This window comes from Theobroma cacao, chromosome 7, assembly GCF_053813885.1.
Source record: "Theobroma cacao isolate CCN51 chromosome 7, ASM5381388v1, whole genome shotgun sequence".
NCBI lineage: Eukaryota > Viridiplantae > Streptophyta > Magnoliopsida > Malvales > Malvaceae > Theobroma > Theobroma cacao.
In genome coordinates, this window is record NC_142645.1 from 8,267,671 (window position 1) to 8,400,697 (window position 133,027).

General features: G+C 33.7%; 11 protein-coding genes and 8 pseudogenes across 13 annotated transcripts; 5 read left to right on the forward strand and 14 right to left on the reverse strand.

Annotated features, from left to right (window-relative positions):
* The first annotated feature begins 206 nt into the window (after positions 1–206).
* On the forward strand, positions 207–1,934 carry LOC108662754 (GDSL esterase/lipase At5g03980-like; annotated as a pseudogene).
* Positions 1,935–13,670: 11,736 nt separating this feature from the next.
* LOC18594267 (uncharacterized) lies at positions 13,671–14,885 on the reverse strand (annotated as a pseudogene).
* A 1,396-nt stretch (positions 14,886–16,281) lies between these two features.
* On the forward strand, positions 16,282–18,139 carry LOC18594268 (GDSL esterase/lipase At5g03980-like; annotated as a pseudogene).
* Positions 18,140–31,536: 13,397 nt separating this feature from the next.
* Positions 31,537–34,029, reverse strand: LOC18594271 (receptor like protein 22-like). Its single transcript, XM_007021778.3, has one exon. It carries the CDS (start codon positions 34,011–34,013, stop codon positions 31,731–31,733), a length of 2,283 nt encoding a protein of 760 aa, XP_007021840.3. The 5' UTR covers positions 34,014–34,029; the 3' UTR covers positions 31,537–31,730.
* Positions 34,030–35,403: 1,374 nt separating this feature from the next.
* On the reverse strand, positions 35,404–38,614 carry LOC18594272 (receptor-like protein 6). The gene has a single exon (XM_018124296.2). The coding sequence runs from the start codon at positions 38,511–38,513 to the stop codon at positions 35,649–35,651; it is 2,865 nt and encodes a 954-aa protein (XP_017979785.2). The 5' UTR covers positions 38,514–38,614; the 3' UTR covers positions 35,404–35,648.
* A 3,597-nt stretch (positions 38,615–42,211) lies between these two features.
* On the reverse strand, positions 42,212–45,346 carry LOC108662756 (receptor-like protein 7). Its single transcript, XM_018124297.2, has one exon. It carries the CDS (start codon positions 45,344–45,346, stop codon positions 42,359–42,361), a length of 2,988 nt encoding a protein of 995 aa, XP_017979786.2. The 3' UTR covers positions 42,212–42,358.
* A 2,063-nt stretch (positions 45,347–47,409) lies between these two features.
* On the reverse strand, positions 47,410–55,031 carry LOC108662757 (receptor-like protein 54; annotated as a pseudogene).
* A 707-nt stretch (positions 55,032–55,738) lies between these two features.
* LOC18594277 (receptor-like protein 9DC3) lies at positions 55,739–57,784 on the reverse strand. Its single transcript, XM_088808053.1, has 3 exons — positions 57,509–57,784; positions 57,128–57,430; positions 55,739–56,962 (listed from the first exon to the last, which is right to left on the reverse strand). Exons 1-3 carry the CDS (start codon positions 57,747–57,749, stop codon positions 55,965–55,967), a joined length of 1,542 nt encoding a protein of 513 aa, XP_088664179.1. The 5' UTR covers positions 57,750–57,784; the 3' UTR covers positions 55,739–55,964.
* A 2,344-nt stretch (positions 57,785–60,128) lies between these two features.
* Positions 60,129–63,016, reverse strand: LOC108662759 (receptor-like protein 7). The gene is made up of 3 exons (XM_088808663.1): positions 63,011–63,016; positions 61,936–62,931; positions 60,129–61,814 (listed from the first exon to the last, which is right to left on the reverse strand). The coding sequence occupies exons 1-3, from the start codon at positions 63,014–63,016 to the stop codon at positions 60,129–60,131; spliced, it is 2,688 nt and encodes an 895-aa protein (XP_088664789.1).
* A 2,122-nt stretch (positions 63,017–65,138) lies between these two features.
* Positions 65,139–67,224, reverse strand: LOC108662682 (receptor-like protein 7; annotated as a pseudogene).
* Positions 67,225–69,265: 2,041 nt separating this feature from the next.
* Positions 69,266–71,186, reverse strand: LOC18594278 (receptor-like protein 53). 2 transcript variants are annotated; one of them, XM_088808054.1, is made up of 2 exons: positions 70,411–71,186; positions 69,266–70,248 (listed from the first exon to the last, which is right to left on the reverse strand). In XM_088808054.1, exons 1-2 carry the CDS (start codon positions 71,117–71,119, stop codon positions 69,803–69,805), a joined length of 1,155 nt encoding a protein of 384 aa, XP_088664180.1. In that variant the 5' UTR covers positions 71,120–71,186; the 3' UTR covers positions 69,266–69,802. The 2 variants fall into 2 exon arrangements, with proteins under 2 accessions (XP_088664180.1, XP_017979566.2); XM_018124077.2 differs by having other exon boundaries at positions 69,266–70,800; positions 70,879–71,184.
* Positions 71,187–74,577: 3,391 nt separating this feature from the next.
* On the reverse strand, positions 74,578–76,712 carry LOC18594279 (receptor-like protein 9DC3). The gene is made up of 2 exons (XM_018124113.2): positions 76,431–76,712; positions 74,578–76,352 (listed from the first exon to the last, which is right to left on the reverse strand). The coding sequence occupies exons 1-2, from the start codon at positions 76,669–76,671 to the stop codon at positions 75,355–75,357; spliced, it is 1,239 nt and encodes a 412-aa protein (XP_017979602.2). The 5' UTR covers positions 76,672–76,712; the 3' UTR covers positions 74,578–75,354.
* Positions 76,713–79,259: 2,547 nt separating this feature from the next.
* LOC18594280 (uncharacterized) lies at positions 79,260–83,002 on the forward strand. The gene is made up of 5 exons (XM_007021787.3): positions 79,260–79,419; positions 80,311–81,219; positions 81,401–81,601; positions 81,864–82,059; positions 82,526–83,002. The coding sequence occupies exons 1-5, from the start codon at positions 79,354–79,356 to the stop codon at positions 82,708–82,710; spliced, it is 1,557 nt and encodes a 518-aa protein (XP_007021849.3). The 5' UTR covers positions 79,260–79,353; the 3' UTR covers positions 82,711–83,002.
* Positions 83,003–85,242: 2,240 nt separating this feature from the next.
* On the reverse strand, positions 85,243–86,433 carry LOC18594282 (uncharacterized; annotated as a pseudogene).
* Positions 86,434–88,538: 2,105 nt separating this feature from the next.
* LOC108662760 (uncharacterized) lies at positions 88,539–92,889 on the reverse strand (annotated as a pseudogene).
* A 3,670-nt stretch (positions 92,890–96,559) lies between these two features.
* Positions 96,560–97,117, reverse strand: LOC148761618 (uncharacterized). Its single transcript, XM_088808665.1, has one exon. It carries the CDS (start codon positions 97,115–97,117, stop codon positions 96,560–96,562), a length of 558 nt encoding a protein of 185 aa, XP_088664791.1.
* Positions 97,118–106,973: 9,856 nt separating this feature from the next.
* LOC18594285 (uncharacterized) lies at positions 106,974–108,462 on the reverse strand. The gene is given in 2 exon segments (XM_007021794.3): positions 106,974–107,217; positions 107,219–108,462. Coding segments are annotated over 2 exon segments (1,113 nt in total). The 5' UTR covers positions 108,275–108,462; the 3' UTR covers positions 106,974–107,160.
* Positions 108,463–109,413: 951 nt separating this feature from the next.
* LOC148761619 (receptor-like protein kinase BRI1-like 3 pseudogene) lies at positions 109,414–112,208 on the forward strand (annotated as a pseudogene).
* Positions 112,209–122,012: 9,804 nt separating this feature from the next.
* On the forward strand, positions 122,013–127,727 carry LOC18594289 (uncharacterized). 2 transcript variants are annotated; one of them, XM_018124089.2, is made up of 5 exons: positions 122,013–123,177; positions 124,346–124,636; positions 125,017–125,037; positions 125,161–127,023; positions 127,225–127,727. In XM_018124089.2, the coding sequence occupies exons 1-5, from the start codon at positions 122,403–122,405 to the stop codon at positions 127,593–127,595; spliced, it is 3,321 nt and encodes a 1,106-aa protein (XP_017979578.2). In that variant the 5' UTR covers positions 122,013–122,402; the 3' UTR covers positions 127,596–127,727. The 2 variants fall into 2 exon arrangements, with proteins under 2 accessions (XP_017979578.2, XP_017979577.2); XM_018124088.2 differs by having other exon boundaries at positions 125,017–127,023.
* The last annotated feature ends 5,300 nt before the right edge of the window (positions 127,728–133,027 follow it).

Below are 133,027 nucleotides of genomic sequence, written 5' to 3' on the forward strand. Positions count from 1 at the left end.
CATACCAATCATGTTACATCGGCAAACTACGTCATCATCTATTGTAATATATCAATATATCACATTAGCGTCATGTAGTGTAAAATAATAAGTGACATTTTGACTTAATTGACTATTAGTTATAAACGCTTATTTGACTTAAAATAAAAATATAAAAATTTGATTAAACACAACAGAAATAAATACTTATTTAACAACTTGACTAGATGTCTAACCATTTCAATGAGACATTTCAAGACCACAAAGGTGATTAACTACCTCTTCTAAGAATATCGCAAGAATTAAATATATTTTCGATTCATAAACAATTTTATGGACAGTAGTTCATTGATTAGTTACAAGGAATAATACGAACGCATTTACATAGACACAAAATAAAATAAGAGAAGAAAGTGGGTAAGTTAGATGATTTTATTTTACCATGTATTTCATGTGCGTAATTTTTTTTTTTTATAATTGGGGGAGGTGGGGATTCGAACCCTACTCTTTAGGCAAGAAGATTATGCACCAACCAATGAAACAAGTGCTCGGGTGCGTAAAATTAATAATATATGAAGTAAGATAATTCTCATCTTATATATCTTGTTTGGTATAATTAGAGAACGATTTTCTTCTTTTCATTGATTAAAGTTAACCGTATCTATGCATTGAATACTAAATATAAAATTTTAAAGATATTATATAACCTTGTAGAGGTAAAAAAAAAAAAAAAAGACATAAAACTAATTAGGATGTTATTGTCATCTCTTTCTCCCTTGCACTTCTTCCTTCATGTAATGCACATATTCACGAAAATTGCCCGTTCAATGCCATATATCAGCTTGGAGATTCAATATCGGACACCGGCAATTTGTTTGGTGTTGGATAGTTTGCTTTAAGAAACATAAAACAGCTCTTTTCATGATTGGAGAGATTGGAACGAATGACTGTACTTATGCCTTATTCGAAGGCAAGACCCATGAAGAGGTTAATGCTTTAGTACCCCATGTTGTCCAAGCCATAAAAAAGGCCGTCAGAGTAAGTTTTGTAATTAATAAATGTGATAACTACACTACGAGCCTTATAATAAATTATCAAAAATTTGATATTAATTCTAATTTGTTTGAAAGTGACCAATTAAATGTATAATTTTAAAAATACATGATTCAATTGAAATTGAAATACTTTTAACTCTTATAAGGTCATTTTCAAATGAGTTTCAAAATCTCAATGGCACATAACTTAACAAACATGACAAATATAGTCATATTTCTTCTTGTCAACTTGCTAGCTAATTATCAGTATCTGGGTCATTTTATTGATTTGCACAGAGCCATCGACTATGATGCCATACAATTAATTGTTCCTGGAAACTTACCAATGGGCAGTTTGCCTATCTTTCTTGCAGTATTTCAAACCAATGATTCTACTGCTTATGATAAATTTCATTGCCTCACTTGAATAGCTTGTCAATGTATCACACTCATCATCTCCAACAAGCCATTGAAGAGCTACAAAAAAAAAAAAAAAAAAAATCCCAATGTGATTATAGTCTATGGTAACTACTATCAAGCTTATCAGTGGCTTTTAAGCAATGCTAAACTACTTGGTAATTTTAATCACTTTGGCCATTACACATAGAGATATATTTAGAATGTGTTAATTCTATAAAATACCATTTAGCTCATGATTATTTCTGACTTCTTTAATTATATCATTTGAGTCTAAATAGGTTTCCGTATCAAATCGATACAAAATCTTGTTGTGGAACTAGAGGAGATTATAACTTCAGCTTGATGAAAATATGTGGAGTTTTTAGAGTGCCGATGTGTTCCAATCCTGATAAGAGTCTTAATTGAGATGGTTCTCATTTGACACAAGAGGCTTACAAATTCATGGCAAGATGGCTCATTTATGACATTTATCCAAAGCTTCAATGCAATTTCTCAACTTAGTTCAGTTAAACTTTTTGTAGTCATTAGCTTAATTAGATTTGTAGGGAGGGGGTGACCTTTTCTTTTTCTTTCTTTTTTTTCGAGAAGCAAAGATAATGATTATATAACTATATTAAAAGAAGGGGATAAGTATATCCTTGTACCAAGTAACAGATTCCCAACCATCCAAAAAAAGAAAAAATGCCGCAGTGAATCAACGTATACAAGACATGACTATGCATTGAATCATAACATGAAGCCTTTACCTTGTACTTAGCAGATCTATCTACAAAGGCAACCAATGAGAGAACAAGTAAGCTATGAACCACAAAACCTCCAGACTAAATGCAAAAGGACCAGATTGAGCAAACATAAGCACAAAACAAGCAAGAAACACAAAAGGATGGTTCAGTCTGCATGATTGACCCAAAAAAGCTCTTTGGTTCTAAGAACACCTTTTTTAGCAGTGAGTCTACCTTTTCATTGGCAGAACGGGGAATGTGTGTAATTTCCCACGTACTAATTTTGCCAAGAACAACGCAAGTTTGGATAACCAATTTCCTTAATTTCCAAGGAACATCATGAGGATTGAAGATCCATTTAACAACATTACAATTATCACATTCATGGAGGAGAGTGTGAGAGGAGCACCACTTGGACATAGCAAAGATTATCGTTGCTTCTTTAACCGCTAGCAGCTCAGCCTTTGTAACGACCCCTCCTCAGTCGCTACTGGAGTTCGAGACCTCCGGGAGATCCAGCCAAGTCCCGAACAAGCCTGAAAAAAATTTCTCCATAACTCATTGTACACATTTACTAATCCGTATTATTATTTGAACCATATATATTTTTATAATTTAAAATTTCACAAGAAGCATAACCATTAAATTTTGACTTTAAGTCATGATATCATAGTTAAATACATTAAGTTCAAGAATCTAAAATTTATGTTTTTATCAAAACTAATATTTGTTTACATAGTAAAACTAAAGTACTACAACTCAATCTCTAACAGCGGAGCGACTCGGAATAAAAGGCCATGAGATGCCTTTACCTATTTGCGGTGGGCTGAACGCGCTGCTGATTACTCGTTAGGTCGATCCTTGTCTGCAAAAGAGGGAAAAGAGGGGTGTGAGTCTCACAGACTCAGTGATCATCGGCTCTATGAGTAGGGCGTAGATGGGAAACAAGCAAATAGCAGATCAGTTGATTATAAAAATGCAAGATTTAAAAAAATAATTTATTTCAAACGAGAGTGTGTGCCTTATATGAAAAACCGAAGATTTCTTACGCATTGTAAACACTTCAATTGATAAATCAACCAAGGTAGATAAAAACTTTGCTATAAAACTGATCAATAACCTTATTCAAGTCAATCATTTGAAATATTGAATTAAAATAATTTTACATAAAGAAAATTTCGCCGTCAAAATCAATTGACATTTTACTTAAATCAAATCAGTATATTCGGCAAGCTCCCATGAAATCAAATGTTAATCAAACTCATACGTAAATCAAAAATCACCTCGCACCCGAGGAGTTAAAATTCATTTCACCGTAAAAATAAATGGAGCTGCAGAAAAACCGTTAATTTTCGTTTTCACCATGCAAAGAAATATGAGTTTGAAAACCCAGAGATGCCACTCTCAAGTAGGGAATGAAAATAAACCCGTGGTCCCTCTACCACGTAATAACATCCGGGAGCATCGCTTCACCGGATTCCCATGTGCCATGGCAATCTTACTATGTTGGCCGACATCGGAGAATCAAACGGTCGTAACCATGAAATCATCTGGTGGCCTAGCCACACATACATATATCATAAGCAGTGGCCCCAACCACGCCTAACCGCCCGTCGGTGACCCAATGGTTCTCTAGCTAGAGCTCACTCGTGCACGAGGGTCACACTTAACCGATGTGACATCCGGCCTACTCTCGAATTTCTCGGTTTTAAAAAAAAATCATTTTAGAATCACTTTATGTCCTTGAAATCTCGTCTTAAAATTATTTTCAAACTATTCAACATAAGAATTGATAAAATCTATCATTTTCTCAAAATATATTTATCCATGAATTTCAAAATAATAATTCACATGGTGAATAAATAATATAACCATGAATGCACACTGCATAAATATAAGGCACAGATTTTGATGTAAAACAGTATAAAGGGCTTGTTTTTCGTTTTTTTAAACACTTTACATATAATTTATACATATATATATATATTCAAACTGATTTCTAAACGTAATTTGTAACCATAATTTCCTAAGATTGCTACCAGCACATGCTATCCACAATTTTCACGTTTAAAATAAATTATACGTATAGGTATATATATTTACAAAAATTTTAAAATTGACACCCCCTACTCACTTCACAATAGCGGGATATTACATTGCTATTAATTTAAAGACATATCAAGCTACTCCTTCTTACCAGTAGTTCGTTATTTCCTTCAGCCTTTCACCACAGTGCACCATTTATTTATTTCTCCTAAATATTAAAACCCACTTAATTAATATATCTATTTTTTTATTCTAACATCATTATTATATATATATATATATTTATTATTTTCTTACCTTTCTTTCCCGTTTCTTCCTCTCTCTTCTACTTGTTTTTCTCTTCCTTTCTTCTCCCTCCTTTCATGCACCAATCGACTGCACTTTCTTCCTCTCTTTCTCTCACCGTCGGTAGCACCCCAATACTCAGCTTTCTCTCTTTTCTTTCCTCAAAATCTAGCAGCAACTTAGCTTTCTTTTCCCTTAAAATTTGCAGCAAAAATCTCCTCTTTTGACTCCTCTAAGTGGTAGCACAAAATCTCTCTTTCCAGCTCACTCTTTGTCTCTTTTTCTTTTCTCCTTTCTTTCTCTGTTTCTCTCGTTTTTGGCCGGCCTTCTCCCCCTTTTTATGTCTCTCCATATGCTGCTGTTAAGAAGGAAGAAGAAAGAATGATTTTCACGTGGAAGGGAGAAAAGACCGAACATGACAACTTTTGTCCTTATCTCCCTCCTTTCATTCAATCTTTCTTTCTCTTTTTACTCCTTGTCGGCCCCTACCATCATTCACCATAAAAAGAGATAGTTTCTTATTATTTTACTATTACTTTGACTCTTAATAAGTCACATGCAGCCACATCCATTCTTATCTTCTCTCTTTTCATCTTTGTTTCTTCTTTTCATTATTCTATTCTTTCTTTCCTCTTTTAAAATGGCCGGCCCCCCACTCTTTTATGTCTTCCATTGCTTGTTCAATCACTTCACACAAATAAATTTGCTTGACTTTCGTTTTTGCTTAGTTGACCGGCCTTTTCAACATTTGTCTTCATCATCACTTTAATTTCAATTCCAATTCCTTTTGTTCCTCAAATGGCCGGCCCCTATTACCTAATTCATTACTTAAAAAAAAAATTCTTACTATTATTATATATATATTTTTATCTCATAATTTAATTATTTTATTTTCTCAAAATAATAAAGTTTACATATAAACTCTCCCCCACTTAAATTAAACCTATGTCCATTTTTCAAACTAATTCTCGTAATTGATAATATTTTATTTTTAAAATATTCTTTTCGTCAGTAATCGCTCTCCAACACTTAAATTTACATCAATTGTCCCTTTGTCTTATTGATAGGTCTTATTGACGATTAAACGAGGATACGGGGTGTTACAGCCTTGTTGGAGTCTAACACTCCACTGGACTTGGAGAAAAGAATAAGCACCTCACCACATTCATTTCTTAAGATTTTCCCAATGCCTGAATCTCCTGAGCAGCCTTTAAATCCCCATCTGTGTTGAATTTGAGGCATATTTAAATAGGGATGGTCTAAGTATTTTACTTTTTAAGTGTATGAATTTTTTAAGGAACAGCTCCTTCATTAGGCTGCTTAGCAGGATTGCATATTGGGACATTAATCTCTGACCATTTAGCCTTCATCCACCATGTGACTCTAATTTTAGTAAGTTCCAAGAGGTGCTCGCCATCCCATAATTTGCCTTTAAAAATAGTATAATTCCTACCCATCTAGATAGTCCATAATATGGCATAGCAAGACATTTTCCATACTGACCCATTCTTGAAAGGGCTAATAATGTCCAACCAGGACAAGAAATGGACTAAGGGATCATTATTACCTAGTGAGTATTTCACATAGGACTCCATCGTAGCCACGAATTTCACGTTTTGACATAGGTAAAAAATAAATGTCATACCATTTTAACTTATTGTTTGCAGAGAAGGCATGTTGTTACCTCATCGCTTATAATCCCCATGTTCACAAGAGTGCTTTTAACAGCCAATCTATCATGTAGAATTCGATAGCGTGGAACTTCGATTATAAAAAGGGCAAGACTAGTCCAAATGAATTTTCAGTGGTCATCAGTGGAAGGCTTAGAGAGGGTTACTCGGTGATAGAAGGATTTGAGTGTGTATTCACCTTCGGAAGTCCCTTTCCAAACAAGCTTGTTATTGAAGTCCCTGTGGAGATGTTGATCATTGAGCAGGTTGTTGAAGCACTCCCATTGATCAAGCTCCCAGCTAAACACATTTCTCCTTAGATTAATCTTCCAACTCTAGTCTCTATCAACCCATTTTCCAAAATCAGCAATGCATCCCACCTTTTTAATGGCCAAAGTATAAATTCTAAGAAGGCTTTTTTAAGAATAACGCCATCCACCCATTCATCTTCTCAGAAACTAGTACAGGAACCATTCCCTAGCGACATTCCCATTCCTTCCATCACATTCGGACAATAGTCACATGTCCTAAAGAGTGGCCTAGTAATAATTTTCCAAATTCCAGAGGTCTTGATAGGGTTACCAAGCCTAAGAATGAAGCTGTTTTAATCAAGATCAGATTTTGCATCCACAATACGTTGCCAATGATTGCCCGGCTCATTACCATAATGCCAGAGTCACTTATTAAGGAAGGCTTGGTTTTTCAAGCCAAGTTTCACAACTCTAAGACCACCAAGATCATGGGGGTTACATATAATGGACCAACTAACATGATGCTTTTTGCAAACGAGATTGGGGCTTCCTCATAAAAATCTTCGTTGAATCTTCTCAATCGTCTGTCTAACGTTGGTTGGTATTTGGAATAAGGACATAAAAAATAGTGACATACTACTCAAGATAATCTTTGGGAGTGTGATCCTGCTGCCCATGGATATTGTTTTAGTTTTCCATGAGCATAATCTACTCTCCAATTTTTTTATGATTGGCTACCAAACATTGACTGAATCTGAAGTAATGCCCTAGGGAAGACCAAGGTAAATGGAAGGTAACTTACCTATTTTGTAGTGGATCATGCTAGCCCATGAGTTCACCAAATTGTAGTCAATTCCATTACCAAAGAGGGAGCTTTTCTGAAAATAGATTTTCAAACCCAGACTACTTGAAAACATCACAACAAATTTTTATTTAAGAGGAACAGAGGGTTAGGTTCACATAAAATTACTATGTCATCCATGTATTGAAGATGAGAAACAAATAAGCTAGAAGAATCAACTCTAATCCCCTTCATAAGCTGTTTATCTACTACCTTGTACATGAAACGCATTGGAGACATCTTCTCCACCATTATCTATTTTGAGAACCTTAACTTTGGAGCTTGTTTCAACTTCCACCTTAGCTTTGAATCTATGAAATAACTTAAAGACTTCAAATTTAGCTCTCATAAAATATATCCAACACCAATGAGTTTTGTCATCAATAAAAATCTGGTAAAATCTACTGCCATTCAAAGACTTTACCTTCATTGGTCCTGCTACATCAAAATGAATCAAGTCAAGTCTATTCTTGGCTTTATAACTGATTGCATAGGGAAAGGCCTTCTTGGAGAGCTTCCCATATTGACATGCATTACACACAAATTCTTAACTAGTTAACTTTGGTAAGCTTCTTAGTGGACCAGAATTACTAACCTATTTAAAAGGTTTGTAATTAAGGTGACCAAGCTATTTATGCAATAGATTTGTTATATTTGAATCAGTTTCTTTTGCTTGCAAACAAAACTGATCAACAGGCATTGTAAAACACATTTTGTGCATTGGAATTGTTATTAAATAAGAACTAGAAGGATCAAAAATAACATAGGCATTATCTTTAAATAGTAATGTATAATGGTTTTTAACTAACTATCCAGCACTCAATAGATTTGAAGTGATTGAAGGTACTAACAAAACTTCAGATATGTACCTGGGACCTGTAGATGTATGAACTTCAACACTACCTTTGCCAATAGCATGAAGGTAGACTCCATTTCCTAGTTTAACCATCGACTGGTAATTCTTGTCTAAGTTAACAAAGACAGCTTTAGTTGAAGTGACATGGTTTGAAAGCCTATTGTCCATCAATCGCTCATGATTATCAACATCATATACTGAGTTTTCCAAAGCCATGAATAGAGTCTCTTCAGGTTTAATAGTAGCCTCAACTGTTTGAAGAGCTTTATCTGTAGTAATAGTAGTCTTATTCTTGCAAACTTTCTTTATATGCCCCAATTCATTACAAGCTTTACACTTAGCATTAGCTCTAAACCAACACTATTCTTCAAGGTGATTTTTTTTTTGCAGTAAGTACAAATGTTGTTCAATTTTCTACCTACGCAAGTATACGTATTGTAAAGATAATATAGTGATGAGTAGAGTGTCGATCCCACAAAGAATTGAATTAATTCTTACTGTTAACTACTAAAATTAAAACACTATAATTTTATCTAAATAATTAAAATTAAAATGGCAGACTAATAAAATAATAGCTAATCTAAAATATGTTAGCAAAATTATTTTATTAACTTCTAGTGATTACTAGACCTAAGATTATGATATCCCTCAATACTTCATCTGAATATTATCTCTCTCTCTTAACTCAGTTTAATGGATTAAGTTGCTAACCTAGAGTTTTAAATTATTTACAAGTCTCTGTCGTGTTTTTCATAAAAATATTTCTCTCAATTAATTTACTATATGTCTATATAAATTAAATTGAAGAAAGATTCATTAAGTTCGTACTCTAATCTTGACTACGTATGGCTTATAGGTATATGTCCACCCTATATGCAAATCAAATCACCTAATCAACTAAGTGCATTCAATCATATGCTATTCTATTCAAGGTTTACCTAAATCTTCTTCGTCAAAGTTTAACCTAGGTTTCCAATTAAATCTAATTGGTGGCTAGTCAATCAGAAGCATTAAGAATAGAATCAAATAAACAACTTAATTCTATCAAACATAAGTAAACGAGAGATAAATAAATCAGACTATGTATTAAGTTCAATAATAATCTTAGATTAATAATTTAGTTCCCCATCAAGTCACACATCATCATCAAATAAAATTTAAACATTAAAAACAAAACCAAGAAAATAAGAGAATAACATAAAGATAGAAAAAATCCAAGAATTGTATTCTTGATCTCCAAATCTCCTTGAATCCCTCAAATTCTTCTTAGCTTTAATAACTTTGTGGCTTGACTCTCAATTGTCAATTTGGTGTTTCGTTCTCTCCTAAAATTCCTCCGAAATATTATTTTTATAGGGTTTTGAAGTTAGGCCAAGTTGGGTGAAGAAAGAAGTCAATTTCAATTAGGATTTTCTCATCAGACTATGTGGGCCGCAGCCTACTACCTCCAAAGCTGTGGCCTGGACCATTTAGATAGTGGAAATCGTAATTGTTCTACGACTGCTGTAGTGCTCTAAATTCGACAAGATTTTTGACCACTTTTCAAGCCGAATTGACTGAAGTAGTAAACATAAAAGTTGTAAATTTTTCTCTTATCTTTCCAATGGTCTAAGACTCATCTTATATGGAGCTTTGTAAAGAGAGTTATGGTCGAAATAACGAACCATGTGCGGTAGAAATTTACACCTTGAAATTGCTCTTCTTCTTCCACTAAAATTCTTCTTTCATCAAACACTCACAAAAGCACAAATAAATCAATAATAACCTATTTTAATAACATTAACACCAAATTGAACATAAAATTAACTAAGATTGGATTGACTCACCTAAATTAACTAATTTAAAATAATTAAATAAAATCTACTAATTTCTATGCATTACTATAATAACTAAGCTAAATTAATATCAAAATTAAGTTCCAATAACTCTATATTAAAGAGGTATCAATGAACTTTGTACTTACTTTTCCTAGTTGAAGATTAACTTGCATGTAAAGGCTTTTTCTGTTTGTCTCTAGTAATCTTTTTGTTATGAGTATTTGCATTTGTTTTCCTTTTCCTTGTAGCAAATAAGGCATTCTCTACATTAGCCTGCAATCGAGTTATTCTCCTTTGCTTTGTGGCTTTGAGTGCATTTTCTAGCTCAAATACTGTGAGTTATGACAGATCCTTAATTTGTTCTAAGGAAGTGATCTTTGCTTCAAATTTCTCAGGTAAATTGATGAGTATTTTCTAAACAAATCGAGTTTCTAACAAGTCATCCCCAAGCAGTTGCATTTGATTTACCAGATGACTGACTTGATCAATATAATCTTCAACAGATTGTGTCTTCTTCATCTTGATAAGTTCAAACTTTCTTTGAAGGTTTTGAGCTTGCATTTTCTTGGTTTTAGTTGTGCGTATATAATCTTCCTCAAGCTTAGTCCATGCTTTCTTTGCAGTTTTGCAACTCATGATTCTACTAAATATTTTCTCAGACACGACTGCTTGAATGAAGGATAAAGCCCTGTAATGCTTTGTTACTTCTTTAGAGTACTATTAGATCTGATTAATTATTGCATTATCCCTCAATGCAGTAGGTTGTTCTTCAGTTTCAATGGTTGTCTAGAGGTCATAACCTCTGAGAAAAGCCTCCATATTGACAATTCATACTTGATAATTTTTGCCATCAAACATTGATGGAGACATATGAGAAGCTGAAGGTGAAGACATGCTGAAGAGGTTGGAGGATGAAACAACAAAGAAAGAAGAAAGATTCTTGGTTCTTCAAGTCCAACTAAGATCCTAAAAATGCTCTGATACCATGTTAATGCAAAAGAGACTTGAGAACAGAGTATATGAAAAAAGAAGAGAGTAGAGAATGAAGATAGGATTTGATATTCTTTCATTAAGAAGATAAAACAAGGCTTATGAACCTTGTTTACATGAAGAACACAAGTAAATATGTTTAACAAATGTAAAACAAGATTACAGGACACTCACATGTAAAGGGACAGCTCAAAACAAACATTAAAGCTTTAATTATAGTACAACAAAGCAAAATGATACAAACTAAGAAAGCAAACTTAGTTAAGGGTCAAACATGTGTTGCATGCATGCAAGTGTTACTTCTCTACATTCTTTGCCCGGGAAGGATCATTATTTGTTTAAGAAGAACTTCACCAGATAGGTGCTCTAATGGTGAGAAAGAGAGCCAAGATGTTGGTCATATAGAGCTTGCTTCCAGATTACCTATTTCAATGGAATTATCATGTCTTATACATTGGACTGAGTTTAGTTCAACAATAGAGGTTTTGCTTGTGGACATTTATTTTGTTATTCATGTATCTAGGATTGGGTTGACCACAGGGTACACATTCTTTTCATCTCCTTTATTTGCTCTTCCCTTTCAATTTCATATATATTATAGCTAGCATTCCTTCAATTATTCTTAATATCCTACACGAGCAGCTGGGTTTGATATGATTCTGCAGTCATGGATCCCTTTTGTTGTTGGCCATCCATTATCTTGCAAAGGGGATGATACCAAAATATGTAAAGTGTTTTCAAACAAATCCAATGTTCATGATGATGTTAGATATGAAACAATTGATGTTGGCGATGGAGGTTCTGGATTATCTGGTTGGTCTAAATCTGCACTGTTGGATGAGGTAATTGCATAAAATTCTCTTCCTCATTCCCTCACTATTTTCTTGCTTTATTTCTCTTTAGTACACACCCCATACAAATTCTTTGTCCAGATACATAATGCATCTTTCAGTTATACAACTAAAAAGATCTTTGATTGATGGTGTACCATTTTCGGATGATTGTTTCATTTTCAGGAATGCATAATGAGCTGTTTATTATAGATCTATTGATATAGTGACTTGTAAACTAATACGAGACCAATTTGTAGCGAAGGTAGAATCATTGTACGAAAGGACCAAATGATTTTACTTATTGTCGTAAACCAGTATGTCAATCAATGAATTTTAAGCAACAATAGTGGTAATGCGGTGAGGTACCCTTTACATTTCATAGTAAAGTATGTCAGTTGATTTGATGCCACTACACAGTTGAATCAGTAACTCTGTTCTGTCCCAAAGACAGTAACTCTATAAATGTTTTTTTTTTTTTTGCTTTCAATTGTGGATTTGTTGTGCATGCCCTTGAAAGCTTTGCTTTGATGGTTTTTGTACATGAATTTATAAGTGTGTGCTTTAGGTCTAAAAAATAATTTAGCGCCCTGACAGCTTTGCTTAAAAGAGGCTTTATAGTGTTAGTTTGTTTTGTTTTAAAGCTTTGCTTTAAAGCATTGGTAAAAGCATTTTTCTGCAGCTTTTTAGTTCTGATTCTTGATCTGTATATGTTTTTCTGATACTTATATTTTTGCAGAATCTATTTTCCGGCTTGTGATGTTAAGAAATGAAATTGTAATAGTCTCCATATATTTACTTTCTTAAGTTAGTGTAAATCATATTCCACTAAAAGTGGATTTCGGATTCTAAGGCTTAGAATTACGTAGAACTGATTGAGATATATGTGTATAGTTTTGTATTCTATAAATGACAAACGCATTCAGCCAGCTCCCTATTATTCCTTCTCCAAGTCTGCTTTTTATTTTCTTAAGAAGTCTGTTGTTTATTTTCTTAAGATGGCCTGTTTACTTGATTTCTTAAAAAATGGCAGGTAAAGATCAAACCTCATCAGAAAAATCCCATTTTAAAAATTCAAACACCACCAACAACAGTTTCAAAATAGATCCATCAAACCCATATTTTATTCATCATTCAGATCATCCCAGTCATCTGCTCGTTCAAATCAAATTGAATGAAGCCAATTATCCGTCCTGGAGTAAATCTATGATTCATGCTTTCACAGCCAAGAACAAAATTGGCTTCATCAAAGGATCTATTGAGCCACCCTTTTAGACAAATCAACCTGTAGAATATGCTCTATGGAATCAATGCAACAGCATGATTTTCCTGAACTGATTGTGCTCTTTGTTTGGGGCTTTTAATAGTCTTCATCAGCATCAGTTCGCATCAAGTGCCATTCTCAAGAACCTGAGGATCTTCTTGTCAGATACGAAACATGCAAACATACTGTGTTGATCCCCCTTTATTACCATGGACCTACATTCACTGCAAAGATCTTGAGAGGCTCCCCGATTATAGCTCCTAGTGTACATATCTTGATACTGATAATTCATCTAGAAGACAACCATCTACCATAGCAGCATTTTTTTGACCTTGAATTGTCAACATGATGCTATATTTTCTGTATTTAAGTATCCTTTGTATCGCTGGTTATGGTCGCCGTTTTCGGAACCAAAGGTTCTTGATGCATGTCTGCCAGATTTGTCCTGTTTATTCTAAAAAGACGGCACATTCTGTTAGTACGACACCAGTATATGATGTGCAATTATAAGTTTTATAAGTCATATTTTTCATAGTAAGCTGCAGCCTTATTTTTTGAGATAATTGAGTTTTGAGTTTTTATTTCAACATCCAAAGGAAGAATTCTGTGAAAATGTTTACAAGCTGGGGAAACACCCAGAAAACAGCAGCTAACTAACTAACTGACTAAGCTGGAATTATGACCCAGCTCTTACATAGATCATTGGAAAGTACAATAGACGAACTAATACAGGAAGCTGCAGTCTTATCACCAAGGCTTGATTTCGTGCTTCGATCATCATCTTTGCACTCGTGAATATCACCATCATCATCATCGTCATGCACCAGAGATGCTTGCGCTTTCAAATCCTCAATATCAAAATTCCAGGCGCTAACTCCTCTTTGATACTGACTCCGTGATGTAGCTTCTTGGTCTGCTGAAGGCATATTCTTCAGAGCGAGTTGTGCAGCATCTTTAAGCTGAAGGGGTTTCGCAGGATTCGACAGTGGTTCCAAAGGAGCAAATAATTTCTTCACAGAAAGCTCAGGAGGCTTTGCATGCTTGAAAAACGAGTGCTTCAATAATTTCTCTGCAGTGGGCCTCTTTGTTTGATCTTTCACCAGGCACATCGCAACCATATCTTTGAAAGACTTGGAGAACTTCTTATCACAATCTTGATCAAGTCGTGGAGGAGCATTTTGTATGGTCATCAACAGAACTTTCATGGGTGGGTATTTGGAAAAAGGTGCATGACCATGGGCCAACTCCAATGCTGTTATGCCGAATGACCATATATCTGCCTTGGAGTTATATCCAGTTCCTGACTGCATGACCTCCGGTGCCATCCAGCAAGGAGTCCGCACAAAGGTATTTCTCGAACGTTGTCTGTCTCCTGAATCGAACATGCAAGCTGAAACACCGAAGTCTGCGAGCTTAACTGTTCCCTTGTTATCAAGCAGTATGTTCCCAGCCTTGACATCCCGATGAATATGTCCTTGTCGGTGAAGATAATCCAAAGCCTTAAGAGTTTCCTTAAGAATGGAAGCGATAGCAGCCTCTTCGAATCCATCGGGATAAGCCGTTTTCATGCGATGCAAGCAGGAACCCTCCGACATGAAGGGCATGACTACCCAAAGGTTGCGGTCAACTACGAAGGAAGAATATGCCCGAAGAACGTTAGGGTGATCGATCAATCTCAGTGTTTGAGCTTCCCGACGTACGTCATCCAGATTAGTACCGCTGCAGCGATCAAGATCCAAACACTTGACGGCCAGGACGTCCTTTGAAGGAAGATAGATTGCTTTGTAAACAGTAGCAGTGGCGCCATGGCCGATTTCTTCAAGAAGCTGGTAATCGCTAGGGTTCGCTGAGTAACTCCGAGTCCCTCCCATTCTCCCCATCGGAAAACCAGCCAATCGCGAGTGATAGAATAGTCCTTCAAGGATGGCTTTTTCTGTTTTTATAGTTTGAGTTGGTGAAGTTGTCTTGATCGTGTATCCTTGCTGTTATAAATAATTAAAAATTTGACATTAATTAATAAAAATTTTATATATTTAAATAATTTTTTAAACAAATAAATAAAAAAAAGACTTCAACCAGTGCAATGACTTTTATCAAACCATACTTGTGCTATTTGATTAAGATGTAAACACTTGAGAGCCAAACATCCTTTGAAGGAAGATAGATTGCTTTGTGGCCAATTTCTTGAAGATAGATTACAATTGCTTTGTAATCGCTAGAGTTCGGTGAGTCCAATCCATTCTTGCCATTGGAAAACCAAGCAACAGAAACAAAACAGCAAGAAAGAGTAACAGAATGGTCCTTGTGAATATTAAAAGGGCTGGTCTTTTCTGTTTTTATAGTTGACTTGGTGAAGTTGTTTCAATCCTCCTTCACCGCCTTGCTGGCAAAGTCATGGATTCGTGTGAGCTAACTTGCGTTTATTACATCAGTTTAAGTAGGGCTCTACTTTCGTTTATATTAATTTAAAATTTAATTTTTTTTAATTCAAGGTTAATAAGAAAAAAAATAGATAAAAATAATCAATATTTAATTTAATAACCAAATTATCAATTTACTTTAATAAGGATGTCAATATTAATAAGAAAATAAATAAAAATGAGTCACTATGCAAAATGAGTTAATAAGTTGAATGTAGTTTTTTAGTTTTGGTATATTAATATACTAATTTTCTAACCGATAAATAGAAGATATTTATTTATAAATATTTTCTAAAACAACTATAAGAAGCCATTACCAAATAGAAAGAAAGATCATTTCAATTTGTATTAGATATTTGAGTACATTTAATTGTACATAATAGAATATTACTTTATTTAGGGATAAATCATGATATTATAAGTGGTAGTTTAATTTTGGTATAATACTTTAAAATTAAACTCAAGAAATAATTTAAAAAATTCAAATAATATTTTATTCTTCTATCACATTCAATCAAATTTTTTTATTTTTATTTTAGATCGAATAATTCTTTATTAATAATTGACTAATTGTCATTAGTTTAAATTGTTACTTGTCATTTTATATGCACATGATGTTGATGTAGAAAGTAAAAATTATCACATGGCCATGTCAATCATATCACATCAGCAAACCATGCCATCATCTATTGTTACATATCAGTATGTCATATCAGCATTATGTAGTATAAAATGACAAATGACATTTTAATTAAGTTGACGATTAGTTCTAAATCTTATTTAACTTAAAATAAAAATATAAACATTTGATTAAACAAAGTAAAATGAATAAATACTTATTTAACAACTTTACTCTATGTCTAACCATTACAATGAGACATTTCGAGGCCACAATGATGGTTAACTACCTATTCTAAGAATATCCCAGGAATTAAATATATTTTTGATTCATAAACAATTATATGGACATTAGTTCATTGATTAGTTACAAGGAATAATACGAATGCATTTATATAGAAACAAAATAAAAAAAGAGAAGAAAGTGGGTAAGTTAGATGATTTTATTTTACCATGTATTTCATGTGCGTAAAATTAATAATATATAAAATAAGATAATTCTCATCTTATATATCTTGTTTGGTATAGTTAGAGAACAGTTTTCTTCTTTTCATTGATTAAACTTAATCATATCTATGCATTGAATACTAAATATAAAATTTTAAAAGAATTATGTAACCTTGTAGAGGTAAAAAAATAGGCATAAAATTAGTAAGGATGTCTAACCCATAATCCTATATAAACCATAGGATTAAAATAATCCTTCCATTTTCAACAAGATTGAAGTATTTTATATTTTAGAAACATGAGTCATCCTTTGTTTGTCATCTTATATATTCTCCGCTTAAAGTGAATGATTAATTAAATTCTAATATTATCTCTCTCTATACAAATGAAAATACTAAATACAATTTTTAAAAGATATCCCTTTAGTAGTGTAAAAGAAATCATAGAGATTGGATCATATCCTATACTAAGACACATTTAAATAATTTATTTGTCATCCTATTATCCACTTAAAGTTAATAATTAACATCATCATAAAGAATAATTTTTAACATCCAATGCACACATATAACAATATTAATGGCTTTATTATGTTTGGTGTTGGATAGATTGCTTCAAGAAACATAAAACAGCTCTTTTCATGATTGGAGAGATTGGAACGAATGACTATACTTATGCCTTATTTGAAGGCAAGACCCATGAAGAGGTTAAAGCCCTAGTACCCCATGTTATCCTAGCCATAAAAGAAGCCCTCAAAGTAAGTTTCCTAATTAATCAATAAATGGGATAATATAAAAATTTTACTATTAATTCTAATTTGTTTGAAAATGACCAATTAAATGTATAACTTTAAAACTACTTGATTCAATTGAAATTTTAAATACTTTTAACTCTTATAAGGTCATTTTCAAATGAGTTGTAAAATCTCAATGACACATAACTTAACAAACATGACAAATATAGTCATTTTTCTGCTTGTCAACTTGCTAGCTAATTATCAGTATCTGGGTCATTTTATTGATTTGCAGAGAACCATTGACTATGGTGCCATACAATTAATTGTTCCTGGAAACTTACCAATAGGCTGTTTGCCTATCTTTCTTACAGTATTCCAAACCAATGATACTATTGCTTAAGATAAATTTCATTGCCTAAAGGACTTGAATATCTTGTCAATGTATCACAATCATCATCTCCAACAAGCCATTGAAGAGCTACAAAAAGAAAATCCCAATGTGATTATAGTCTATGGCAACTATTATCAAGCTTACCAGTAGCTTTTAAGCAACGCTAAACTACTTGGTAATTTTAATTTCTTCGGCCATTACGCATAGATATATATTCAAAATGTTTTAATCCTATAAATCACCATTAAGCTCATAATTATTTCTGACTTCTTTAATTATATCATTTGAGTCTAAACAGGTTTCAATATCAAATCGATACAAAAATCTTGTTGTGGAACTGGAGGAGATTATAACTTCAGCTTTATGCATATATGTGGAGTTTCTAGAGTATTGGTGTGTTTCAATCTTGATAATAGTCTTAATTGCGATGGTTCTCATTTGACACAACAGGCTTACAAATTCATGGCAAGATGGCTCATTCAAGACATTTATCCAAAGCTTCAATGCAATTTCTCAACTTAATTAAGTTAAATTTTGCGTCTTGAAAGCTTTGTTTTGATGGTTTTTGTACATGTGTGCATGCATGTGAGAATGGACGGAATCAGAAGGGGGAATATTTTGTTAGTTGAGTTCTGAACTTTTGAGTTGTAAGGATCTGTATATATTACGTATTAAATTTAGGTATAAATAATATTTAGTGGCTTGATAGCTTTGCTTAAAAGAGGCATTATAGTGTTAGCACTTATCATAGATTTGTGTTTGTTTTATTTTAAAGCTCTGCTTTAAAGCATTGATAAAAGCATTTTTCTGTAGCTTTTTAGTATTGATTCTTGATCTTTATATGTTTTTCTGATACTTATATTTTTGCAGAATCTATTTTCAGGGCTTGTGATGTTAAGAAATGAAATTGTAATAGTCTCCATATATTTACTTTCCTAAGTTGGTGTAAATTAAATTCCACTTAAAGTGGATTACGGATTCTAAGGCTTAGAATTAGGTAGAACTGATTGAGATATATGTGCCTATATTTTTGGATTCTGCAAATGACAGACACATTCAGCCAACTCCCTATTATTCCTTCTCCAAGTCTGCTGTTTATTTTCTTAAGATGGCATCAGAGCATATGTTTTAGTGCTTGTTTACATGATTTCTTAAAAAATGGCAGGTAAAGATCAAACTTCATCAGAAAAATCCCATTCCAAAAATTCAAACAGCACCAACAACTGTTTCGATATAGATCCATCAAACCCATATTTTATTCATCATTCATATCATCCCAATCATCCCAATCATTTGATCGTTCCAATCAAGTTGAATGGTGCCAGTTATCTGTCCTGGAGTAAATTTATGATTCATGCTCTCATAGCCAAGAACAAAATTGGCTTCGTTAATGGATCTATTGAGCCTCATTCAGAGACAAATCAACCAATAGAATATGCTCTATGGAATCAATGAGACAACATGATTTTATCATGTCTTACTCACTCGATGGAACCTGATCTAGCCAAAGGGGTTGTTCATGCAAGTACCGCCCAACAAGTGTGGGAAGATTTCAAAGATGTTCTCACAAAAGAATGCACCAGCAATCTATCAGATCCAAAAATCATTGGCTTCTTTCTCACAACGTACCATGACAATCTTGACTTATTTCACAAAACTCAAAGTGCTTTAGGACGAATTAGATACATATCGAACTCTTCCCATTTGCAACCAGATGAAAGCACATAATGAACAAAGGGGAGAAGATCGTTTGATGCAATTTCTCATGGGCCTCAACGACACCTTCAATGTTTTACGTTCGAACATCCTCATGAAGTTGCCACTACCCAATGTACATCAAGCCTATTCTCTTGTTATTCAAGATGAAACGCAACAGCAAATGACATTTGAACCAATTGAAAGTTTTTCCATCACTGCTGCAATTCAGAGTCATCCAAATAACCTTTTGAATAAATCCAAAGATAAGCACTGTGAGCATTGCAATAGAAAAGGTCATACAATTGAAAATTGTTGGACTTTAAAATTCCATTGCAAATATTGTGACAGAAAAAGTCATACTTAAGATAGGTGCAAATTTAAAAATGGCACATGGGCTTCCAACAACACAGAAGTCCAAGGTAATCGACACAACCATTCGTGACAGCAGCAACGGGGGTCCCAAAGAAGTGCATTGAATTCATTTCCTATTGCTAATGCAATAGAATCTTCTCAATCTACACAAGGGGTCCATTCACAAGACATTGATAACTTTCCACATGGGTTTTCCATAGACCAACTTCAACAAATTGTTCGTGCCTTGTCTAAGATAACCCAAAATATGCTCTTAGTAATAATGATGCTTATGCAAACGCTGCAGGTCTGTCTCGTTTTCCAAATACTTTAATTAATTCTATATTTACTAAGCCTTGGATTTTGGATAGCGTACTACTGACCACATCACTTTTGATTCCACATTTTTCACTCACACAAAATCCTCATCAATACCCATTGTAAATTTACCCACTGGATCTTCTGCTTCAATCACTTCTACTGGCACCATATCTTTCAACTCAGATATGACCTTCAATAACGTTTTATGCATTCCTTCTTTTTGTTTAAATTTGATGTCTGTAAGCAAACTTACTACTGCTTTAAACTGTTCTGCCATTTTGTTTTTGACTTTTTATGTTTTGCAAAACTTGGCTACGAGGAAGATGATTGGCTTGAGTAAACAGCATGGTGGCCTGTAGTACATGTCTTCACTACAACAAACAATTGTCTCTTATCATGTTTCTTAACCCTTAAATTTGTGGCACATGCGTCTTGAACATCCATCACCCTTTCATCTTAAATTAGTCTCCCCATTATTGTCTTCTCCTAATATCTCTTTTGATAATAATTACACTATTTGTCCTATGGCTAAACAAACTAGATTTCCGTTTCCTTCTAGTTCTATGTCAATTCATGCCCCATTTGATTTATTACATTGTGATATTTGGTGTCCACACAAAGTGGCCACACATTCAGGGGCTCGTTTTTTTCTTACCATTGTAGATGATTTTTCGAGATGCACTTGGGTATTTCTTGTGCAGTATAAGTCTGAAACTCAAAATCTTTTATAGTCTTTTATTGTTTTTGCTCATTCTTAATTTCGTCCCTCAATTAAAGCCATTTCGGTAGACAATGGCAAAGAATTCTTGTCCATGAGAAATTTCTTTCAATCTCTCGACATCAAATATTAACACACTTGTATTTCCACTTCACAACAAAATGGAGTAGTTGAATGCAAGCATCACTATATTCTAACTGTAGCATGAGCATTATGTTTTCAATCTCACTTACCCCTCATCTTTTGGGGAGAATGTGTATTGATCGCTGTCTACCTTATAATCGATTACCATCACCACTATTATCTTCTAAATCACCTTTTGAATTGTTATACAATCATCCACCATCACTTGATCACTTGAAAGTTTTGGTTGTTTGTGTTATGCAACCGTTGTTCATCTTACCCATAAATTTGATTCCCGTGCCTAAAGTTGCATCTTTGTAGGATACCCAATTGGTCAAAAAGGTTACAAACTTTTTTGATTTGGAGACTAAACATTTTTTGGTAAGTTGTGATGTCAAATTTTTTGAAACCACATTTCCTTTTATTTCGACTACACCAAATCCCAATTTAGTGGTGCCATTTTCTTTTCCTAACGTCATGGAGGACTGGCACTCTCCACCATCCTTTTCCATGAACATTCCATCTTTTCAATCTCAGCCCACTGAGCCGCTTAACATACATGAGCCCATGACCCCCATCTACTCACCTCCAACAGAACCCATTGAACCTGTTTCCACCTCTTCAGACCTTTTAACTACTTCCAACCCTTCAGCTACTTCTGACCCTCTTTTGCGACAATCACTTCATCTTAAACAACTTTTGGCATGGCATAGAGATTACATACTGTCCGCACAAGTCAATCACTCTACCATGACACCAAGTTCTGCATCAGGTACTCGATATCTTCTTTCCCATTTTCGTTCTTACTCCTGTGTCTCTTCTGCCTATTGTACCTTTTTAGCTAACATTTCAGGTCACACTAAGGCTCACTTTTATGTTTAGGCTATCCTTGATCCACATTGGTAAGAGGCCATGAATACAGAATTAGAAGCACTACAGCAAAACAACACCTAGAGCTTGGTCCCCTTTCCTGATGGTTATAAACCTGCAAATGGGTTTACAAAATCAAATATAGGTCTGATGGCACCATTGAGCATTATAAGGCTCGTCTTGTCACCAAGGGATATACTCAAGTTGACTGCATCGATTATCAAGAAACTTTTTCTCCTATAGCCAAACTCACCACACTCTATTGTTTTTTCATTTTTATCGTTGCTCGACATTGGTTCGCCCACCAATTAGATGTTAAGAATGCATTTTTCCATGGTGACCTACAGGAAGAAGTATACAAAAAGCCTCCTCCTAGTTTTCGTCGATAGGGGGAGAACATTGTATGTTGGCTTAACAAATCCATTTATGGTCTCAAACATGCATCAAAAAATTGTTTCCTCACTTTCTCAGATACCATTTAGAAAGCTAGTTATCAACAATCAAAGGCTGATTATTCTCTTTTCACCAAGGCTAAGGTATTTCATTTACTGCAAGCCTTATCTATGTGGATGACATATTTCTCACAAGAAATGATCTTCAAGAAATTGAACATCTTAAAAAATTTCTTCCCAAACGCTTCTGTATCAAAGATCTTGGAACCTTGAAATATTTTTTGGCTATTGAATTCTCCAGTTCAAAGAAAGGCATTTTCATGTCTAAAAGGAAATACACACTAGATATTTTACAAGATTTAGACTTCTTGGTGTGCACCCACACAAGTTCCTAATGGAACAAAATTTGAAGCTCACTTCTACAGACAAAACATTACTGAATGATCCAACTAAATACAGAAGATTGGTTGGTAGATTGATTTGCCTTATCATTACCAGACCTAACAAAGTTTATTCCTTTCGAACACTATGTCAATTCATGCATGGGCCTCGAAAACCTCATTGGGATGTAGCTATATGGATTCTCAAATATATCAAACGTACTCTAGGTCAAGGTTTATTATTTCCTTCAACAAACAATCTTGCTTTGAAAGCTTTTTGTGATTCAGATTGGGGAGGTTGTCATGCCACAAGAAGGTCAATTATGGGATATTGTGTTTACCTTGGAAATTCCCTTATCTCATGGAAGTCTAAGAAACAAACTAATGTTTCTAGATCATCAGCAGGAGCTGAATATCGAGCTATGGCTAACACATGTTTGGAGCTGACTTCGCTACGCTTTATATTATAAGATTTAAAGGTCCCGTAAGTAGCTCATAGACCATTATTTTGTGACAATCAAGCAATTTTGCACATTGCAACGAATCCCCTTTTTCATGAACGTACAAAGCACATTGAAACAGATTGTCACATAGTTCGAGAAAAACTACAAGCCATAATGATTAATCCTTCATATGTACCTATGCACTTCCAATTAGCAGATGTATTTACAAAAGAATTAGGAAAAGATCAATTTGTGACACTACGTAACAAGTTGGGACTTCATGATATTCACTCTCCAACTTGAGGGGAGTGTTAAGAAATGAAATTGTAATATTCTCCATATATTTACTTTTCTAAGTTAGTGTAAATCAAATTCTACTAAAAGTGGATCACAGATTCTAAGACTTAGAATTAGGTAGAATTGATTGAGATATATGTGTATATGTTTTTGTATTCTATAAATGACAGACACATTCAACGAACTCCTTATTATTCCTTCTCCAAGTCAACTGTTTATTTTCTTAAGAAATCTGCTGTTTATTTTCTTAAAAAAAAAATCAAAGGTTGTTCTTCTAAATTGAAATCTACACCATTTAGAAAATCTTCGAAAGAGGAAAATTGTTATAGTGGTAGATGCTACTTTCAGGAGACTAGTTCATCTGGATTAGATAGGAAAAAGGTAATGAGTGATTCCATCCATTCTAAAGAATTTGAATAATTGAATAAGCCTCATCTTCTTCTTTTTGAATAATTGAATTTTTATTTCTTCTTTTAAAGGAAGCAGGAATTCTGCTACAATGTTCACAAGCTGGGAAACACCTAGTAAAAAAAAAGCACCTAACAACTAACAAGGCTGAAATTATTCCTCAGCTCATATATAGATCAATTTGGAAACTACAATACAAGAAGAACTAATACAGTAAGCAACAGCCTCATCACCCAGGCTTGATTTCATGCTTCGATCGTCATTTTTACGCTTGAGAATATTATCATCATGCAACAGAGATGCTTGCGCTTTCAAATCCTCAATATCAAAATTCCAGGTGCTAACTCCTCTTCGATACTGACTCTGCGATGCAGCTTCTTGTTCTGCTGAAGGCATTTTCTTTAGAGCTAGTTGTGCAGCATTTTAAGTTGAAGGGTTTCACAGCATCTTTAAGATAGTTTGGTCTTTTGATAAAATGACAATATTATAGTCTATACTATCATCTAATAAAGTGGGTTAGACTCCGATATTATATGTGGACTTAAAAAAAAAAAGGGTTATGTATTATAGCAACTTGAACAGATTGTTCTGCATTAGACAAATTATGCAAGAGATTTACTAAAGAAATTCAATATGGATTCTTGCAAGTCTGTGGACATACCTTTAACAATTGGATGTAAGCTGAGCAAATAAGATGAATCAGAAAAGGCTGATGGAAAACTTTACAGAAGTATGGTAAGATCTTTGCTATATTTGTCAGCCACTAGGCTTGATATCATGTTTGCTACAGCTTTTCTTTCAAGGTTCATGCAATCTTCATCAAATTTACATTTTACTACTATTAAAAGAATACTTAGATATGTGAGAGGTGCTGTGGATTTTGGTTTGAAATATACAAGAGCTAAGAGCAGTAAATTGGTGGGATATAGTGACAGTGACTGGGCAAGGTCCTTTGAAGATTCAAAAAGAACTAGAAGATATTGCTTTTCTTTTAGTAGTGGTGTTTTATGGTAAAACTCTAAAAAGTAGGATATAGTAGCTCAATTTTCAACTGAAGCTGAGTATATAGCTATAATTGCTGTAACTAATCAAGCTGTGTGGCTGAGGAAATTTCTATCTGATCTTAGTTTTAAACAGGAAAAGGGAACAGTAATCTATGTGGACAACCAATCATTGATTGCTATTGGTAAAAATCCTATGCAGCATGGGAAGACCAAGCATATTAGAGTGAAGTGCCATGCTCTTAGAGAAGCTGTTAAGGAAGAAGAAGTTCAACTCACTAGTTTGCTGATATCTTTACTAAGGGATTCAATGGAGAAAAGTTTGAGTTTTTGAGGTCAAGCTTGGGAGTTTTCCAAGTATTCAATCATTGGGATATGTTGGAAGAGTGATTGAAATCTGAATGAAAAGGTGCTGCGGAAGAAAGGTTGTTTGGAGGGAGTTAACCATCATTTGAAGATAGAAGACTCAGAGGTGGAAGCAGTATGTGTCGTTTCATCATTGTCAGTTTGGAAAGTCTTAAACGCAAGACAATGAGTCGTTTAAATAAAGTCGTGTTATTGATTTCTTGTTATACGGCATATGGTTGTCGTTTTAATTTTAGTTTTCAATACGCTTTAGCTTAGTGTCGTTTTGAGCTTCGTTTTCTCCTAACTTAACAACTACTTCATTTTTCTGTTATTGGTACCATCGTAAATGCACAAGAATCTATGCTTGGTATCTGTGCTATTTGTTGGATCCTATTTTCAGTTTACTCATACCAAGGCTAGATCTAAGCTCATTTGTTTTCAGTTTTTTTTTCAAAATTCTTGTATAAAAACTGAAATGGAAATTGAATTGGTGTTGAAAGGCAAACCCATATCCTGAAAATTTCTCGAGTCCCTATTCTTTCATCAAAGATGTTTTTCTCTATTCTTCGCTGAGTTTCTCTGCAGTTTCATATAACTGAGCATGGTATCAAAGCAAGTGTCTTGAGGGATCTATGACTCAATCTTCTTCTCTAAAATTTTTTCAGACTTCATTTTTTTCAGTCAAATGGCAACTGTTGGTTTCTTTACTTCAACACCATCTATTTTTACTAGCTCAAACTATTAGATTTGGGCAATGAAGATGAGATCTTATCTTAAGGCATTTGATATGTAGGAGGTCATCGAATCTAGACAAGTTCTTGTATAGAGGCACGCTAATCCTACTTTGGCTCAGATTAAGCAACATGGTGAATAGGTAGCTAAGAGATATAAAGCCTTGTCGTGCCTTCAATCTATAGTTTCAGATACTATCTTTGCTAGGATTATTAATTTTGATGATCCAAAACTGTATGGGAAATGATAAGACTATAATGATTCAGATTTTGAATTTGTCTAGAGAATTCGAGTTGCTGAAAATTAAGGAGAGTGAAGGTATTCTTGAATATTCTAACAGAGTTTTGAGGGTTGTTAATCAACTTAGATTGCTGGGGGAAAAAGTGATTGAGAGAAAGGTAGTGAATAAGTTCTTAATTAGTCGACCAGAGAGGTTTGAGGCTAAGATATCCTCTTTGGAAGGTTTAAAAGATCTTACTAAGATATCTAGGAGAGCTTTGAGAAACGAAATTGTTGTAAAGAATGCATTGGTAGCTAAGACTAAGAATTTGAATGTAGTCAAATAAAGAAAAGTTACATGGTAGTCAACATAAACGTATAGTAGTCAACATAAACATATCAATAAGACGAAGGAGTTAAATGGTAAATAAAGAAAAGTTTGAAGATTCATTTGCAATTTTGATATTGAAGTTAAAAAGGGGAATTCCCTAATCAAAGAAGACTAGGTTATGAGTAATATAAGATGTACATGTGAGTTAGATGGGATAATAAATGAATAAATAAGTTATAAAGTAAAAATAATATAAAGAATAAAAAAAAGGGGGCTGACTTGATCAGCTGCCCATGTGTAATAAAAGGAGAAATAAAAGTCATGTTAAGAATTGTTTTGAGAAGGGGGGTTCCGGCCAAGAAAGGAAGGCATAGAAAAGAAGAGTAACAAGTGTCAAAATTGTCATGTTGGCCCCACATTAAGAGACATTCAAGTGATATTTTTCTTGTCTTTATGCAATAGAAACCGTGCCTTTTGGTAATAAATAAATGAGGAAAGTTAACTTGAAAGAAGGAGATAGGAAAATGAGGAAAGTTAACTTGAAAGAAGGAGATAGGAAAAAAAAATTAATTAAAAAGTAAAAGAACCATGGGAAATAGGTTTTAGTAAGAGCCAAGGGCATGTCACTCGAGGAAGGAAAATGAAGAGAGAAGTCTTGGAGAGTTAGAAACCCGAGGAGAAGAAGGAAAAGGTAAAGAAATTGATGAAGAAAGAAGTTAAAAAAAAAAAAAGAAATGGACAAGACAAATCAAGTACGTTTGGTGATAATTATCGACACCAAGACATATTAAATAATATTTTAAATTTTATCTCTTTTCTTTTTGTGATGGAACGGCACTTTAAGAGGAAGATGGAGAGGCCGGCTGAGGGAAGAAACAAAAGAGAAAAGGGGCTGGTGCTACCAGTTGCGAAAAGAATAGGAAGGAAAGAAAGAAAGAAAAAGAGAAAGAGCTGGGTTGTGGTGGTTGACGAAAAACAAAAAAAGAGAGAGAGCTTGGTTTTTGGTGACAAAATGGCTAAATAAAAAGAGAGAAAATTTGAGTTCTTTGGACTGATCTAGAGCTGACCAACGGTGGAAGAGGAGAGGAGGCTTCAAGCCGCCAGTAGTGAAGGTTGAGAGCTGTCGGCGGTGAAAGAAAGAGAGGAAGAAAGTGCAGCTGATTGGTGCATGAAAGGAGGGAGAAGAAAAGAAGAGAAAAACGAGTAGAAGAGAGAGGAAGAAACGGGAAAGAAAGGTAAGAAAATAATAAAAATATATATAATAATGATGTTAGAATAAAAATAGATATATTAATTAAGTGAGTTTTAATATTTAGGAGAAATAAATAAATGGTGTACTGTGGTGAAAGGTTGAAGGAAAGAATGAATTACTGGTAAGAAGGAGTAGCTCGATACGTTTTTGAATTAATAGCGACGTAACATTTCGCTATTGTGAAATGAGTAGGGGGTGTCAATTTGAAAATTTCGTAAATATATATATATATATATATACACGTATGACTTATTTTAAATGCGAAAATTGTAGATAACATGTGCTGATAGCAATTTTAGGAAATTGTGGTTGCAAATTACGTTTAGAAATCGATTTGAATATATATATATGTATAAATTATATGTAAAGTGTTTAGAAAAACGGAAACAAGCTTTTTATACTGTTTTACATCAAAATATGTGTATTATATTTATGCAGTGTGCATTCTATTTTGAAATTCATGCATAAATATGTTTTAAGAAAATGATAGATTTTATCAATTCTTATGTTGAATACTTTGAAAATAATTTTAAGACGAGATTTCAAGGACATAAAAGCGATTCTAAAATGATTTTTTTTAAACCGAGAAATTCGAGAGTAGGCTGGATGTCACATTGGTTAAGTGTGACCCTCGTGCATGAGTGAGCTCTAGTTAGAGAACCATTGGGTCGTCGACGGGCGGTTAGGCGTGGTTGGGGCCACGGCCTGTGATATATGTATGCGTGGCCAAGCCACCAGATGATTACACATTTACAACCGTTTGATTCTCCGATGTCGACCAACATTGTGAGACTGCCATGGCACATGGGAATCCGGTGGAAGCGATGCTCCCGACTGTTATTACGTGGTAGCGGGACCACAGTTTTATTTTCATTCCCTACTCGAGAGTGGCATCTTTGGGTTTTCAAATTCATATTTCTTTGCATGGTGAAAACGAAATTTAACGGTTTTTCTGCAGCTCTCCTTATTTTTACAGTGAAATGAATTTTAACTCCTCGAGTGCGAGGTGATTTATGATTTACGTATGAGTTTGATTAATATTCGATTTCATGGGAGCTTGTCGAATATACTGATGTGATTTGAGTAAAATGTCAATTGAATTTAACGGCAGAATTTTCTTTATGTAAAATTATTTTAATTCAATTTTTCAAATGATTGACTTGAATAACGCTATTGAAGTGTTTACAATGCGTAAGAAATCCTCGGTTTTTCATATAAGGCACAAACTCCTGTTCAAAATAAATTATTTTTGTAATCTTACATTTTTATATTCAACTGATCTGCTATTTGTTTGTTTCCCATCTACGCCCTACTCACGGAGCCGATGATCACTGAGTCTGTGAGACTCACACCCCTCTTTTCCCTCTTTTGCAGACAAGGATCAACCTAACGAGTAATCATCAGCACGTTCGGCCCACCGCAAATAGGTAAAGGCATCTCATGACCTTTTATTCCGAGTCGCTCCGCTGTGAGAGATTGAGTTGTAGCACTTTGGTTTACTATGTAAACAAATATTAGTTTTGATAAAAACATAAATTTTAGATTATTGAACTCAATGTATTTAATTGTGATATCATGACTTAAAGTCAAAATTTAATAGCTATGCTTCTTGTGAAATTTTAAGTTATAAAATATATATGGTTCAAATATTAATACAGATAAGTAAAAGTGTACAATGAGTTATGGAGAAATTTCTTTCAAGCTTGTTTGGGACTTGACGGGATCTCCTGGAGGTCTCGGACGTCGGTAGCGACTAAGTAGGGGTCGTTACATTGAAGGTCAAAGCTAGTAGTTCAAAGAAGAATGAAGGTCAAGGGAGTACAGCTAGAGATGAAAAACAAATGGAGCAGGGAGATAGGTTTAATCCTTGTCCTTATTGCAAGAAAAGAAATCATACCAGCAAGTATTATTGGTACTGCCTTAATGTGAAGTGCAGGGCTTGTCATTAGCTAGCACATGTAGAAAAAGCGTATAAGGCTAAGAAGACAAATGTTGAATGTCAAGTTGCAGTAGCAGAAAAGATTAAGGTGTTAAAAGAGTGATTGAAATCTGGATGAAAGGCTATTTGGAAGAAAGGTTGTTTGGCAGGAGTTACCCATCATTGGAAGATAAAAGACTCAGAGGTGGAAGCAATACTATGTCATTTCATCATTGTCAGTTTAGAGAGTCTTAAATGTAAGACAATGAATCTTTTAAATAAAGTCTTGTTATACGGCATATGGTTGTGTCGTTTTATTTTTAGTTTTCAGTACGTTTTAGCCCAATGTTGTTTTGAGCTTCATTTTCTTCTAGCTTAACAGCTACTTCAATTTTTTGTTATTGTTACCCTTGTAAATGCACAAGAAACTATGTTTGGTATCTTTGCTATTCATTAGATCCTATTTTTCAATGTACTTATACTGAGGTTAGATCTAAGCTCAGTTGTTTTTAGTTTTTTCAAATTCTTGTATAAAAATTGAAATGGAAATTGAATTGGTGTTGAGAGGGAAACCCATATCTTGAAAATTTCTTGAGTCCCTATTCTTTCATCAAAGATTTTTCTCTCTATTCTTCTGTGAGTTTCTCTGCAACTTCATGTAACTCAACATGGCACTTCATGTGTCCCTCAATTGGGGTTTCCATCAGAAGTATTGTGCTTGTATACTTATTCATAAAAATAAGTCAAATTAGTATTTGACAAACTTAATGTAGACATACATTTTAAAAAAACTATTTGATAATATTTTAATTTATTTTTAACGGATAAAAACTAAACAGCTCAACTTTATTAATCCAAATCATAAGTTATAAAATGAATATAATAAACAAAAAAAATAACTTTTATTGAGTGAGGGTAAATAACTGAAAAGAAAATAATATTCTATGTGACGTGAGCAAAATGATTGCAAAGAAATGGCTCTTAGGAATACGTAGGAATGTGGTTTTGTAATTATAATAGTTTGATCAGGTTAACATGGGTATTATTCTAAATTGATCAATGCTCAAGTTTTTGTTTTAGGGGCAGCAAGCTGCAAATTATTTTTTGAGACAGCTAGATAGGATTTTGAGCAAAACTGCCAACAGCTTTTTGAGCGATAATTGTCTTTTGTAATTGTATAGGTTTTCTTTGTCCATACTTTGTCCTTATGCCATGGAAAGTCTCTTGCCGATTAAGCAATAAACTTAGAATGATATACTGATTTTCGAGACTAATAAATAGGGTAAAATATTAAGAACTTCTTAAGTCTTAATCATAATTTCACGCGGTTCTATTAATTTTTGAAATAAACAGTTAGTCCAAAAAAAATCTTTTGCTGGACACATAGGTCTAGTCATTAATCAATCGTTAATGTTTTCGTTAATTTGATGATGTGACAATATCGAAAGGATAGTTTTACTATATATTAATTTTAAAAATTACTATTACATAAATTATATTTTTTAAATTTTAATTCTTTTTGCAAAAAAAAAAGATCGGTGCTCCCCAAGGGAGGGAACATCAGATTGGTGCTCCCAAGGGTGCTCCCCTCCCATGGAGAGCACCAGATTGATGATCCCTTCCCTTGGGGAGCACCTACCGTAAGGTGGTTGGCTGGCGAATGGGAGTGCACTGACTGACCACATTGTTTGAGAGAAAAAATAGAGATAGAAAAAAAGGGTATTTTAATTGTTTTATATTTTCTGTTAATGGTATTTGCACTTTTTGGGTTTTATTATCTTTTTCGAAAACTAATGGACCTGCGTGAAATTTTTGTTAAAATTAAATGGGATGTAGGTATTTTACCCTAATAATATGCTAAATATTTGACACACTAAATCAAGCCTTTCTCCTAGTCTAAGATTAAGAAAGGATGAAGGTAAAGATCTTCCCCCAAGCTGATACTTGAATTAATTTGAATTGGAAACTAGTTAAGCTAGTAATTGCTGTCAACTACATGATTTGGAAAGAATGCTATCTGATTTGGGATGCCTAATTAAGCCCACATACTTGATTTCAGCAGGCCATTGGCAAAGATTACTAGAAACATGCAATCAAAGAGTCCCTAGAAAAGAAGAAGAAACAAATGGTATTGTTACATTCAAGGATAAGTTCTTTCCTTACAACTTACAAGCTCAAATGCTCAATAAACTCATACATAAAACGATATCCCTCCGATACTGTCTTATTTCTGGCTAATTCTTTCTTACACCACTTTTTCTAAGCAGTCCTTCTTGCCTTTCTAAAATATTCACCTTCAACTCGAAATTGATCATGCCGGCACAATCAATTGTGGTTTACGGAAAACAATGTATCCCACAGGCACTCCAAATAGAAATCCACATGCATAACCAACGAAGACAGCTTTGTCCAACCAGCCAAATCCAATTTTGTAACCATTGATTTTGTTGGAGTTCATCAGTGTCGGTGATGGTGGTGGAGGTGGTGGTGGTGATCGTGGCTCAGGATTCATGCAAGGTCTAGAGAGTGGAGAACCACATAGTCCTTCATTTCCTTCATAGGAACTCCTGTCAAAAGTGGCGAATTGTTTTTCTAATGGGACAGGTCCAACAAGTTGATTATTGGAAACGTTTAAAACTTCAAGAAATGACAAACCTACCAATTCCTCTGGAATCATCCCAGTTAACTTGTTTGAGGAAAGATCTAACCATTCAAGATTGATCAAATTTCCCAATGATAACGGGATATGACCACTCAGTCTGTTATGAGAAAGGTTAAGCCCTCTGAGCGAACTAAGCTCTCCAATAATTTTTGGAATCTCTCCTTCAAACTTGTTACTTGATAGATCAATGCCTGTGTACATGGTCACAAATTTGGCAGATCCAATCATATCAAACCCTTTAACCCTTATAGGACCAGTAGAATAATTATAAATGACGCTGCAGTTATTAATTTGTTCCTCCATATACGGCACAAAGTTTTCATCTAGATGCATCATTTGCTTCAAACTATTGATATAACTAGCCGGTAAAGGGCCACAAAAATTATTGTTGGAAAGATCAAGAATCTGCAAGTTTTGAAAAGAATGATTGGTCCTTGAACCATAAATGGAACCATGGAAGCTATTTGAATGTAATATAAGAACTCGTAATCCCGGTAGTGCTCCCAGCCAATGAGGAAATGTATCATTTATGTTGTTGTTGCCAAGATCAAACAGTTCCAGGCTTCTACAATCTTTGATAGACTCCGTCAATGGCCCTTCCAACAGATTTCCATTCAAATTGAGATACCTTAGTGCACAATCTTTGGCAAATGTTGAAGGAATGGTTCCATTAAGCTTATTCATCCCCAGGTTCAACACTAAAAGATTGCTTAACTTCACAAGGCATTTTGGAATGGTTCCAACCAAAGAGTTGTGAGACAAATCGAGAATTGATAGAAATTTTACATTGCATATGAAAGAATTGATCTCTCCGGTCAATTTATTATTTGAGATTGAAAAGTATCTTGTGTCAAGAGGAAGAATTGGAAGTGATCCTTGGATCAAGTTGGAATGAAGGTCAAGAATTTTCATATTCTTCCATGGAAGTTGCTCTAAATATGTAAGGGAGTTAAGAGAAAGGTTTAACAAGGCCAAAGAGTCTTTCCCTACATCCCACATCCATTTGGGAATCTGACCAGAAATTCTATTGTTGGAAAGATCTAAATGCTGCAAACCTTCAGATCTACTTAAAAAGTGGGGAAAGTCACTAATGTTGCAAGAAGACAAACGAAAATATTGAAGATTAGGCAAGGCGTAATTAAGATCAATATCAGAGTTCAGTGATAGATTGTTATATGAAAGATCTAAATGCTGCAAACCTTCAAATCTACTTAAGAAGTGGGGAAATTCACTAATGTTGCAAGAAACCAGCTGCAAATACTGAAGATTAGGAAAGGTATAATCAACATCAATATCAGAGTTCAGTGATAGAGTGTTGTATGAAAGATCAAGACCTTCAAGATTTTGAAGTTTCGATAGCATATTCAACTCCAGAGTACCACTTAGGTTATTGGAAGATAAATCAAGATAAGTAAGGTTCATAGGGTTGAATATTGAATTCGGAATCAGACCTGAAAAGCCTGAGCTAGAGAGGTTGAGATGCAGTAGATTCGCCAATTGACCAAACTGATCAGGTGAGATCATGGAATTGTGAAAGTCATTATAGGCAAGGTTGAGCTTCTGCAGGTGTCGAAGGAGGAATAGGCTACTATTGGAAGGAATGGTACCATAGAGCCAACTGCAACTGAGGTCAAGGGCGATCACTTGACCCGTTGCATTGTCACAACTGATACCATCCCATGAGCAGCAGTCTGTACCTTCCTTCCATGAATCCGTTTTAGGATAAGATAGAATGCCATTATGGCCACATTCCTTAGAAGCATCTTTGTCCAAGGAAAATGACCTCTTGAATTGAATCAAGGCAGCACTCTCTTCGTGAGAACACACTTGTGTTGCTAAAGAAGAATATGTAGAGGATGAAAGAGTAGCTTGAAAATTCAAGCAAAGCAAAAGAAGGCAGAGAAATTGATTGACATTACGTAAACACTCCATTTTTCTGATTCAGAAGAAGATCAGTGACGGTATATAATATATATGGAGACATGAATATTTATAAGCTGCCAAGTCAACTAAAGTCTTGCAAGGAAATTGTCGCGCAAATTGCTGGAACACTATATTCAATCAACAATAACGTAGTTAATATTTTCTACATCACATAACTTTCAATTAATATTAATCTAACGGTCCCTAGCGAAAGATGATAAGGATCATTGATTAATAAGAAGGCAACTATAATCATTCACATTGATTTTAAGACTGTAACCTTTAATTGCACTGGTCAAGTCTTACCGTGAAGAACAAAAGATAAAGAGACAAGTATTCAATGAGGTGATGCCCCGTTGAATGCAGCACGCCAGCGTAGGCGAAGGGTTACGGAGACTTCTTTGTCACGCAGAAAATTTTGTCACGCAGGTCCCATATCCCATTGTTGACTAGTTGACTAGATTAAAGCTACGCCTAGACAAGTCGTACATCAGCTCCCAGCCACAAAAGCAGGAGTAAATTACTAGGAAAAAATGCACATGGGAATGGATTAGGCCTAGTCGAGAGTATTAAACACGGGTGAAGAGCACAAGAACACCTTTTTCCAAGGAGTTGGGGTCACCTTCAAATGATATCATCTCTGTGCAGAAAAGAAGTTTGATTTTTCAATTCTATATCTAGCCAATGAGTTCGCGAACGAGTTGCCTTCTTTGAAAATATGATGAAAAGATACCGTAAGGGATAATCGCAGTCGAATGAGGATTTTTTATTTTAGTTAGAATTACTGATTGAATTTTAATTTTTAATTTGTAAATAAATTCTTAACCTTAACAGAAAATTAATTATTAATTGTTTTAAAATTTAATAACATCTTGTATTTTTTATCCATCTAATGTATGATGTGTCTTGATGATGTGATAACATGATAACAGAGTGACTGAACCTAAAACCCAAAATTCGACAAACCTCAACCCTTGGCTTCTTTGCCAGTAATTGGTAATGCCATCTATCGACACCAAAATCAGCAAAAGAAATTTTTGGATTCCTCTCCTCTTTTCTTCAACAGGAATAGTTTTCTCTTGAAGTCCTTTCTTTTTTTTTCTTTCCAAATCTCAAAAGGATCAAAAATCTAAAAATTCTAAATCTGGGTTTGGTTTTGTTTTTTAAGAATTGGTGAAAATCAATCTGTTGGATAATTTTTTATTATTTTAGAACTTTAATTAGAAACACATATTTATTATTTTCATGGGAAAAGTCACAAATCTAAAGTACTACTGTTGGATAATTTTTTGATGAAATTACATGAATAAATATAATTTACAAACATAATCGAACAATCTTGAATATATGTATAACAATCTACTACATCCAATATAAAAAATGAATGAACAGGTGTAATGGAATTTCCATTCATTGTACACGAAGGCCATAGACAACCAACCAACCAACCATTCTCTATATTCTAGTCAATCCACTATATAACAAGACTAACAATGTAATTCTATTATTTGGGAAGGACTAAAGTACAGAGGATTAACAATGTTACAACAAAGGAAAACAACATGCTTTATGTAACCTTATCATCAAGCAAATCATTTCCCCAAACATTGAACTTATCACAAACATGGAACTTATTTGAACCGTCTAAAATCTTCTTGCATTTCTTGTACGAGCTCTTTTCTTTGACCGTGTTGCCTTTTGGTGTAGTCTACCCTCGACCAACATCACAAACCATTTAGGTTTTCCAGTTTTGAAGACAACATGTCCCATGGCCAAACCAAATGTCATTCCACATCCATATCCTATTAACACAACTTTCCAGCCGAAGGCATTTGTGAGCTTTGAATCACCGTGAAAGGTCATTGGCGAAGGAGGTTGTGTCTCTTCATTGCTGCAAGGTTTTGACATCGGGAACCCACATAACCCCAAGTTTCCTTCATATGACTCGTTTTCAAATGTGTTGAACTGTTTGCCTAAGGGAATTGGTCCTTCAAGTTGGTTGTGAGAAAGGTTTAGGATGGATAGGAACGTCAAGTTTTCTAGTTCTTGGGGAATCTGTCCGGTTAACTTGTTTGAAGAGAGGTCTAACCACTCAAGATTTATCAAACTTCCCATTGATGGCGGAATGTGACCACCAAGATTATTATGGGAAAGATTGAGTCCTCTAAGTGAGATTAGCTCTCCAATAACTTCCGGAATCTCTCCATCGAACTTGTTGAGAGAGAGATCAATGCTTGTGAATATCGTTGATATCTTGATCTCAATTTCCTCTGCTTTCATGGTCAAGCTAACAAAACATTCATAACGTTTTGCTTCCTGCATATATTGTACAGAACCAGGACTTCCATTGAGATATTTCAAAGCCTCAAAATGTTTTATAAACTTGGCTGGCAAGGTACTCCCGAACTCATTGTTGGAGAGGTCTAAAATTCGCAACTTGGGGAAAGGGTGACTTGTATTGGGATTGCTTATGAAGCCATGTAAGTTATTTGATCGTAAAATGAGAACTTGTAACACTGGCAATGTTTCCAACCAATTGGGGAATGTACCATCTATTTTATTGTCACCAAAATCAAGAACTTCTATATCCCTACAGTTTGTCAAAGATTGTGGTAAAGGCCCATCAAATTGATTGCCATTCAAGTTGATGTTCTTCAATCCACAGCTCTTTGCAAACGTTGTAGGAATTTTTCCATGGAAATTATTCCTCTCTAGATTCAACACCAATAGCGATTTGCTGAAGTTTCCAATACATTGTGGAATTTTCCCACTCAATTCATTATGAGACAAGTCAAGAACCATGAGGGAACTCAAATTGCAAATATGAGAAGAGACCTCTCCCGTTAAGGAATTATTTGAGATTGACAAGAAAAGAAAGTTGATAGGCAAAGTTGGGATATTACCATGAATCAAGTTGAAGTTGAGGTCAAGAGTCTGAATGTTCTTCCACGGAATTTGTTCTAAATCTGCCAGAAAGTTGTAGGAAAGATTCAAGTAGAGCAAAGAGTCCCTCCCTATATCCCACATCCATTTGGGAATTTGACCATAAATTCTATTGTTGGAAAGGTCTAAAGCTGCTAAGTTTGTCGAGCCACTTAAAATTGGGAATTCACCGATATTGAAAGAAGGCAGATACAAAATCTGGAGATTGGGCAAGGTATAAGTGGCACTGATATTAGAATTTATGGACGACAGGCTGTTGTATGAAAGATCAAGCCATTCAAGATTTTGGAGTTTCAGTAAAGCGTCCAACTCCACAATGCCACTCAAGTTATTTGATGACAAATCAAGATCAGTCAGGTTCACAAGTTCAAATATCGACTTTGGAATTTGACCTTGAAGTTTATTATTCCCCAAAGATATCCATGTGAGTGATTTGTATTGGAACTCATTGATATGACCAGTCAATTGGTTATTGTGGATAGTTATGAATTTTAATGATGGAATGGTATATAACCAAGCTGGTAGTGGTCCGTTAAGTAAGTTGTTAGACAGGTCTAGGTCAATTAGATTAGGGAAAGCACTTGCTTGAACTGGAATGGAACCATCTAGTTGATTATCAAAAATGTACAAGAATTGGAGTTGTTTTAGGTTTGTGAGTGAAGGAGGTATCTGACCACTAAAATGATTTCTAGAAAGTTCCAAATAAGTAAGTTGCGACAGATTTCCCAATGATCTTGGAATTGGACCGGAGAAGTTACATAGACCAAGCTGCAAATGCTTCAAGGACCCCAAATTACCGATTGAATTAGGTAATTTTCCAGCGGAAGATGTTCCTAAAAGATTCAAATACTGGAGGGGGCTACTCCAATTGGCCTCTGGGAGATGGACAATGAGATTTTTGTTTTCGTTCAGATCAAGCAACTTAAGGTTTGGTAGACGAAAAATGGTCATTGGGAAGTTTCCTCGCAAATCAGAACCTCTAAGACTGAGGGATGTTAACGAAGAAGACACATTCATTAGGGAAACGGGACGGATGGAAGACATATCTACACCAACAAGAAAAAGTTCCCTTACCTCTGTTAGGTTTTGTAGAAGTCCACTGAAAGTATTTTCATTGAGTGCTGGACTGTCATTCAAGGAGAGATCAAGTGAAACCAATATTGACAATCTGGAGATTTCAGGCGGGACTTGCCCTGAGAAATTTGACATAGAAAGGTTGAGATATGACAAGCTTGTAAACAAACCAAATTTAGATGAAATAATGGATTTCTTAAAATGATTATGGGCTAGGTTGAGCTTCTGCAAGTGTGGAAGAAAGAACAGACTACTATTGGAATCAAGGGTACCATACAGCCAGCTGCAACTTAGATCAAGACCAATCACTTGGCCTGTTAAATGGTCACAAGTGACTCCATCCCACAAGCAGCAGTCTGTTCCCTCCTTCCATAAATTTGTTTTAGGGTAAGATTTGGTGCCAAGTGATTTGCATTTTTCAGAAACAGTTTTGTTGATGGAAAAGGTGTTCTTGAAGTGGATCAAGGCAACACCATCTTGGTGAGAGCACATTGGTGTTGTTGTTGAGGAAGAGGATAAAGAAGAGAAAAGAGTAGATTGAAAATTTAGAAAAGATAAAACAAGGCAAAGAAACTGACAGACTCTTGGTAAATACCCCATGTTTTTGGTTCAAAGAGAATTTTAGAATGGTTTTGCAATGTCGGCAAAGATTATTATTTATAAGCTATTAAGTCAAACCATAGTCTTTTGCATGCACTAGCATTTTTTTTTCTAATTAAAAATATTTAAAAAAATTAAAATTGAAAATCAACAAAAGAAATAGATTGATAATACTCTATTGATGAGCATATTACTAAAAGTTATTTGTCAATATTTTTATTTTATTTTGTTATTTTTTAAAAAAAGTAATTTTATTAACCTCTCAATGGAAATTCTATTGTAAGTTTCAAGTTGGTCTGTCAAAGACTCCCTATGACATAAAAATTCTGATCATGACATAGATAATCTTTACACTTAAAAGGTGATCATTGCACAAAAAGCTATTGGGTACTGGTCACACCAATTTACACAAAAAAGCAAAAGAAAGCTACCTAAGACAATTTACACAAAAGAGCAAAAGAAATCTGCCTAACCCCCTCAACAAAAATTTGGGCATTCCTTCAATGAAATTGCAATAAAACTAACAGATCCAACTAATTGTTACTCATCAAAAGGAGAGCCATAAATTTCAGCTCAAACCTATACAAAGAAACGTCTCTTGTCCTAATTCCAAGGCCAAGCTGCACACCTAATTCCATTGCAACTCTTCAAAAATTCACGTCCAAACCATTCTTGCATCCAGACACGAAATGAGACAGAACCACACATGTCATTGACATGACATCATTCTTCCTTAAGTGACGCCATTGGAAAAAATCAAGGATAAAGATTACATCCTTTGGAACGAAAGCAATCATCACCTTTCCAAGGCCTAACGCTCCTTCCTGATAATAAAAGTAACAACCACAAAGAAATCTGAATGCACAAACAAAAAGAAAACAATCTGAGGCAGGTCAAGTCTACAAATCTACAATTTCCTGATAAAGGAAAACGAATCACAACCTTGTCTTTTCAGGTTTAAAAAATACATTTATAAATGGGACCTGTCATTCCGTATTGATTAGTTAACATGTGAGTGTCACATGTCTTTAGCAAATAATACTTAAAGACTTTAGATGATATCATGACTTAGTGCTAATAAAATTATTTTAAAGAAAATATATATGTCAGTGTGGCATGCCGGTCAAAAGCTATACAAATGTGTTTATTAATTAATGTATAGCTATTTCTGATTGATTGCTGAGAAGATGGTGATGAAGGTATAGTGCTTTCTTTTTGTAAAGAAAAAGAGAACTTGAATCCTTATCTTGGAGGATCAGACACCTCCTTAGTAGGTGAAACCAAATCTTCTTCCCCATTGTCTGTCCTAATTTCCACAACTTATGATACGATTCATTTTTTTATTATTGTGTCAATACTTATTTGGCTTTAGCTTTTAACTTTTGACTGATATTTTGTAAAGAGTTCTTATAGTGCTTGCGAAGGTAATTTGTTCTCATTGCCTTTGGATTAATTTTGAAGGGTTTTGTCCCCAACATCACATCCATCCCAAAGTGCGAGTCCTTTTAGGTGACAAACATGAAAACAAAGAAAGAGAACATCTGGAAGAATGGAAACAATCACTACCTTTCTTATGATCACTAAGGGTCTGCCTTGGTTACAAAATAATATATTAAAGGAAATTATTAATTCTGTTTGGTTTAATCTATCATTTTTTATTTTTGTTTCAATAAATAAAAACACAAAAAGACGTTTAGATTTGAAAAAATAAATAATAATTTTGAATAGTTAAAAATTAATTATAATCTTTCAGAAAATAAAATGGATGATTCTTTTATACGAAGTTGAATTTCATTAGAAAGGAAAACGAGTTACTCTAAAGTTAATAATTAGATGTTGCGAAGTAGTTTTGTAATGAAATTTAGAGATGTTTATGTGCTGGTTGTGCCCGCTTGACATATTGAAAAAAATTAAAATTTCAGCCCAATTTGACTATTTATGTTTAAAATATTAAAAAAATTATATTAATATTTTATATTTTTAAATACACTTTAAAATTAAAAATAAAAATTTTATATTAATTATTAATTTAATAACAGTCTAAGGTCGAGTCGAGTTTAAAATTAAAAAATCATGTCCACACTTAAGTTAGTCAGACTCAAATCTAAAAAATTTTGTTTTTTTATCCATCAGATTATGAGTTTATTAATGAAAGAGTCTTCGACAGACTCGTATCCATGGCCTTAGTGTGATAATCACACCCAGCCAAGACATTTCATTACAAGCACCCCACAAGGGCTATAAACGTCTTCATCACCTTAACCAGATCTATGAGTACCTCTATCATGGATGTTGCATTTTAATTTCTTATTTATTTTTAATCAATTATGATTTTGTTTTTTACCATTTGTTTTTTTGCCTTTTTAACAAATAATTATGAAACAAATTAAAATAGCTCATACGGAACTAAATGGATAACCATTTTTCATAATATATTTTGCTTTCTTTTATTTTTGGGCAATATTTTGCTTTCTTTTTGACCTGTTTTATTGTAGCCCTAGAATTCAAGCCATCAAAGAATCAGCAAAGAGCGCAATAAACTTTTTGTCAGATATGGAGTTTTTTAAAAACTTTTATTGCGATTAATCAGATAGTAATTTAAGAATAAAATGATGCTGATAAGCTCAACTAGAAAGTCCATAGTGCTTTCCAAATCAGAAGCCATCATCTACCTCCTCAAGCATACTCACGCAAGCCAACCCCACAAGTCGTGAAGCATGCTCTCCTTCGGACATATTTTAAGGTTTAAAATAGATTCAAATTTTGGGACCCTCATTGCACTTTGATTCAAACTGGTAGGTTTGTTTAGTATGTCAGTTACAAACTTATATGTATATTTTCAAAGCTCCATGAATTTGATTACTAAAGAAACAAAGATGATCATGATCCAATATCTCAATTGTATGAAATATAATTTTGAATAAAGAAAAATTCAAATCCAGTTCTTAATTTATTTGTTATCTTGGTCGAATACCTGCTCAAGTGCAAAGGCTTATGGTAAGTATATACATCTTCCTAGTCAAATACTTCAATTCAAGTCCTCCTCTCTTTTCTCACGTCAAAAAGAAAATCAAAGAAAATTTCCGTGATTTTAACGGAAATGAAAAGAACAGGAAAGAACAAAGTCAAGTCTTCTCCGGTGCATTCCTTCCATGTTAAATTATAGTTTAATTTACAATTGAGACCTCCATTGCCACAAAATTTATAGTATAATTTAACATGTAAGTGTTCAACTAGTCAAAAAGCAAATGAATAATATATCCATAAAAGTCATGCTTTTATCGGGAAAAATTATAGTCATGATTCTTGTGAAGGCACCGTGTTGACTTGGAAAGAAGTTGGAATTTGTAGCATTCTGGACAATACACAGCAAGAATTCCATTTCTCTCATTTCGGTTGCTTCAGATTTCACTTCTCTAAAAAATCTCATCATTTTTTTATAATTCCCGATGTCACATGCAAGTCAATCTAAATTAGCAGAGGTTGCAAATATTGTTGCATTATATATGGCTGGAATTCAATACAAAATGTGTTAAAAATTGAAAAATAAAGTTGAGTATAGCTTATTGAAACAAAACAAGATGGTGAACTTTATTACAAGGTACAAATATATATTATTACTACAACGTAGGGTAGCATGGAATGGAACACCATTTAGCCAAGACTTTCATTCCAAAAAGCACTGGCAAAATATGGAAGGCCGCCCCTGTTGTAACTAGTTACTTCTTTCGAAACGACTACAAGCATTTTTTCTTCCTTGATCTTTTCCCCTTTTGAAGCTGTTTTCCCTCGACCAAATTTATAATCCATTTTGGTTTTCCTGTTTGGAAGACAAGATATCCACCAGTCAGTCCAAATATCAAACCACATCCATACCCCATCAACACAACTTTCCACCCAAATCCAATTCCTGATTCTTTCATCGCTTTGGTGGGCTTTTGCATCCCGATTTCATTGCAAGCTTTCGACAGTGGAAAGCCACATAACCCAACGTTTCCTTCATATGAACTGTTTTCAAAAGTGTTGAATTGTTTGCCTTGAGGTATAGATCCAACAAGTTGATTCTTGGAAAGATTTAAAATGACAAGAAATGTCAAATTTACCAATTCCCAAGGTATCTTGCCAATAAGCTTGTTCGATGAGAGATCTAACCATTCAAGATTGGTCAAGTTTCCAATGGATGGTGGAATATGACCAAAGAAGTTGTTATGAGAAAGATTCAGCCCTATGAGTGAATTAAGCTTTCCTATAACTTCTGGAATCACGCCCTGGAAGTAGTTATTGGAGAGATCAATGCTTGTGAATATGGTTAAAACTTTCACCAATTCAACCTCTTGTCCTTTTATTGTCAGAACTACTGAATAGTCATATGAGCGGCTTCCTTCCACGTATTTTGAAGAACTTCTGCTGTCAGTGTGATTCGCCATAGCTTTTAGATTTTCAATGTAACAAGCAGGAAAAGGACCAACAAAATCATTGTTAGCGAGGTCTAAGACTCGTAGCTTGGGGAAAAGTAGTCTTGCTCTGGAATTATTTACAACACCATGGAATTTATTTGAACTCAAAACAAGCACTTGCAGCATTGGAAGAGTTTCCAACCAATTGGGAAATGTACCCGTGAACTTGTTCTTGCCAAGGTCTAGAACCTTCAGGTTCCTACAATTGGCCAAAGATCTTGGTAACAACCCTTCCATTTGGTTTCCATGGAAGTTGAGATTCTCTAAGCTACAGGGTTCCACAATTGATTTGGGGATGGTTCCATGAAAATTATTTGCCCTCAGATCCAACACTAAAAGATTTTTACTAAAGTTAAGAAGACAACTAGGAATCTTGCCACTCAAGTTGTTATGTGATACATCAATAATTTTCAGGGAACTGACCGTGCAAATCAAAGAAGGAATCTCCCCCGTCATGTCATTGTTTGCAATGGAAAAGAAAGAAGTCCGAACGGGTGGAATTGGAAGCACTCCTTGAAACAGGTTAGATTGGAGGTAGAGAATTACAACATTCCTCCATGGGAATTGCAAATGACCTGTTAGAAAATTATGATCAAGGTATAAATGTAACAAAGATTCCTTCCCCACATTCCACATCCATTTGGGAATCTGGCCTTGAATTCTATTTTTGGAAAGGTCTAAAAACTTCAACCCTTTTGAACCTCTCAAGAAATTGGGGAATTCACTCAAGTTACAAGACGACAATGACAAGGACTGGAGATTGGTTAATGTGTAGTTGACATGATTCTCTGAGCTCAATGACAGACTATTAAGAGAAAGATCGAGTGATTCAAGATTTTGGAGCTGCGAAAACATGTCTAACTCAACAATGCCACTAAAGTTATTTAAAGATAGATCAAGCACGGTGAGGTTTACAAGTTGAAAGATTGAGCTTGGAATATGACCCTGCAACATGTTTTTTTTTAAATAGATTATGGACAAAGATTTTGACTGGAATTCGCTAATATGACCGTTGAGTCTATTATTTGCAAGAGACAATGACTGTAATGAAGGTAACTTAAACACCCAAGGTGGTATAGTTCCATTAAGTAAGTTAGAAGGCAAGAATAAAGTTACTAATTTTGAAAGCCCATTTGCATAATGAGGATTAGTGCCCTCTAGTTCATTATATGACAAGTCTAAATGTTGAAGCTGTGTGAGGTTTGCAAGAGATGCTGGGATCCATCCACTAAACTTATTATCCGAGAGCTCTAGGACAACAATTTGTGAAAGGTTTACAAGTGATGCCGGGATTGACCCATTCAAGTCACAACTAGCAACATTTAAAGATTTCAATGACTTCAAACTCCTGATTGAATCAGACAATTCTCCAACAAGAATAGTCTGTTTAAGATCTAAGACTTCAAGGGTACTAGTCCCATTGGACTTTGGAAGATAAACCAGAAGATCAGGGTTGTTACCTAATTTGAGCAACTTCAGATTTGGAAATTGAAAAATTATGTCCGAAATTGTCCCATTTAATCCACAATCATCCAGACTAAGAGATGTCAAAGAGGAAGAAAGGTTCACTAAGTGAACAGGGTCAACTGAACACATGTCTATTCCAGCAAGGAAAAGTTCTTCTACCTCGCTAAAGTTCTGAGCTAACCTTTTCAGAGTTGTTGTTTCAAGCTTCAGTGCATGAAACGGTTCTTGTTCACCGACACCAGGCAGACTGAACCTAGACAGATCAAGTGAAACTAGCTTGGAAAGATGTGAGATTTCGGATGGAACTTGGCCTGAAAAAAATGAACTAGAGAGGTTAAGATGTGTTAAATTTGGGAACTGACCAAACTTAGCTGAAATCTTGGATTGCCCGAAATTGTTAAATGCGAGATTGAGCCTCTTCAAGTGTTGAAGGAGGAAAAGAGTGCTGTTGGAAGGAATGGTACCATAAAGCCAACTGCAACTAAGATCAAGGCCAATCACATGACCTGTAACGCCATCGCAAGTGACTCCATCCCATAAACAGAAATCTGAATCTTCCTTCCATGAGTCTGTCTTAGGAAAAGAATACGTAGGACTGCCATAATTTGAATTGCAAAGTAACGAAGCAGTATGATCAATAAAGAGGGTCTGCTTGAAGAGAAGCAAAGCCTGACCCTCGTTGTGAGACCATGTTGGCCTTTGTATTGAAGAAGTAGTAAAACAGGACGAAATGTAAGCTTGAGAATACAAGTAAAAAAAGAGGAATGAGACGAATTGATAACTCCCAAGAAAAGACCTCATTTTTCCCTATGTCAAAGTTCCTATAAACTCTTGATTTGGTTGATGAGGAGACGCACAGAAGTATTTATAAACTAAGTAGCAAGAGCAATTCTTAATTTTTCTGTTTTCTCAATCATACTTTCCGCTGAAGAGTGACGGATGAGCTAACACACGCAGAAGACTAACAACAGATTCTACATTATTACAAAAGGGAAGACTCAAATGAGAAATGATGTCAGGTTATGAAATCCTGAAATATTGGGGGAGGTAGCAACACAGATTTTCTTGGAAGATTCAGATTTGGTTTTGGCCACCTCTAAGAAAGCTTGAATTGCTGCATGTGGAAAGCAAGCATGAAAGGGTTTTTCTCGTCAAGTAATCTATAAAAAAACAGAGTAGTGCATTCAGTGTTTCAGCGTTGTGTTAAAATTGAAATATGCAGAAGCTACAGTTAATTACTTAATGCATTTATGAAAGAAGTTAGTGAATAACTAATACATAAAAAAGGGTTTTTTTATATGTACACTCATTTTATCTGAATCTCTTAGTGAAAGTTTCAAAATAGTTTGGATTAAGTCATCTTATAGGCTAACTTCCATTTTTAAATCTTATAGGCTTGTTTAAATTTGAGTATAAAGATTATCTTTTTCGATGAGTATAAAATCCAATTTATTAATTTGGCTCAAGGTCAATCTGTTAATCGGGTTTAAAGCCTCCAATGCTAATTGGGTTAAATGGGTCAGTTGCATCTCGACTTGACAAGTTCACATTAAAAAACGAAAATAAGTACATAAAAAAGTAAAACATAATAATAAAATTCGAAAAATAAAAAATGCTAATAAAAACATAATAAAAAAACAAAAAAGAGAGAAAAATGGCAGTTGTCATACCAAATAAGAAATGAAAATGAATGAAAGGTTTAAAATTGCACCCTTTCTTATAAGATATCAATTCATAAAAGTTTTCAAGAAAATGGGAATTAATGCTAAATGAAAAAAAAAGTTCTCAATATTTAAACAATAATAATAAAGAAAGTTAAAATAATTAAATATGAAATTAAGAATGATTCGTCAAAAGTTAAGATAGAATAATACATGATTTATCAGTACTGTTCTTTAAACAAGTGTCATAGCAGTGCTCATACTTTCATTATACGTAATTGTTTTAACGAATTTTTAAAACTATTTCATAAATCGGATATTATTTTTTTAAATAAACTTAAATCAAGTTTAAAATATCATTAGAAAAAATAGATTCAAATAAGTGATTAATTACACTTAAATAAAAATAATTAATAGTGACTCCTTCTCACCTAAAACGATCGGTCCCTAAACTCATACAATACAATTTATATCTATCACAGTAAAATCAACACAAAGTAAAAATTGGTCAGCCACTATTCAATTAAATAATTCTGAAATTGCCTAATTGAGTTGCGCTTAAACCCACTTGAAAGTGGGAAGCCCAATCTCAAGTCTTGCAACAATTTCTTCTTCAAACACAAATGATGAAATTCTGGCATAACTCATACAAATAAAAGAAAAAATCAATAAACGTGGGGAGAATCTTCTAGATGGTCAAAAATGGGTCATTTATTTGTTCCCATTGCAGGTTCAGTACATTCTCCAAATTAAGAATCTCCATTTGTCATGCATCCCAATGTTAATTGTATTCTTTATTTTGCATAAAATTTAAACTTATCACTCTATTTAAAATAATAAATTAAATTAATCACTCATCGTTTTATAAGTGTAATTTTATCATATACTACTACATAATACTTTTTAATTTAATTTAAATATGATAAAAAATTAAAATATTTTTTAGAGTATTCTTTTATTTCCTCTCGAAATATTTTTTTAATGGTTAACCTTTTATTTTTTTAACTAAATTAAAATGTAAAAAGGATACAATTATACTCTTTTAAAAACAAATGAAACTTTTGATTTTTCTCTCCTACTTTGCATTTTTTCTATTTGCTTTTCTTCTACTTAACACAAGCATGGAATTGCCTGTTTGTGGAAATTCGGCTCTATGTTTAAATAAATTCTATTTTTACATTCATCATCGAAGCTTATGAACATGCTACAAGTACAACAAAGCTGTTCAGAGAGGACAGTACCTTTAAGAAACAAGAAAGTAAAAACAAACAGGGAGAAAACTGCTAAAACAACCCAAGTCATGAGAACAAAAGACACTTATTATACAAAAATGTATTCAACAAATCTCCAGAGAGCATCAGCTGTCTTCACAGAGTTCTTCAATCATATCTCTTCAATCTCCTCAGAATTTGTAGCCTACTCTTTGAACCATCCTTACAAGCCATTCTGGTTTTCCAATTGTCAATATGATATATCCTATAGATAATCCAAGCACCAATCCACATCCATAACCCATCATTACAAATTTCCAATCCAATGGACAAGAATAAATTCCTTATGGAAAAGCAGATTCCGGTGGTTCTTGTTCCTCATCCTTGCCACACCTCTTTGACACTGGAAATCCGCACAATCCCAAGTTGCCATCATAGGAATCATTCAGAAAGGTATTTAATTGATTTCCCTGAGGTATGAGTCCAACAAGCTGGTTCTGTGACAGGTTTAATACTTCAAGAAATTTCAAACCAATCAACTGCATAGGAATCTCCCCAACAAGCTTGTTGGTAGAGAGATCCAGTGACTCAAGTGCTGTTAGATTCCCCAGTGAGGAAGGAATATGACCTGTTAGGCTGTTATGGGAAAAATTGAGCAATTGCAAAGAAATGAGGTTTCCAACTATTTCTGAAATTTCTCCATGGAATTTGTTGCTTGACATATCAATGGTTGCAAAAAGAGTTAGAACTCTCTCAAGTTCAATGTCCAAACCTTTCATTGTGACAAGCACAGAAAAATGATAATAACGATTCAAATCTTGTAAAAACTTTGATTAAGCTCAATTAATAAGCATAAGAATGAAGGACAGAGGAGCTGGAAGAAGAAATTTGGGATAGAGAAAATTGGAGATCAAAACTCTATATTCATCTTTTTCCTTAGGTGTATATATATGAGTAATAACAAACCAAGCCGAAAAACTCGACATTGAGGAAATGAAACTTAAAAGAGAAAAGAGCTAAGCACAGGAGTCCAGACATGGATTTCTCTGCACTACAACGGCCTTCAACAGCTAAGAGAAAAGTAAAGCAAAGAAATAAAACGTGGCATTTCAGCCTTACTTTCAGTCATATAAAACGACACTAACAAGAGGCGTTTAAGCCACCAAAACTAAAGTCCAAAACGACAGCATACTAAGCGTTTCATTAAACTATGAATCATAACAACACCGTTTAAAACTTTCTTCTTCCCTTCAACGATCAGTTCACCTCGGCGCCTGATACTTCTTCTTTAAATTCACCATCTGAAATCACTGGATTCTCAACACACCTCCTTGATTTCAGATGAGTAAACTCCAAGTTTGTCTCTCAAGAACTTGAATTGATCAGTATTCAAACCCTTAGTAAAGATATCTGCTAGCTACTCCTTTGTTGGACAATATTGCATAGATACTTCACCATTTCTAACAACTTCTCTAGTAGCATGAAACTTGATCCTTACGTGCTTAGTTCTACCATGATCAACTGGATTTTTAGCCATTGAAATTGCAGATTTGTTGTCAATCCAGAGTGTTGTTGGTTCTTCACAGCTAATCATTAAATCTTGCAGAACTTTTCTTAACCAGATAGCTTGGTTTGCAGTTGAGGTAGCTGCGATATACTTTGCTTCTGCAGAGGACTATGCCACTATACTTTGTTTCTTAGAATTCCAAGCAAACAATGCACTGCCAAATGAGAAACAGTACCCAGAAGTGCTTTTTGAGTCCTCCAGGCTTCCACCCCAATCACTGTCACTGAAGCCTTGAAGCTTCTGATTTTCATTCTCACAGAATTTCAAGCCAAAACCTAGAGTTCCTTTGACATACCTGAGAACTCTTTTAGCAGCACACAAATGGCTCGCAGATGGCTTGTGCATGAACCTTGAAATTAAGCTAGTAGCATAATTTAAGAAAATATGGCATACCAAGAAAATATGGCATTTTCCTCAAATCACTCATTTCAAATTTTGTTTGCATCTTTGTCTTAAAGTTATCCACAAAAATACCACTGGAACCTTCTACTATGTTGTAAAAAGCCATCAACTTGAGTGAACCATAGTTCACATGGCCAAACCTCCTATGCCACATCTCAGTATCAGCTAAAATACAGCTGTAAGCAGTATGTTTGATATCCATCCAATTTAATGGAAAGCATTTGTTCTTCATTCCCACTGTGAAAAGTTCTGCACCAGCTGAGGCCTTGACTATTCAAACTTTGTCTTTGAAGATTAACTCAAAGCCCTCATCTACCAGTTGACCTACATTGAGTAAGTTTTGGCTTACATCAGGAGCAAAATACACATTTGTCCCATTTGGTGTTTGTACCCCCACTATACTAGTTCCAAAAATTAGCAACATGTCACCATTTCCAATCTCCATTTGAGTTCTAAAACTCTCATTTAGACTGATGAAGTTTTCTTTGCAACCGGTTATATGGTTTGAACAGCCACTATCCAATAACCAGGTGTCTTTCCTCTTTTTAATATCAACCTTCTTGACCATAAAAAGGACTTCTTCATCCACTTGAGGCTCTTCAACAACAGCAGCTTTCTCATCAATATTGTTACCTTACTTTTGCACACTTTCTCCACATGACCTTGCTAGTGACACCTCTTGCACTTAACATTCGGTTGAAACCAGTAAAACTTCTCTGCATGATTCTTTTTTTTTTTTTTGCAATGAGAGCAAGGTGGAAATGACTTCTTACTTTTTCCATGTCTCCTCTCATCTAACTTTTTTTCCTTTATCCTTTCTGTCAATTTCATTCTTCTAAGAATTACTACTACCAAGTTTTACACTTTTTGATTACACTACCAAGGCATTCTCAATAAGACTTTTTTGCCTAAAGGCTCTCCTCTGCTCTAAGCCTTTTAGTACATTTACCAATTCCTTAAAGGTCATCTGACTAATGTCCCTAGAGTCATATAATGATGAGATTTTAGACTCATACTTCTTTGGTAATCCTATCAGCATCTGACACTCTAACCTTTCCTCATCCATCTCCTTCCCAAGCAACCTAAACAGGTTTAGAATCCCTATCATCTTCCTAGAAAATTCCCTAATAGTTTCATTATCATCCATTGACAGCATCTCAAATTGCCAAGACAAATTTAAGGCTTGGATTTTCCTAGTTTTATCGCTATTACGGAATTCCTCTTTTAAATGATCCCAAATATCTTTTGGGTTATCTAAATTCATTATCCTATAAAATATTTCATCAGAAACTGTCAATTGTAAACAAGAAAGTGCCTTATATCTTTTTTCCTTGTCTTCTTCAAATTGCCTTATCTGAGCTAGAGTTGGGTTGGCATGACTTTAAACAGCTTCTGCTCTGGTCTCCACCATTTTTCAGAGAGAAAAAGCTTTGAGATAAGACTACATTTTCACTGACAAAAAACATAATTTTCTTCAGTAAAGACTAGAGGAGTAATAGTGCTAAACCTTGAGGTAGCCATGAATCAAAACCTTAAAATAAAGCTGGAAACTAAACATGAGTGGAAAAAACAAAAGGAAAACCGGCCCCTTAAGACACTTTTTGCTATGACATCATGTAAAAACTTTGATTAACCTCAATTAATAAGCATAAGAATGAAGAATAGAGGAGCTGAAAGAAGAAAATTGGGATAAAGAAAATTGGAGATCAAAACTCTATATTCATCTTTTTTCTCAGGTGCATATAGATGAGTAATAACAAACCAAGCCGAAAAACTCGACATTGGGGAAATGAAACTTAAAAGAGAAAATAGCTAAGCACAGGAATCCAGACAAGGATTCCTGTGCACTACAATGGCCTTCAACGACTAAGAGAAAAGTAAAGCAAAGAAATAAAATGGGGTTTTCAGCCTTACTTTCAGTCAAATAAAACGACACTAACAAGAGGCGTTTAAGCCATCAAATCTAAAGTCCAAAACGACAGCTTACTAAGTGTTTCATTAAACTATGAATCATAACGACACCGTTTAGAACTTTCTTCTTCCCTTCAACGGTCAGTTGACCTTGGTGCCCTGATACTTCTTTAAATTCACCATTTAAAATCATTGGATTCTCAACAAATCTTCCATTGAAGTCCTTTGAACATTGAACAAAGTCATCAAACCCTTGAAACTTTTAAAATATGTTGTTGGCAGAAGCCCAAAGAACTCATTGTTGGAGAGGTCTAAGATTCGCAGAGCTGAGAAGTGCGATTCATTTTCTGAAGGGTTTATTTGACCATGGAAATAGTTGGAGCGGAAGACAAGAACTTGTAGCTGAGGAAGAGTTCCCAACCAGTAGGGAAAGGTATCATTCATCTTGTTGTTTCCAAGATTTAACACTTCCAAATCATGACAGTTCACCAAGGATTTAGGAAATGGCCCGCCAAAATCATTGTTGTTGAGGTTAAGCATCGGTAATTTGTTGTTGGCAACAAACGAATTAGGGATATTTCCATGAAATTTATTCGTGTGCAAATCCAGGACATTAAGATTAGACCTGATATCTCCCAAGACCAGACATTCTAGAATAGCTCCACTCAAGTTGTTATTAAACAAGTCAAGAACTGAAATTGACATCAAATTGCATATTGCAGATGGAATTTCTCCAATCAATTTCTTTTTGAGATTAAGAAAATTACCAGCCTTAAATGTTGTTGTTTGAAAGGTCTAAATATTCCAAACTCTCTTGAATTATCAAAAAATTTGAAAATTCAGTTACATTGCAAGAAGACAACGATAAAAACTAAGATTAGGCAAGACAAAACTAACGTTGCTATTATTGCTCTGGGATAGTGGAATGTTATGTGAAAGATCAAGTGAATCAAGGCTTTGAAGCTTTAAAAACATAGTTGCCTCGATGACACGGATTTTATTGTAAGAAAGGTTTAGATAGATCAAACCTTCTAGATTTCTTACAAAATTCGGAAATTCACGTACGTTGCAAGAAGATAATTCTAATTTGGGCAAGGAGTAATTCGCATTGCTTCCACTGGTCAATGATAGTAAAGCATTGTTTGAGACAGATAGAGCCCAAAGATACGTAAGCTTTGATAGTTTATCGAATTTAAAAATGCCATCCGACTTATTTGAGGAAAGATCAAGATGGGTAATGTTCACAAGTTTGAAAATAGAGCTTGGAATTGGACCATTTATCTCATTATTCTGCAGGGAAACAATCTCCAAGGAAGCAGCCTTCTCAAATGGGTCAATAGGACCAATTAGGTTGTTATAACTGAGATCCAAATCAACCAAAGTTGGAAGAGTAAACAACCAATTTGGTACTCTACCATAGAGAAAGTTATGGTCCAAGTGTAGTCTCAATAGTATTACTAGTTTTTGTTTAATATATTATTAGATTTTATAATCTATTTTTAAAAAATTAAAAAAATTATTATGCTATTTTTATAAACTTTTTAATTTTATAACATTAATGAATTTTGAACAATTAATTTATAATTTATGATTCAATAAAGTTTTTAAAATATATAAAAAGTAATAAGCAAAGAAAAATATATTTAAATTTTTAATATTATAAATCTCAGTATGTACATATTTAATATTATTAATATATTTCCTATAAAGGATTAATAAAATTTTTAATATATTTTAAATAAAAAATTTTTAAAAAATAGTAATACCGACAAAATTCTCCAACAGAATATTCTGTTGGAAAATTTTCGTTGGTAATGGCTTATTCCAATGGAAAATTTCATTGGAAAATTTAGCAAGCTTTAAATTTTTCTTGGCCCCTTAAACTTTTTGACGGATTTCCAATGGAAAGTTTGATAGAAGTAAATTTTTTTGGCACCCAACAGATTATTTTTTATTGAAAAATTTCAACAAAAATCCGTTGGAAAGTTTGGCAGGAGTTTTTTTTTTTTTTGCTCCAAAAAAAATTTCGTCGGATTTCCAACAGAATATTTCTATTGAAAATCCATTGAAAATATGTTAGAAAAAATGCAAATAAATTTCTATTAGAAATATATTGGAAATTTTCAACGGAAATTTTTCGTCGGAAAAAATCAGTTTTCTTGTAGTTTAGCAATGAATTTCTCCATTGAGAACAAGAAACATAATATTTTGAATTTCCTCTGTGATTAAAGGTCATTTTGAAGGCTTTTCACTATTATGGTCACATGTTTCAGCAGTTCTTGTGTCATTTGCTTGGTTGTTAAATTCAGAACAAAATGATCCACAATGCTTTTACTCAATTTTAAAAATACAAATTGATTGATTGATTGATGGTATTAATGCATTTTATAATTTATTTTTTACATTAATTTTAAATTGAAAATATTTTATCAATAATAAATATAAAAAATAATTTATATTTGATGCACCAACAGTATATTAGTTAACCACCAAATGACACATCATCACTAAGTTAAAATTCATTAAGCCCTTAAAAATAAATATAAATAATTTATAACATTTAATTGTATAAAAACTGAAATAAGTTTTCTTTCTCTTTGAACTCTATCTTGACATTAAAAAGAAAAAACTCTCTCTCACTGATTCTTTCATTTTGATTTTAGATTCAAGAAATAGTAATACATGAACAACAGAGTTGTTAGAGCTCTGAACAAATGCCCATGAACTACAAGTACAAGACCGTAACTGCTCATTCCATCATCAAGAGAGTTCTTGAGATTATGTTGTATCCTGCAAAGCAAATATTGCAGGCGGTTTCCAAGTTTCAAACCTTAGCTTTCTCCTTCTCTTTATCCCTCCACGTTCTGTTGTGCTTCCATTTTCACTGATTTCTTTCAAGTGATGATATGCTTTTAACTAAACCAAGATACTTGGTAATTCTGATATGTCGCATCCCCTTGATAACTGAATCCACTTCATGTGGTAAGTGCATCATGACTCAGGTGAGAAGGATGCATTGACTAGCAAATTGGTTTATGGTCATGTGTTCGGAATTCCAATCACTGTTGTTTTGTATTGTTATTTGTCAAATCTGGATTGTTTTTGAGAGAATCATTAAGAAAGTTAGAGAAAAACTTATTAAAATTTTAATATAATTAAATGCTATAAATTATTGATATTTATTCTTAAGGACCTAATAAGTTTTAATTTTATTTATTAATGATGTATCATTTTGTGGTTTACTAATAGTGTATAGCTTGCATAATGTGCATCAAATAAAAACCCCAGAAAAAAATACAAAAATAAAAAATTGGATAAAAAGGGAGAAAATCATGTTTGGTGTATTACAATTTGAAGTGAATTAAATTTACCCTCTGAAATTTTAAATGTAACACTTACCTATCTTATGATTTTTCACATCACTTAGTTTTTCTACCTTCATTGCCATTCATCATAGCTATCATATTTTCGATCACCCTGATTGGTAATGTACCACTAAAGTCATTGGTGGAGATGTCACAAATTCTCAAGCTAGAGAAGGAGTGCTCAATCCTGAAATTGCTTGTGAAGCAATGGACGGAATTAGACCTTAAAACAACAACTTGTAATTCTTTTAGCATTTCTTGCCAAGCAGGGTATGTATCATTTAGCTTGTTGTTGCCAAGATCCAAAAGCTTCCAAGTTCCTACATTTCGTGGAAGACTCTGGCAGTGGCCCTTCCAATTAATTACCATTCAAGTTGGGATCCCCTAATTCATAGCCCTCGGGAAATGTTGGGAGGAATGCTGCAATAAAGCCTATTCATTCATAAATTCAACACTCTGAGGCTTTTGCTTAAATTTCTAAAACATTGTGGAATGGTTCCATTGAAATGGTTATGAGAAAAATCGAGAACCTGTAGATTACTTATACTGCATGGCAAAGAAGATATTTTTGCACTAAAACTATCGTTTGAGACTGCCAAAAAATTAATCGAGCGTGGAATTGAAAGGGCTCCCTGAATTTTTATTATTTTCTCATATTTAATTACTCTTAGATTGTGAACTTCTTTCTGATTAAATTAATTTTTTCAGAATCTTTTAAATCATAAAGAAGAAGGCCTTGAATCATTTTGTCCAGTCTCTAGATCACTCCTGACCTTATTACCAGTGGTTCTAAAGTCAAAGCATATACACAGAAAATTTTGATTTTTCTCTCCTGGTTTGCATTGTTCTATTTGCTTTGCCTTTACTTAACACATGCATGGAATTGCCTGTGTTACAACAAGCAAAATTCTCAAGCATGACCTATTTTGTGGAAATTCGGCTTTATGTTTAAAGAAATTCTATTTTTACATTCATCTTCTATGATTTACTTGCTTACAATTTCTTTCTTTGGATAACTTGCTGAAAGAATTCAACTTTAAATTGGAATCTTATAACTTCAGTAACACGCTTACAGGTTCTTTCTTTGGATAAGCGAGTAATTTCATTCATCAAAGTACATAAACATGTTACAAGTTCACAGGTGACAGTACCCTCAGGAATCAAGACAGTCAAAACAAACAAGGAGAAAACTGCTAAAGAATCCAAGCCTTGAGAAAAAAAAAAAAAAAAGATAGTTATTCCTCAAAAATTTCTTCAACAAACCTCCAAAGAGCAGCATCTGTCTTCATAGATTCTTCTTCTTCAATGATATCTCTTCAATCTCCTCAGAATTTTGTAGCCTAGTTTTTGAACCATCCTAACAAGCCATTCTGGTTTTCTAATCGTCAACATGATATATCCTGCAGATAATCCAAGCACCAATCCGCATCCATAGCCCATCATTACAAATTTCCAATTCAATGGACAAGGAAAAATTCCTTCCTCATGAAAAACAGATTCCGGTGGTTCTTGTTCCTCATCCTTGCCACACCTCTTTGACACTGGAAATCCGCACAATCCCAAGTTGCCACCGTAGGAATCATTCAGAAAGGTATTAAATTGATTTCCCTGAGGAATGAGTCCAACAAGCTGGTTCTGTGACAGGTTTAACACTTCAAGAAATATCAAACCAATCAACTGCATAGGAATCTGCCCAACAAGCTTGTTGGTAGAAAGATCCAGTGACTCAAGTGCTGTTAGATTCCCCAGTGAGGAAGGAATATCACCTGTTAGGCTGTTATGGGAAAAATTGAGCACTTGGAGAGAAATGAGGTCTCCAACTATTTCTGGAATTTTTCCTTGGAATTTGTTGCTTGACATATCAATGGTTGTAAAAAGAGTTAGAATTCTCTTAAGTTCCACATCCAAATTTTTCACTGTGACACGCACGGAAAAATGGTAATAAAGATTAAAATCTTCCATAGATTTCGTTTGAACATTGGACAAATTCATCATACCCTCGAAACTTTTAAAATATGTTGTTGGTAGAAAACCAGAGAACTCGTTGTTGGAGAGGTCTAAGATTCGCAGAGCTGAGAAGTGCGATTCATTCTCTGAAGGGCTGATTTGACCATGGAAATAGTTGGAGCGCAAGACAAGAACTTGTAGCTGAGGAAGAGTTCCCAACCAGTGGGGAAAGGTATCATTTATCTTGTTGTTTCCAAGATTTAATACTTGCAAATCACGACAGTTCTCCAAGGATTTAGGAAATGGCCCATCAAAATCATTGTTGTTGAGGTTAAGTATCTGTGAGTTGTTTCCTACAACAAACGAATCAGGGAGTTTCCATCAATGGTTGTAAAAAGAGTTAGAATTCTCTCAAGTTCAATGTCAAAACCTTTCACTGTGACACGCACGGAAAAAATGGTAATAAAGATTAAAATCTTCCATAGATTTCCTTAGAACATTGGACAAATTCATCATACCCCTGAAATTTTTAAAATATGTTGTTGGTAAAAAACCAGAGAACTCATTGTGGGAGAGGTCTAAGATTCCCAGAGCTGGGAAGTGCGATTCATTCTCTGAAGGCCTGATTTGACCATGGAAATAGTTGGAGCGCAAGACAAGAACTTCTAGCCGAGGAAGAGTTCCCAACCAGTGGGGAAAGGTATCATTTATCTTGTTGTTTCCAAGATTTAACACTTGCAAATCATGACAGTTCTCCAGTGATTTAGGAAGTGGCCCGTCAAAATCATTGTTGTTGAGGTTAAGTATCTGTAATTTGTTTCCTACAACAAACGAATCAGGGATGTTTCCATGAAATTTATTCGTGTGCAAATCTAGGACTGTAAGATTAGGGATCTTACCTCTCGAGATCAGACAATCTGGAATAGCTCCACTCAACTTGTTATTGGACAAGTCAAGAATTGAAATTGACATCAAATTACATATGGAAGAAGGAATTTCTCCAACCAAGTTATTTTTTGAGGTTAAGAAAACTTCCAGGGAAGAATTGGAAGAGAAACTAGATAATGAGCAATCAACTTTAAAGTTCAAGGACAAGAGGAGGAAAGAAAGGACCAAATACCATTGTATTAACCCTTTCATTTTTCTTTTCTCAGAAATGATGAAAGAAGCAAAATGGAAAGCTGAATGTGAAGGCTGAGAGAGATAAGAGTGGAGCCATATTTATACACATGATTTCAAGCAAACAACCACCAGTCATGTTCAGACATTCAAACAACCATTCTTATTATTGATATTTTTTAAAAGAAAATTATTTCATACATTGTTAATTTGTAAATTTCATCAACTAAATTAATTAGATTGTCACATACTTCAATATTAGATTATATTTAAAAAAATTAATAATTTAATACAATACATAAAAAATATGTAACAATATTTTAACTTTAAGTTAGAAACATGGGGACTATTGTTTTTTTGGTAACCCCCACTGGTTCAATTCCAGTAACCAAAAAACTTATCGAGATATCAAGACTATTGTTTCATAAGACCAAGACTTTCACCTACTGCAAATTAGATGTTGCAAATTAGTTTTGTAATGAAATGTAGAGATGTCTATGTGCTGGTTGTTCCTGCTTCACACATTGAAAAAATTTAAAATTTCAGCCCAACTTGACTATATTTATGTTTAAAATATTAAAAAAATTATATTAATATTTTATATTTTTAAATATATTTTAAAATTAAAAATAAAAATTTTATATTTATTATTAATTTAGTAATATTCTAGAGTCGAGTCAGGTTTGAAACTAAAAAATCATGTCCACTCTTGAGTCAGTCGGACTCAAGTCTAAAAAATCATTTCCACAACTGACCTGAATTAGAACTTTTTTTTCTTTATCGATCAGATTATGAGTTTATTAATGAAAGAGTCTTCAACAGACTCGTATCCATGACCTTAGTGTGATAATCACACCCAGCCAAGACATTTCATTCCAAGCACCCCACAAGGGCCATAAACGTCTTGATCACCTTAACCAGATCTATGAATACCTATATTACTGATGTTGCATTTTAATTTCTTATTTATTTTTAATCAATTATGATTTTGTTTTTTACCGTTTGTTTTTTTGCCTTTTTAACAAATAATTTTGAAACAAATTAAAATAGCTCATATGAAACTAAATGGATAACCATTTTTCATGATATATTTTGCTTTCTTTTATTTTTGGGCAATATTTTGCTTTCTTTTTAACCTATTTTATTGTAGCCTTAGAATTCAAGTCATCAAAGAATCAGCGAAGAGTGCAATAAACTTTTTGTCAGATATGAAGTTTTTTAAAAACTTCTTATGCCATTAATCAGATATTAATTTAAAGACAAAATGATCTTGATAAGCTCAACTAGAAAGTCCATAGTGCTTTCCAAATCAGAAATCATCGTCTACCTCCTCAAGCATACTCAACATGCCAACCCCACAAATCGTGAAACATGCTGTCCTTCGGACATATTTTAAGCCTTAAAATAGATACAATTTTGGGACCTTCATTGCACTTTGATTCAAAGTGATAGGTTTGTTTACGATGTCAGTGACAAACTTATATGTATATTGTCAAAGCTTCATGAATTTGATTATTAAAGAAAACAAAGATGATCATGATCCAATATCTCAATTTTATGAAATCTAATTTTAAAGAAAGAAATTTCAAACCCAGTTCTTTATTTGTTATCTGCGTCGAATACTTACCCAAGTGCAAAGGCTTATGGTTAGTATTCACATCTTCCTAGTCAAATAGTTCAATTCAAGTCCTCTCTTTTCTCACGTCCAAAGGAAAATCAAAGAGAATTTCCGTAGTTTTAACGGAAAAGAAAAGAACAGGAAAGAACAAAGTCAAGTCTTTTTGCAGTGCCTTCCTTCCGTGTTAAATTATAGTGTAATTTACAATTGAGACCTCCATTGCTACAAAATTTATAGTATAATTTAACATGTAAGTGTTCAACTAGTCAAAAAGCAAATGAATAATATATCCATGAACATCATGCTTTTATAGGAAAACATTATAGTCATGATTCTTGTGAAGGCACCGTGTTGACTTGGAAAGAAGTTAGAATTTGTAGCATTCTGTCCGCATCATGGAATTAAATCTGGGGGCATTGCATGGATAATACACAGCAAGAATTCCATTTCTCTCGTTTCGGTTGCTTCAGATTTCACTTCTCTAAAAAAATCTCATCATTTTTTTATAATTCCCCATGTCACATTCAAGTCAATCTAAATTAGCAGAGGTTGCAAATATTGTTGCATTATATATGGCTGGAATTCAATACAAAATGTGTTAAAAATTGAAAAATAAAGTTGAGTATAGCTTATTGAAACAAATCAAGAGGGTGAACTTCATTACAAGGTACAAATATATATTATTTCTACAACGTAGGGTAGCATGGGAATGGAACAACATTTAGCCAAGACATTGATTCCAAAATGAACTGGCAAAATATGGAAGGCCGCCCCTATTGTAACTAGTTACTTCTTTCGAAACGACTACAAGCATTTTTCTTCCTTGATCTTTTTCCCCTTTGAAGCTGTTTTCCCTCGACCAAATTTATAATCCATTTTGGTTTTCCTGTTTGGAAGACAAGATATCCACCAGTCAGTCCAAATATCAAACCACATCCATACCCCATCAACACAACTTTCCACCCAAATCCAATTCCTGATGCTTTCATCGCTACGGTGGGCTTTTGCATCTGGATTTCATTGCAAGCTTTCGACAGTGGAAAGCCACATAACCCAACGTTTCCTTCATATGAACTGTTTTCGAAAGTGTTGAATTGTTTGCCTTGAGGTATAGATCCAACAAGTTGATTCTTGGAAAGATTTAAAATGACAAGAAAAGTCAAATTTACCAACTCCCAAGGTATCTTGCCAATAAGCTTGTTCGATGAGAGATCTAACCATTCAAGATTGGTCAAGTTTCCAATGGATGTTGGAATATGACCAAAGAAGTTGTTATGAGAAAGATTCAGTCCTATGAGTGAATTAAGCTTTCCTATAACTTCTGAAATCACGCCCTGGAAGTAGTTATTGGAGAGATCAATGCTTGTGAATATGGTTAAAACTTTCACCAATTCAACCTCTTGTCCTTTTATTGTCAGAACTACTGAATAATCATATGAGCGGCTACGTTCCACGTATTTTGAAGAACTTCTGCTGTCAGTGAGATTCGCCATAGCTTTTAGATTTTCAATGTAACAAGCAGGAAAATGACGAACAAAATCATTGTTAGAGAGGTCTAAGACTCGTAGCTTGGGGAAAAGTAGTCTTGCTCTGGAATTATTTACAACACCATGGAATTTATTTGAACTTAAAACAAGCACTTGCAGCAGTGGAAGAGTTTCCAACCAATTGGGAAATGTACCCGTGAACTTGTTCTTGCCAAGGTCTAGAACCTGAAGGTTCCTACAATTGGCCAAAGATCTTGGTAACAACCCTTCCATTTGGTTTCCATGGAAGTTGAGATTCTCTAAGCTACAGGGTTCCACAATTGATTTGGAGATGGTTCCATGAAAATGATTTGCCCTCAGATCCAACACTAAAAGATTTTTACTAAAGTTAAGAAGACAACTAGGAATCTTGCCACTCAAGTTGTTATGTGATACATCAATAATTTTCAGGGAACTGACCGTGCAAATCAAAGAAGGAATCTCCCCCGTGATGTAATTGTTCGCGATGGAAAAGAAAGATGTCCGAACGGGTGGAATTGGAAGCACTCCTTGAAACAGGTTAGATTGGAGGTAGAGAATCACAACATTCCTCCATGGGAATTGTAAATGACCTGCTAGAAAATTATGATCAAGGTATAAATGTAACAAAGATTCCTTCCCCACATTCCACATCCATTTGGGAATCTGGCCTTGAATTCTATTTTTGGAAAGGTCTAAAAACTTCAACCCTTTTGAACCTCTCAAGAAATTGGGGAATTCACTCAAGTTACAAGACGACAATGACAAGGACTGGAGATTGGTTAATGTGTAGTTGACATGATTCTCTGAGCTCAATGACAGACTATTAAGAGAAAGATCGAGTGATTCAAGATTTTGGAGCTGCGAAAACATGTCTAACTCAACAATGCCACTAAAGTTATTTAAAGATAGATCAAGCACGGTGAGGTTTACAAGTTGAAAGATTGAGCTTGGAATATGACCCTGCAACATGTTTTTTTTTTAAATAAATTATGGACAAAGATTTTGACTGGAATTCGCTAATATGACCGTTGAGTCTATTATTTGCAAGAGACAATGACTGTAATGAAGGTAACTTAAACACCCAAGGTGGTATAGTTCCATTAAGTAAGTTAGAAGGCAAGAATAAAGTTACTAATTTTGAAAGCCCATTTGCATAATGAGGAATAGTGCCCTCTAGTTCATTATATGACAAGTCTAAATGTTGAAGCTGTGTGAGGTTTGCAAGAGGTGCTGGGATCCATCCACTAAACTTATTATCCGAGAGCTCTAGGACAACAATTTGTGAAAGGTTTACAAGTGATGCCGGGATTGACCCATTCAAGTCACAACTAGCAACATTTAAAGATTTCAATGACTTCAAACTCCTAATTGAATCAGACAATTCTCCAACAAGAATAGTCTGTTTAAGATCTAAGACTTCAAGGGTACTAGTCCCATTGGACTTTGGAAGATAAACCAGAAGATCAGGGTTGTTACCTAATTTGAGCAACTTCAGATTTGGAAATTGAAAAATTATGTCCGAAATTGTCCCATTTAATCCACAATCATCCAGACTAAGAGATGTCAAAGAGGAAGAAAGGTTCACTAAGTGAACAGGGTCAACTGAACACATGTCTATTCCAGCAAGGAAAAGTTCTTCTACCTCGCTAAAGTTCTGAGCTAACCTTTTCAGAGTTGTTGTTTCAAGCTTCAGTGCATGAAACGGTTCTTGTTCACCGACACCAGGCAGACTGAACCTAGACAGATCAAGTGAAACTAGCTTGGAAAGATGTGAGATTTCGGATGGAACTTGGCCTGAAAAAATTGAACTAGAGAGGTTAAGATGTGTTAAATTTGGGAACTGACCAAACTTAGCTGAAATCTTGGATTGCCCGAAATTGTTAAATGCGAGATTGAGCCTCTTCAAGTGTTGAAGGAGGAAAAGAGTGCTGTTGGAAGGAATGGTCCCATAAAGCCAACTGCAACTAAGATCAAGGCCAATCACATGACCTGTAACGCCATCGCAAGTGACTCCATCCCATAAACAGAAATCTGAATCTTCCTTCCATGAGTCTGTCTTAGGAAAGAATACGTAGGACTGCCATAATTTGAATTGCAAAGTAACGAAGCAGTATGATCAATAAAGAGGGTCTGCTTGAAGAGAAGCAAAGCCTGACCCTCATTGTGAGACCATGATGGCCTTTGCTTTGAAGAAGTAAAACAAGACGAAATGTAAGCTTGAGAATACGAGTAAAAAAAGAGGAATGAGATGCATTGATAACTCCCAAGAAAACACCTCATTTTTCCCTATGTCAAAGTTCCTATAAACTCTTGATTTGGTTGATGAGGAGACGCACAGAAGTATTTCTAAACTAAGTAGCAAGAGCAATTCTTAATTTTTCTGTTTTCTCAATCATATTTTGCGCTGAAGAGTGACGGATGAGCTAACACACGCAGAAGACTAACAACAGATTCTACATTATTACAATAGGGAAGACTCAAATGAGAAATGATGTCAAGTTATGAAATCCTGAAATAATGGGGGAGGTAGCAACACAGATTTTCTCGGAAGATTCAAATTTCAATTCCCTCTTTTCACATTACAATTCCCTTTCAGGTTGGATTTGGTTTGGTCACCTCTAAGAAAGCTTGAATTGCTGCATATGGAAAGCAAGCATGAAAGGGTTTTTCTCGTCAAGTAATCTACAATTATTCCAACTTCCATGTTTAAATCTTATAGGCTTGTTCAAATTTAAGTACAAAGCTTATTTTTCTTTCGATGAGTATAAAATCCACTTTATTAATTTGGCTCAAGGTCAATCAGTTAATTGGGTTTAAAGCCTCCAATGCTAATTGGGTTAGATGGGTCAGTTGCATCTCGAGTTGACAAGTCCACATTAAAAAACGAAAATAAATACATAAAAAGTTAAAACATAATAAAATGCAAAAAATAAAAAAAGCTAATAAAAACATAATGAAAAAAACAAAAAAGAGAGAAAAATGGTAGTTGTTATACCAAATAAGAAATGAAAATGAATGAAAGGTTTAAAATTGCACCCCTTCTTATAAGATATCAATTCATAAAATTTTTCAAGAAAATGAGAATTAATGTTAAATCTAAAAAAAAATTCTCAATATTTAAACAATAATAATAAAAGAAAGTTAAAATAATTAAATATGGAATTAAGAATGATTTGTCAAAGGTTAAAATAGAATAACACATGATTTACTAATACTGTTCTTTAAACAAGTGTTGGTAATACATTCATTATACGTAATTATACTGTCCAATTCTAAAACTATTTCATAAATCGAATTTTATTTTTTAAATAAACTTAAATCAAGTTTAAGATCTCATTAGAAAAAATAAATTCAAATAAGTGATCAATTACCCTTAAATAAAAATAATTAATAATGAATCTTTTTTACCTAAAGCGATCGGTGCCTAGACTCATACCATACAATTTATATCTATCACAGTAAAATCAACACAAAGGACAAATTGGTCAGCCACTATTCAATTAAATAATTCTGAAATTTCCAGGAGACAATGACTAATCTAACAAGTGGTAAATTGAGTTGCACTTAAACCCACTTGAAAGTGGGAAGCCCAATCCCAAGTCTCAAGTCTTGCAACAATTTCATCTTCAAACACAAATGATGGAATTCTGGCATAACTCATACAAATAAATGAAAAAATCAATTAACGTGGGGGAAATCTTCTAGACGGTCAGAATGGGTCACTTAATTATTTGTTCTCATTGCAGGTCCAGTACATTCTTCAAATTAAGAATCTCCATTTGTCGTGCATCCCAATGTTAATGGTATTCTTTATTTTCCATAAAATTTAAACTTATCACTCTATTTAAAGTAATAGATTAAATTAACCGCTCATTGTTCAATAAGTGTAATTTTATCTTATACTACTATATAATATCTTTTAATTTGATTTAAATATAATAAAAAATTAAAATATTTTTTAGAGTGTTCTTTTATTTCCTTTCGAAATATTTTTTTAATGGTTAACTTTTGATTTTTTTTTAACTAAATTAAAAAGTAAAAAGGATACAATTATACTCTTTTAAAAACAAATGAAAATTTTGATCCTTCTCTCCTGGTTTGCATTTTTTCTATTTGCTTTTCTTCTACTTAACACGAGCATGGAATTTCCTGTGTTATAACAAGCAAAATTCTCAAGCATGACCTGGTTTGTGGAAATTCGTCTCTATGTTTAAAGAAATTCTATTTTTACATTCATCATCTATGATTAACATGCTGACAAGTTCTTTCTTTGGATAAGCGAGTAATTTCATTCATCAAAGCATATGAACATGCTTCAAGTACAGCAAAGCTGTTCACCGAGGACAGTACCTTTAGGAAACTGGAAAGTAAAATCAAACAGGGAGAAAGCTGCTAAAACAACCCAAGTCATGAGAACAAAAGACACTTATTATACAAAAATGTATTCAACAAGTCTCCACAGAGCATCATCTGTCTTCACAGAGTTCTTCTTCTTCAATGATATCACTTCAATCGCCTCAGAATTTTGTAGCCTACTCTTTGAACCATCGTAGCTAGCCATTCTGGTTTTCCAATTGCCAATATGATATATCCTGCAGATAATCCAAGCAGCAATCCACATCCATAACCCATCATTGCAAACTTCCAGTCCAATGGAGAAGAAAAAATTCCTTCCTCGTGAAAAACAGATTCTGGTGGTTCTTGTGTGTCTTCTTTGCTACACGTCTTTGACACTGGAAATCCGCACAATCCCAAGTTGCCGCCATAGGAATCATTCAGAAAGGTATTGAATTGATTTCCCCTGAGGTATATGTCCAACAAGCTGGTTCTGTGACAGGTTTAACACTCCAAGAAATTTCAAACCAGTCAACTACGTAGGAATCTCCCCGACAAGCTTGTTGGAAGAGAGATGCAGTGACTCAAGCGCTGCTAGATTCCCCAATGAGGAAGGAATATGACCTGTTAGGTTGTTATGGGAAAAATTGAGGATTTGGAGAGAAGTGAGGCTTCCAACTATTTCTGGAATTTTTCCTTGGAATTTGTTGCTCGAAAAATCAACGGCTGTAAAAACAGTTAGAACTCTCTCAACTTCAATGTCCAGACCTTTCATTGTGACAAACAAGGAAAAATGGTAATAACCATTAGGATTTTCCATATATTTCATTTCAACATTGGACAAATTCATCATACCCTTGAAACTTTTAAAAAATGCAGTTGGGAAAAAACCAGAGAACTCATTGTGCGAGAGGTCTAAAATTCGTAGAACTGAGAAATTCGATTCAGCTTCTGAAAGGAGTATTTGACCATGGAAATAGTTGGAGCGCAAAGATAATAACTTTTAGCTGAGGAAGAGTTCCCAACCAGTGGGGAAAGGTATCATTTATCCTGTTGTTTCCAAGATTTAAAACTTCCAAATCATGACAGTTCACCAAGGATTTAGGAAATGGCACATCAAAATCATTGTTCTGGAGATTAAGTGTCTGTAATTCATTTCCAACCACAAATGAATCAGGGATGTTTCCATGAAATTTATTCATGTGCAAATCCAGGATATAAAGACCAAGCATGGTTTCTTCCGAGCAAAGACATTCTGGAATAGCTCCACTCAAGTTGTTATTGGCCAAGTCAAGAATTGAAATTGACATCAAATTGCATATGGCAGAAGGAATTTCTCCAATCATTTTGTTTTTTGAGACTGCAAAAACTGTTGTGGAAGATGTTGGTACTAGAAGTTGTCCTTCTAGCAGGTTGGAACCAAGGTTAAGAATTTCTATGTTCTGGGGTAATATTCTAGATCCGTCAGAAAATTATTAGAAAGATCAAGATAATTCAATTTTTTTCCCCAAGTTGTTGTCTGTTTGGAAATTTGGCCTTGAATGTTGTTGTTTGAAAGGTCTAATTGTAGCAAACTCTCTTGAGTTGTCAAAAAATTTGAAAGTTCAGTTATATTGCAAAAAGACAATGACAAAAAACTAAGATGAGGCAAGACAAGACTAACGTTGCTATTATTTCCCAAAGATGGTGGAACGTTATGTGAAAGATAAAGAAATTCAAGGCTTTGAAGCCTTAAAAACATAGTTGCCTCGATGACATGAATTTTATTGTAAGAAAGGTCCAGATAGACTAAGCCTTCTAGATAACTGAATTTATGAATTTTATTGTAAGCATTCTGCAGCTTAACAATCTCCCAAGGAGCAACCTTCTCAAATGGGTCGACACGGCCAGTTAGGCTGTTATAACTGAGATCCAAATCAACCAAAGTTGGAAGGGTAAACAACCAATTTGGTACTCTAACAAAGAGAAAGTTATGGTCCGAGTGTAGTGTCAAAAGTCGTGAAAGCCCTCTTACGTGATAGGGAAGGCGACCCATCAACTTGCTTGTTGAAAAGGACATAATTTCAATTTTTGTGAGGTTGAATGCTGAAAATGAAAAAAGACCACTAAGATCGTTATTATCCAAAGACAAGTGAAAGTAGAAAAAGGAAAAGCTGAATGTGAAGGTTGAGAGAGAAGCCTGGAGACCATATTTATTGATTTATGATTTCAAGCAAACAATCACTCATCATGTTCACACGTTCAAGCAACTGTTTTCCTTATTGATATTTTTCAAAAGAAACTCATTTCATACATTGTCTAGATTTCATCAATTAAATTAATTAGATTGTCACATAATTCATTAAAATATATGTTAAAAAATTAATAATTTAATATGCCGGTCTTCAAAACTCAGAAGACCAAGACTTTGGCCTACCACGTTTGCACCCCGCGTGAGAGAAGGGCCCAAACCAACGACTAACAACATGACTTTAAGATCTTCTCCTAAAAGGCGTAATAGTGAAGGCTGACTATTGAGGATGGAGTAGACAGGAATTGAACGGGTCATTGATGCTAATACTCTTTCAAAGAGAATAGTATGGAGACTCTCTTTCATCTTCACCATAATACTGAATATCAATTTGGTGAAATCAATATATTATCCAGGGCAACAAGAGATTGAATTTTATAAGGCAATAAGGCATACAGGAGTAGCAACATTATCTGCAGCAAGCCAATAACCCCTCATATAGTTCAAATCAAATCCCTTTCTTATACCCTTTGGAGATTGGGTAAAATCTTAAAACCCCTTCAAAACACTTCAAAAAAGGCACTTTAATCCCTTTTATTTTAAAATAATATTTTTCATCTTTGACTATTAATATTAGACCAAACACTATATAAATTTTTTTTGACATAAATATTCTCTTTTCAAAAAATCTGCTCATCATTCTCCCAAAAAATTTAATTAAAAAAATCTAAAAACTTTTGATTTGAAGGCTTAGAAATTTGAAGCTTAATCTACCTTGAAAACTATAAACATCTTTTGAGGTAAACTATATTACGGTCACACTCTTTATTTATCCAATAGTTTAAGAATATTTGTCATTAAAAAGAATGTATTAAAGCAAATATTTTGTTCAATTATGGATATTTCAAAATTGATGGTATCGGGTTAAGAAATTAATTTTTTACTTGGGATTACTAATTTTATTGAAAAATTTTTGCTCAAAAATTGTTCTTTGAGGTTAGGGTTTAGAGTGACATAAAAAGATTTTGATTCAATTACTACATATAAAAAGTTTTACGGTTTTTTTTCTTTGTCAAATATTAAATTTTATAAAATATCAAAATGATACAAACTACAATATTCATAAATCTTGTTCTAGAATTTTATTAAGTCTTAAGTTTTTTTTTGTCAAATATTGAATTTTATTAAATATTAAAATGAATAATTTATCAAGTTATTGAAAGGAAGATGAGCAAAATCTTTTAAGAGTACATTTGTATCCTAAAATATTTATACAAAATTGGGTATAATTTTTTTTAATTGTTGACTAACGATTTTAACAATAAAGGGATCAAAAATATCATTTTGAAACAAAAAAGATCAAAATGTCCTTTCAAAATGTTTTAACGGGCTTTTTGAATTTTACCCTTTGGAGATCTTGTTTTCATTATGAGATACTTCATTGGTCAAAATTTTCTCTTTGGTTTGGTTATTAAATGGAACCAATTTTGCTTCTTTCTGTTACCAAAACACCCACAACCCTTTCACTCAATTTTAAAAATACAAATTGGTTGATTGATGAAATTAATGTATTTGATAATTTTTTTCCCTCAAATTAATTTAAACTGTAACGCTCCTGTTAAAAAATATAGAGAAAATACAAAAATTAAAAATTGGATAAAAAGGGAGAAAAGGCCCAAAACCACTTTTATAGTTTTATTTATATACCAAAACAAAAGGCCTAATATGCCTTTGACGTTTTTCTTAAAGTAAATGACAAAATCCTTCAAGTGATCTTTGATGTCTTACAATTTGAAGTGAATCAAATTTGCAATTAAATTTGACTATTGTGATCCACTCATTCAACTGACCAAAAACATAATCAGGATTTCAAGAGTATTATTTCTCACAAGCACATTAGACAGCATCTGTAGAGTCCAATTACTTTGCTTCCGTAGCAAGCGGTGTTTTGCGTGAAGAAAATTATGGCGTACTCTTTGGGGCCGGGGTCTTTAAAGCTCGTAAGACCGAGACTTTTGCCTGCCACTTTTCCACCACTCCGCTGAAGGCGGGACTCAGACCAAGGACTTACAACATGACTCTGATATGTTCTCCTAAACAGCGTAGTAGTGAATGCTAACTATTGAGAATGGAGCAGACAAGAATTGGACAGGTCGTTGGCGCTAATACTCTTTGAAAGAGACTAACATGGAGATTCTCTTTCATCTTCACCATAATACTGAATATCAATTTGATAAAATCAATATGTTATCCAGGGCAACAAGAGATTGGATTTTATAGGACATTATAAGGCATACAGGAGAACCAAAGACAGTTATAATACGCAAATGTAATCAACAAACCACCGAAGAGCAGCATCTGTCTTCGCAGAGTTTCTTCTTCCTCAATGATAACTCTTCAATCTCCTCAGAATTTTGTAGCCTAGTCCTTGAACCATCCTAACAAGCCATTCTGGTTTTCCAATTGTCAGCATGATATATCCTGTAGATAATCCAAGCACCAGTCCACATCCATAACCCATCATTACAAATTTCCAATCCAATGGACAAGGAAAAATTCCTTCCTCATGAAAAGCAGATTCCGGTGGTTCTTGTTCCTCATCCTTGCCACACCTCTTTGACACTGGAAATCCGCACAATCCCAAGTTGCCACCATAGGAATCATTCAGAAAGGTATTAAATTGATTTCCCTGAGGTATGAGTCCAACAAGCTGGTTCTGTGACAGGTTTAACACTTCAAGAAATTTCAAACCATTTAACTGCATAGGAATCTCCCCGACGAGCTTGTTGGTAGAGAGATCCAGTGACTCAAGTGCTGTTAGCTTCCCCACTGAGGAAGGAATATGACCTGTTAGGCTGTTATGGGAAAAATTGAGCACTTGGAGAGAAATGAGGTTTCCAACTATTTCTGGAATTTCTCCATGGAATTTGTTGCTTGACATATCAATGGTTGTAAAAAGAGTTAGAATTCTCTCAAGTACCAGGTCCATACCTTTCATTGTGACAAGCACGGAAAAATGGTAATAACGATTCAAATCTTCCATAGAAGTCCGTTGAACATTGGACAAAGTCATCATACCCCTGAAACTTTTAAAATATGTTGTTGGCAAAAGCCCAGAGAACTCATTGTGGGAGAGGTCTAAGATTCGCAGAGCTGAGAAGTGCGATTCATTTTCTGAAGGGCTTATTTGACCATGGAAATAGTTGGAGCGCAAGACAAGAACTTGTAGCTGAGGAAGAGTTCCCAACCAGTGGGGAAAGGTACCGTTTATCTTGTTGTTTCCAAGATTTAACACTTGCAAATCATGACAGTTCTCCAAGGATTTAGGAAACGGCCCATCAAAATCATTGTTGTTGAGGTTAAGTATCTGTAATTTGTTTCCTACAACGAACGAATCAGGGATGTTTCCATGAAATTTATTCATGTGCAAATCTAGGACCGTAAGATTAGGCATCTTACCTCTCGAGGCCAGACAATCTGGAATAGCGCCGCTCAACTCGTTATTGGACAAGTCAAGAACTGAAATTGATATCAAATTACATATGGAATAAGGAATTTCTCCAACCAACTTGTTTTTTGAGATTAAGAAAACTTCCATCGAAGAATTGGAAGAGAAATTAGATAATGAGCAATCAACTTTAAAGTTCAAGGACAAGAGGAGGAAACAAAGGACCAAATACCACTGTATTAACCCCTTCATTTTTTTTTCTCAGAAATGGTGAAAGAAGCAAAATAGAAAACTGAATGTGAAGGTTGAGAGAGATAAGAATGGAGACCGTATTTATACATAGGATTTCAAGCAAACAACCACCAGTCATGTTCACACATTCAAACAACCATTTTTATTATTGATATAGACTATAGCCGTGCGTTGCACACGGCCTCTTTTTATCTGTTTTTTTCTTTCTCTTTCTACCTCTCTTTTCTTTTCTTTTTTCTCTTATCTTTTTCCTATGCCCTCTACGTGAGTAAAGGAGGAAGCCCTAAGTATTTATAGATTTTTTAAGAGAAAATTATTTCATATATTGTTAATTTGTAAATTTCATTAACTAAATTAATTAGATTGTCACATACTTCAATATTAAAATATATTTAAAAAATTAATAATTTACTATAATACATAAAAAAATATGTAACAATATTTTAACTTTAAGTTGGAAACATGGGATTGTAGTTCTTTTTTTTTCAACCCCCAATGATTCAAGTAACCAAAAAACTTATCGGGATATCAAGAGTATTATTTCATAAAACCAAGACTTTCACTTGTCATGTTTTTACCTTGGTATGAACGTGGGACTCAAACCAAAGGACTAACAACATGACTTTTATGTCTTCTTAAAAAGCATAAATTTGAAGGCTAATCTCTAAGAATGAAACAGGTAAGAATTGAACGTGAACGTATCATTGATATAAAATATAAAAATATTATATAATTATATTATTATATTATATCAATCTATCATATTTAAAGATAAAGCTCTTTTAATGGATCTAAAAAAATTTTTAAATTTATTTTATATTATATAAAATTTTAATTTTTTTATAAATTCTTTTAATATCTTTTCTAAAATAACTTTTAATTTAATAATTAATGTAAATAAAAAATAACAAAATGATTCCATATGCTTGACTCAATTTAAAAGTTTTGTTTTATTTTTTTTCAATTTATATTTTAATTATTTATATTTACTTTTTTTCATTTCTATTATATTTATTCATATGTTTTAAATCTTTATAAATTTTCTTCCACAAATTTCAACGAACAATCAGTCATATTCTTTTTCCTTCTTTTTACTATGTCATATGTGAGTTTATCTTATACTTGCCATGTTTATATTTTTTCTATTATGTAAATTTTATTTTTATGATTTTAATCTTTAAAAATTAATAAATTATTATATAATTCTCAAATATAAGTTGCAATATTGTACTATTGTTTAAAATTTCATCAATATATTATTTTTTATTCAGAATAACCAATGCGCTCTAACATGTATGTTTCATACTTTAAGTAACAAGGATATATATATAAATTAATAAAATTAAATGATCGTATTTCTTTCAATACAATTTATTTATTATATATATTTTTAATGACCCTCAAAATAATTTTTTATTTAATAATTATTTTTATTCCTCAAATTATTTGATAATATTACAGTCATTATGGTCAATATTTCACTAGTTAATCCCAACAAATAAAATATTCTAACATAATTTGTTAAGCCTATCAAGTTTTAAAGAAAAAATAAATTGACTCTACTAACCTAAACCCATTAAATTTTAATAAAAATCTAAATCTATCATAACATATTATATCTTAACAGTCCAACCCAATAGCTTATCATAACATATTATATTTCAATAGTTCAACTCAATAACTTAGTATGTTAATTAACAGTTTAAGAGGTAAATAAAAAATAAAAAATAAAAAGAACTTTTTAAAAAAGTTATTCATTTCGTATAAAACACACAAAGTAAAGAGACATTTGAATTTGAAAATTTGTTTTCTCTTCCACTTTTGGGCACAGAGAGTGAAAAAGACTCATTTCATAATTTCATTCCGTTTATATATATATATATGACGCCATTATTACTATTAATGTGCATTTTTTTATATATCCAATGTTTTATAAATTTTATTTAATCTTTTAGATGAGTGAAAATTGAATGGTATATAAAGTTCTCTGTGACTGTTTAATGTCTCTTTCTATTTGATTCTCTTTAAAATGCTTTAACTTCGTCATTGATCACATTATCATAATTATGATATATTAACATGCTATGTCAACGTTACGTGATATAAAATGATAATTAATATTTTGATTAAATCAATCTTTAATTATAATTTTTTTAAGGTTTGGCAGATGAGAATTAGGCCACGTCTCTTAACCGTCTCTTAACCATCCAGTTTGCTAGTTGCAAATTATTATAGCCAACTTACCGGTTTAGATCATTATTGGACTCTCCTCATGTTTCTTCGGAAGTTTTTTTGTTAAATAGAGACTCTGGTCAGTTGTTAGTATTGAATCGCTTTCTTAATTGAATTTTTTGATTAATTGTCAGTGTTGAATCACTTTCTTAATTGAATTTTACATAGAAAATTCATTCTTTCTTCGATATTTAAAAAAAATAATCATAATTTTTTTTCTTGTTTGATTATTAAATGAAACCAATTTCTTTTCTATCTGTCCCCAAAGGTCCCACAACCTTCATACTCAATTTTAAATATAAAAATTGATTGATTGATGAAATTAATGTATTTGATAATTTTTTCTCTAATTAATTTTAAACAGTAACCTTTTTGTTAGAAAAAATATATAGAAAAAAAAAAGAATGGATGAAAAAAGAAGAAAAGGCCCAAAACATCTTTCACCACCAAAAAGCCCAAAACCACTTTCAATCAAACAACGTTAAAGTCCAGAAACACAAGTAATGACACGAGTTCGGCTTAAGGTTTATCCAAAACGACATACAGTTTTCATATCTCTGTCTCCATTGATCGTGAAACAATGGAGGGACGGATAAAATACCCTAAAATTCAACTAGTAGACTACCAGTCCAAATTCTTCTCTCAGGTATTTTTAATTTTTTTCTTCTCTTGTTAAAATGTGTTTGGTTGCCTAGAAAACGAAGGAAAAGGAACTAGAAAGCTTGTAATTCTGTTTCTTTTATGTTTTTCTATTTGGCTTTTTGATAAAACATTTGGGTTTTGCTAGAATTGTTAAATAAATAAATAACATTAACGGAGATAACTATGATAAAGAGAACGAATTTTTTTTTTAGTGTTGACAAACGGTTTTAATAATAAAAAAACTAAAATATCATTTTGAAACAAGAAAAATTAAAGTGTCTTTTCAAAATGTTTTAATGGTTTTTTGAGTTTTACCCTTTGGAGATCTTGATTTTGTTACGAGATACTTCATTGATCAAAATTTTCTCTTTTGCTTGGTTATTAAATGGAGCCAATTTCTCTTCTTTCTGTTACCAAAACAACCACAGCCCTTTCACTCAATTTTAAAGATACAAATTGATTGATTGATGAAATTAATGTGCTTGATAATTTTTTTTTCCTCAAATTAATTTAAACTGTAACGCTTCTGTTAAAAAATATATAAAAGATTACAAAAATAAAAAATTGGATAAAAAGGGGGAAAAGGCCCAAAATCCCTTTTATAGTTTTATTTATATACCAAAACAAAAGGCCTAATATGCCTCTGACGATTTTCTTAAAGTAAATGACAAAATCCTTTAAGTGATCTTTGATGTCTTACAATTTGAAGTGAATCAAATTTGCAATTGAATTTGACTATTGTGATCCGCTCATTCAAGTAACCAAAAAACTTAATCAGGATTTTAAGAGTACTATTTCTCACAAGCACATTAGACAGCATCTGTAGAATCCAATTACTTTGCGTCTGTAGCAAGCAGTGTTTTGCGTGAAGAAAATTATGGCGTACTCTTTGGGGCCGGGGTCCTCAAAGCTCATAAGACCAAGACCTTTGCCTACCACTTTTCCACCCCTGCGTGGAGGTGGGACTTAAACCAAGGACTTACAACATGACTTTGGCCTGCCACTTTTCCACCCCTGCGTGACAGTGGGACTCAAACCAAAGCACTAACTGCATGACTCTGAAATGTTCTCCTAAACAGCGTAGTAGTGGAGGCTAACTATTGAGAATGGAGCTGACAAGAATTGGACAGGTCGTTGATGCTAATACTCTTTGAATGAGAATAATATGGAGATTCTCTTTCATCTTCACCAAAATACTGAATATCAATTTGATAAAATCAATGTGTTATCCAGGGCAACAAGAGATTGGATTTTATAGGGCATTATAAGGCATACAGGAGAACAAAAGACAGTTATAATACGCAAATGTATTCAACAAACCAACGAAGAGCAGCATCTGTCTTCGCAGAGTTTCTTCTTCCTCAATTATAACTCTTCAATCTCCTCAGAATTTTGTAGCCTAGTCTTTGAACCATCCTAACTAGCCATTCTGGTTTTCCAATTGTCAGCATGATATACCCTGTAGATAATCCAAGCACCAGTCCACATCCATAACCCATCATTACAAATTTCCAATCCAATGGACAAGAATAAATTCCTTCCTCATGAAAAGCAGATTCGGGTGGTTCTTGTTCCTCATCCTTGCCACAGCTCTTTGACACTGGAAATCCGCACAATCCCAAGTTGCCACCATAGGAATCATTCAGAAAGGTATTAAATTGATTTCCCTGAGGTATGAGTCCAACAAGCTGGTTCTGTGACAGGTTTAACACTTCAAGAAATATCAAACCAATCAACTGCATAGGAATCTGCCCAACAAGCTTGTTGGTAGAAAGATCCAGTGACTCAAGTGCTGTTAGATTTCCCAGTGAGGAAGGAATATGACCTGTTAGGCTGTTATGGGAAAAATTGAGCACTTGGAGAGAAACGAGGTCTCCAACTATTTCTGGAATTTTTCCTTGGAATTTATTGCTTGACATATCAATGGTTGTAAAAAGAGTTAGAATTCTCTCAAGTTCAATGTCCAAACCTTTCACTGTGACACGCACGGAAAAATGGTAATAAAAATTAAAATCTTCCATAGATTTCGTTTGAACATTGGACAAATTCATCATACCCTCGAAACTTTTAAAATATGTTGTTGGTAGAAAACCAGAGAACTCATTGTGGGAGACGTCTAAGATTCGCAGAGCTGAGAAGTGCGATTCATGCTCTGAAGGGCTGATTTGACCATGGAAATAGTTGGAGCGCAAGACAAGAACTTGTAGCTGAGGAGGAGTTCCCAACCAGTGGGGAAAGGTATCATTTATCTTGTTGTTTCCAAGATTCAACACTTGCAAGTCATGACAGTTCTGCAAGGATTTAGGAAATGGCCCATCAAAATCATTGTTGTTGAGGTTAAGTATCTGTAATTTGTTTCCTACAACGAACGAATCAGGAATGTTTCCATGAAATTTATTCATGTGCAAATCTAGGACTGTAAGATTAGGCATCTTACCTCTCGAGGCCAGACAATCTGGAATAGTTCCACTCAACTTGTTATCGGACAAGTCAAGGATTGAAATTGACATCAAATTACATATGGAAGAAGGAATTTCTCCAACCAAGTTGTTTTTTGAGATTATGAAAACTTTCAGGGAAGAATTGGAAGAGAAGCTAGATAATGAGCAATCAACTTTAAAGTTCAAGGACAAGAGTAGGAAGGAAAGGACCAAATACCACTGTATTAACCCTTTCATTTTTTTTTGCTCAGAAAGGATGAAAGAAGCAAAATGGAAACCTGAATGTGAAGGCTGAGAGAGATAAAAGAGTGGAGACCATATTTATGCATATGATTTCAAGCAAACAACCACCAGTCATGTTCACACATTCAAACAACCAATTTTTTTTTGGGAAGTCAAACAACCATTTTTATTATTGATATTTTTTAAAAGAAAATTATTTCTTACATTGTTAATTTGTAAATTTCATCAACAAAAATTATTAGATTGCCGCATACTCCAAAATTACAATATATTTAAAAAATTAATAATTTGACATAACACATAAAAAAATATGAACAATATTTTAACTTTAATTTGGAAACATGGGGACGTAGTTTTTTTTTTAACCCCAACTGATTCAAGTAACCAAAAAACTTATCGGGATATCAAGAGTATTATCTCATAAAACCAAGACTTTCACTTGCCACGTTTTTACCTTGGTATGAACGTGGGACTCAAATCAAAGGACTAACAACATGACTTTTATGTCTTCTTAAAAGCGTAACATTAAAGGCTAATCTCTAAGAATGAAACAAGTAGGAATTGAATGTGAACGCAAAGCTAATATGAAATGTAAAAATATTATATAATTATATTATTATATTATATCAATCTATCATATTTAGGGATGAAGCTCTTTTAATAGCTCTTTAAAATTTTTAAAATTTATTTTATATTATCTAAAATTTTTAAATTTTTTTATAAATTCTTTTAATATCTTTTTTTAAATAATTTTTAATTTAATAATTAATACAAATAAAAAAATAACAAAAATGATTCCATATGCTTGACTCAATTTTAAAATTTTTTTTCCTTTCAATTTAGATTATTATTATGATTTATATTTATTTTTTTTATTTTTATTCTATTTATTCATATGTTTTAAATTTCACTAGATTTTCTTCCAAAAATTTCTATGAACAATCAATCATATTCTTTTTTCTTTTTTTTACTGTGTCATATGTGGGTTTTATCTTATACTTGCCATGTTTATCTTTTTTCGGTTACGTAAATTTTATTTATATGATTTTAGTCTTTAAAAATTAATAAATTATTGTGTTAGTCTCAAATATAAAGTACAATTTTGCATTATTGTTTAAAATTTTGTCAATATATAATTTTTTATTCAGAATAATCAATGTGTTCTGGCATGTATGTTTCAAACTTTAAACAAAAAGGATATACATACAATTAATAACATGAAATGATTGTATTTCTTTCGATACAATTTTATTTATTGTATATATTTTTAATGACCCTCAAAATAATTTTTTATTTAATAATTATTTTTATTCCTCAAACTATTTGATAAAATTACAGTGATTATAGTCAATATTTTACTAGTTAATCCCAACAAATAAAATATTCTAACATAATATGTTAAGCCTATCAAATTTTTAAAAAAATAAAAGGAAGTCTACTAACCTAAAACCACTAAGTTTTAATAAAAATCTAAACCGATTATAACATATTATATTTTAACAGTCCAACCCAATAACCTATTATAACATATTATATCTCAATAATTCAACTCAATAACTTAATATGTTAATTAACAATTTAAGAGGCAAATAAAAAATACAAAAAGAACTTTCTTATAAAGTTATTCATTTTGTATAAAACACACAAAGTAAAGATATATTTAAATTTGAAAAATTGTTTTCTCTTGCACTTTTACGCACAGAGAGTGAAAAAGACTCATTTCATAATTTCATTCCGTTTATATATATATATATATATAACACCACCATTATTGTTAATGCACATTTTTTTGTATGTCTAATGTTTTGTGAATTTTATTTAATCGTTTACATGAGTGAGGATTGAATTATATGTAAAGTTCTCTTTAACTGTTTACTGTCTCTTTCTATTTGATCTCTCTTTAAAATGCTTTAACTCCATCACTGATTACGTTATCAGCATTATGATTTATTAACATGTTATGTTAACGTCACATGATATAAAGTGATAATTGATATTTTGATTAAATCAATCTTTAATTATAATTTTTTTAAGGTTTGGCAAATGAAAATCACACCACGTCTCCTAACCATCCAGTTTGCGAAAGGTTGCAAATTATTATAGCCAACTTACCAGTTTAGATCATTATTGGACTCTTCTTATATTCCTTCGGAAGTTTTTTTATTCAACGGAGTTTGTCAATTATCAGTATTGAATTGCTTTCTTAATTGAATTTTTTGATTAATTGTCAATGTTGAATCGCTTTCTTAATTGAATTTTACAAAGAAAATTCATTTTTTGTTCGATATTTCAGAAAAAAAATCATAATTTTTTTTTCTTGTTTGCTTATTAAATGAAACCAATTTCTTTTCTTTCTGTCCCCAAAGGTCCCACAACCTTCATACTCAATTTTAAATATAAAAATTGATTGATTGATGAAATTAATGTATTTGATAAATTTTTTCTCTAATTAATTTTAAACAGTAACCTTGTTGTTGGAAAAATATATAGAAAAAATAAAGAATGGATGAAAAAAGAAGAAAAGGCCCAGAACATCTTTCACCACCAAAAAGCCCAAAACCACTTTCAATCAAACAACGTAAGTCCAGAAACACAAGCAATGATACGAGTTCGGCTTGAGGTTTATCCAAAACGACATACCGTTGTCATATCTCTCACTCCATTGATTGTAAAACAATGGAGGGACGGATAAAATTCCCTAAAATTCAACTAGTAGACTACCAGCCCAAATTCTTCTCTCAGGTATTTTTAATTTTTTTCTTCTCTTGTTAAAATGTGTTTGGTTGCCTAGAAAACAAAGGAAAAGGAACTAGAAAGCTTGTAATTCTGTTTCTTTTATGTTTTTCTATTTGGCTTTTTGATAAACCATTTGGGTTTTGCTGGAATTGTTCAATAAATAACATGAACCGAGATAACTATGACAAAGAGAATCAAATTTTATTTATTTTTACATTTTATGTTGTTTTTTCTTTTAAGGGACTATCTGTTAGTTTTCTCTCTCGTTTGGATTGATTGTTGTTTAGGTTGGTAAATAGGACAAAATTTTAATTAAGGGTCATTCTTAATTTTTTGAAGTATAAAGTGTTAGGGGTCTTATTGTGGTTTTACTTGAAATCTGTTATGTAGTAATCATTGAAGCTAGTGTAGAATTGTTAAGGAAAAAATTATAGTTTAGATATGCTGAGCTGTTGGTCCTGGAATTGTTTGAGTAGTTTATGTTATGCTTTTCACTATGTATGCCGAAGATTGATTGCACTGTTTCGAAATGGTGCAATTATGGATTTCCAAGTATTAGAGCAAACTCAATTGTAGAAATTGTAGGTTGTATAATTTGATTTGCATTTAGTAGAATGTGAAGTTCTACGTGGAGATATATTTGATTGATGTAAACTATTAAAGACTTGAAATTATCTTGTTATTTTGTTGAGACTTCTTTAAGCATACTTACAATCATTATGGAACAGAATATTTATAGTTTATTTCTCTTATTTTTCTAGTATAATATGCTTGTCATCTGTTTTTAGGGAATTTTTTGTTAATCTTGGTGAATGATGACTGCTTTACTTTGAGATTATTATTCTTTGGTGAAAGATAAAATAATAGTAATGTTTTTTTTGTTTATTATGGTGTTAGGATCTGGTAAAAGTGGAGGAACATAGAGATAAAAGTAATCTGGTAGGAACAGATATTAAGCAAGATGGAAAGCAGCTTCAAAAGTCTGAAGGTGAAGCACCACCCAAAGTTAGTGGAGGCAATGGTATGCGAATTGTTTCAGGCACTGGAAATCAGAAACAAGGTAAATTGTTTTACTATGATACACCATTTTCTGAAGAAACAGGAGTTTGGGTACCTGTGTCCGTTCCCCCTATGTCTGAAAGTGAACATGAAGAATGCAGTAGAGGCCTCAGTCTGAATGGAGGATACTTTCCTGATGGTGATTTAGGCTGGAATAAGTTTACTGGAGAAAGTAAGGACCTGACCATGTGGGATGTGTTCAATGAGATGTTAATAGCAGCTCGAGGCAAAGTGAGTGCTATTGCTTCAGGTGATGTCCAAAGATGTGGAATTTCTTGGTTATCTAATCATCTTCTTGAGCAAGCATGGATAGAGATGGCTCAAACGCTTACAGAGGCTAATTTTGGTAATATCAGGGAAATTCTTGAAGCAGAGCCACCAAAATGGTTGGCTGACAGTGTGGCTTCTGCTTGCATGCTTTGTAATGTGTGGTTCCATCCTATCATGCGCCCTCGTCATCATTGCCGCTTTTGCGGTGGGATATTCTGCAATGAATGTTCTAAGGGAAGAAGCCTGTTACCAATGAAATTTCGCACTGGGAACCCACAACGAGTATGTGATGTTTGTTGTGTGAGGCTCGAGTCTGTCCAATCATACTTGATAGACAGCGTAAGTCGTGCTGCTCAGTTGCCAACCCATGATCTGACAGACCTCAGTACTTTAAGATCATGGCTTAATTTTCCTTGGGGCCAATCCATGGAATATGAGATTTATAAGGCTGCAAATATTGTTCACAATTATAATAAGGTAATGTCTCACTTTCTGTTTGTTATTATGAACTCATCTAGATTAATCCTTGAAGCCATCATCTCATAAGACCATTTCGGAAAGCTGGTGGAAGTTCTCAAATATTTAAATTTGAATGTATTAATTAGACAAATTGCATTAGTGCATGTTTCATGACACATTTTTTTAGCATTGTACACAGGTTGGGTCCTTGAAACCTGAAAAGTCCATACCAGATGCTATTTTAAAACAAGCAAAAGGCCTTGCAATTGTTACTGTTGCAAAGGTTGGGGTTATGGTAACATACAATATTGGAACAGGGCTGGTTGTTGCTCGTGGAGAAGATGGATCTTGGTCTCCACCATCTGCAATATCTTCCTTCGGTGTTGGCTGGGGAGCTCAGGTAAGTTGACTTGGTAAATGGTTGTTTGACTGCTTAGCTCCTATAATATTTTAGAATGTTGTTGCTTGTGCAATATGTTGTTTGTGTTTGTATGAATGCTAAAACAAGAAAAGACAATAAATTCTGCCCCTATTTACCAGCTTTGAACGATGAAACCTTTTGGCAAATTATTGAACATTACTTGTGACAAGTTTGAATATCTAGGTCCAATCTGACTCAATGTGCTTATATCTATTTTACTACTCTTTTTCAACTCTAATAGGCTGGAGGTGAATTTACGGATTTCATTATTGCATTGAGAACTAAAAGTGCTGTCAGAACATTTAGCGGAAACATGCATTTATCAGTTGGAGCAGGATTGAGTGCAGCTGTTGGCATTGTTGGACGGGCTGCTGAAGCTAACTTGCGTGGGGGCTCTGGGGGTTGTGCTGCTTGTTATACATACAGCTTTAGTAAAGGTGATATTTCTTTTCCTAACAAACCTTGGATTGGATTGATTAGTTTGCATGATCCCGTTGCTTTCTAGTTCAGGCGGCCAGTAGGAATTATATCCATTGTTATGTTCTCTTATCAGAACAGAACAGGGGCAAATGTTTTTAGTGAAGTTGATGTTTGTTCTGCTTGTCCATTGGGGGCCATTTTTGAGAATACGGGAAAAGTCCCTTCCTACTTTTCATGTGCACTCCCTCCTTGATTAACCATTGAAGAAAGCGAAACAAAGAAATGAAATTTTTTAAGAAAGAAGTTTAGCTTATTAAAGAATTGATTTACATCTCTCTAAGACGGTTTACCTGTATATTGACTTACTAGTCTGTGCAAATGCCTTACTAGTAACTACTTTTGTGCACCATTTTCCCTTCATCGCTGCCTGCATACTAAATTAACTGGTTTATGAACGTTATGATGTCTTGATGTACTATGTAGGTGCATTTGTCGGGTGCTCACTTGAAGGAAGTGTAGTTACAACCAGAAACCAAGAAAATTGTAGATTTTATGGTAATCCATCTATCACTGCTTCAGATATTCTTCTTGGTTCATTGCCTAGGCCTCCTGCTGCTTCCACTCTTTATCAAGCTCTCTCAAATCTATTTGAAAAACTTGAGAGGTGATTGCTTCTTTGGTCCATTTAAAAAATATTTTGTGGTTTCGTCCTGATAATTGCTGGGAGGTGCCTCATACCGACATGTAAATTCTTTCCATCTCTCTTTGATGAATTTCAACCCTCATTCTTGTATCATGAGGTAATTGGTTACAAATTGGTTGTATAGTTCAGAGAAATCTGGAAAATTTGACATAGATAGAAGTCAAATGAAATGTTAAAAGTGCTGGATTTTAGTTTTTCGTGTAAATTAGAAGATATACTAGATGACCATTAAATTTATTTGCATCTAGCTGTTTCTCGCCTCCTGAGCCCTGAGGTATTATTTAAGTAAGAGAAGGTTTGCTTAGTGTGTGATGCTTGTTACATGGTAAATTCGTTCAGAAATGGTCAGCTTATGGTCATCCTCGTCTTGGACATATCACTCGTAGTACTTTAGCATGGAAGCGTATTGTGCATCGTCCCATTACACATTGCTTTCTTCCTGGCCCGTCTGTTCTATCTTGCTCATTTAGTCGTTCGGACAAGATGATATATTTTCTGGAAGTATTCATGCATTTGGATGGAAGTTGTAGGATAAAGTATTAAGTATAGAACAATGGGGAGTAATCCTTCTTTTCTGAGGTGTGGAGTTGGGGTTGTGTGATTTTCTGGGGATGGTGGATGATTTTTCGAATTAAACTGAAATACGTTTTGCGATTTAAGCAGATTAACTAAGGATGACCTGAGTTTTTCCTTAGACTATTAAGTTCTTCGACTTTCTGCCATAGATACTGTAAAAGGGTTTGCCCAGTCTAGAAGGCTGATGAAGAAATGGATATCGTGTAATTGTTGTCAAAGGCTTACCCCATCAGGAATCATTCGTGGTTCGTGCCACTTGAATTACATATAAATGAAACCCTTACATGCAGCTAAAAAGAATTCTTAGTCAAATGTTTTGGTTCTGAACAAAGAATATTCATTTGTCTTCCTGTTTAATTTTCTTTATCTCTTTAAAAAAATTAGTAGATTCCTTAGATGTTGCCCAAGAGGTACAATAATATTCTTCACATTTTCACATGGCGGTCCTCAACTCGTGGAGCCATTTGATAAATAACTCGAGACTGTATATATTGGTCTTCACAATTTCACATGGCGGTCCTCTACTCGTGGAGCCAGTACTGAAAAGGTGAAGTTCAAGCCTGACTTGTGTTTGCCCATTCAGCTGGGAGACTTCCTGGAAGTTTTCAGCAACTTAGGATTGCAATAAATTAATGCTTTCATGCTCCTTGACACCCTTATCCAAAATCTTCCACAGCAATGAAGATGAGAACTGTGAGGATACTTGATGAACAATGGATGCATTTCCTCCTTTGTCTTGTTTTCCTCCTATCTGCATGTTCTATACCTTCAGAGGCTAGTGATATGCAGCTGATGTCTTCGCAGAAGCAGAATCAAAGCGATGAGGTAATGGCATTGTTGGCTTTCAAGCATAATTCTGTTGAAGCTGACCCCAAGGTTTCCTAGATGATTGGAATCCTGCATCATTGAGTCCATGTTCGTGGAAAGGAGTTTGCTGCATCAGGACCAATTCCAGATAGCTTGAGCTTAATGTCTTACTTGATAATTCTTAATTTGGGACACAACACTCTAACTGGAACAATCCCTTACATACTTTTAAGTCTGAAAGCATTGAACATTCTTGACCTTTCTCATAATCAACTTCAAGGCACAATTCCAGAATCATTGCAGTTTCTCTCACTTAGATTTCTCAAATAATAATCTCAGCGTCACTATACCTGAAATTGTTCAGCTGGAAACATTTTCAACATCTGCATATTTAAATAATTCAGGGTTACGTGGTTATCCATTGCCTCCTTGTGCCTCTCTGTCTGAAACAAACCCCACAGGTTTCCAGCAATCTCAAGCACATAATAAATTGGATTGGATTGCTTAGATAGGATGCACAGCTGGTGTCATACTTGTGGTATCTGGTGCAATTGTTTTGCTTGTGAAAAAACGAGCAATGGTTTATCAAGCCCTCCCGTATTACTCTGCAAAGGGGACCAAAACAGTTGAAGCATAGTTGAAGAAAACGCCCATGCAGAAGTTGAGAAAGGTGCAAAATTTGGTATCTTTAATGTAACTTTCTTCCTACTACTATATACGTTGCGAAGTTGGCAGATAAATAAATATCAGTACCCTATGTAGCTTATTGGCTCTTGCAATGCAGTGAAAGTAATGTATGCGGTGAACTTAATAAAGCAAAATGCAAAAGTTGTTTGATGCATCCAGTATAGATTGGTGATTATCTTTTCATTTCCATAATCTAGATCACTGGTCTAAAGAGGATTTGAAAACTTACAATGTTCTGAAGATATTAGAGAGCTACATTTCATGCTCTTGTTATCATCATCTTATAAACAATTTGAAATTAACTTTATGCAAATATTGAGAAGATCAACTAATTTCAATGTAAAATTTACGGACTTTCATTAGTTTCAAATCTGGAAGATTACTAAATTCCAAGAAAATAAAAGCTAACAAACTAACTAGACTGGAATTATGCTCCAGCTCGTACATACATCATTTTGGAAAGTACAATAGGAGAAGAGCTACTACAGTAAGCTGCAGTCTTATCACCAAGGTTAGATTTCATGCTTCGATCATCATCTTCGCACTCGTGAATATCATCATCATCATGCACCAGAGATGCTTGCGCTTTCAAATCCTCAATATCAAAATTCCAGGCGCTAATTCCTCTTTGATACTGACTCTGCGATGTAGCTGCTTGTTCTGCTGAAGGCATTTTCTTTAGAGCTAGTTGTGCAGCATCTTTAAGCTGAACGGGTTTCACAGGATTCGACAGCCGTGGAAAAGGAGCAAATAATTTCTTCACAAAAAGCTCAGGAGGCTTTGCATGCTTGAAAAACGAGTGCTTCAATAATTTCTCTGCAGTCGGTCTCTTTGTTTGATCTTTCACCAGGCACATCGCAACCATATCTTTGAAAGACTTGGAGAACTTCTTATCGCAATCTTGATCAAGTCGTGGAGGAGCATTTTGTATGGTCATCAAGAGAACCTTCATGGGTGGATATTTGGAAAAAGGTGCATGACCATGGGCCAACTCCAATGCTGTTATGCCGAATGACCATATATCTGCCTTGGAGTTATATCCAGTTCCTGGCTGCATGACCTCCGGTGCCATCCAGCAAGGAGTCCCCACAAAGGTATTTCTCGAACGTTGTCTGTCTCCTGAATCGAACATGCAAGCTGAAACACCGAAGTCGGCGAGTTTAACTGTTCCATTGTTATCAAGCAGTATGTTCCCAGCCTTGACATCCCGATGAATATGTCCTTGTCGGTGAAGATAATCCAAAGCCTTAAGAGTTTCCTTAAGAATGGAAGCGATAGCAGCCTCTTCGAATCCATCGGGATAAGCCGTTTTCATGCGATGCAAGCAGGAACCCTCCGACATGAACGGCATGACTACCCAAAGGTTGCGGTCAACTACGAAGGAAGCATATGCCCGAAGAACATTAGGGTGATCGATCAATCTCAGTGTTTGAGCTTCCCGACGTACGTCATCCAGATTAGTACCGCTGCAGCGATCAAGATCCAAACACTTGACAGCCACGACGTCCTTTGAAGGAAGATAGATTGCTTTGTAAACAGTAGCAGTGGCGCCATGGCCGATTTCTTCAAGAAGCTGGTAATCGCTAGGGTTCGCTGAGTAACTCCGAGTCCCTTGCATTCTCCCCACCGGAAAACCAGGCAATCGCGAGTGATGGAATAGTCCTTCAAGGATGGCTTTTTCTGTTTAGGAAAGAGTAATAAGAGTAAGAGAATAGTCCTTCAAGGACTGGCTTTTTGTGTTTTTATAGTTTGAGTTGGTGAAGTTGTTTTGATCGTGTATCCTTGCTGTTATAAATAATTAAAATTTTGACATTAATTATTAAAACTTTTATATATTTAAATAATTTTTAAACAAATAAATAAAAAAAAGACTTCAACCAATGCAATGACTTTTATCAAGCCATACTTGTGTTATTTGATTAAGATCTAAACACTTGAGAGCCAAACATCCTTTGAAGGAAGATAGATTGCTTTGTGGCCAATTTCTTGAAGATAGATTACAATTGCTTTGTAATCGCTAGAGTTCGGTGAGTCCAATCCATTCTTGCCATTGGAAAACCAAGCAAGAGAAAGAAAGCAGCAAGAAAGAGTAATAGAATGGTCCTTGTGAATATTAAAAGGGCTGGCCTTTTCTGTTTTTGTAGTTGACTCGGTGAAGTTGTTTCAATCCTCCTTCACCGCCTTGAGTGTATCCTTGTTGGAGTTAACTTTAATTCAGTTTATATTAATTTTAAATTAACTTTATTATATCAGTTTAAATGGGACTGTGATACTCATTTATATTAATTTTAAATTAATTTTATTATATCAGTTTAAATAGGACTGTAACACTCATTTATATTAATTTTAAATTAAATTTAATTTATTAAGAACAATTGACTTTAATTTTTTATTACATCAATTTAAGTAGGATTCTGACACTAGTTTATATTAATTTTAAATTAAATTAAATTTTATTAAGAATAGCTTACTTTAATAAAGAATTAATGTTTAATAAGGATGTCAATATTAATAAGAAGATAAATAAAAATTAGTCACTATACAAAATGAGTAAATAAGTTACGTGTAGTTTTTTAGTTTTGGTATATTAATATACCCTAACCGCTCAATAGAAATATTTTTTTTATATTTAAGGAAGGAGGATTCAAACCCTATTCTTTTTGAGAAAGGTATACTAACCAATGAGCCAAATGCTCGGGTACAACTAAATAGAAAGTATTTGTTTATAAACATATTCTTAAAAAACTATAATAAGCCCTTAGGAAATAAAAAGAAAGATCATTTCAATTTTTTATTAGACATTTAAGCACATTTAATTGTGCATAATAGAATATTATTTTATTTAGGGGTAAATCACGATATTATAAATGGTAGACTAATTTTGGTATAATACTTTAAAATTAAGTGAAATGCCTATCATCCAGAGTTGATGCCATTTCTTTTTGTATGGTTTATGGCGCAACAAATTTTTTCAATAAGAGAAGTTCAAATGTCAAATTGGTGCTGAAGCTATCCAAACAAGGCTTGTCATTGAGAAGGACCTTTATCCTCTGTCTACTCAAAACTGTCTGCCTTACAAATAAATGTGAAAAGTTGATCATTATCTTGCAATAATGAGCCAGGCAAAGTTGAAATTTGCAATCCTGAACTGCCTGCCACCACTGCTACTTTACATATCATCCATTTTTATTAAATGCTTACTGGCACCACTTTGCATTCTTACGGCCCTTATATTTTATTTTCCTGAACTGATTGTGCTCTTGTTTTGGGGGCTTTTAATAGTCTTCATCAGCTTCAGTTTGCGTCAAGTGCCATTCTCAAGAACCTGAGGATCTTCTTGCTAGATACGAAACATGCAAACATACTGTGTTGATCCTCCTTTCTTACCATGGACCTGCAAGGATCTTGAGAGGCTCCCCAATTATTGCTTCTAGTATACATATCTTAATACTGATAATTCATCTAGAAGACAACCATCTACCGCAGCGGCGTTTTTTTGACCTTGAATTGTCAACATGATGCTATATTTTCTGTATTCAAGTATCCTTTGTATCGCTGGTTATGCTCGCCGGTTTTGGAACCAAAGGTTCTTGATGCATCTCTGCCAGATTTGTCCTGTTTATTCTTACACGACGGCACATTCTGTTAGTACTACACCATTATATGATGTGCAATCATAAGTTTTATAAGCCATATTTTTCACAGTAAGCTGCAGCCTTTATTTTTTTTATTTTTTGGATAATTGAGTTTTTATTTCAACATGCAAAGGAAGAACTGTGAAAATGTTTACAAGCTGGGGAAACACCCAGAAAACATCAGCTAACTAACTAAGCTGGAATTATGACCCAGCTCTTACATAGATCATTGGAAAGTACAATAGAAGAAGAACTACTACAGGAAGCTGCAGTCTTATCACCAAGGCCTGATTTCATGCTTCGATCATCATCTTTGCACTCGTGAATATCATCATCATCATCATCATCATCATCATGCACCAGAGATGCTTGCGCTTTCAAGTCCTCAATATCAAAATTCCAGGCGCTAATTCCTCTTTGATACTGACTCTGCGGTGTAGCTTCTTGTTCTGCTGAAGGCATTTTCTTTAGAGCTAGTTGTGCAGCATCCTTAAGCTGAACGGGTTTCACAGGCTTCGACAGCCGTGGCAAAGAAGCAAATAATTTCTTCACAGAAAGCTCAGGAGGCTTTGCATGCTTGAAAAACGAGTGCTTCAATAATTTCTCTGCAGTGGGCCTCTTTGTTTGATCTTTCACCAGGCACATCGCAACCATATCTTTGAAAGACTTGGAGAACTTCTTATCACAATCTTGATCAAGTCGTGGAGGAGCATTTTGTACGGTCATCAAGAGAACCTTCATGGGTGGATATTTGGAAAAAGGTGCATGACCATGGGCCAACTCCAATGCTGTTATGCCGAATGACCATATATCTGCCTTGGAGTTATATCCAGTTCCTGGCTGCATGACCTCCGGTGCCATCCAGCAAGGAGTCCCCACAAAGGTATTTCTCGATAGTTGTCTGTCTCCTGAGTCGAACATGCAATCTGAAACACCGAAGTCGGCGAGTTTAACTGTTCCATTGTTATCAAGCAGTATATTCCCAGCCTTGGATCCCGATGAATATGTCCTTGTCGGTGAAGATAATTGTAACACCCCATAATCTCATATAGTAGTCAACATAAACGTATCAATAAGACGAAGGTGTTACATGGTAAATAAAGAAAAATTTGAAGATTCATCGGCAATTTTGATATTTGAAGTTAAAAAGGGAATTTCCTAATAAAGAAGACTAAGTTATGAGTAATATGAGATGTAAATGTAAGTTGGATGAGACAATAAATGAATAAATAAGTCATAAAATAAAAATAATATAAAGAATAAAAAAAAGGGGCTGACTTGATCAGCCGCCCATGTGTAATAAAAGGGGAAATAAAAGCGAAAAGGGGGTCCGGCCAAGAAAGGAAGGCATAGAAAAGAAGAGTAACAACTGTCAAAATTGCCCCCACATTAAAAGACATTCAAGTGATATTTTTCTTGTCTTCATGCAATAGAAACCGTACCTTTGGTCATAAATAAATGAGGAAAGTTAACTTGAAAGAAGGAGAAAGAAATAAAAAAATAAAGAACCATGGGAAATAGGCTTTAGTAAGAGCCAAGGGCCGGTCACTTGAGGAAGGAAAAAGAAGAGAGAAGTCTTGGAGAGGCCGGTCACTTGAGGAAGGAAAAAGAAGAGAGAAGTCTTGGAGAGTTAGAAATTTGAGGAGAAGAAGGAAAAAGTAAAAAAATTGATGAAGAAATAAGTTAAAAAAAAAAAAGAAATGGACAAGACAAATCAAGTATGTTGCTGATAATTATCTACACCAAGACATATTAAATAATATTTTAAATTTTATCTCTTTTCTTTTTTTATGATGGAACGGCAGAGGCCGGCTGAGGGAAGAAACAAAAGAAAAAAGGGGCTGGTGCTATCGGTTGCGAAAAGAATAGGAAGGAAAGAAAGAAAGGAAAATAGAAAAAGCTGGGGTTGTGGTGGTTGGCGAGAAAAAGAGAAAGAGTTGGGTTGTGGTGGTTGACAGAAAAAGAGAGAGAGTTTGGTTTTTGGTGACAAAATGGCTGAATAAAAAGAGAGAAAATTTGAGTTCTTTGGACTGATCTAGAGTTGACCAACGGTGGAAGTGGAGAGGAGGCTTTAAGCCACCAGTAGTGAAGGTTGAGAGCTGCTGGCGGTGAGAGAAAGAGAGAAAGAAAGTGCAGCCGATTGGTGCATGAAAGGAGGGAGAAGAAAGGAAGAGAAAAACGAGTAGAAGAGAGAGGAAGAAACGGGAAAGAAAGGTAAGAAAATAATAAAAAAATATATAATAATAATGCTAGAATAAAAATAGATATATTAATTAAGTGGGTTTTAATATTTAGGAGAAATAAATAAATGGTGTACTGTGGTGAAAGGTTGAAGGAAATAACGAATTATTGGTAAGAAGGAGTAGCTCGATACGTCTTTGAATTAATAGCGACGTAACATCCCGTTATTGTGAGGTGAGTAAGGGGTGTCAATTTTAAAATTTTGTAAATATATATATATATATATATATACATATACGTATGACTTATTTTAAATGTGAAAATTGTGAATAGCATGTGCTAGTAGCAATTTTAGGAAATTGTGGTTGCAAATTACGTTTAGAAATCGGTTTGAATATATATATGTATAAATTATATGTAAAGTATTTAGAAAAATGGGAAACAATCCTTTTATACTGTTTTACATCAAAATCTGTGCCTTATATTTGTACAGTGTGTATTCATGGTTATATTGTTTATTCACCATGCGAATTATTATTTTGAAATTCATGCATAAATATGTTTTAAGAAAATGATAGATTTTATCAATTCTTATGTTGAATACTTTGAAAATAATTTTAAGACGAGATTTCAAGGACATAAAGCGATTCTAAAATGATTTTTTTTTTAAATCGAAAAATTAGAGAGTAGGTCGGATGTCACATCGGTTAAGTGTGACTCTCGTGCACGAGTGAGCTCTAGCTAGAGAACCATTGGGTCACCGACGGGCGGTTAGGTGTGGTTGGGGCCACGGCTTGTAATATATGTATGTGTGGCTAGGCCACTAGATGATTACACGGTTATGACCGTTTGATTCTCCGATGTCGGCCAACATCGTGAGATTGCCATGGCACATGGGAATCCGGTGGAAGCGATGCTCCCGGATGTTATTACGTGGTAGCGGGACCACGGGTTTATTTTTATTCTCTACTCGAGAGTGGCATCTCTGAGTTTTCAAACTCATATTTCTTTGCATGGTGAAAACAGAATTTAACGATTTTTTTTGCAGTTGCCTTTATTTTTACAATGAAATGAATTTTAACTCATCGGGTGTGAGGTGATTTGTGATTTACGTATGAGTTTAATTAATATTCGATTTCATGGGAGCTTACCGAATATACTGATGTGATTTGAGTAAAATGTCAATTGAATTTAACGGCAGAATTTTCTTTATGTAAAATTGTTTTAATTCAATTTTTCAAATGATTGACTTGAATAACGCTATTGAAGTGTTTACAATGCATAAGAAATCCTCGATTTTTCATATAAGGCACAAACTCTCGTTCAAAATAAATTATTTTTGTAATCTTGTATTTTTATATTCAATTGATCTGCTATTTGCTTGTTTCCCATCTATGCCGTACTCACGGAGCCGATGATCACTAAGTCTATGAGACTCACACCCCTCTTTTCCCTCTTTTGCAGACAAGGATCGACCTAATGAGTAATCATCAGCGCGTTCGGCCCACCGCAAATAGGTAAAGGTAGCTCATGGCCTTTTTTTCCGAATCGCTCCGCTGTTAGAGATTGAGTTGTAGTACTTTGGTTTTACTATGTAAACATATATTAGTTTTGATAAAAACATAAATTTTAGATTCTTGAACTTAATGTATTTAACTGTGATATCATGACTTAAAGTCAAAATTTAATGGCTATGCTTCTTGTGAAATTTTTAAGTTATAGAAATATATATGGTTCAAATAATACTGCGGATTAGTAAAGGTGTACAATGAGTTATGGAGAAATTTCTTTCAAGCTTGTTCGGGACTTGGCGGGATCTTCCGAAGGTCTCAGACATCGGTAGCGACTGAGGAGGGGTCGTTATAATAATCCAAAGCCTTAAGAGTTTCCTTAAGAATGGAAGCGATAGCAGCTTCTTCGAATCTATCGGGATAAGCTGTTTTCATGCGATGCAAGCAAGAACCCTCCGACATGAACGACATGACTACCCAAAGGTTGCGGTCATCAACGAAGGAAGAATATGCCCGAAGAACATTAGGGTGATCGATCAATCTCAGTGTTTGAGCTTCCCGACGTACGTCATCCAGATTAGTACTGCTGCAGCGATCAAGATCCAAACACTTGACAGCCACGACGTCCTTTGAAGGAAGATAGATTGCTTTGTAAACAGTAATAGTGGCGCCATGGCCAATTTCTTCAAGAAGCTGGTAATCACTAGGGTTCACTGAGTAATTTCGAGTCCCTTCCATTCTTCCCATTGAAAAACTAGCCAATCGCTCGTAGAGAAATCGTCGCTTCTCCAAAGCCGCAAGAAAGAGTAATAAGAGTAATAGTCCTTCAAGGACTGGTTTTTTTGTTTAAGAAAGAGTAATAAGAGTAACAGAATAGTCCTTCAAGGACTGGCTTTTTCTGTTTTGGACATGGGTACTGATTGTTGTTATTATAAATAATTAAAGTTATAATTAAAAATTTGACATTAATTTACAAAATTTTTTAAGTAAAAAAAAAAAGACTTCAACCAATGCAATGACTTTTATCAAACCACACTTCTGTTATTTGATTAAGATCTAAACACTTGACAGCCGCGACATCCTTTGAAGATAGATGGACTGTTGTGACCTAACTTGTGTTTATTACATCAGTTTAAGTAAGACTCCGACATTTGTTTATATTTATTTTAAATTTAATTTTATTAATTCAAGGTTAATAAAAAAATAGATAAAACTTAGTCAATATTTAATTTAATAACCAAATTATCAATTTAATTTAATAAGGATGTCAATATTAATTAGAAACTAAATAAAATGAGTCACTACACAAAATGAGTTAATAAGTTAAATGTAGTTTTTTAGTTTTAATATATTAATATACTAATTTTCTAACAGCTAAATACAAGATATTTATTTATAAACGTTTTCTTAAAAACCAATCAGAAGCCATTAAGAAATAAAAAGAAAGATCGTTTCGATTTTGTATTAGATATTTGAGAACATTTAATTGTACATAATAAAATATTATTTTATTAGGGATAAATGATGATGTTATAAGTGGTAGATTAATTTTGATATAAAACTTTAAAATTAAACTCATAAAATATTTAAGAAAATTCAAACAACCATTTATTCTTTTATTTCATTCATTCAAATTTTTTTACTTTTATTTTAGATCGAATAAGTCTTTATTAATAGTTGATTAATTGTCATTAGTTTAAATTATCGCTTGTCATTTTATACTCATATGGTGTTGATGTGAAAGGTTCAAATTATCACATGGTCATGTTAATCATATCACATTAGCAAACCATGCCATTATTTATTGTAACATATCAATATGTCACATCAGCATTACATAACATAAAATGATAAGTGACACTTTGATTAAATTGACGATTAATCATAAACATTTATTTGATTCAAAATAAAAATATAAAAATTTGATTAAACACAATAAAATCAATAAATATTTATTTAACAACTTGACCAAATGTCTAACCATTTCAGTGAGATATTTTGAGATGAAAAAGGTGATTAACTACATCTTCTAAAAATATCCCAGGAATTCTATTCATAAACAATTATATGGAGAATAATTCATTGATTAGTTACAAGGAATAATACAAATGCATTTATATACAAACAAAATAAAATAAGAGAAGAAAGTGGATAAATTATATGATTTTATTTCACCATGTATTTCATGTGTGTAAAATTAATAATACTAGAAAATAGCATGCACCATGTAGCGGGTTTGCAAAATTTTTTAAATTATTTGTGAAATAAATTTATTAGAGAAAAATGAAATTTTTATATGAAAGGCCTGCATTAAAATTTCTCAACAGATATACAAAAATTGTTTATAAAGGTAAACAATTGAAATAGTAATCAATAAATGGAAAGAAAAACAATTAATAACAGACGAAGGTTGTGGCATGACATTGACTGAGTTATACATCAAAAAATAAAAAATGAATGTTACAATAGTCTTTTTAGAGTTATATGATTAAAAAGTTCCATGCTGTGACAAAACAAAGAAACTAAAAGAAATTTTTGCTATGTTTATAGACAACACTATGAAAAAGAAGATGTTACATAATATATAACAAAAAGTGAATTGTCAATAATAAGTTGATATCTTCAAAAAAAATTTCTGTGTACAAAATTAACAATGCAAAGTAATAAAAAATGTTGTAATCATTTTATATATACATTGGTAAAGTAAGCAGTTTTAGACAACAGAAAAACAGAAAAACAATTTCAAAGGCATAGAAAATGAATCCAAATTCAATGAATATAGAGAAAATCCTTTTGGATGATTTCATCTAGGGAGAAGAAAACTTGGCAATAATCCAAGTTGATCAAAAGCAATAGACGCTGCCTACTTTAACTAAGGTCTACCTTGATCTCCTATTGTGGTTAATCACATATAGGTTTTGGAATAGTATAGTTTTCATTAGCATTAAAAGAAGCATAGTAGAAACATTACTTAGTATTTTATATTTGCAAAGAAGAAGCACATTAAGACAATTTAAACATAAGGATTTGAATGATATAAAATTTAAAAAATGAGAATAAAAAGAACTCTTAATAGAAATTTCATATTCTTCAAAGGTAACATTTAGCTGTGTAAAGTTGATCAAATTATTGATGGTACTCTTAAATAATTAAAAATATATATAATAAATATAGATTTTAATAGGAAAATGACAAATTAAGATGTAATAATGATTAAATATATTCAATTGAATAATCCATTTTTCTGATCTACATGACCATTGAGATTCGTAGACTCAAAAATATCTTCAACATGGTAACAGTTGTTCAAAGAAGAAAATACAGAAAGCATTGAAAAGAATCAATGAAAACATAAAATATGAACTGATGCAAAGAATCTGAGAGAACAACAACAAAAAATATTGCAAACTCTAACAACAATAACCCAAATGTAGTTAATTTGAGTCATAGCTGGATATAGAGATTAATGGATAAAAATTTACCAATAATAAAACCAAAACATTGGAAAAAATAGATTGATTTATCAATGTAAAATATCATGAGTTCCTAACTGCTTTAAAGGACAGCTATAGATAATATGCATTGAAGAAATTTCAGAACAACTTTTATAATGGCAAATTTCTCATATTTGAAAAAGACATAAAACTCAATCAATAGAAGCAAAAATCTAGTAAAGAATAAAAGAGATAGTTGACTCAACCTAAGAGCAATAGATAAACAGCAACTAGTTTTACGAACCAAGATAATGTTGATATTAACTTTCATATCAATCTATTCATCTAATATAATAAATCTAAACCGAGGTTAAAAGGTCTATGTTTTAAAGTTCACACTTGTTTTAATGGTAAAATAATCATTAATCTTTCTTTAAGTTTAAGTTATTTACTAACTTTTATCATCATTTTCCTTTTCCAATAAACGATACCCAAAAATATAATAGCAAGTCAGTAACAAAATAACCTTTGTTAAGTATCAATTTGATTTGCTAAACAATTACTTTCAATAAGATTTGAGAATTTAGTATGCATAAAACAAATTTTATAGCAATAATTATGACAATCAATACATTAACAGTTATAAAATTTATTTTGTTTAATAGTGCATTTTCTTCCATTTTTTTTTTTGCTAAGTCATTCATTAAGATTAATTAGTAAGTACAAAAGAAGGCATGTCAGCCATAGGAACAACAACTGTAGGTAACAGATGAGAGGTACTCACTGTTACAAAAGATCAAAAGCAAAAGAAAAACCTGGGGAAAGCCCTGCCTATGAAATGAACTAAAAAATAAAACAGTATAGAGCAGAAAAACATAACAGTAAAGAGTAGCCAAACATTGGTGAGAAAAACAGAACGTGGTGATCCAAATATCAAAGAGTAAGAACAACCAAAAAGATCAGAATCAAAGAGACCATTGAGGTCACCACCAAGCAGAAAATGATGTGTTATTATTGACACCATACTTTGCCAAGGAATCAGCAAAACCATTTCCTTCTCTGAAGATATGCTTAAAGGAAACCGTATCTAGTGTAACGCAGAGAGAGTCTAACTCGTTAAAAATACTCCATTTGTCCCACAGTCGTTTTTCAACTGAGTTAACCCACGAGAGAGCAACGCGTGAATCAGATTCAATGATTAAGGGAGATGATGTATAAGGAGTAGCAGTAAAGAGTTTAAGAGCCTTAAGATTGGCCATAAGCTCTGCAAAGTTGGAATCATGAAAGCCAATAAGGCAAAAGAAAAGGCCAACAACATGACCATCAGAATCTCGAAGGACGCCGTCGCAACCAGCAGGTCCTGGTTTGCCTTTAGCCGAGCTGTCGATATTAAATTTGAATTCACCAGTAGGGGGTGGAGACCATGAAGTGCCCACGTGGTGGTGATATGGTGCTTTCCTCCTCGAAGATAGATGTGGGTCAGTCCACCATCCCATATTATCAATGGCATCGACACCTTCAGAAGCTCGTATCCAGGACATTGAGCGTAATTTGATGAGGAAAAACATTTGGAGGCCATCCCATACCTTAGAGTTAAAGACTGTCTCATTTCGCGCTAGCCAAAGAGACCATAATGAAGCAGCACAAACAATCAACCATCTCTTATAAATAATTCCCCCAAAAGGGGCATTTTCTTCCAATTGTATCGTTTTAACAACAGTTGTGTTGTCAAGGAAGAGTCCAAATTTCAATTGGAGGAAATTATTTTTGCTACTAAAGGAGGAAGAGGTCGACTCGTGAACTGTGAAAGATAATGAATCTATATGAAATATGATTGGTCATAGATTTTCTGATTTTAAAATAAAGAATCTTCTTGCAAGCATTAGATTGATTTTTCATGTGCCTTTGCCTGTCAACTAATTCTTCCCTTAACAACGAAAACAAATTTTTCCAACAGAAAAAGGACCATCATTGACAGCAGAACCCGTTACTAAACTTAATAAATTGTCAAAACATAGGTTGGCAGTAAGAATTATTAGTATATTTATGTAAGATGTTAATGACAATATAACATCAAAAGTATTATTTATTTGTTATGTGATTTACTTCTGGTAGGTTAAGTTTGTCAAATCTATTAGAATGAGTAATAATTACTTTTTTTTTGTTATGTTGGTAAATGTTTTAACTTTAAATAATTTTATTTTGTTGTATGTATTTTATTTGCAACAAACTTAAAAAGAAGATAAAATTGCAATACCTAAAAGGCATGGAAACAAAAACTGGAAGTTGGAATTTGTGCCAGCACAACAAAGAAAGAAATCTGAAAACACAAAACAATAATGAATATAAGCTCTATGACATTGACAATAAAATCAATATAGCCTTTGTAGGGATCTCTTGAGAAAAGGAGAGGACAAAAGCAATAGTCAAAAAATACGAGAAGACAAAGAAAAGGTCTCAATTAGAAATTGAACTTCTTAATAGCAGCATGATTGAAAACTTTGATAAGCTAAACATTTAAGGTTAAATTACAAATCCATTTGAATTTATATCCAATATACATTTCCATATTTTGTATTTTAAGTACAAACATTTTTCTTTTAAAGATGTAAAAATTTTAAAAATTTTGTTTAAGTACATTTCCATTGTCAAACCAGGTTTATGCAGCATAAAGGTATGTTAGTTTTATTTTAAAATTAATGATTTTGATTTCAATTTCTACATATATTTAAGCTAGTTTTAGACTATATTCATTAATATTGTATTTAATTTTCAAATATTTGGGTGTTAGGGTTATATTCTATATTTTACATTTTATTAAGGTTTTGGTTTAGTTATAAATACTTATGTAATCTTAGTTTCAATGAGCTTTTGGATGATAAATATGTGAATTTTTGAGTTAAAATGATGATTATAAAGCAAATATAAATCAAGACCAAAGCCATATCCAACACATACATATCTAAAGAAAAGATCAGGAATCAAACAACATTTAAAATTCAAAGAATGGCTAACAATCTGCTTCATTCCTAGAAATCAGAGGGAAACAAAATATCTTACATTTTTAACTAAAGTTCAATTATCAGGCTTTACATTTTTGCTAATCCAACATATGTAAACCATAGATTAAAACCTCCAATCAAGCATACATAGATTCAAATGCAATGCCAGACTACTGCAAAGGATAAATGAAGCAACGCATACACATTATTAAATATCTTGGATTTCTTAAATCTACTCTCTTTTTTTTTAAAGATGAAAAACAGGTGATAATTGGAAGACAGAGATGAAATTCACACAAAATTCCAACATGTAAGAATAGCACTAAACAATTGGCATATTTTCAAAGACAACTCTATCAACCAGCTATTGATATCTTGACAACTAAGATAAGATGCAGATTGTAAATAGGCTATCAGTAATTTTAGTTTTACAATTCAGCTAACTCTTTGTTATATCTAACCTTAGGCAGAATTGATAAACTCTTAGAAATACAATAAAATATTTGTAGAAGGGAGTGAAAAACTATATTCAATCTTGTGTTAAAGTTGACAATAGTCTAAAAATGTAAATTGCACATCATTGAAAGAATGACAAAATGGGGGTGAATAAATTACCGGTATGCCAAGAAAATTTTAGGAAAAAAGCCGCGAATTGGGTATAGTTCTCAAAATTCTCATCATCTATCTTTCCAGTTGTCATATTAGGTCCGTGAGAGCCTGATAAGCCTTAGCTAAGTAATGTGCAACATGCTTGTGAGGCATTGAAATATAAAATTAAATGCAATTATCAGTAAATAAAAGGCACCATTCAAATACCTCACTATTCTTGTTAATCTATAGCTTATATATGGGATTTCATATGCTTGAATAAGTAAAACACCTAACAGACTTGTTTTAATACTCATTTTTATACTTTTTGATTTTGAAAATTTTTTATGGGTAACAAATGATGCAAATTGCTGTAATTAAAATCACTTACGCATACTCATGCAGCATAAAGCTTCTGTTTTGCATTATCAACGAAAAAAACAGTTAATTGTAATCTAAAACATTTATAATAAATAATTGATTTTAACATCCTGTAACTAACATTGATGCCTAACAACATATTTCATACAGCATAGAGCAGTCAATTTAATCAAAAAATTAAGAGAAAATGACAAAGCAATTAAACATAAGATAAATTAAAAATAACCATGACTAAAGATGCTTTTTATTATAAGAAAATAGCCATTAAATTAACAAAAAGATACACCAAAGAAGTTTTGAAAAAAACTGAATGAATAAATAAAGAAAACAAAAAACTGATTAAATTTCAACAAATCAAAACAAAACTAATCAAGAACAGTCGACAATACTCTAGGTGTCGAGTTGAAAAATATATAGCTTGAAAAATGATCAACAAAGGCTAAATCATGGATAAACAAAGGGTAAATCATGGGAATATCAATATAGCAGCGTTCGAGTTAGATATCCAAGGACAGATTTGACATAACAAATGCACACTATTATTTCAAAAAAAAATTGAATAGAACTTGGCAAACCAAAAACCATTAAATCCAATTATCTAAAGCTAGTAAGATTTAAATTTATAATATTCTGTAAAGCATATCTAGAGCTTAGTACTCAACAATAAATACAACACCCCTGCAAAACAAAAAGAAAATGACAAAAGAAATCAATAAGAGAAACCATGTCAGTACAGTTCTAAAACTCATGAGTAAATGTATAAAATACAAATCAAAAACCAAAACAAAACAAATTTCATTAAACAATAAAGCAAAGCACTAAACACAAATAAGACACAATGAGTAATTGCAAACTGAATCTAATGCTAGATACATTTATGCAAACTTATAACTCTCGTATTCCATTAAACTCAAAATCCTTTTTCTACAATTAAAATAGGATGGCATGAAAAGAAATATCAATTGTGGTGAATTAATGGAATCTTCACCATGAAGTGATGCTACAGATGACTAAACACTAAAGGCATAGAAACTAAAATAGTCATATGAAAATTTTGATAGTAAATCTTCAAGGATGACTTGATAAATCAGTAAAAAGAGAGAAATAGTTTTGCACTTTGTAGTCAATATCAAGATGAACTACTACTATTTTATTCAAGTTAGTCAAATATCTGCTCAACCTAATCAACTTATTTTGGTAAGCATAATAATGTTCTACAAACACAATAAATAATTAGCATGAAACACATATAAGTTTCAATAAATAGCCCTAAACAAAACCCAATGGCTAACTTAACCTCACCTAAATAAAAGATTTCTTTATCCAAGTGTCTTGTAAAACAAAAAATATAGAAAATAAATCAATTACAAAAACTTAAATTAATCAATAATAATCAATAGGTCTAACATTTAACATTTTTATATTTAACATGCCCGAATCATTTTAATATAAAGCACTGTTTTTTAGAACTGAAAAAATATTACATAAATCAAAGAATATAAAAATAAGATAAAAATATCATAACAAACCCAATCTATGCCTAATAAACAACTACAAAGACCAACTTCAACTGGAAAACCTACAAAAGAAAGAGAAACAAAAAAAAATAATTATTAAATAACTTTAGAAGCACAAATTAAATATAACTTGAGAAAGACAAATCAACAAAAAATCTGGCTTTTGTTCTATCAAAGGAAACATATATACAATGCAATTAAATAAACAGTTGTTTGTTAAGAATAAATACCAAAAATTAAACAAATTCCATCAAACCCAAACTTAAACCCAATGCTGAGAGCTTAGAAAGAAAAAACAAAATAACAGAACAAATACAAAAAATTAACTCAAACATGAACAATGCAAAGCACCTCTTTATAACCCATGCACAGTAATCCCAATACCGAGAGCTAAGAAAGAAAAAACAAAATAACAGAATAAATATAAAAAATTAAACAAGCTCCAGCAAATCCAAACATCAATCAAAATGATAAAAGCACAAATACTCCAAGCAACACTAAGGAGCAAACGACGAAAAAAAATTAAACATGAACTCACTCAAAAAAATGAAAAAAAATCAACACTAAACGATAACAATGTTCAAAAGTGAAATCTATAATGTGCCTTAAAAAAGACAAATAAAAAGAGAAAGTAGAACCAAAAGCTACAGAGAGAGACAAAAAATTAAACAAACTTAAACAAATGGAAACATGAATCAAAAAGATAAAAGCACAAATACTCCAAGCAACACTAAGGAGAAAACGAAGAAAAAAAATTTAAACATGAACTCACAAAAAAAAGGGAAGAAAAATCAACACTAAACAACAATAATGTGCAAAAGCGAAATCTAAGGCAAAGCCAAATAAAAAGAGAAAGCAGGACCAAAAGCTGCAGAGATTGAGAAAAGCAAAACCAAAAAGAAAGAGAAAAGAAATGCAATAATCAGAAGAAAGAAAAAGAGATAACCAAAGAGGAAAAGAAAAGCTTCTAGGCAACCAAATCAAGGGAAAAGACCACAAAGCCCTTAGCAAAACACAAACACTTTAAAAAAGCCTTTTTGCTCTTCACCGCCCTCCCTTCCTTCTTAACACAAAGGTAGCGTTTGATACTTTATAATGTAATGTGATTGCAGATAATGTAATTGCGAATAATGTGATTGCAGGGAAGATAACATTGCAGTGTTTGGTATATAAGTAATGTAATAATTAAAATACAAAAAAGATAACATTGCAATATTTGTTTTACAAGTACTTTATAAGGTATGTAATGTTAATTTTCAAAACTACCCTTATATATTAAACTACCCTCATAGCTTCCGGAAGGCATTGAATGGAATCCCTTGGTACAGCCACAAACCCATATTCATGCAAACCGAGCAGCTGGCGAAGCCCTCTGATTTTTTATATTGTTTTGATCGAAAGGCCTTCCAAGCTACAAAATATACAAAATGTTTTCACGAAACAAGGAATGAAAGATAAATCAAAGGCAAAAAGAAAGAACTTACAAGTGAAGAGGGCTAACATGGAGGAGACGGGAGTCAGGGGAAGGGAGGGAAGGGAGAAGGTTAGGAGAGATGAAAAGGGGCAGGCCTTTACGGGTGGAGAGGAGAAGAGGAGTCTCGATGGGGGTTGGGCAGCAGCCCAGGTGGAGCACACCTGTCCATGCTCTTCCGTTGCTCCATGCCTTCACGGCGAACTTCATGCCACTACTATTAACCGAATTGGAGCGGGACCTAGGCCGTCTTCAGGGAGCGGGGAGCAAGGATAGGGTTTTGTTGAAGTTTATTCGCATCCCTACGCTTTGTTTGCTTCGGATTGTGAGTAATTTGTTTAAAAGATGATGGGTAAAAATGTCCTTAAAGATATTGCAGAGTGCAATGTAATATGATTGCATTGGTTTTGGACTGCAATCACATTACATCCATTGGTTGTAATGTAATTATTTTGCAATCTTATATTATAGTGGTCTTTTACAAAATAAATATTACAATATAATTTAATTGAGTACATTGCAGAGAATGTGACTTTACATCCCTTGTACCAAACACACCCAAACTCTTTTTTTTCCCAACTAAGTGCCACGTGTTACTCAATTAAGGTGCCACCAAAAAGCCATTCAATTCTTCACTGACCTCCCTTTCTTCCCAACCCAACTCTTTTCTTTCCAAATTGAGTATCACATGTAACTCAATTGAGGCACCGCTTGTCAACTTTTAGGAAGCCTTTCAGGCTTCCTTTAATATAGAGGTATAAATATAGAGTAAGATAAATCTCATCCTATATACCTTGTTTGGTATTGTTAGAGAATGGTTTTCTTTTTTTCATTGATTAAAGTTAACTGTATCTATGCATTGAATACTAAATATAAAATTTTAAAGGAATTATGTGAACTTGTAGAGGTAAAAAAAAAAAGACATAAGTAATTAGGATGTGCAACCCATATGCTTCTATATATATACACCATAGAATTAAAATAATCCTTCCATTTTCAACGAGATTGAATTATCGTATATTTTTAAGAAACATGAGTCATCCTATATTTGTCATCTTATATATTCTCCTCTTAAAGTGCATAACTAATTGAAATCTATTATTATACAAATATTAAATACAAATTTTTAAAAGATATCCCTTTACGAGTATAACTGAAAACATAAAAATAAGGAGTCATCCAGTATACAGAGTAGTCCTTCTTCTATTTTTATAGTCGTTAACCGCCTTGAGGTATCTTAGTTGGCAAATCCATATTGGACATGGATTGTTGTTAGCTAATGTGTTCATTAATTGAACTAAGGGGTATTATAAAAAATAATCCTTAAAGATAATATGTTTTCAAAAATAATTCTCTTTATAATTTTAACTGTTTTTAACCAAGTTCAAACAAAATTACCTTTAATAAAACCTCCTCATATTCAAGTGCAAATGATGTTATACGCCATGAACATGATGTTAAATGCCATATTGAAAAAATATTATTATTACATGTCATGTACAAAAATATATTACATGCTGTGGTTAAAAAAGATTATTATAAGCCAGGTTGAAAAACAAAATTGTTGTTACACCCTATATACATAAACATATTATACATAAAATCAATAATGATATGTCTTAAAACATTTAAGATGTGCGTTATTTTTGGACCAAGTGGCGTGATAGTTTTGTGCCATGTGGAGCTCCAGTTGATTGACATGTGGGTTGACGTGGGTTTGTTGAGTTTGGAGGCTTCTAGATGCGGATTTGATCTTTTTGGTTTTTCGCTCTAAATATGTGGGCTTGAGGTTTGCCACATCTGTGTTTTTCATTTTTGAATTCTTCTATTTTCAAGTATAATCTTCGTTATCATCTCTATTCTCTTTATCTATTCTCTTTATCAATTCTTTTATCCCACATAGGTTTATGAATTTCTTTGTCAATTCCATTGCCTTATTCTCATCCATGAGGTTCCAAACCATGGATTACATCCTTGCCTTAGTCAAACTTTTTCTAACTTGTGAAACCATGTTTATTAGTTATAATCTTTGAGGTATGGGTTACCTATTGTTGTTGACCCATAAGATTTAAATAGTGGAAGCAAGATGGATGCATGGTCTATCAAATTGGTAGTAAATCTTGTTAACTGCCTCATACCTTTTTTGCATCCATATGGATATGGACTATTTTTGCTTTCCTATTGCCAGTAGTACTTCGATTTTTTGTTCTGTATAGAACCCATTGCTTTCCTTATTGGGTAAATTATCTTCCTTTGAATGAAAAATAGTTTATAGCAATTAAGTTGTTTGGATCCGGTTAATGGGTGTTTATAGATGCCAGTAAAAGCATGCTCATATCTGAGTATTTTATTTAATGATTAGTGCAATACAATCATTTATACAATTCTTAAGTCTTATAGAATGTTAGTCAATAATTAAAGTAAGCTCTAATTTTTAAAAAAGTTTCTATTTCATCACTTTTTTATCATAACACTATTAAAATATCAATATTTATCAATTATTTAAGACATCCAAAACCTATGTTTATGTGTATTCACTGTAAAAATATCAATATTTATCAATTATATAAGACATTCAAAACCTATACTTATATCTATTCATTAAACGATGATCATTGAAATATTTTTTTATTATATTTATTAGTAAGATTTATTCAATTTATAAATAAAAAATTTAATTGCATTGAATGGTTTCATTAAAAAATATATTTTAATTTTAATAGTATTGAAAATTTTATATATTAATATTTTAAGTTTAAAATTTTTTAAGTTAAATATTAATATATTTTTAATTTTTTAATATTTTAAGTTAAATATTAATATTCATTAATCTATATTCTTAAACTTAGAATAAGAGTTTTTTTTTTTTCTAAAAATGTCTTACGCCACTCTAAGGTGTAAGTCATTTTTCGTGGTCAATAGTTGTTTTTTCCGTTGACTCGTAAAATATTTTACATTTGAAATAAATTTTTTACCTTCCAAATAAATATACATCCTAAAAATATTTTTAAAAAAATATTTTACACTAAAACAAACGGACCTTTAGTAAAAATCTTTTCTTGAATAGCATATGGAGGAAGAGATGGATATCAGTGGTGGGTCCTACATTGTGGTCTTTATGACTTGCTCAAAATAATTTTGTTTTTAATAAGTGATGGGAGAAATGGCCCAATAACAGGGATTGCTTGGGTTTCCCTATGACGGATGAACTGAACTTTAATGTTGATGAATTCGTTAGAGGGAAACTCGGTCTAGCAGGGTGTGTGGGAGTGCTTAGAGATTGTTTAAATAGACTAAAATAAGAATATTGGGTGTTGATTGTATTAATGTTTTAATTGTTTATATTGAGAAAGATAAGACTTTAGAATAAAATAGATGATGAGTTTCTTACAGATAATGTAATTGTTTATATATCAAAAAAACATTGCCATCCTTGAACAAAATTTTCTTAGAAGACTATTATAAGTTTTTTTTTTTTATTTATATGTTATATAAAATTATTATTTATCATGAATCTTTTGATTATTAATAGTTAAGTTCAATATATTAATTTAAAAAATTTTTATTCTTTATTCCTCTTATTTTTTAACCCCCTAATAAAAGTTGGTTAACTCCGTCCTTAAACGCTACGGGAGTTTAGGGAGGGTGCTTCAATGCATATTTTATTTGTTAGTTGTAATATAATGAGCTTACTTATATGTATAATTTATTTTATTGTTATCTTAGGTGTTATTTCTGGTGAGTTATGTTTTGTCTCTCCAGATTGAAGCTTTGTAAGTTACTTTCTTTTAATAAAATAGACTTATTTGAGAAAAAAAAGAGCACAATTTTTGTTCTTCATTGTTTGTGTCACTGTGTATAGGTGTGTGGCATTGCCGTTTGAGGTGGGTGACTTCAGATTGCCTATGCTCTTGTTGCTTGTTCGCAAGCCAGGTAAACGAGTTACTTTAAGTTTTGTATCCACAACCCAATTAAAGAATAGGGTTTTATGTCTTCCTCATTCGATCTTGGGGCACTTAGATTTTTGTAAATGTCATATTCAAATGAAAATCATTTATCTGTTTTTTTTTTTAAATATTAAAGATATATATATATGTATAGATTTCGTGTTTTTATATAATAATGGTAATAATATATTATTTCATTAGTCAATTAGCATCTTTTCAAGCAATAGTGTTTACATGAATGATTCCCGAGAGGGCTTGCGTCCTTTTCTTTTTTTTATTTTCTCAAGTCTTTCGGTTGCTTTCAATTGTAAATATAATATATATCAAATTATTACTTAAATGAAATACTAGTCTTTGGTGCTTTCAAATAAACAATGGCTGCTCTCTTTTGACCGCACATCAACTGCAACAATCTCCAAATGCTCTGTTAGTACTACACCTGTCTGCTGCGCTATCACAAGTTTTGCAAGTCCTATAATTAATTTGCACTAAGCTGCGGCTATTTTTTTTTTTGGGGATTATTGAAATTTTATTTCAATATTTGAAGGAAGCAGGTTTCCTGCTACAATATTTACAAGAGGGGAAACACCCAGAAAATAGAAGCTAACAGAATAACTAGGCTGAAATTATGCCCTAGCTCATATATAGATCATTTTGGAAACTACAATAGGAGAAGAGCTAATACAGTGAGCTCTTTTCACCAAGGCTTGATTTCATGCTTCGATCATCATCTTTGCACCTCGTGAATATCATCATCATCATGCACCAGAGATGCTTGCGCTTTCAAATCATCAATATCAAAATTCCAGGCGCTAATTCCTCTTTGATACTGACTCTGCGATGCAGCTTCTTGCTCTGCAGCATCTTTAAGCTGAAGGGGTTTCACAGGATTACATAGAGGTGGCATAGGAGCAAATAACTTCTTCACAGAAAGCTCCGAAGGGTTTGCATGCTTGAAAAACGAATGCTTCAATAATTTCTCTGCAGTGGGCCTCTTTGTTTGATCTTTCACCAGGCACATCGCAACCATATCTTTGAAAGACTTGGAGAACTTCTTATCACGATCTTGATCAAGTCGTGGAGGAGCATTTTGTATGGTCATCAACAGAACCTTCATCGGTGGATATTTCGAAAAGGGTGCATGACCATGGGCCAACTCCAATGCTGTTATGCCGAATGACCATATATCTGCCTTGGAGTTATATCCCGTTCCTGACTGCAAGACCTCCGGTGCCATCCAGCAAGGAGTCCCCACAAAGGTATTTCTCGAACGTTGTCTGTCTCCTGAATCAAACATGCAAGCTGAAACACCGAAATCGGCGAGCTTAACCGTTCCATTGTTATCAAGCAGTATGTTCCCAGCCTTGACATCCCGATGGATATGTCCTTGTCGGTGAAGATAATCCAAAGCCTTAAGAATTTCCTTAAGAATGGAAGCGATGGCAGCCTCTTCGAATCCATCGGGAAAAGCCGTTTTCATGCGATGCAAGCAGGAACCCTCCGACATGAACGGCATGACTACCCAAAGGTTGTGGTCAACTACAAACGAAGAATACGCCCGAAGAACATTAGGGTGATCGATCAAACTCATTGTTTGAGCCTCCCGACGTACGTCATCCAAATTATTACCGTTGCAGCGTTCAAGATCCAAACTCTTGACAGCCACGACATCCTTTGAAGGAAGATAGATTGCTTTGTAAACAGTAGCAGTGGCGCCATGGCCAATTTCTTCAAGAAGCTGGTAATCGCTAGGGTTCGCTGAGTAACTCCGAGTCCCTTCCATTCTCCCCATTGGCAAACCAACCAACCAATCACTCTTGGGAGAAATCGTCGCTTCAAGGAAGAGTAATAGAATAGTCCTTCAAGGACTGGCTTTTTCTGTTTCTATAGTTTGAGTCGGTGGAGTCGTCTTTATCGTGTATCCTTGCTGCTACAAATAATTAAAGTTATAATTAACAATTTGACATTAATTAATAAAATTTTTATATATTTAAATAACTTTTTTAAATAAACAAAGACTTCAACCGATGCAATTGCTTTTATCAAACCATACGTCTGTTATTTGATTAAATAAATGGTTGTTGTTGGACAATGAAAATCTACATCTAATAAAAAACCATTTCTTTAGCTAACTTGCGTGTATCAAATAAAGTTATACATAAGTTTAAGTAGGACTCTGATAATTAACTTGTTTACGTCAAATTTAAATTTAATTTATTAAGAAAAATTCGTTTTAATAAAGAGTTCAAGATTGAAAAGAAAATAGATAGACAAAAATTAGTCATTATTTTAATTTAATAAAAAAATCATTATTCAAGAGTAAAATAGTTTAAGTAATAATCAATTTGTCAATGTTTAATTTTTTAAGAAAATTATCAATTAAGGAAAATTTACTTAAACGACTTTAAAAAATTTACTTAAAGAATTGAGGCAGTTTTTGTACACGTTACAAAGTACTGAAATCAACTTTAATGCCTTTTAAAAAAACTTTAATGTTAAATAAAGAAATAAATATAAATCAGTGAACATTTTAATTTAATATAAAAAGTAATCATTAAAAACAAAAAAGTTAATTTAATAATTTATGAAGGCAAATATGTCGGTTTATTTTTTTGTGCTTCTGGATTTCGTGTTTTTTATGTAGTTATGATAATAATAAACAATTGCTGCTCCCTTTTGGCTGTTTTAAATAATTTTCAAATTACGAAGAAGGTACCAAAACGTGACTAGCAAAGGTGATTTTTTAACATTTTCACATGGCAGACCTCAAATTCTATTGGAGCCACATGACAATGGCCAGCGCAAAAGTGAAGTTCCAGTCAAATTCATGTTGCTAACTGAGAGATTTCCTGGAAGTTTCCAGTCGCTTAAGACTGCAGAATGATATAAATTAATGCTTTCAAGCTCCAAGCAGTCACCATTATCTGAAATCTTCCAGAATATTGATGATGAGAACTGCAAGGATGCTTAACGAGCAATGAATGCATTTTATGATCCACTTTTTCATTTTCTTCCTCCTAGCTCCTTCTATGCCTTCAGAGGTCAGTAGTACTGTACCTTTGACATCTTCAGAGAAGCAGAACCAAAGCAATGAGGTAATGGCGTTGTTGGCTTTCAAGCATAGTTCTGTTGAAGCTGACCCGAATGGTTTCCTGGATAATTGGAATCCTGCATCTTTGAGTCCATGTTCATGGGTTGGGGTCTTCTGCTCTCCTAGTGGACAGGTTAGTGCACTCAACTTCACTTACGCTGGTCTGATTGGTCGTTTGCAAATTGATGGTCTCATGGTTCTGGAAAATCTCCAGCATCTCTACTTGAGAGGAAACTCGTTCTCCGGTTATCTATTCCTCAATAAGGTTTCTTACCCCTGTATCATTGAAACACTTGATTTGTCATTCAACAACTTGTCAGCGCCAATTTCTAAAACATTTTTTGATTCTTGCGATCGTTTGACTTCATTAAATCTTTCACATAACTTGATCCCAGGAGGCAGTTTTGACTTTGGGACTTCTCTTCTGGAGCTTGATCTCTCAAGCAATCTCATTTCAGATTCCTCAATATTGAACAGTTCATTTTTAAATTGTCAGAATTTGAGACTGTTAAATCTCTCATATAACAAATTGTCTGCTGAACTTGGTGCCTTCTCGTCATGCGGGAAGCTGTCAATTTTGGACCTCTCTAATAACATGTTGTCTGGAGATATCCCTACCCTTCTAGTTTCTGATTTACCTGGGTCCCTTGAGTTTTTGGATATTTCTCATAACAATATATCTGGTAATTTCTCTGCGCTTGAATTCAAGAACTGTGCTAAGCTTTCGGTGCTCAACTTGTCCAATAATGCTCTCTATGGCACTGGCATTCCTCATAGCTTGACCAACTGCCGGCTCCTTGAGAAACTCGACCTCTCCTATAATGAGCTGATGGATAAAATTCCAGCCGCTTTGGGAATTATGGGAAACTTGAAGCATCTAAATTTGGCACACAATGACTTCTCTGGTAATATCCCCCCAGAATTGGGATGGACCTGTGGGACTCTAGTGGAGCTTGACCTTTCAGAAAATAAACTCTCAGGTGAGTTTCCTGAGACATTTAAGTCCTGTGATGCTTTGCAAAGCCTCAATTTGGGAAATAATCAACTCTCTGGGAATTTTCTCACTACAGTCATCACTACTCTTACTAAACTGGAAATCCTCCAAGTTCCATTCAATAACATTAGTGGTCCTATACCTTCATCTCTAGGAAATATAACTAAGCTTCGAGTGCTCAACCTCAGTTCCAATGCTTTCACCGGAAATATACCCTCCGGGCTTTGCTCCTCTTCAACCTCCTTTTTCTCCCTACAAAAATTGCTACTTGCAGGAAATTTTCGATCGGGGCAAGTGCCTTCAACCATCGGAAATTGCAAGAACTTGAGGACAATTGATTTTAGTGTTAACAATCTCAGTGGATCTATTCCACCAGATGTGTGGATGCTCCCACATCTTTCTGACTTGAGCATTTGGGGAAACAGCTTTTCTGGTGAAATTCCAAAGGACATATGCTTTAGGCGAAACAATTTGGAGACACTTATTCTCAACGACAATATCTTCAGTGGAACAATTCCGGAATCAGTAAGCCACTGCAAAAATCTTATTTGGTTATCACTTTCCTTTAATCAGCTAAGTGGAGACATTCCTGCTGGAATTGGAACTCTGCAAAAACTTAGCATTCTGCAGTTAAATCATAATTTATTAACTGGGAGGATCCCTCCAGAGCTTGGCAGTTGCCAAAGCCTCATATGGCTTGATTTGAATAATAATCACTTCACTGGTAACGTTCCATCAGAGCTTGCCAACCGAACAGGCATAGATTTCAAGAATGATCGTGAATGGAAGTTTGCATATTTCAGAAATGAAGGTGAAATAAAAGGCTGTCATGTTGTCAATAATTTATTGTATTCAGAAGGAATCAGACCAGAAAGATTGGTTGGTCTTCTGGATTCTAACTCTTGTTCATTAATGAGAGTTTATCATGGCTGGACACTTTCCATGTTCAAAAGCGATGGCAGCATGATTTACTTAGATCTTTCTTTCAATTTCTTGTCTGGATCAATTCCAGATAGCTTGAGTTCAATGTCTTACTTGCAATTTCTTTATTTGGGACACAACAGACTAACTGGAACCATCCCTGAAACCCTTGGTAGTTTGAAAGTATTGACAGTTCTTGACCTATCTCATAATCAACTAGAAGGCAGAATTCCATCATCATTGGAGTTTCTACAATTTCTCACTGATATGGATGTCTCCAATAATAACCTCAGTGGCACCATACCTTCGGGAGGTCCGTTAGAAACGTTTCCAGCATCCAGCTTTGCAAACAATTCAGACTTATGTCGTCAACCATTGGCCACTTGTGACTCAAAGAAACCAAAAACAGATAATCCTTCTACTTTGCTGCGCAAAAACAAAAAGGATAATCCTTCTACTGGGAGTGTATATGATTGGGTTTGGCTTGCTGCCTGGATGGGGTTCATTAATGGTGTAATAATTGGAGTGTACACTGGACTTATTTTGTTTGAAGTAAAAGATCGATGGTTTATGAAGACTTTTCATGTCACTCCGCGACGAAGATCAGAACAGTTGTACAGTAGACGAAGGCGTCCATGCAGAAGGTGAGAATGCAGCAGAATTCTTTATCTTTATTGTAACTTCTTCCTTTGTACATAAATTAAAAAATTACCTTGTTGCTTGTTGGCTGTTTCCGAGTAGTGAAAGTAATGCATGGAGTGAACTTAAACAAATCAAAAGTTTGATGCATTATCAAGCACAGATTAATCGATGATAATCTTTGTATGTGTATGAATAATGATAATCTTTGCTTCCAAATGCTGTCAGAGAACAATGATTTATTTGGATTTCTTACAATTTAAGCAGTAAGGTGTACAAATCAGTACTATGCATGAAGAAATTGACTAATATAATTAGTTTCACCAAAGAAAATTAATCCTAATGTATTAACTAGGAAATATAAACAAATCTACTTAGGGGCCAAGGAAATATTAGTGATCTCGGACTTATCGCAATCAACCATTTGCATACCTAACCCTTACTTGAAAATAGTTCATTTAGAATTTGAAATCATATGTACTTAAATTTATTTAAATTCAAAATAATTCAAATTTGAAATCATTTAATCGGAATCCGACCTAATTTGCATAATAACGCGTGAGTCAACTATGAAACTAATAGACATAGTGATCAATAAATAAAATTAATAAAATTAAAATAAGTTGAATTTTAATTAGACACGAGGAATGACTATAAAGATAGTAAAAAATGAAATTGAAGCAAGAAAATCATATGTATGCGTATAAAAATTCAAACAAATAAAATAAATTTTGATATAGTCCAAATTTGAATTTGATCTTTGTGCTATCTTAATTTGGTTATTTTATTCTCTTTATCCTAATTTCAAAGAATTTAATTTTTTATAATTTTTATTAAAAGTGTATTTAATTTAAGGACAATTGGTAAAATTCTGACATTAACTTCCGCCACATCAATGTGATATTTCTGTTGATGATGTGGATATGCCAACTTGAATTTTTTTTATCACATGATACACATTTGTAAAAAGGAGCTTTAATTTTAATAACAAAAATATTAAAATTGTTTCTTTTTTTAATCTAAAAAGAATATTAATTATTGAATTGAAATAAAACAAAGTTTTTTAGATTGATATGTGGCATGTAGTAAAAAAAACTAGTCCATCTCATCATGTCATGGCATAACCAAAATGCTATACATATTAAGGGTAAATTAATTTAACACCATTACCAATCGCTCTTAAATTGACTTTTAAGCAAAAGCGTAAGGATTAAATTCATTAAATTGATGTTGAGAGACTAAAAATTAATGAAATTAAGATAATAAAGGGATCAAATTTAAACTTTGGTCCTTTGATATCCTATTCAAATGGTAGCTCTTTAACTTTTCATCGATTATATACTAAAATGAATGCAAAAATATATTCAATAAGTCTTTACACATCATTGATTGATCTTCTCATTGAATTTTATCAATTTATAATTTTGATTTTCATTTAATTGTTTTAAATTAAGAATTTCACAAATGCCACTTAATTGGGAAAAGAAAGCTTGGAATCCGTTATAAAGAGCTTGAAGTACTTAAACAAACTGAGGTCGTGTCTTCACGTTTAAGGAACCCCACTAAAGTAAGTGGTTTAGTGGAGTCAATACGGCGTTTGAAGATTGAAGACTTAATTGTGGAGTCAATACGGCGTCATTTCATCTTTGCCAGTTCTGATAGTCTAAAGCGCAGGCTAAGAAGTCGTTTAAATAAGTCTTGTAATTGGTTAGCTGTTACACGGTGGATGGCTGTGTCGTTTTATTTTTAAATTATTGTACAAAAATCAAAAACTGGGAAATGAATTGGTGTGTGAAAACCCATTTTCCTGTAAAACTTTTGAGCTCTCTTTCTTTCATTCAATTTTTCTCTCTATTATTCACTGAGTTTTTCAGCAAAACTCATAAAACTCAACACTGCATTCTTTCTGAATGCTTAACTTGATTAATTAGTTAATTAATTAAGAATTAGTTTTTAACATTTTTGCATGACTAATTAGTGTTGAAATGTTGACCGGAGCGGTTTCATAGGAATAACGTTAGTGGAAAAGTTTCACGTTTTTTCTTTTTTTGTCAATGGCGTTATGGACAAGTTGATTTGATCAGACAAAACTGGGATTTCAGTCTATGGTGTACCGTTTGTCAATATCTCGTTGGAACAGTTCAGCCAAGAAGCAAGACTAATCAGGATATTTTAGCCTTTTCCTTGAATTACCTCAAGACTTGTGGTTATTATTAGTTTGAGAATATTCTGATCAGACGCATAATATGACTAACCAAATTATTCCCGACAATATTTCATTTTCGCATGTGGCTACTGCTCGTTATTCAACCCACTCGATACTGACATTAGAAAATTTGAAGTTACAGTGTTACAGAGTCAAATGGATGTGACACATTTTAACGAGGGAAATTTCCTTGAAGTCTGTAAATACTGCAGCAGTGGCATCACCACATTTTGATTATGTCACTTTAAATGGGAAATCAGGGCCCTGTTCAACCAAAACCTTCCAGAATGAAAATGAGAGATTTCTGGTCAGTCAAGCGATGGATGCATTGCTTCTGCTCCTTGATTATCATCCTCCTATCTGCATCTTCCACACCTCTGGAGGCTAGCAATAACTACACCCCGTCTTTGCAGCAACGGAATCGTCACAATGAAGTGATGTCCCCGTCTTCTGCCCCCTTGTGGCTGTCAGCCTGAAACAGACCCCATAAGTTCTGAGCAATCTCAAAAAGGAAAAAACCATTCCATACTGAGTAGCTTTGAATATTAGATGTGGGTGATTGCTTTCATGGGCTACATTGCTGGTGTATCAATTGGAGTTTGTGTTGGAAATATTATGTTTCAAAACAGAGAGGAATGGTTCATTAAAACAAAGCTTATGATCATCTCAAAATGCAGAAGAACCAAAACAAGCTGGAGGATAATAGACAGAGAACATCCATGACAGAAGGGGAGAATGGAATACAAATTAGGAATTTGTAAGGGACTTTCTTGCTGTTCAAGAATCTAACATATCCAGAGGTAAATCATCTCTCCTACGTTACTGCTCCAAATGTTAAATATCAAATAATTTGTCAGACAGGTAATTAATGCTCTTTGACATTTACTAACTTTTGACATATATGGTTTTTCAGGGGTGGTTGCGCTCTTAGTCCTCTTGGAAGGTTGCCCGAAATTTGACAGTGGAAAATCATCTATATTTGGCACCTAAATGATACCTCCTTCCACCATGTTGCCTGTGGGCTTGCTGTACAGTAAAAGTAAAGTATGAAGTGAACTCAATAAAGAGATTGAAGATCATCTTTAATTCTTTTGCATGTGTAAAATCTCGAATACTGATGTAAAGAGATTGATAAGAAAGCTACATTCATGCCCAAATAACCATTGTTACACAAGATATTTGAAATTCATTTGTTGCAAATTTTGATATGATCAACTTTCAAAGTAAACTTTACAAGCTACTTTTCCATCAATTTCAAACTCTGAATTTTATAACTATTTTGTTCAAATTATGATATATCCTTTTGGATTTTTTCTATTGTAAAAAAATCCAAAACAAAAGAAAATATAATTAATAAGATTAATGGTTACTACGTAAAAATAATCTTTAACAAATATAAATTTGAATCTTTTAAATATTAGTATATATAAGAGTGCAAATAGTGAACAAACATATATATATATATATATATATATATACACACATTTTGACAATCTACTCAATTAACTATTTTATCATTAATTAATGATTTTCATACTAAATTAAAATATTGACTAATTTTTATTTAGTTTTTATTAATATTGAAATTCTTATTAAATTAAATTTTTCTTAATTGATTTTTTTTATTAAATTAAATATTAAATATTGATTATTTTTTATATTTATGTTCTGTCTTTTTTTTTTCGTGATAGTTCCATCCTACTAGCCTAGTCAACTACAGCACCTTTTCTGTTTAGAATAAAACTTCACTTGTTCCTAGGCTAAAAATAGAAAAACGAGTGCAACCCTCCGGCCCCAGTTTTCTTTTTAACTCGATCAAATAAGTCATTACATTAATGATAAATTCATGATACAAGAGCCAAGGTCTAGTTTACTTAAGGCTAAATGCTTAAATTAGAGCTAAATATTTGGACACTTCTTTTAATTAAAGAACAAACGTTTCAATTGTAATATTTAAGGGTTAAACGTTTTTAATTCCCTACAATTAAAGACTAAGTTAATAGGTGAATGGAACATGTATCACATGTGATAAAAAATCACGTGCGCTAATGACATGGCATGTTGGGAAATATTATTGTTACTTTTTGTGAAAAAATATTATTAAAGCCAAGTTGAAAACTGAAGTGTTACACACCATGTTTTAAAATTTAGTTGTTACATGTTATGTTGAAACTTTGATTGTTACACGTCATGTTGATAATTTAATTGTTACACATTATGTTAAAAAATGTAATTGTTACACGTTATGTTGAAAAATGTACTTCTTACATGCCATATTGAAAATTTAGTTCTGAAAAATATAGTTGTTATACACCATGTTGAAGATTTAGTTGTTATATGTTATGTTAAAAAATTTAGTTATTACACGTCATGATAAAAAGTTATTACACGCCACGCCATAATTTCAACCATTTAGACTTAACACAAAATACTTTTTGACAAAACTACCTTTTTGTATCTTACACGACAAGTCAGCGTTCACATTATGCGCGTATCCTACAAGTGCTATACAGCTCTCATCTTAACCTTTAATTGTAAGGAACCTAAAATGTTTGGCCCTTGATTATTACAATTAAAATATTTAACCTTAAATTAACAAAAACCTAAAGATTTTGACTCCAAATTGAGTAGTTTGTCGTTTACATAAATACACTGACTCTGGAAATCATGGATGAATAATCATCCTATTAAACCTATTAACATCTTGCACCGAAGACAACTGGAATGGTTCATACTTTTTGTAGGTGAAATCTCAAGGGAGTTGAGTAGACTTGTCCGTTTCGAGAGGTTTGCAGTTGAGAACAGTGGGCTGACAGGACGAATTCCATCTGAAATGTTCAACATCTCTTCCTTGAAAGACTTTGTGGTGATGAACCATAGCGTATCGAGCAGCCTACCACCAGACCCTTGTCACCGTCTTCTTATTCTGGAAAAGCTTTTTTTTCTTTAACAACAAGCTCGATGGCAGCTTTCCTATAGATATTAGCAATTGTACAATTCTTTAACTACTTCACCACGGCAGCAACAACTTTACAAGTAATTAAAGTTTATGAGTACATTTCATTATTTGATGGATTTATGCATAGCAAATCTCATAAAATCTAACAAACATTAATATTCCTTGTGCATTAAATGGTTTATGGCTCTGTTATGATAGTTTTGAATTGTCGTTTAAGTTTTTTTTTTGAAAGTTGGAATAATTCATTAAAGGGGGTAACCCATGGTTAAAATCTAATCAAAAGTACAAAAGCACTGCAATTTTAAGACCTATGCGCAGTCCCAGTGATGGCATAACCCTCAAAATTACATAATTGGGCAAAGCTAAGGCCACTAACATAGAATTTCCTAAGCAGTACATTCACAATTCATGCTCCTTAAATGTTGTCTTTAATCTCAACCTTTCAATCAGAGCTCATCAGCATCAAGCAAGCCCTTTCACCACCTCTCCCTACCTCAGGAACCAATGGAGCATCAGAAACATCCATCATAGACTATTACCAACAACAAAACAAACAAGCTATCCGCCTACCAGTCAATACTGAAAACAGAAATCAGGCAAGAAAGATTTTGTGCTAACAGGCCAACATTACAACAAGCAAAAGAAGCATCCAGTCACACAAAGATGCACCTAAACCATCACAAAAATTACCAGAAAAAATCTCGCTGATCATTAATTCACTCCTAGCCCTACCTCACTTCTCCTACTATTAGTGTCCTCCCAAACATTCACCAGGTCTACCTTTCTGCCTATTCCCCAAACAACCTTTTTGCCAGGTTATGCTCCGTTAGGACAGTGGTAAACCACAACAAAATCATCGGCCCAAAACAGAGATCCCTGTACATATTTTTAGCAACACCACCTCGTACTCCCATTGTGGAGCCAGTAAGCCAAGCCTCAACAACTCTCTGTTCCACTACAACTAGAAATAGAACAGAACAAGGAAATTCATCAAGAAAACCAATCCCTAAAGGGGACATTCAGATCCTTAAATCAACCTACACCGACAAATCAAAATAAAGGCTAGATACATCCATAATTGCCATTCTCAGCAGAATCACTATTCAGAACTTCAGTCCAAACACTAACCAGATCAATTTCCCTTCCTATTCCTGATTTAGCAAGGATATCTGCTTGCTAGTTTGCCACCCTTCTTACATGTTTAATTTCCCACATTTTCACCTTTCTTTTCAGCATTTCAATTTGGAGTATCCACTTTCTCATTCTTCAAGGAGCATGGTTAGGTTGTATCCAACTCAACGCATTTGTGGAGTTACTCTCGATGACCAGAGAATGAGAACAATTCTAGTTTGATGCGGAGAACATTATAAAAGCTTGTCTAATGGGCAGCACTTTCACTAGGTTAGAATCTCCCATCCCCATTGACCTGGAGAATATCATATTGGTCTCTCATACAGAATTCCTGAGGATCTCGCCAATTCTATCTTCCCCGAGGCTTCCATTAGCTGCTCTGTCCACATTAAACTTCATAGAACCTTCTGCAGGATTCATCAACTCTACCTTAAGTCTTGTCTTTTTGACACAATTAAAAACAGCACCTAACCTTGGCTCAGTAGAGGTTTCAAGAGTCCTACCATATTCCCTTGGCCATTTGGCCTTTGCCCATGTGGCAACTCTCAACTTCACCAACTCGTAGATCTGAGCCTGGTCCCAAGTTTTACCTCCAAAATCAATGTCATTCCTAGCCAGCCTGAGAGACCAAATCATCGCAAAGAATGCCATCTTCCATACTTTTATTTCTCTTTCCTTAAGTGCCACAGCGTTCCAAGACTCAAAAAATGTGGTCAAGTTCTCTAGTTGGACCCAACTGACGTTCCATTCCTTGCACCATTAAGCCTAAATGCACCATGATTCAAAACAATAAATGAAAATGTGGTTAATGGTTTCGATGACCTGATAAATTGTAGTTTAAGTTAAATAGTTGAGTTCTAGTTAAACTTGTATATATTGTTAAACAAGTTTTTAATTTCAGTTAGATTAGGATATTAATCCTCATTAGATTAGGATAACTTTATTATACTTTTTTTAAAAAAAACGAATTTTATTGATTCTTGAATAAGTACATCAAAATCAATAAGAAATGTATTTTGCCATTTCCTCGTCAAATACAAACCCAAAATCAGAACCAATGCCTATAGAATCATTCAGCTATCCCCTATTTTTGTTTACCTTTCAACTTTGCCCAGATTCCCTATCATGAAACTCACAAAACTTTAACAGAAGCAAATCCCATATCTACAAAATAAAACCCATACCCTGTGCATAGACCTAAACTTCCACTAATTAATGATCATATCCATGCCTTCAAGAAGTTGTCTTTTTTCACGCCTCATTTGACAAGGGTGACTACATACCTTAAATGATTGACAAAATGAACACACCCAATCAGCTCATTCATCTCAACCATCTACTGGAAAAGCTTCCACCATTTCCATGGTCGTTTCAAAGGATTGACCAGACAACCAACAGCAACACTCGAATTGGATTCCACCATCAAAAGCTCCACACCTACCCCGCCAAAGTTGCAAAACATTTCCAAAGCCGCTTTAATTGTCATCAACTCTGCAAAATTAGACTTACACACCCTTACTAGAGTTGAAACAATAGCTGTCATATTTCCCCTATTATCCCTCACCTTGTGGTGCACAAATATTACCTCTATCTTTATCCCTCTCCCCACTTTTGTTTCCTATAACAATATCATTTGTACCTTATTTTGTTGTACTACCCTCCTCACAACCCCTCTCTTTTCCTGATTCCCCAACCATCTCACATTCCACAAAAGCACCTCATTGTCCCTTCTCACTTTCAAGGAGTTTTACTCTTTCGATTCAACAGTTTTACTTGGCCTTATAAGAGGATTATATGGGGTTAAAGAATAGAATGAAGCCTAGATCTAGAGAGTGATTTGGGTGTATGTGGAATAACGGTTGTGAGTTTAAGACTATTTTTATAATCTTTTGATTTTTCTTAGTGGATCTAGGTAAATTTTTGTATTTTTATGAGTGTACTGGATTTCTTTCTTCTCTTATTCTGTGTTCTTATGGTGTGCTTGATTTTTTTCCTCCCTTATTCTATTTATTGGATGTTATCTTAGGCAACTCTTTTGATATTATTCAGCAATTTTCACAACAAATTGAGTGAATCTAAATCTCCCAATGGCACTTCATCAACTAGGTACGAGATCAAAAAGTTTAATGGAAAAAACAATTTCAACTTGTGGTGAGTTAAGATGTGTACATTGCTAGTGTAAAAAAGATTGTCGAAAAAGGAAAAAAACCATCTTCTCTCGAATATATCTAATGGTGAGAAAGATGATCTTATAGAAAAAGCACATCGTATGAATACTTTATGAATATTATATTATATGATCGAAACACTCTCACGATGTAAAAGCATCTTTAAATTTCAAATGATTGAAGAAGAAAGTTGATGGTATTTGAAATGAAAATCAAGCGGAAAGAATGATTGTGAATAGTGGATAAGATAGAGATAGGGGCTTATACAAAAAAATTATTAAAATCAAATGGAAAAGCTGATTGTCAATGTTACCTACTTGATGATTGATTATGACAAATTTATTATTTCCATTATTAAATTATGAGATTCAAAAATTATCCTAGAGTCTTATATTTATGTGTGTTTTCTATTTTTTGAGGTATTAGTTGCGCATCTCTTAGTTTGCGGGTTGTTATTGTTTACTCATCATGAGTTGGTATTGGGTATTGTCACTACAAAAATATTGAGTTTTCATCACACTTCTTACAGCTATTTAAATTTTTAACTTTATTTTTTTCACATTTAGTAATACTAGAAAAAAGTGCAGCTTTTGCTAATGTATTGAATATCTATGGTTAAATTTTATTTATAATGTATCTAAAAATTTATATAATAAAGTCAGATCTATAAAAATGTTTTAAAAAACATAAAAAAATGTTATTAAAAATATTTTCAATAGCATGTTTTAAAAATATGCTGTTTTAAGTAAAAATTTTGTTGTAGTGTGTTGTTTGTGGGTTTGTTTATGCTGCTTTATGGTTGATTCAAAGGTGATGTTTTCTTGTTGAGCAACATGTAGCAGTGGCTGCGTACAGTGAAGGTTGCTTAATTAGAGGGTGGTTTTAGTATCTTCTTTTTACTTTGATTTTGGCTATTAGAGGTTGTGACTTTCTCATGTCTTTTTTTGAAGTCTACGGCTCGTAGCTAGTATTTTTCTAGCTTAAAACGCACATGTTTCAATTACGTAATGGGGCACCCCAGTTTCATATTAATGAATTATTTATCAAAAGAAAAAAAAATCATCCATGACAAGTGTAACAAAAAATATTTCTATTAAAAACAAAAATTCTTACGAAATGACTGATAAATTTGTTCCCAAAAAAAAGGTCATCACAGCTACTTCCAGGAAATTGAAAGGATTCAATTATTGCGTGTCAAAAGTGAACATCACGTAGGAATTTTCCACCATGACTTTGACATTGGCCCACAGAATTCTAGTCAATCAAGTCATTGTAATAGACTCTTGATAAGTATTGGCTGATTGTGCTAACCTGCCAAAGGCACTTGTTTCTCTTCAAATTTTAATGATAAGTATTGGTTGATTGTGCTAACCTGCCAAAGGCACTTGTTTCTCTTCAAATTTTAATGATAAGTATTGGTTAGTAAGACTGCCCATCTGTCTGTATCGGACGGTTGCCCTCCTCACCTTTATAGAGTCTCTTAAAGCTTTTTGACCGTGAATGCCCAATTGGTAGAGATCTTAATGCTAGACCCGAAAGGCGTTACAGTCATCGTTATGAAATGAAGTGCGACAGGTCTATCCTATGGCTGCAGGCGGATGCTAGGGCGGCATTACTGCTCTAGAGAAGGCCGAGCTGTAGCTCACGTGCCTGCACCGAGTTGGTGGCTGACTGCGCTTTTTCCTTAGCCACTTGTTTCCCTTCAAATTTTAAATCACTTCGTAGCAAAAAAAAAAAAAGAAAATTGTATCCGTAGTTTTGAATACTCTTATTTTTTTTAGCTCCTTTTCCTTCTTGGAACATCAATTTATATGGAGAAACCTTGCCATCTATTTAGTATAGCTTTGGTCATTTCCATTCAATGTTATAATATAGTTTGTCTCTCTGATCAGCTGGCTCTTAATCGTGCCGATGAGGAAGCCCTTCTTGCCTTGAAAGCTCACATAATTCTGGATCCTGGAAACATATTGGCCAAAAACTGGTCCAATTCTATTTCATTTTGTAATTGGTTTGGTGTTTCCTGCGGTTCCCGGCACAAACGAGTCACAGCCTTGACTCTTCCTGGCATGAGTCTAAACGGCACCCTCCGTCCACAGCTAGGAAACCTTTCTTTCCTCACAACCTTGGACCTCCGAGACAACAATTTCCATGGCAATCTGCCCCCTGAGTTGGCTAAGTTGCGCCGTCTGAAATCTATGATTTTGTCAAAGAACTACTTCAGTGGAGAAATTCCAGAACAAATAGGCTATCTTCCTCGGCTGCAGGACCTGTTTTTGTCAGGCAATGAACTTTCAGGTTCCATACCATTGACAATCTTCAACTCGTCTTCGTTGCAAAGGATTGTTTTGGCTACTAATAACCTTGAAGGAAGTGTTCCAGATGATTTGTGTGACCATCTTCCAGTAATTCAGATGCTTGAGATTTCTTTCAACAACTTATCAGGAAAATTTTCGCCAAACCTAGAAAGGTGTAGGCTGCTTCAGATCCTGGGGCTGTCAAACAATAGATTCACAGGAACCATACCTAGAGAATTTGGCAACTTGACTATGCTTAGGGAGTTATATCTTGGATTTAACAACTTGGAAGGTATCATTTCTATACCTCATAGTCCATGCATACCTTAAATTATATCATTAAAATAAATTACTTTAATTCGTTAATTTGTTAATTATTGTTGAAAATCTAGTGAAGATTATGCTTCAAGTAATACAACATCTATTATTTCAATTTACTTGTCTTTTTATTTCACTTTATTATTATTATTATTATTATTTGTCAAAGCTAATTTGTCTTTCATCGTTATTTTATAATACAAGATGTAGAATTAAAATTAAATAAATAAACCTAAAACATGATTTTTCTTGAGAAAATTAAATATACGTACAAGTAAAAATTACAATTATAATCAATTAATTCTTAATATTAATAAAATAACACTTAATAGACAAAAGTAATTATTTTTTATGGGATAAAACTAAATACTAGTTAATATTCATGTAGTTAGAACTTGAAATTTTGATAAATTTCAAGCTCAAATCTTGGAATATGAGAGATGACTATCCCATGAAAACCAAGTGTGTGTATGTATGTATGTATATATATTAGCTAGTAAGATCATGGTTTACAAAGAACAAATGGAACAGAAAAAGTAAGATTTAAATAAAGGAGAGAAATGAACAATAATTATAATGGTAAAAAATAATTTAATTTTGACTGTGAATGTGATTTTCATTGCCAAATGCTAAGTTTTAATAATGAAATAATCTACTTGAAAATATTATGATAGAATTTTATGTAACTGCTTAGATTATTGACTCTTAATGCTGCAATTTTAATAATGAATATCTATTTGAAAATTTTAAATTCAAGTTTCAAAATTAATCTTCGTTATCACGAACAGGAATAGACGAGAAATAGTATCGTGAGAAATAGTATTGTTAGGAGAAATCAATAACTCTGTTCCTATCCCTAACATTTGTTAGCCACCAAACAGATTAAAAACAGAGGTTTATGGTGGTTGTGATGCGGGCTTTGCCTGCAAATCAATTAAAAGTTTTAAGCATAGTTATATATTTTTATAACCGATTAAATTGACAAATAATTAAAATATAATATCAGTTGTAAATTAAGTAATTAATTAATCTATGTTAAAGTGGAATCGTACATTATATCTCTAATTAATTACTAAAAAGAGATTTGATTTTATGAAGCTTGAGTTGACACAGGTGGTTGGAATGGTTCATAATTTTTGTAGGTGAAATCCCAAGGGAGTTGAGTAGACTTGTTCGTTTGGAGAGGTTTGCAGTTGAGAACAGCGGCCTGACAGGACGAATTCCATCTGAAATGTTCAATATCTCTACCTTGAAAGACTTTGTGGTGATGAACAATAGCGTATCGGGCAGCCTCCCGCATGACCTCTGTCACCGTCTTCCTAATCTGGAAAAGGTTTTTTTCTATGACAACAAGCTCGATGGAAACTTTCCAGCAGATATCGGTAATTGTACAATGCTTCAGCAACTTCGCCTTGGCAGGAACAACTTTACAGGTAAGGTTTACAAGACTTCTTGATTATTGTCTGTGTACAATTCATTACTTGACGGATATGTGCATAGGAAAACCATTTTTTCATAGCATTCTACAAAGATTGCTAAGATTTGTAGCTTGCACTTGTGCATGTATCAGTTTAACCTGATGTGTTGTTTTTCCATTTCACACAAAGGTAATCTATCTTTATACTTCAGGAAGCCAATAGGCTTAAGTTCTACTTGAATTAATATAATGAAAGCATGTAAATAAAAAACTTGAGTCTTTTGCCAAGGGAGACCCCGTCTCAAGGCAGGACAAAATCTTTGAAATCATTAAGTGCTAAGTTCAAGTCTCACTATGTGAATTTGTTTTAACTTATGTTGGATTTTCTCTTGGCAGGCGTAATACCGCAGGAGATAGGTAATCTCAAACATCTTGAGATATTGAGATTGTCAATCAACAGTCTAACAGGCCCGATTCCACCAGGAATCTTCAACATGTCAACACTGAAAGAAATTTCATTAGCTTCCAATTATTTTTCAGGTAATCTTCCATCTGATATTGGCACAGGGCTTCCAAATGTTGAAGAACTATTGGTTGGGGGCAATAAACTCGGTGGAAACATCCCTGATACTATCAGCAATGCTTCTAAACTAGCTTTTCTAGAATTGAGTGAGAACCTCTTCACCGGTACCATACCCAAGTCCTTAGGTAATCTAGAATCTCTTTTGTTGCTTGGCCTAGCAAATAATCATTTCATCAGTGATCCATCCACTCCAGAATTGAGTTTTATCACAACTTTGACAAAGTGCAGACAACTAAGGACTTTGGCAATAGCACAGAATCCCCTAGTTGGAGTATTCCCACCTTCTATTGCAAATTTATCAACTTCTCTTGAAAGTTTTGATGCCTCTGGCTGCAAAATCTTTGGTAAAATACCTGGTGGGTTTCGCAATTTAAGCAGCTTGTTCTCATTAAGCCTAAGCAACAATGAGTTGACAGGACCAATCTCTAATATATTCCAAAATTGGACAAACCTGCAAAGATTGTATCTTAGTGGCAATATGTTTGAGGGAACCATACCAGATGAACTATGTCACTTGAGGAACTTGGGAGAATTGTTTCTGCGTGATAATAGATTTTCTGGACCAATTCCAAGGTGCTTTGACAATCTTACCTCTCTAAGAATTATCTTGTTAAACTCTAACAATTTGTCTTCAAATATACCTTCTACCCTTTTGAATCTTAAAGGCCTCTTGGTTTTGAACCTGTCATCAAATTCATTGAGTGGCTCTCTAGCTCCAGAAATTGGAAATTTGAAGGTCTTAACACAAATAGATCTGTCCAAGAATACATTAGTTGGTCATATCCCACACAATTTCGGTGATCTCAAAGACTTAACTAGTCTTTCTCTGGCACATAATAATTTGCAAGGTTCCATTCCTGAATCCTTTGGCCACATGGTGAGTATGGAATTCTTGGATCTATCCAGCAATAATCTCTCTGGAGTCATTCCTAAGTCCTTGGAAAGGCTTTCCTTTCTCAAATATTTAAACGTGTCTTTTAATACACTAGAAGGAGAAATCCCAAATGGAGGACCTTTTGGAAACTTCTCAGCTAGATCATTCATTAACAATCATGCACTTTGTGGGTCTCCTCGACTGCTAGTCCCACTTTGCAATTCCAGCACCTTTCGAAGATCCAGGACAACCACTATGCATGTATTGAGATATGTTTTACCAACAATCTCTTTAATAATATTGATAACAGTCCTGTTTATTGTCTTCAAAAGGTATCAGAATAAGAAAACAAATCCACCAGCAGTGACGGAAGATTCATTACCTTTGGCAACATGGAGAAGAGTATCGTACTATGAACTTTTACAAGCAACGAATGGATTCAGTGAATCCAATTTTATTGGATCAGGGAGTTTTGGCACTGTCTATAGAGGGACACTTCAGGATGAGATGACTATTGCTATAAAAGTTTTCAATTTGCAGCTAGAGGGAGCATTTAGAAGCTTTGATGTTGAATGTGAAGTAATGCGCAATATTCGCCATCGCAATCTCGTGAAGATCATTAGCAGTTGTTGTACGATTGACTTCAAAGCCTTGGTGCTTGAATTCATGCCTAATGGAAGCCTTGAGAAATGGTTGTATTCTCCGGAGTATTTTCTTGATATCATGCAGAGATTAAATATAATGATCGAAGTCGCATCAGCACTAGAATATCTCCATTTTGGAAATTCAACACCTGTGATCCACTGTGACTTAAAGCCAAGCAATGTCTTACTTGATGAAGAAATGGTTGCTCATGTTTGTGATTTTGGCATGGCCAAACTCTTGGGAGAAGGGAATTCCCTGACACAAACCATCACCCTTGCCACTATGGGGTACATGGCACCAGGTGATGTTTCCAGGTTTCTAATTCATGATTTCAAGTTTGTGTTATCTTACATCCCTATGGGGAGCATCAGCATCTAAGTCGTTTGTTCCTTCTAAAAGGATATTACTATTTTAGTGATTGATTGAAAATTAGTTTTAACTTAAGCGTATTATCTCCATATTGATTTTCTTCTTTAGTAATTCGGTTGTACTGAATTTACAGAGTATGGATCAACCGGAATTGTTTCTACAAGAGGAGATGTTTATAATTATGGTATTCTGGTGATGGAAACATTTACGGGGAGGAAGCCTACGAATGAAATGTTCGCTGGAGAAATGAACCTCAAAAGTTGGGTGAAAGAGTCGTTGCCTCATGCGATAACCGAAGTAGCAGATGCCGCTTTGTTGGGAGAAAAGAAGGAAAGTTTCATGGTTAAAACAAGTTGTATATCATCTGTTTTGCAGTTGGCTCTAGATTGTTGTGCAGAATCACCAAGAGAAAGAAAAGACATGAAGGATGTTGTCGTGACGCTTACAAAGATCAAAGAGAAGTTTCTAAAGGATATAGGACGAACTCAATCTTTGTATCTATGAAATCTTGATAACTGGTGTAAACTGTAATGAGAACCTAAGAACTCATTGTGTTTTCATGATGGTTGAAAGCTGCAGCCTGCAGGCATTGCCCAAATAATAGTCTATGAAGTTATTAAAAAAAATTTTGGCAAATTTTGATGAGATCAAGTTTCAATGTACTTTCATCAGTTTCAAATATGAAAAATTACTCATACCTAAGCCTTTTTCACTTCAAAACATAACTGAAAATAGAAGCTTTTCTCCCTTTTCTTTTCTTAAATACTCTGCTGATTCTCCTGTTCCTTTTGTTGAAACTAATGCTTGCACATACCCAAGTGGACAAATAGGCCAAGTGACAAACCACTGGAAAACATGCACATCAGTACGTGTATTTGATAATATTGAAGATCACCATGTGAGACTTTGCATGTTTATATAGCAGCTATGTTTAACACTTGTAATCAGTCTTTTAACAAATGTTTCCTTATGTCTTGACAAATGAAAATCATTGTGGCCTTCTCTATCTGTTCATCTCTGTTTATTGATACAAAACAGAGGCTGCATCCTAGCTACCATATACTCTCTTTCTCCCAAAATACAACACCTTTCTTAAGTAGGCAGAGCAGCTTCTTTGTCCTCTTGCAAGGTTGTCTAGGGAGTTTGACTCTGTAATTTCATCTATATGTGGCGCGTAGATGATACCTCCTTCCATTTTTCAAATGCAAAAATATAAAGGAAAGTCTCCCAACTTGTTCAGTCAAGATGATATATTTAACATCTTTTGCCTTTTGTAAGTCTCCTGATCCTTTCAAAAAAAAAAAACATCTTGACATGGCTGTCCTGAAATTGTATAGCCACCTGATAATGGACAGTGAAAAAGTCAAGTTTTCCAAGTCAACTGAGAGATTTCCTAAAAGTGTCAGAAAATGAAGAAGATGGCACAATAATATGGGAGAATTTTAGGGATTCTCATTAAAGGAAAGAGTAAAGAATACAAGAGTTTATATACAGAGGGTTTGGCCATTAACCAGAGAGAGTAAAGCTGCTACACTAACTAACCAATCATTAACATTTAACTAATTTTCAAAAAGGGTGTTAGTCAAAACGGTGTGTATTGGTAGATGACTAAAGGTCCTTGCTCCTTTTATTGAAACGTTGCGTTTGTGAAGTTCTTTGTGGCTTTCTTCTTTTGCTCGAGTCTTCTTTATTAAATGGTGTGTTTCTATTGCTCAAATTGTTCCTTCCTTGCAGCTAATTCTTTCTTCAAGCTTAGCCTTCTGTTGTTGCTAAGCCACTTATACAACGATTTAAGGTACAAGTATGTGTTTAACACTCCCCCTTAAAAGGAACCATGAACGTTGTGAACGTTCATTTTACGCAAGAGCTTATGAAATTGCCTAGGCAATGCTTTTGTGAACACATCTGCAATCTGCTTATCTGTTGCAGTATACGGTGGCTTGATTATCACATCCAACACCTTCTCTTTAATGAAATGACAGTCCATTTCGATATGTTTCATTTTTTCGTGAAATACTAAGTTTTTGTTAATGTGAAATGTTGATTGACTGTTTGAAAAGAGAGTTATGGGTTCCTTGTGTTCAGTCCCAAACTCTACTAATAAATTCTTCAGCCACAGAATCTCACAACATGTTGATGCCATTGACTGTTACTCAGCCTCTGCTGAACTCCTAGCTACCACAGATTGCTTCTTGGATTTCTAACTCACTAATGATTCCCCAATAAATATGCTGAATCCAATGACTAACCTTCGAGTATCAAAACACCTTACCAAATCACTGTCACAATACCCTAACATCTCCATGTTAGACTTGGATTTCATCAAGATTCCTTGTCCTGGTGATGCCTTCGGGTACTTCGGCACTCTATGAGCTGCCAACAGATGCTCTTGACCTAGTTTATCTGTAAATTGAGAAAACACTTGCACAGCATATGAAATATCCGATCTACTAAAGGTTAGGTACAACAGCTTACTAATTAATTGTCTGTAGTTTGTAGGATTTGGAAGTTTCTCTTCATCTTTAACCTTGGTGAGTTTGTGATTATAATCAATCGGAGTGCTTACTGGTTTTGCTTCAAGTAGTCCTTGTTCAATTAAAAGATCCAAAGCATACTTCCTTTGACAGATTGAAATACCTTTAGCAGATTTTGCAATTTCAAGACCAAGAAATATTTAACATTCCCCAAATCCTTGAGTTTGAAGTCTGAGTTCAGAAACTCCTTAGCTCTGACTGTTTCTTGATATGAACTATTCCCAATTAGGGTGTCATCCACATAGACAAGTAGTGCAATGAAATCTTCATTACTTGTTTTCACGGGAAACAAGGAATAATCTAAACTTGACTGTTTAAAACCATATTTGAGAATGGTTGTAGTGAGTTTGGCATTCCACTGTTTGGATGCTTGTTTGAGTCCATATAAGGACTTATTCAATTTGCATACTAACTTGGTATTTGGTGGACACTCCCCCTTAACAATATACCCTTGTGGCAGCTCCATATATACATCTTCCTTTAGATGCCCATTTAGGAATGCATTGTTCACATCCAATTGTGATAAGGACCAATTACAAGCTGCAGCTAAAGCAAAAAATACTCTTACTATGGATTGTTTTGCTACAGGACTGAAGGTCTTCTAGTAATCAAAACCTGGTACTTGGTTGTATCCCTTGACTACTAGGCGTGCTTTGAATCTCTCAACATCACCAGCAGCATTTAACTTTACCTTGTAAACCCACCTACCTTAAGTTCAACAGTCATAGCATCTCTCCAATGTGGATGATTGATAGCATGATGATAAGAACTAGGTTCATGTATGTGTGATAAAAAAGTGGTAAAAGCCTTATGTGTGGATGACAATTTATGTGATGACAGGTATTGTGTTATTGGATAAGCTGTCACAGCATTTGTTTGAGTTGGTATGTCAATATAATATGCATCAATATATTTTGGAGTGCTTTTAGATCTTGTACTCCTTCTAAGTGTAGCTGATGGATCAATAGGTAAGCTAGTTTCTAGGGTATTAGTGCTGCCTGTTGTAGGAAGACTATCAAATGATTGAGAGTCAAGATTTATGTCATTGGTATTTGGTATGGTAGGGGTTAATTCTGTTGATGTTGTTATAGGTGAGTCTAATTCAATTGTAGGACTGTCCTAGTGAATTGATTGTGTAGAAAAAAGGTCTATGTATTTAAAAAAAGGGTCATACACACAAGGTGTTTGATGAAATGCAGGTGAATGTATAGTGTGTTGTGATGTTTGAAATGGAAATACTGCCTCATGAAAAACTACATTTCTAGATACCATGACTTTATGAGCAAAAAGATCATATACTCTATACCCTTTAGCATGGTTGGGATAGCCCAAAAATACACATTTACTAGCTCTTTTGTCTAGTTTCTATATATTTTGTGTTAATGTAGACACAAAACATAAACATCCGAAGACTCTTATGTGGTCATATGAAGGAAGTTCATGGTGAAGAAGGTCATAGGGTGATTTGTTAAAAAAGACTTTTGTTGGTACCCTATAGATAATGTGCATTGCACTAAGGACAGTATCACCCTAAAAATGGATAAGAACCTTGGACTGGCGCATTAGGCCTTTTGCTACTATCAGAATGTGTTGGTGTTTCCTCTCAACAACATCATTTTGCTGGTGATTTTCCACACACGATAGTTGATGAGTTATCCCAGTTTTAACAAAAAATTCTATCATTCCAAACTCCTTAGCATTGTTAAACCTTATACATTTATTTGGCATATTAAATTGTTTTTGAACAAACATGTTAAAAAAAGGTATGATTATTGAAACATCAGATTTACTCTTCATGAGAAAGATCCAAGTAAAACATGTAAAATCATCAACAATTGTTAAGAATTAATGTTGATTGGAGAAAGTTGAAACTTCATATGGTCCCCATATATCAATATGAATCAATTCAAAAGAAACTTTGGTATTTTGAACATGAGTTGGAAAAGGAAGTTTTCTCTATTTAGCCAAAGGGCAGATTTCACAAAACAGTTTACTAGAACACTTAACATCAGAACATTGTTGATTTATTACATTAATTTTTTTCAAAAGGTGCATGACTAAGTCTGAAATGCCACAAATCAAAAAACTTATGTCCTGTATTACAAGCATTGACTAATAAAATAGAAGGAAATTTAACTAATCTATCAAAACTAAACTTGGACAGCTCTTGCTCATCTGTTCTATCTTGCATCACATACAATCTTGAAGAGGCCCCAGCCACCCCAATCATTGTCCATAAAGGTATTTCCTGAAAAATGCAATAATTGTTAGTGAAGAGAACACAAGTCGTTTTAGAGCTAGTAAGTTGTCTTACTAATACTATATTAAATTAAAACTTGGCACACAAAACACATCTTTAAGAATCAACAATGGTGTTAACTTAATCATTCCTATGTGTGTGACCAAAGCTCTTTTGTTGTTTGGTAATTGTATAAAACAATCATAAACCGATCAAGCTAAAACAAAGTTGTCTAAAGTGTATAAGATATGATCATTAGCTCTTGAGTCCATAATCCAAAAATTTTGTTTTATCAAGTGAGTATTAACATTTTTAAACCTAGAAGGCATATTATTGAAGATATTAAAACAAGAATGGCCTGAGATTATACTTGCAAATGTTGAGTTTACCAAAGAAAGCTTAGTCTGCAAGGTGTTTAATGAAAAGCCCTTACCATCTGAACGGATCAAACCATTCTCATTTAAGAGTTCCATTAACCTACTGACCTGTTACTTAATGATTGACAATTAGATATGGAACCAGTACCACTAATCTCTTCCTCCTGATCTACTTGATACTCTTCAACTAACACATCATTTGCTGCTGAGACATTATTAGCTATTGCCTTCCCTTTTCTACCATTGTTCTTCCCTTTGGTGAACTTTAAGTCATCAGGAAACCCTACCAATCTATATCATTTTTCCTTTATGTGCCCTTTCTTTCCACAATGGCTGCAAGTGATGTCCTTCATATATTTTTTTCTTCCCATCAGTGGCAATAAACATGGTAGATGATTCAAGTGTTGGTTGAACTTGGAACATCAGATTCCTCTGTGCTTCTTCTCTCAAAACAAGACTATAGACTTTGTCAAGAGCTGGAATAAGGTCCATAAAAATAATCTGTGATTTAACAACTGAAAATGAGTCATTCAAGCCATTCAGGAACCTAAAAACCATGTCCTTTTAACATTGATCCGAGTACTTTTTAAAGCAACATGGATTACATTTTCCATGCCCACAAGGTGGTAAAGGTTTGTAATTCCTCATTTCCTCCCAAATACTTTTCAACTTAATAAAATATGAGTCCACCAATCTGGTACCTTGAATCACATTCTCCAAAGTGTATTGGAGGTTGCAAATCCTAGTGTCATCTTGATATCCATAGTTTTGCTTTAGAGTATTCCA

What these genes read in the sequence shown, in the direction of transcription:
- LOC18594272 (XM_018124296.2), bottom strand. Translation starts at nt 38,513, where the DNA reads ATGTGCTCTCACCAAGATGGTGTTGCCTTGATCCACTTCAAGAACACC.
- LOC148761618 (XM_088808665.1), bottom strand. Translation starts at nt 97,117, where the DNA reads ATGTCCTGGATACGAGCTTCTGAAGGTGTCGATGCCATTGATAATATG.
- LOC18594277 (XM_088808053.1), bottom strand. Translation starts at nt 57,749, where the DNA reads ATGAAAGGGTTAATACAATGGTATTTGGTCCTTTCTTTCCTCCTCTTG. An exon ending in AGATTGTCTGATCTCGAGAG is followed by an intron (nt 57,431 to 57,508) that starts GTAAGATCCCTA and finishes CGTTTGTTGTAG; the next exon opens with GAAACAAATTACAGATACTT. An exon ending in ATATTTTAAAAATTTCAGGG is followed by an intron (nt 56,963 to 57,127) that starts GTATGATGAATT and finishes CGTTTGTTGTAG; the next exon opens with GAAACAACTCACAGATACTT.
- LOC18594278 (XM_018124077.2), bottom strand. Translation starts at nt 71,119, where the DNA reads ATGAAGGGGTTAATACAGTGGTATTTGGTCCTTTGTTTCCTCCTCTTG. An exon ending in AGATTGTCTGGCCTCGAGAG is followed by an intron (nt 70,801 to 70,878) that starts GTAAGATGCCTA and finishes CGTTCGTTGTAG; the next exon opens with GAAACAAATTACAGATACTT.
- LOC18594271 (XM_007021778.3), bottom strand. Translation starts at nt 34,013, where the DNA reads ATGGAGTGTTTACGTAATGTCAATCAATTTCTCTGCCTTCTTTTGCTT.
- LOC18594279 (XM_018124113.2), bottom strand. Translation starts at nt 76,671, where the DNA reads ATGAAAGGGTTAATACAGTGGTATTTGGTCCTTTCCTTCCTACTCTTG. An exon ending in AGATTGTCTGGCCTCGAGAG is followed by an intron (nt 76,353 to 76,430) that starts GTAAGATGCCTA and finishes CGTTCGTTGTAG; the next exon opens with GAAACAAATTACAGATACTT.
- LOC18594280 (XM_007021787.3), top strand. Translation starts at nt 79,354, where the DNA reads ATGGAGGGACGGATAAAATTCCCTAAAATTCAACTAGTAGACTACCAG. An exon ending in AGCCCAAATTCTTCTCTCAG is followed by an intron (nt 79,420 to 80,310) that starts GTATTTTTAATT and finishes TTATGGTGTTAG; the next exon opens with GATCTGGTAAAAGTGGAGGA. An exon ending in TACATACAGCTTTAGTAAAG is followed by an intron (nt 82,060 to 82,525) that starts GTGATATTTCTT and finishes TGTACTATGTAG; the next exon opens with GTGCATTTGTCGGGTGCTCA.
- LOC108662756 (XM_018124297.2), bottom strand. Translation starts at nt 45,346, where the DNA reads ATGAGGTCTTTTCTTGGGAGTTATCAATTCGTCTCATTCCTCTTTTTT.
- LOC108662759 (XM_088808663.1), bottom strand. An exon ending in ATGGAACTATACCACCTTGG is followed by an intron (nt 61,815 to 61,935) that starts GTGTTTAAGTTA and finishes AACATGTTGCAG; the next exon opens with GGTCATATTCCAAGCTCAAT.
- LOC18594289 (XM_018124088.2), top strand. Translation starts at nt 122,403, where the DNA reads ATGGAGAAACCTTGCCATCTATTTAGTATAGCTTTGGTCATTTCCATT. An exon ending in TGGATTTAACAACTTGGAAG is followed by an intron (nt 123,178 to 124,345) that starts GTATCATTTCTA and finishes TAATTTTTGTAG; the next exon opens with GTGAAATCCCAAGGGAGTTG. An exon ending in TATGGGGTACATGGCACCAG is followed by an intron (nt 127,024 to 127,224) that starts GTGATGTTTCCA and finishes CTGAATTTACAG; the next exon opens with AGTATGGATCAACCGGAATT.